Below are 119,340 nucleotides of genomic sequence, written 5' to 3'. Positions count from 1 at the left end.
AATAAACTGAAAAAAAAAAAATGGAAATGCCCTTCTATTCTGGGCAAAGGCACAGGAAACGAGCCAGGCAAGAAATGTGACCTTATGTGGGCACTTGCAAGACCTGTGCCAATGGCCCGGGGGGTCTTGCAGTTCTGGAATAAACTTGGCTGTTTCATGCCTCTGTGCTTTTGACAGTCTGTTCCCCTTGCCAGGAATACTCACTCCACCTTCAGTGACTAGACCAGCTCTTAGTTATCGTGGAAGATCACTCGGGCACTGCTGAGTCTGGGGTCTGTCTGTGTTCCCTTTGGACCTTTCCTCACTTGCCCTTTTAGATTAAGATGACTAGTTTCACGTCTGTTCTCCACACTAGAATGGAAGTAACTCGAAAGGAGGGACACGCCTTCCTCATCTATACGCTTCTCGCTGCTCACAGTGTCACACAGGAGACACTGAGCTTTACTAAGCTGATGATGTGCTGGAAAAGGACAGGGTGGGCTCTTCGACTGCTGTCCTGACACATTTATCAAAAACAACATGATTAAACAGCTCGCTTTTGTTCGGCACCTCCTGGTACAAGTTGCACACTGGGCAATTTGCACGTGTCATTTCATTTAATCCTCACCAGAGGAGGCGGGTGGCAATTATCCCCATTTTCTAGATGAGGAAACTGGGGCTTAGAAAGGCAGAGTAACATGCCTGGCATCCTCAGATCCAAAGCCTACACTTGTAACCACCGTGCTCTGCCGGCCTCCGGGATGCCCTCTCTTGTGCTAGCTCCGGCATGTGGTGCTAACAACTCTGCAGAGTCTTGAGTTGCCAGAAGTTCCAAACCTGGTTTGGTTCCAAACCAAACCCGAGGCTCCTATGTCAGTAGGAGAGGTTTCTCCATGGTTCTGAGGCCCTGTGAGGGGGCAGGTCCACCTTCAGGTCTAGAGAGTTCAGCTCTCCAGTAGAGAAGCCAGAGGCCAATCGGGGGAAATATCTTGATAGTGAGAGAAAGTGATCTCTCTTTCTCTCTTTAATTTTTAAATTTTATTTAATCTCTTTGATGCCAAAGAGGAACTTGTAAGGTTTAAAACTATTTTCATTAACACTAGTTGATGCTTCCAGGCACATCACATTCTGGGGGTGGGTTCTTTAAATGTTTTTTTCTTTTTAATGTTTATTTTTCAGAGAGAGAGAGACAGAGCATGAACAGGGGAGGAACAGAGAAAGGGGGAGACACAGAATCCGAAGCAGCTCCAGGCTTTGAGCTGTCAACACAGAGCCCAATGTGGGGCTGGAACCCACAGACTATGAGATCATGACCTGAGCCAAAGTTGGACACTCAACTGACTGGGCCACCTAGTCTCCCCATGTGGGTGAGTTCTTTCAATGACGAAGTGGACTTTTCTCTCTGGGTGCTGTAATTTGACTTGCTGAAGCTCACGTGAATTCATGACAGGCTTTGGATAAGCTAATTAAAATCCTAGGTCCGTCAGTAAGTTAATTAACCTCACTAAGCTTGTGTCCTTATCTATAAAAATGTGAGTAAAAAAAAATGTGAGTGAAAATTCTGACCTAGTGGTGTTTTTATGACAATTAGAAATGATACTGAGGGTTGATGGTGGGGGTGGGGGAGAGGGGAAAATGGGTGATGGGCATTGAGGAGGGCCCTTGTTGGGATGAGCCCTGGGTGTTGTATGTAAGCGATGAATCATGGGAATCTACCCCTGAAGCCAAGAGCACACTGTGTACACTGTATGTTAGCTAACTTTACAATAAATTATATTAAAAAATAAATCTAAAACTTTTGGTAAAAAAGAAAAAAAGAAATGATACTTGTAAACAGCTTAATTCAGTCCTGGTGTTATGGCAGGCACTCAGCCACTGTTAGCCATTTTTATATTCTTTTCACAGATGGGTGAAAGGAGCAAAGATTTGAAAGAGGAAATTATTTTCACTAAATCGTAGTCCCCACAATCCTGGGAAGTATGCAGTAGCTCTGTAAATATTGTTGACTTATGGACTGCATTAACTGATGAGCCCCTGGAGCAGGAAACTGGCTTGGCCAGGCATGGAAGAATGGATTTTATGTAACTTGCAATACCGATGCTGTGATTCCTTGTCACTTTATGCAGAAATCATCAGACTTCAATGCCTCATTGACCTTAAACTGGGCTACCCCTTAGAACTCTTCCCACCTTTCAGCCTCTAAACTGATAACTTCTAGGAGGGCTCTGTACATCAACATCGTCACCAAAGGGACTGCCATATGCTGACCACCTTCTCTGTGTAGGGGCTTCTAACACTACTTCCCATAGTCCTCATGGAAACCCAATGAGGTGGTTATGCTAACCCCCATTTACAGAACAGAAGACTGAGGGCAGAGAGTAAAATGACTCGCTGGAGGCCTTGTAACTGGAAAGTAGTGAGGCTGGGGTTTGAACACATGCCTAACTCCAAGGCCTCTATGTTTTCCACTCCTCCAAGACAAGGAAGGATGGAAAGGAGGTGCTGTCATTTGACTTCCAGAAAATTCAGTATGCCAATCAAAAGGGATGAGACCTCTTTCACTTGGTGCTTCCCGAGGGAGGATCAATGACTTTCAGAAAGACTCAGCAAGAGAGATCTGGGTTTACAGGAGATTGGTCTTCAGGGACCAATAAAGAGAGTTAGCTAGTAATATATTTTTACTGTTCATTGGTTAAATAAAGTTATTTCTGTAGTGATAAGTTTGTATTTTACATTATTTTTTTAAAGTTTTAATTTTAATTCCAGTTGGTTAACAGAGTGTAATATTAGTTTCAGATGCATAATATAGTGATTCAACACTTCCCTATATCACCTGGTGCTCATCACAAGTGCCCTCCTTATTCCCATCACCTATTTATTTATTTTTTTTTTTTAAATTTTTTTTTCTTTTTTTTCAACGTTTATTTATTTTTGGGACAGAGAGAGACAGAGCATGAAAGGGGGAGGGGCAGAGAGAGAGGGAGACACAGAATCGGAAACAGGCTCCAGGCTCTGAGCCATCAGCCCAGAGCCCGACGCGGGGCTCGAACTCACAGACCGCGAGATCGTGACCTGGCTGAAGTCGGACGCTTAACCGACTGCGCCACCCAGGCGCCCCCCCATCACCTATTTAAAAAAACTTATATCTTGGGGCGCCTGGGTGGCTCAGTCGGTTGAGTGTCCAACTTCGACTCAGGTCATGATCTCACAGCTCGTGAGTTCAAGTCCTGTGTCAGGCTCTGTGCTGAAGGCTCAGAGCCTAGAGTCTGCTTCAGATTCTGTGTCTCCCTCTCTCTCTGCTCCTCCCTTGCTCACACGCTGTCTCTCTCTCAAAAATAAATAAAGATTAAAAAACCTATATCTTTATGAGAGAAGATGTTACTTGAACGATGCATTCGTACACCGTGTAATGTCCGATATAAGTTTTTATTTTAACCTGGTAAGAAAATAGAAAATGACAATTCCTAGTCCAGAGACAGCAGATCCAGAATGACTGTACATTTTTCTTTTTTTTTTGGAGAACAAATTAATGGTTATCTTGAAAATTGGATCTGTGAATCCACATGTATGAAGGGCATGTAGCTATCAGCTCCCAGGTGGAGAGGGATGTCTTCTCGCTTTGACCTAGAGGTAGTGACTGCTGTCTTATGATTCATTCTTCCGCTCACAATTATATTATGGGCAACTGTTATGCGTCCTCACCGCAGTTGAACATCAGAGAACAGATTGGCTAGAGGGAATAACTCTGCTTGGTGACCATCCCCCCTAATTTGTAGGTAAGACAATAAGGATCCAGAGGACTCAGCCATCCGGCAACTTTTATAAAGAAGGTTCTGGAAGGCCAGGAATTAGAAGAGCTCAGACTACTGGCAGCAGGCAGCCCGTTGAGACGCCACTGCTCTAAAAGATCCTGCAGTGAATAAGAGAAATATTGCCGAAGATGCTAACTCTGTCTCCTTCTAGCAACTTCAGTCAACAGCTGAGAGAACAAACCCAACCAGCTAAAGAAAGCGATGCTTTGGCAGGCTCAGGAAATGTGGATTAGGGGAGCCCAACCCAAACCTGTGCTTTTGTGATCTGCCCATTGCGTCTCTCTATTCCTCTTCCCCATTATAGGCTAGGGTGACTGACATAAGCCACACTTAGGAGACTGCCACCCGCTGCCTCAGCACTGGAGCCAAGGGAGGGGAAGACAATCAGAGACACTGATGTCTGGTTTTGTTTGCTTTGGGCTCTCACTTGGAGCTTCAGGTGAGCCTGGCTCAACTCTCTTCCCAGCGAGGTATTTGTTCTTCTGCTTTTAAGGGAATTCCAAAGAATGAGACTAAAGAGCTCACCAAGAGGGGCTGGCATTCATCAGTTGATGGGTGGAGTAAATGTCTCAATGAAGAGCCCAACACAGACCCCCTTCATGGATTGTCTATGGATGGATAATATTGACTGCAATATCCAAACATTTGTTGGTGGACCATATTTAAATCTCAAAACAATCCTGCAGGTGGGGTAGAATCCTCGTTTTACAAATAAGAAAAGAGAGGCTCAAAGAAGTCAAGTACCTTGTCCAAGGTCACTCCATAGTGCGAGGTAAACAAGGGGTTTGAACCAGGTCTGAAGTTCATGATGACAGGCTCTCTGTTAGACCACAGCTACCTTACTCTTGTGAGGCATTTAATGATTTTCAAGGGACTTTCACTTATGTTATATCCTGCGAGGCTCCCTACAAACCACTGAGGTAGGAAGGGATTTGACTGATGAGAACACAGACTTAGTGTGTTAAATCACAGCCCAAGGTCACCAGCCCAAATCCCTCCCAGCAGAGGTCATGCTCTCTACTATTCCAGCTTGGGTTTCTTACTCTCCATCCTCACTTGGCTTCCTTTTGCTACCATCCTTTGGTGAGCTGCTCAGGGGTGCAAAGTTGTTTTGAGAACAACCAAGTCCAAACTTAAGTTATCTCCTTTCTCCATATCTCTAAATAGAGTACTAGCAATAGCTCGGTATACAGTGTCTTACTAGGTGTCAAACACCATGCTACACATTTTATATTTATTTAACTTAATGCTCACAAAAGCCCCATGAAGTACCCGCCATTATCATACCCATTTTATCGTTGAGAAAACCAAGGCACATAGAAGTTAAGCAATGGCCAAGGTCAAAGAGCTAGTAGTGAGTGGTGGAGCTGGGATTCTAACCAGGCAGACTGGCTCTTGCCAAACTGCAGAACAGAAAATTAAGAATTAGCTGCAGAGTACTTAAAATTGATGGATTTGAGGATCTTCAGGCTAATCCTCTGCCCCAGATTGCCTTGTCTGGAAACCCCTCCAGAAAGACACAGTGCTGCTGATTTGATTGCAATTCTGGAGATAATACCAACCACCTACTTCTTGGGGAGTCCAGAATCACTCCCTCCTGCTCCGTCATACCTTGTAGAGTCTTCAATGTGGATAACAACTTGAAAACGTGTTCTTGCCATGGGTGGTGTGGTTGGGTGTGGAGATGGGTTGGCATGGGGATGGGGGATAGTTGAGCCATTGGAAGTTAGAACAGTAGTGTACCAGTGTACCCAGTCTGCTACCTAGGATCCCCCACCCTACCTCCCCCTAACTCCCTGGCCCAGATGGAATACCCATAGTCTAGACCAGGGCTTCCCAAACTCCCCTGATCATAAGGATTACCTGTAGGGCTTATTAAAAATATAGACACTCAAGCCTCTGCTCTGAAGATTTTCATTCCATAAAACTGAGGTGAGATCTGGGTCTAGATGGTTCTATTCTTAGACACAGGTCATTGGCCAGTTAACAACACACGTCAGTGGTGTGCTTTCCCTATGCAAGAAGCTGGCGATTCAGAATGAGTCGGACTCAATCCCTTCCGTTGATGAGCTCAGGGCCTACAGGGGTACTGACAAGTAAACATATAAGTTTACTTTAAGACATGGTGGGAAAAGTACAGGGTATGGTGGGAAAACAGGGAGGGGTATCTAACCCAGACCAGGTGGTGGAGGAGTAGGAGATCCTAAGGCCACCAGGACTGACGCAGCACACACTCTCATCCTGAGATGAATGGGATCTTTCAAACTACTCCACCCACCAGCTGGAGGGTCCCTACATTCTATCCTCTCTTGCTTCTGGATCCGGAAATCACCTGCTGTGGGTCAAGGGTGGTGGTGGAGGGGCTTGGTCTGAGGCTCCTCCCTGCGCCTGTCTTTGTCCTCTTCCCAAGCCTTATACTTGTTTGCTTCAAATATGACCCTCACTTTTCCCATGGGTCATTTTATCTTTGTTTTGTTTGCCATGAGCAGCACTGCTCATCTCAAATGACAGGCTGGCTTAAATGGATGCGTTTGACTGAAGTGGTGCCAGAGTGGACTCTGTGGGATCAGTGCACCTCTTCTCCCCACTTCCCCCACTCCAAGCCCTCCTCTGGATATTTCTCTGAAGAGGTGGGCACAGATGACATGTCACTGGGGCTTCGACACTCTGGCATTACAGGGAGGGACTCAGCCCATATGGAAGAGGTTGTCTGGTCCTTAACCCTGTGTCACGGAGCTCAGTGGCTCCTAATTCCCTGGTGTCAAAATCCAATTCATCCTGCTGGGTCAGGTGCTGTCTGAGTTTCCTAGGCCCCCTGAGGAGATCACAGGAAGGGAGGGAGCAGAGCTCCTGTCTTTTGTCAGCTGTGGCAAGTTTGGGTGATTAAGCTAAAAAAGCAAAGTCATTTTGGTCCAGAGGATTAGTTTTGAGGTGTGTTGCAAATCTAGAAGCAACTTATTGCCTGGGAGGCAAACCAAACCCAAGATGACTCTCAGCTAATTGCTTGCCTTTCCTTGTGCCAAGCCTAACTCCTCAGTATATAAAGGCCAGCCTCTTCTCTGTCCCCATCCTCTGCCTTCATCCCTCTAGGCTCTTGCTAAGCGATTGCTAGCTGACCTCCAAGCTCTCTTACCATGAACAGACAAGTCTGCAAGAAGTCCTTCAGTGGCGGCAGCCAGGGCTTCTCGGGTCGCTCTGCCGTGGTCTCAGGAAGCAGCAGGATGAGCTGTGTGGCCCGCTCGGGGGGAGCCAGCGGAGGGGCCTGCAGGTTCCGGGGTGGGGCGGGTGGCTTTGGCAGTCGCAGCCTCTACAGCCTGGGTGGCAACAAGAGCATCTCCATCAGCGTGGCCGGTGGCTCCCGGGCTGGTGGCTTTGGGGGAGGGCGTAGCAGCTGTGGCAGTGGCTTTGGGGGTGGCTATGGAGGTGGCTTTGGTGGTGGCTTTAGTGGTGGCAGAGGAATGGGAGGTGGCTTTGGAGGGGCTGGTGGCTTTGGAGGGCCCAGTGGCTTTGGAGGGGCTGGTGGCTTTGGAGGGCCCAGTGGCTTTGGAGGGCCAGGTGGCTTTGGTGGGCCCGGTGGCTTTGGTCCTGGTGGCTTCCCTGGGGGAATCCAGGAAGTGACTGTGAACCAGAGCCTCCTGCAGCCTCTCAATGTGGAGATCGACCCCCAGATTGGGCAAGTAAAGACCCAGGAGCGCGAGCAGATCAAGACCCTCAACAACAAGTTCGCTTCCTTCATCGACAAGGTGAGAGCAAAGCTCAAAGGTGGCGTGGATGGTTTTGGCTGCCAGGGGATTGGTATACAAAGATGCCAGTAGGATCTGCCAGGCTCATAGGTGAGGTATTGGCTTCTTCTTTTTTTTTTTTTTCTAATTTTTTTAATGTTTTATTTATTTTTGAGAGAGAGAGAGAGAGAGAGAGAGAGAATGAGCAGGGGAGGGGCAGAGGGAGGGAGACACAGAATCTGAAGCAGGCTCCAGGCTCTGAGCTGTCAGCACAGAGCCCGATGTGGGGCTCAAACTCATGAACTGTGAGATCATGACCTGAGCTGAAGTCGGACTCTTAACCAACCGAGCCACCTGAGCACCCCTGAGGTATTGGCTTCTTGTCCTGGTTCTGCCTTGGGGCCTTTAGGACAGCGAACATGACTTTTTTGCTCTTCGGACCCTGTTTTCCTAGCTGTGAACCAGGGGAAGGAAAGGGAATCCAGTTCCCAATTTCCTTCTAGAGATAGGACTAGGGAAAATGAAATGAGGGTCCAAACATGCTCATTCTCCCTTTTAAGACTGGGGCATTAGCCATGAGCTTATTATAGCTAACATTCAATTTCTCTTGCAAAGCAACTTCTGGATAATCGAACTGGAATTGAGCTGGAACTCAAACTTGCATTACTAGGAACTGTGGGACTATCTCTCAGTGGTGGGTCTCAGCAACTGGCTCACCTTTTAAAAAACATTTTTTCTTAAATGTTTATTTTTGAGAGCGAGAGAGAGAGTCAGAACATGAGCAGGAGCATGGCAGAGAAAGAGAGAGACACAGAATCCAAAGCAGGCCCCAGGCTCTGAGCTGTCAGCATAGAGCCCGACATGGGGCTTGAACTCATGAGCTGCAAGATCGTGACCTGAGCTGAAGTCAGATGCCCAACCAGCTGAGCCACCCAGGCTCACCTTCTTGATTCGAGCTGTCTATGCTGGGGCAGGGAAAGGTGTGCTGGGTCTGGGGGAATGAACCGGGAGTGTGAAGTTAAACCCAAGTCAGCTGTAAGCTGAGTAACTGGAAGGGGAAACAATTAGGGACAATATGGCCCAATTTAGGAAAAGTTAGACCTTGTTGACTATTTTCATTGCCTGTAGGGAGGTAAAACGTTCACTTGAAAAACAATTATAAATAACTTTATTTATGCTGGCCTCCTGTAGAGGTGTTCCAAAGGATCCTAGTAGAATAAGGTAGTGCTGAGTGTGACCCTTAGCTTTGTCATGTAGTAGCCACATCACTTTGGGCAAGTTAAACTGTTTGAGACTCTGTTTCCTTGTCTACAGAGGGGATATAGTAACACCTCCTTTATAGGTGGTTGTGAGGATTAACTGAGATAGAATAAGTGAAGATACTAGGTATAAACATATTCTAGCTCTCCCTCGTCTAAATTCTCACTCTTCCAAGTTAAAAACAAAACACAGCACAACAGAGGTTATCGCTGGTTGGAGAACTGGGTTCATTTTCTACTCTTTGGGCTGCCTGGCCCCACTTGCCCAACTCAGGAGGCTGACTCCTTGTCTTTCTCACCTGATGCAGGTGCGGTTCCTGGAGCAGCAGAACAAGGTCCTGGAGACCAAGTGGAACCTGCTCCAGCAGCAGACCACAGGCACTGGCTCAGGCCCCAACAACCTGGAGCCTCTCTTTGAATCCTACATCAGTTTCCTACGCAGGCAGTTGGATTTGGTTCTGGGGGAGAGGGGGAACCTGGAAGGAGAGCTGAAGAACATGCAGGACCTCGTGGAGGACTTCAAAAAGAAGTGAGGGCCCCAACTGGGGAGTTCCGCCTTCCAGGGGATTAGCAGGGAGGTGTAGCCCCGGTTTGAGATTTTAACTGTCCCTGACTGCACCTTCAGTCAATACTCTTGGATGGACTTATTGAGTGAGGCATGACCAAGCGGAAGGGGTCAGAGGGTGGGAACTGAGACTTCTAGGTGGCTGATTCTGACACGTTTCTCAGGCTCTGGGCAGGCCCCTCCTACACTAACTCAGGTGGATGAGAGAATCTTCCCAGAATTAAAAACGTTTTGGGATGAAGAGCCCTCCACACTTACTGTACATGGGAATCACCTTGGAAGCTTGTCAGAAACACATATTCCTGTGCTCCAGACCTAGATATTGTGAATCAGTAGGTGTGGGGCAGGTCCCAGGAGTCTAGTGCCCCATGGTTCCCAGGGGGGAGACCACCTGGCAGATGGTCTAGGGCCACACTTTGTAAAACACTCTTTCAATGTGTCCAGTCTAGTACTCTGTTTCTGTAGCTTCAATCGACCTTGTCCTGCATGTCTGGGGTTGTAGTTGATACCCTCTGAGGTCTGTGAGGTGAGGAGGGAGCTCCAGATATCCATGGGGTCAGGACCCACAGGGGTGGGTACACCCGTTTTGGGGAAGCCCCATCTTGGGTCAACTGCACAAATCTGGCAGGCACCGCTCTGTGCCGGGCTCAGTGCTGAGCTCTGGGAATCCAGTGGCAACTCAGATTGACATTGCCCAGAAACCTTTTCTCCTGGAATCATTCCATTTTCAGTCTTCATGAGATCCAGACCCTTCGGGGGAGATTTTAGTCATTAACGAGCAGGAATCTCATAACCCTGGTGCATTCAGGAGACATGAGTTCATTCTTAACCCAAATTCCTGTAAGAAGCAACTCTTAATGGAAAGAGAAACAGAGAGGGCAGAAGCAGAAGCACCCAGTCTGAGCAAATACCTCTCTGGGTCTCACGTACACACATTGCGCTTTGTGACCTTTGTCACAGCCAGACAAGAAGTCACGCCCCTGGTGCCTCCTCCCCGCCTCCCCTCCTCCCCTCCTCCCTCTCCCATCTCCCCACACTTCAGCCTGTTACCTGGGCTTGGAGGAAGGAGGACGAGGCAGCGGCCTGAGCTTTGAAAGGTCTTCAAGCAGGATGGGTTATGTAATTCTAGGGGCTCGGTGCACAACGAAAATGCAGGGCCCTTGTTAAAAAATCGGGTTGGTGCCAGCAGAACATTAAACTGTTAGGACTTTCTGAACCCAGGGACCTGTGTAACTGCACAGGTCACACGCCCATGAAGCTGGTCCTGTCCCCTGGTGAGAAGATTCTGGACGAGTGCTTGGGATCCTCAATTTTTTTTTTTTTTTTATTTCTGGAATGTCACTGTCCAAATATGCGCTTCTTTCTGTCCCAGATATGAAGATGAGATCAACAAGCGCAATGCGGCTGAGAATGAGTTTGTGGGGCTCAAGAAGGTGAGCAAACGGGGAGGAACAGATCAAGGCTCTATTTCTGGGCACCACCCCCATGGAGTCAGGGCAGAGCCAGCAGCTCTGGGGCACAGTGACCCTATGCTGGGTGTGGGGTTTATATTTTTCCTGACAGTTTTGGAAACGAAGGAAGCAGCTCTAAATAGGTTATTGGTGAGGAAAGATGCCTTACAATGTCACTGTGACTAATGAACTGATCAGTAATGCGAACAAATAATGAAGGATTTATCTGTAGCATTAATCAAGGTTTGCAGCCTACAGGGTACCCTGGATGGTATTAATAAGAACAATCAGCCAATACTTGCAGCTGACTTGATTGTAAAGATGAAGTAGTGAGAAGAATAGAATATCCTCCTTTCTATTCAGAAGGCTGGTTACCTGGTACCAAACCTCCAAATTCACATGTTAGATAAATGTGATTTATCTACCCATACTCCATATGGTTTATATTTTGTTAAAGCATCAGGGTTTGGTTGGTCAAAGCAACTAAAGGGAAGAAAACCACTTTGATTTTCTATTAAGAGGGAAGGTGAGAAGTGGAAATTAGGGGGAGGACAGGGGAGGGACAAGAGGAGGGACAAAGGCTTAGGAAAGAGCTGTGGGTGGTAAGGGGGCTGCGGGTCATTCTTTCGGGTGTCTGACTGCCCGTCTCCACACCCCGCAGGATGTGGATGCTGCGTACATGAACAAGGTGGAGCTACAGGCCAAGGTGGACAGCCTGACAGATGAACTGAACTTCCTGAGGACCCTCTATGAGATGGTGATTCCTTGATTTCTTGGTTTGCTGGGCTCCAGAGCCTTCGTGTCTGCACCTTCTCTGACATGCTTCCCAAGCAAGACTTTAGGGGATAGTTAAGGGGCAAAACACTCACAAAACCAGCAACAGAGCTCGGAACTCAGCTACCCCCCACCTGGGAAATGCTAACTTAGCTTACCCAGCCTGCATAGACCTGGGCCACAAGGCCAGGGTCCCTCTCTGACTTCTTTGTTTTCCTTCTGTCCTCAGCCCTTTTTGTTCTACACCTTCCCTCTGGGTCCTATGCCAGTATCACAGCTAGCTCCTTCAGAGCACTCCTCCCTACTCCAGTCCCCTGGAAACCCACACAGTTGAACTCACTGACTGATACTCTCAGGCTGACAACCTTATTCTATTTGCACATTTACTTTTTTTCTTTAACTTTGTTGCCTGGCATCTTTTAGGCTGTAGCCAGGCCTGAAATGCAAGCTTATTTTTCTGACTGTTCCATTGCTGGCCCCATTTTTGGGATATCTCTGCTGGTAGAAGATTCTTGGACTTATTCATTCCCAGCATTTCCTGGGGCCAAGAGATGCTGAGAATGACCATCCGTGTTCCCTATAGGAGCTGTCTCAGATGCAGAGTCATGTCAGTGACACATCCGTGGTCCTGTCCATGGACAACAACCGCTGCCTGGACCTGGACAGCATCATCGCCGAGGTCAAGGCCCAGTATGAGGAAATTGCCCAGAGAAGCAAGGCAGAGGCTGAGGCTCTGTACCAGACCAAGGTGGGAGCCCTCTCCTTGCCTGCATACTCTAGGTTTAGGTCCCGCTGACCTTCATCAAGAATATTCTAACACTTTGTGAAGCTATGTTGATTGGTTTCCCCTCTGTCAGCTTGGGGAGCTGCAGACCACGGCCGGCAGGCATGGAGATGACCTCAAGAACACTAAGAGTGAGATCATGGAGCTCAACAGGATGATTCAGAGGCTGCAGGCCGAGATCGAGAATGTTAAGAAGCAGGTGGGTCTGGTCCTATTGGAGAGATCCTGGAGGTCTTCTGGGCCATAGGGAGAAAGAGTAGCAACAATTGTGCCTCTGCCACACGCTTTCTGTGTCCTTCCATGGTGTCACATGTGGGACAGCAGACTCTGGGAGACTCCATTCTTCCTGAGATTCCCTCAGAAATCTTCCAAGTTCCCTAAGGAGAGATGGTTGCTCCTGCTGGTTTTCCCAGCAAATCTTGCAATTGTAGGGAGGGCCTTAAACCCTCCGTTCTCAGTAGGATCTACCTTCCATGAACTATTGGTCATGAGCTTCACATTACCTCAATGGCTAATTTGTGTCACTGGAATAAACTGATTAGGCAGGGGAGTATTTAACAGTTTTGCAGAAAACCAGTTACCAGTTACCACTACTGCCTTTATCAGCGAATCAGAGTTCCTTTTCTTTAAAAAAATTTTTTTTTTTACATTTATTTTTTTTTGAGAGACAGAACACAAGTGGGGGGAGGGACACAGAGAGAGAAGGAGACACAGAATCTGAAGCAGGCTCCAGGTTCCGAACTGTCAGCACAGACCCTGACGCGGGGCTTGAACTCACAAACTGTGAGATCATGACCTGAGCTGAAGTCGGACACTTAACCGACTGAGCCACCCAGGTGTCCCAGTGTTCCTTTTCTTTTTTTTTTTTAATTTTTTTTTTCAACGTTTATTTATTTTTGGGACAGAGAGAGACAGAGCATGAACGGGGGAGGGGCAGAGAGAGGGAGACACAGAATCAGAAACAGGCTCCAGGCTCTGAGCCATCAGCCCAGAGCCCGACGCGGGGCTCGAACTCACGGACCGCGAGATCGTGACCTGGCTGAAGTCGGACGCTTAACCGACTGCGCCACCCAGGCGCCCCCAGTGTTCCTTTTCTTGATGACACAGGAGTTAGTTTCAGTGGGCCATAGATAAATAGACCAATTGCAAAATGGACTTCTGTTTTCTGGGCATGTGCCATTGTGGTAAGGGATGGAGGGATGCTGAATGGAGAAAAGAACTTTCAGGAAAAATCAGCTGTTTCTTGATCACTAGGCTAATTAGTCTCCTACCTCCTCCTGGCCCAGAACGCCAACCTGCAGGTGGCCATCGCTGAAGCTGAGCAGCGTGGGGAGCTGGCCCTCAAGGATGCCAATGCAAAGCTCCAAGAGCTGCAGGCTGCCTTACAGAAGGCCAAAGATGACCTGGCCCGGCTGCTGCGGGACTACCAGGAGTTGATGAACGTGAAGCTGGCCCTAGACATGGAGATCGCCACCTACCGCAAGCTGCTGGAGGGCGAGGAATGCAGGTGAGGGGCTGTGGGGCCAGCATTCTCCAGATAGGATTTTAGAGTGACCTTTGATAATGAAGAAAGAGAGCAAGATGATTGGAGAGGACAACTCAGACAAGGGGTAAGGAACCTCCTGAACAACAGAATTTAGGATTCAAGTGCCCCCCATTTTTTTTTTTTTTTTTTTTTTTGTCAATCAAGATCGTCCAATTCTCCTATTTACCATGGATATATGTATTACACAGCTCTGTTGATCATTCTTATGAGCAATGAGTACGGAAAAGTGCTTTGGGGTTATGACAAAAGTTATAGTGATGTCCACTGGAACTTTTTTAAAAAATGTTTATTTATTTTTGAGGTGGGGAGGGGCAGAGAGAGAGGGGGACAGAGGATCCGAAGCAGGCTTTATACTGACAGCAGAGACCCCAATGCGATGCCCAAACTCACTAACTGTGGGATCATGACCTAAGCCAAAGTTGCACGCTTAATCACCTGAGCCATCCAGGTACCCCTGGAACTTCCTGAGATGACAGAAATGTTTTATGTGCTCTCCAGTACAGTAGCCATTAGTCACTTGAGTACTAATGGTTAGTGCAACTGAGGAACTACTGAGTTTTATACTTAATTTAATTTTAATAAATGTGACTAGCTTCATGTCACTAGCAGTTACCATATTGGACAGCACAGTAGAGAGAGTCTTGTAAATTTCCACCCCTGAGGCTGAGTCCACAGGGCAGGTGGCCGATGCACACATACTCTGGAAAAATAGCACAGCATCAAGCAGCAGTTAAGGGCTTAGGGAGTGGATATCAAATGCCAAAGGATTGTCAAGAATTGAGAGATCTTTCTGCTGACTAGTTGCTCCATGCATCCTGTGTTGAACCTCTGTCCTCAGGTAGCTCCCAATCTGATGGAGGAAGCAGAACTCAGGGGTGAGAAGGAAGCTTATGGATTTTTTTTTTTTTTTTTTTTTTTTTTATAAATCAATGAAAGGTGTGAGAGTGAAGATGGTGCTATGTGTACTGGGGATTGTGGGATAAGGACAGAGTGGTCGACCACAGGGGGGCCCACACTGGCAAGGGGTGCAGACATACTCCATGTCTGCTCAGATGTGTGGACGTGCCTGCTCCATGAACATGAATGAGGCACAGAAAGATGGGCTGTGTGGGCAGGACATTTTCAAGCTCCTCATGTGTTGAGTGTCAGCCCCTCTCACATTTTACCTTACCTTGAACCACCACCCCTACCCCCACCCCGGGAAGGCTCACTGGAGAAGGCTTCCTGGGAGAGGAAAATCAGAAGAACACCAGGGCTGGGTGAGGGAGGTAGAAAGACGGTCTCAGCAGGGGAAGAGTGATGAGGCGGGACTAACCAATTGGGGGCTGGGTAGTTGAGCACTTTGCCTGGAACAGATGCTCTGGAAACTAAGGGAAAGAGGGCAGACAGATGGAGAAATGGAGGATGGCTGGTGAAGCTTCTGAGCACCTCAACCCCATCCCCTGGCCCCACAAGCTCCTTTTCCTGGGGAGATGTGGTCATAGAGACACTTGGAATAGGCTTCTTCCCCCAGGAGCTTGACCTCTAGTAGGGCAAATAGGGGAACGTGGCTCCCAAGGTAATGAACCCTCAGCTCTGTGGCTAGTGACTCATTGCAGAAATAGTCCACATCTCTTTCTCTTCCTTTGTAGGATGTCTGGAGAGTGTCAGAGTGCTGTGTGCATTTGTAAGTAGCCCTTCAAAAATTCTCTCCCTGGGTTGCAAAACGGGTGGCCACAGAGACACCCTCACTGACTGATCTACAGCAGGAGAGGCTGGCCCATGCAAGGAGACCAGGCCACCAAACAGTGCTAGGGCCATGGCCACACACTCGCCTTCTCACATAAGCTGGGAAACTCTAAGGCCAAAGCTAAAATGCCCATGGTCTTGGGGAATTCCTTAGGTTGGAGAACCAGAAATTTCCATGGATGCTGCTGGCTCTTGTTCTTGGGGAAGGACGCCAGAGAGCCAGGCTCACTCTTGTCATTTATTTACAAGTTGAGGCCTCAGAGAAGTTAAGCACCTTCCTCCAATTCACAAGCCAAGCAGGGTAGAGTTGTGATACAGACCCAGGCTTTTGCCTGAATTGAGTGCCTGTTCTCTGCAGCGGTGATCAGCAATGTCACCAGCACCAGCAGCGGCTCTGCTGGAAGCCACGGAGGGGTCAGTGCCAGCAGCAGCGGTGGCTACAGAGGCGGCAGCAGCAGCAGAGGCAGCAGCAGTGGCTATGGAGGGCTCAGTGGTGGCAGCAGCGGCGGCTACCAGAGTGGCAGCAGCGGGGGCAGGGTCAGCAGCGGAGGCAGCAGCTCTGTGAGCCGGAGTGGAATTGGCTCCGCCTCTGGTGGCATCCAGACCTCGGGAGGCAGCAGCTATAAGTCTGGCAGTGGAGGCAGCACCAGCATCCGCTTCTCCCAGACCACCAGCTCGAGCCAGCACTGCTCCAAGTGATCCTCTGGGGTCACGTATCCACGCCCACCTGCATCCCTCTCAGCCTGCCACAGCACCTCCTACTTTGCTTGGCATCAACAAATGCCAACCTCAGCCTCGCTTTTCCTCAAGTTCCCCGGAGAAGGGGCTGAACTTCTTCCTGGCTCCTCCATCCCCAAGACCTCTCCTAGGCTAGGAAGGTCCAGCTGCTAGTCCCAGAGGATGATGCCCCCAGATGAGCCTGTGATAGCTCCTGATGACGGTAGCAATACCTGAGCCCATACCACTGTGGGCTTTTCCAGCCTGGCCTGTTCCTACCCTGGCCCATCTCCCTTTCTCACTGGGAGTCGATCGATGGTCTGAAGTAGGCATGTTTCAGCCCTGCTGAGGAGGCGGGGGTGCTAGAGGGTGAATGGTCAAGTTCTCTAGACTGTTGGTTCTCAGGGTGCCTTCTTCACATTGGCATCATGTCCTGACCTTGCCTCTGTCCCCTTAATTCCCCCAGCTGTGGATCCTCTGGTGATGATTATGTTGCACTTTCTTTTCTCAATAAATTGCACTGTATTTCACATTCTCGTGTTTGGCTTTCATTCAGGGAGTCATAGAATAAACTGAGGTCCAAGAGAGGAGAGAAATTAGGTGTGGTTGGTGGTCTTCCAGAAGTTATGGTAGGTATAAGGGATGCTCAATAGTCTTAGCTTCTCCTTTATCCATTTGGCTGGGTTCTGGTGATAGGTCTGCCCAAGAGTATTTATGTTGCTTAAGCGAAGACCCCTCCACTCCCATGGAGGTCTTCCCATTCATCCTCCTGCCTCTGAGCAGACCTCTGGGATCCAGTCTTGGAAAAAGAGGGTTTTGCAGTTCATCAAGGGAAGAGATTCTCCTGGGACTGTGGCTCTTTTGCTCCAAATCCCATGCTGGCCAGACACAGCAAATTCTCTTGCTGCAAACACAGCTCCTAGAGTCTGAAGAGGTCAATGCATGACAGCCTCTTTTCCCAGACCAGGTTCTGAGCCAATTAAAAAATAAGACAAAGGAATGAGAAAATGGAGAGCCAATATTGCCTTTATTATCAGCAAAGCAGATACTGGAGAATACTGTTTATACCTCTGGTGGGATGGGGTTCCTTTATAGGACCTCAGGATTAGACCAGATTTCCTACCTGGGCAGACACAATATAGGGTCATTGTAGCCTTCCTATGGGTTCAGACCCCTCATGGGACATAGGAGAGCAGAACATAAGCTTGCTTTGGGTAGTCCGATCTTGAGAGATGGAGGGACAAAACTATGCATGCCCTTCCTTCCTTCCAAACTCACATCAGGCAAGAGAGAGAGAGTAGTAGAGCCACTAGTGGAATTCTCTCCACATGGATGAAAAATTAGGATTGAGGAAGATGCACACTTGCTCTATACTGGCATTTCCCAGCTGTTCTCAGGAAGCTGAAACCTAAACCCAGGGAGGAGAGGGGCAATGAGACAGCCACTGAAGGAAACCAGGAAACTGAGAACTTCAGTGGAGTCTCTGTTCCTTCCCCGACTCCCAAATCCAATCCCATCTGCATGCCTTTGAGCATGGTAAAATGTGTAAGTCACTGTAGATCATACATTATCTCCCCACACCTCCCAAAGTCAGATCAGAGCTGGACTAATGAGAGGTCATCTGTACATTTATCTGATGGTCCAAGAAAAGTACTAGGACCTGGCCTCCATGTTCTTGTGTCTGATCTGATCTTCTACTCTCTACCCCATCTGATCTCCAAAATATAGCAGACCTGGTCTCAAGCCTTGGAGGAATCTAATTTTAAAGTTCCTACACTTGAGAGTGTAATAAATCCTTGCCTATCCTTTCAAGGCCTGCTGGCAGGAGGTAGCTCCTTCCCCATATACCGTTGGCATAGCTCTAGGTACTGTGGAAGTAGAACAGTCTATTCTGTATTGCTGCTCTTACTGGCCTTTTAGAGACATTACAAGAAGCATCACCAATCGCTAGGAAGACACCCCAGATGCTCTGCTCCTTGTGCTGCCTAACTTTCCAGGTAGAGGCTGACTGCATTGGACTAACCCAGCTCCCATAAGACTGAAGCAGCAGGGTTTGGGGATGGCCACTCAGTCTCTTATCCATCCATTCCACGTATGGAGAGCTTGTTCCTGAGTGCTGTCTTGGGCCTTGCAAAGTATGTGGGGCACACAGTGAAAGTTTGGGGGTCAACTGAAAGAATGAAGAGAGTAATGAGAGTAGGACTTCCCTCCACCCCAGAATAGGTCACACTCCAAGGCAGGATGAAGCTGAAAGTTGACAGTGAGAGCCTGGCACCTTCTTATGAGCTCTTGCAAGGGGGCTATGGAGGGAGTTGGCAAAAGACTACAGGATACTTGGAATCAGGGGAGTGGGGGGTCAATCAAGCTATGTTGGAGCAGAAGCCTGGAGCAGTCCTGGGAAGGAGAGTCTGGGCAACATGGAGGTGGGGCAAGGTTACAGGGCAGATGTCCAGACCAAAGCCCAGGAGAATTCTAGGGCTAGCATCACGTTTCATGTTCTTGACACAGGCTGGGACTAAACCATGTGCCAGTGAAGCAGGGAAGCTTCCAAGGTGAGGGAACCATGTCTGAGGCCAGGCTAAGGGTTGGAGAGGATGGAATATCTCTAATATGGAAAGCTGGCAATTCTGAGCTTTCTGAGCCATGAAGAATCCCTCAAATCCATCTCCATGTGAAGACAGAGCTGGGGCAGCTCTTTGCTTCTGAAGGTAGTCAGGGTATATAGAGTAGGTAGTATTCACCTTTATGTAATGGTCAGAGAGGTGACAGGAGCCTTTCCAAATTGAAGCTTGAAATCCTACCAGTTACGTCTTTAGGATTAAACAATCTGTCTCCTGGAGGCAACTGTTTCTTCATTCTCCATCTTTTATCTTTTATTCTTTATCCCCCACTCTTTCCCTCTTCTTCTAAAGGTCTTCCTTTAGATTACAAAAACAACACATACCTGTAGCAAAAAATGCATAAAATTTAGCAAAGTTAAAAAAAAGGAAAAGAGAGATCATCTATAATTCCACAATCCCGTGACATTTTCCTATGTGTATGCACGCACATGCACGCACACACATACATATGGATAGGTACATGTAAATATATCATCTTTTACACAATAGGGCCTTAAAATACATATTGCTTTGTAACCTGATTTTTCACTTAATCTATTGTGGAATTTATCCATTAAGTGAGTCGATGCTAGAGTGAGATCCTATCATTCTCCAGACACTGTGCCAGGCTCAGGAATAGAGTGGAGAACACATACAGTCTCTGCTCTCATCGAGTTTACAGTCTAGCTGGGAAGAAACTTACCAAATAATATCTTACCATAACAACCAATGTAGATGGAGATTTTCTTTTTCAGTGCAGTTTCTTATTTTTACTTAAAAAAAAAAAAACCAAAGGTACACATTGGGAATTAAATTACTATTTTTTCCTTCTTTCTAAAGGTGTGACATACATGTTTTCTGGTCATTAATATTCTACCAAACATTTTACTAACCTAAGCCAGACAGAGGCCATTAAAGCTCTTTGCTATCCCTTCCTATTCAGACTGAGTTAGACCAATGAATACCACTTTGGCAGGGAGAAGAAGAGAGCTGGAAGGGCAGAGCTTGGAGAATCACATTTTCACCAAACTCATTCTAACCCCAACCCAAAACCTAACAAAGTAATTTATACAGAAAGGATTTTAAGCACATCTGCATAAATACTTAATATGCAATAAGAAAAGGATAACTTCAGTCGTTTCCAGACTATAGTATATATTCACTGATATTCAGTAAAATAGTAACTCCAATGAAGAAAATATTTTTGCCTTCATAGTGCTAACAACTAAAAAGTACAAATATTTAGGGGAGCCTAGGTGGCTCAGTTGGTTGAACGTCCAACTCTTGGTTTTGGCTCAGGTCATGATCTCATGGTTCATGAATTTGAACCCCACATCAGGCTCTGTGCTGGCAGTGTGGAGCCTGCTTGGGATTCTCTCTCTCTCCCTCTCTCCCTGCCCCTCCCGAGTCTCTCTTCTTCTCTCTCAAAATCAATAAATAAACTTAAAAAAAAAGTACAACCATTTAATACTTAGATCTTTAACTGGATAATTAAAGAAATTCTAAGATTAAATCTGCCAGATTAGTGTGAGTATTCATCTATAAAAATGTTTTTTTCAAAAATGATTCTTATTTTTTAAAAAAGGCTTCTTTTGCCACAGTAGGACTCCATCAAGACTAGAAGATGATAGTGATAAGAGAACTGTAAACCCAAGACTAAGAGTTGATTTTCACATGTAGCTTTTGGGTAAAAGACATCATGTTTTAGTTTATTCCCATAGCCAAGACTAGTTCTAATTTTCCCATGATGGTGGGCTGAAAATAGGAGTTTCAGAAATCTGAAGACAGGGCCAGCTGTTTTAACACCATAGATAAGCATTCCTAAATAGTAAAAAACTCCACACAGGTGGGTCACTGGGTTTGAAGGACTGAAACTCTCAATCAAGTGAAAGAGCTGTGAGCAGGAGGAGATTTATGCAAAACCTGCCTGTGGTATTGCAGACAGGGAGAGTTTACGATGGTGTTGTTCCTCTTGGTTGTCACAGGAACACGTATTCCGGGGGAAGGGGCCTTCTAGATGAAATGCTTGACATAGTGTTTGTCCCAGAGCAGTCTGACTCTCCGAAACACCTGAGAGAGGTGTCTACTTTGGCAGGAGTACTAGGGGTTATTGAATAGAAGAAAGTATTTCAGGAAAAAGAGAAGTCCTGGGAGCATCAGGTAATTATCTTTTCAACCCATCAATACCTAACATTAATAAACAGTTGCAGAACAGAGTCAGTCTTTCCAGGGTGTGGTGTCCAGTCATCAGGAGCAGAACCCTCCCCTGGCCTATTGGGCCCATGTTGTCCAGAAGGCCGCCATTACCCACAGGTGGGAGCTAGTGCTAGGGGTTGTTCTGGGAAGCTGCCACCGAAGAGGATTTGCACAACGAAGTCACTGTTAAGCCACTGCTTAAGACCAGTCCTCAGCCTTCTTTTTCTGTTCTGTAGTCTAGAAATATCTATTTAAATGTCAGAAAGTCTGTAAATGTGAGCAGCATGTCGAATAGGTCATCAGCCATGTCATCTTTATGGTGCTTTAATGTTGCTGTGAAAGCAGCCATGTTGAATCCCAGAATCCCTGTCAGCTGCAGTTCTTCAATATACTTTTCTACCAAAGAGAGGTATTCATTAAAGATGGGTGTGTAGGTGAGTTTATTCTCTTCCATGTCTCCAAACTCCTGGTAGTATCTGTCCATGAAATTTCTTTGCAGTACTTGGAACTCTGCATCCATGACAATGTCCTCGATAGATCCAACCACAGCAGCAAATTCAGCTTCAGAGGCGGAAGAGATGGACAGTGCAAAGCTCTCTTCTTCCAAGACTTCTGCAGCCTCCATTCCACCCTGGCTAGTGGCTGGTCGGCCTCCCTGGAGTCTGGGGTCGGTGAGTCTGTGCCTGCGCTCGGGCCCAGAGGCCTCCATGCCCTGCCCAGCTGCCCTGCACCGGGGCCCCATGACTGACTTCCAGGAGCCACGCCTTGCCTCCTGTCACAGTGGCCAAGGTTATCATTCCTAATGAGTGCACAATTTCCATTACGTGGATATAGCATATTTTGTTGCCTATGTTACGTCCACCTTTTCCACAATAATAAACATCGCTGCAATGAACACATGTGTCTCTGAACACTTGTCCTATTCATTCTTTAAGATAACTTCCTAAATGTGGAGTTGCTAAGCCACTTTAAAATTATGATTTATATTGTCAAACTACTGTTCAGAAAGAGTATGCCAACTGGTACTTTTACAGGTAATGCGTAAGACTTTCTGTTTCTCCAGCTGCATGAACACTGCAGTATTCTTTTTAGTGTTCGACAATTTTCTTGGTTTGATTTTCATTTCTTCGATTGCTAGTGAGATTGAACATTATGAATACATTTATTAGCTATTTAATTTTCATTTTTTGTGAATTGTCTATTTGTGCTGTCCATTTTCTCTTTGGATAGTCATTTTGGTTTTCTTATTAATCTACTTGTCAGAGGCAAGGATTCCAACAGCACTCAAGCCACTCAGGAGGCCAAAATCTGGGCAACAGTCATAATTGGGCCAGAATGAGTGTCCTGTGGGGGAAGTGGGGTGAGGAAGACAGAACTGGCCCAGGCAGAGGGAGGCCAGAGGGGGCTAACAGGATTGTGGGAACGTGAGGCCAAGTTCCAAATGGGGAGGAGTCACTTCCAAAATCAAGTCTGCTGTGGCAGATGGGATTATGGAGTGGGGTGGGGAGGCTAAGAGAGAAACAAGCAGGGTCAGTCATGTAGGGATGAGGGGTCTGTTGTGAATGGCCCTCTACTCCCAATCCTGCTTTAATAACTCCTTTACAGAATTGATTGCAATCTCCATCTCAGTCTGTCTGGTGGGGAATCTGACCTGAGGCAAAGGCTGAGGGAGCAGCTAGATGGCTGCTTGACTGGGGTTTGAAGGATGCCTCTCTTCAGGTAAGAGCTAGTTCTCCTGGGGAGAGTGGAGAATACCCTGAGATCTTTGAAGACCCTGGAGGTGAAGAACCAGGGGCACTGGGCAGCCCGCCTTATACCAGAGAAGTCATTACAAAGTTCTTCAGGGAAGCGGAGGGGAGTGGGCTTCCCTGGCTTGCTGCCATCTGATTAGTTGTAAACCTTGCCTGGAATATTCAGAAAAGCTGGGCTGTGGCTGGGGCAAGGATTGATGTGTCTCCCCAGCCCACCTTCTGCCTTGTCTGACCATTCTGGATTTTTTTTTATCCCCCTGGTTGAATTTCCGAGGACTCCACTCTGGCCAAGGTCAGAAGTCAAGACCCTTATTAGCTGATCCCTGGCTGATAGAGATAAACTCCTAAGCGTTTTCCCTGCCTCCAAGCTGCTGGGGATCGACCACCTCCCCAGTCTACCCTTTATTGGCATCTGGGGAGAGCAATTGACAAAAGTGTGCATTAGAGCTCCTTCTCATGCTACTGCTTAGACTAATCTTTTACTAATTAATTAGTAAAACTAATTAGTTACTAAGTAACTAATGCTGTTACTTGCAGTCGATGCCTACACAGTCCTCATTTGAATGCCCATAAATTTATTTCATGCACCTTTTGCCCTGAGAAACTGGTAATTAAGATGCAGGGTCTTAGCTGTCCGACAATAATCTTTTGTGATGGAAGTACAAAGAAAGTCTGGGACCTGAGGCATTTCTAACAGTTACTTTAAGCTTTGCATTATTATTGTTGTTCAGTTAGAATTAAATACAAATTTTAGTATAGAGTTGAATGGGTCTACCCAATCTCTGCATCTGCACATGACTGATGTATCTGAGTCTTTTGACTGTAACTCCTGCCTCACCCATCACACACCTACATATACACACAGACATACACCTACCCACACCCACATGCCTGCCTTTTTGAAACAGAGAAACACTTGTTAAAAAACAAAATTCAATTGAGTAAATGTGAAGATCTAATTGGCTTTTTCGAAAAATGTTTATCGACAGAGAGAGAGAGAGAGACAGCATGCGCGTGTGAGCTGGGGAGTGGGGGAGAGGGAGAGACAGAATCTCGAGTAAGCTCCATGTTCAGCATGGAGCTAATGTGAGGCTCAGTCTCACAGCTGTGAGATCACAACCTGAGCTGATATCAAGAGTTGGAAGCTCAACCAACTGAGCCACCCAGGTGCCCCTCTAATTGGCTCTATTAAATGGTTCAAGAATTGGGCTGCATCCTGACTAACAAGTATAGAGAGGCTCCACTGAACTGAACAAAAGGATTTTAAAGGCAGAGAGGGGGCATAAAAAAAGGAGAAAGGAATTTATTAGCAAGGAATCATTGTTCAGACAAGGTAATCCTTTTAAGAGGAGTGGAAGATGTTTATCAGTAAATTTCCTAGTATTGATGAGAAAATTCTGCATTGGCTAGTTAAAGGTTACGTTTCTGGAGGGGGGGCGGTCAAAAAGTGCAGTTAGTTTAGATAGTAACTCTTGGTTTGCTGACTTGTCCTAAGTGATTCTGTTTTGGGACTGTGGCTTTCTTTCTTTAAAAAAAAATTTTTTTTTTGTTTTTATTTTTGACAGAGAGAGGGAGAGAGAGAGAGAGAGAGAGAGAGAGGGAGAGCGCGAGCGAGCATGAGTGGGGGAGGGGCAAAGAGGGAGAGACAGAATCTGAAGCAGGCTCCAGGCTCTGAGCTGTTAGCACAGAGCCTGACTCGGGGCTCGAACTCACAGACTGCGAGATCATGACCTGGGCCAAAGTCGGACCCTCAACTGACTGAGCCACCCAGGTGCCCCAAGGGACTGTGGCTTTCTTTTTAACACACTAAACAGCAACAGGGAACCCCCCACCCCCCGCCCCCGCCGCCAAACACACACATGCACACACACACACACACACACACACACACACCCCTGATAAGGACCCTGGTAATAGGCAGTTATGTTGTTTGGTTGATATGCAAGAGATGATCTTCTGTCATTATACATAGGATGACACTATTAGCTAAGAGTTAATGTGTACTGAGTGCTGTTATACACCTGGGCCTGTTCTAAAATAATTCTTACAACCACATTATGAAGTAGATCATATTGTTATCTTTAGCTTATTGAGGGAAGCCAAGGCACAGCATGCTAATTAAGCAACTTATGAAAAATCATGTAATTAGGAGCTGGAGAGTCAGAATTTGAACTCAGGCAGTTTTACTACAACATGACTTGACTGACCCAAATACCAGTGGGATACAAGAGAAGCAAATGTTTTCTAGTAGTGGATTCTTTTTGTCCCAAGGCTTATTATGTCCAACTCTGGTGTTCCAAGGTCTTCTTGGCCTGGCTGGTCTTTCTGTGAATTAGAAACAGGTGTCTACTCTGTGCAGATACAGCTCTACAGGCTTGGCAGAGGACAACACTTTGTGTAAAGTAAAAGATGCCTGTGCTCCAGATGGACACAGCCCATGCCACCACACACAGGTTGGTTACCAGAGCGTAAGTTAAATTTTGGCTCTTTATCACACTCTTGTGAAGGACACAACCCACATAAATGTACATGGCCACCCAGGTGGTTTTGTGTTTGAACTCTGAGATCTGGGAGGAGGGGAAATATCTCTAATTCCTTGTTGATTCATTGGTCTCTAGTTTCTGTAGTTGGCCTGCTTCTACACCTTTTCATCCAGGGTTGGCACTGTCTTTCTAGAACGAGACAGTAATAACACCACCACTTCTTTTAACTTGCTCACCCAAGTGAGCAAGTTACCCTTGTGGCCCAGGGTTCCACAGAATCGTAGGGCTTTAGATTGACTTCAGCCTGCAAAGAATGGGTATGTGCTTTCTTCGGCAAGGAATGCTCTGTCCAAATTCCTGATAAATTGGATCTATCCATGGTTTATCCACCACATCTGAAAGAAAATTGCCAAGTTACATGAGAATGAAGACTGGAACCTATTTATGTGTATTATAGCCCTTTAAGGAATGACGAGATTCAAAAAAAATATGTGCAAGTTAGTGAAGTGATACTGAAAACAATGGTTTTCATGAAAACATGCTACTACCATGTTTCAACTGTAGCAGAGAGATCTATGAGGAGATGAGGGCCTAAGGGTTTATACTGCATTTGGCTTTTAGGAAGCCAGCAAAGAATGTACTCTCAGGACTGTGGTGCCCACAATATGGTGATTATACGCAGAAGAAGACTTCATAGGTTTAGGAGTTGACCAGTGATAGGGAAATGGATAATGTGAATTTTGATTACCCGTTTGAGACCTTTAGTTGAGAAGGGGAAGAGACAGACAGAATAATAGCAAGAAGGTGTCATGGGGTCAAGATAGGGACTTTAAAGATGGGAAAGACTTGGGCATAGAATAGAGATTGAGGACATGGTGGGAAAGAGGGTAACTGAGTAAAAAACTAGAGGAGGTGGGTAGGGAGGCTGTCTTGTAACCCTGTACAAGAGGAAGAAAAATAAGGTGGGTGTGGAGGCAGCTAAGAGTGAAGGCATGGAAGAGATGCCAAAAGGAGATCACTTATGATAACTTGAATTTTCCCAGGGAAGTAGGAAGCCAGGTCATCTTCTTTGAACAGAAAGTGGGGACTAAGAAGCGGCTGGAAGAGAGTGGTGGAAGTTTGGGACAAAGGTCAAGGGCATGAATGAGAAGATGACAGGACAAGAGAGGGATTGAACCCCCAGCTGAAGTGGAGATCAGGACTCTGTTGTGCCCCAGATTACATGCTTGTGTGATTCTCCCGGCAGTGCTCAACTCTTGGGATAGGAGGGGAAAGGAATGTTGTAGCCTCCTCCTAGACATGGGACTTCGTTAGGTGACTGGTGGAAGATAGCAGAATAAGGAAATGGAGGATGCTGGTGAGAAGGTTGTTCAGATGGTCAGTAGACTGTTCCATGAGGGATGAGACAGTATTAATTTTGTTCACCACTCCCTACCACCTGGTAAGCGCATGGCACATAATAGATACTAAAAAGGTATTTGTTGAATGAATGAGTAATGCTTAGGTTGGGAAGAACAGGAAAAGAGGCCGTGAGAGGGCTAATAGGCTAGGAGAAAATGAAGGGATGAAGACAATGGTAGTATTTATAACACTGAAGAGCAGGTGTGGTGGGAGGTAGGTGGGAGTAAACTGAAGGATGAAAGATTATGGCCAGAGAGTAGGATTTGGGATTTAAGCTTCCAAGAGGGAACATTTCTTTGTGATGACCCAGGGCATGGCCCTGAGTGGGTGGCTGAGGTGGAGGAGGAAGAAGATGAGTGTAATTGAGAAGATCAAGGAATTCCTGGGTCAGGATGCAGGGTGGGTCACACTCTCAGAGGCAAAAGTCTCCAAGGGTGATGGCGAGGGAAAGTGGGGAAGCATCATAGCATCCCAGAACCCAGGGGGTGGAAGAAACTTCGGAAGTGGTTTGGTCCAACTTCCCACCAAACGATAGCAAGAAAATTGACTTGGATGGAGTGGTAAGGCCTTAATATTAAAGGGAGGCACTGGGGAAGGAGGAAAGAAGAAGAGGCAGAAGAGGAAGGGCATTAGAGGTCAAGGGAGAAGCTCATTCTTCTAGAACAGGAGGCCTAGTCATTTTCTGGGTGGAAGAGTGACAGGTTGAAAGTGGTATTTGTATAAGATCATGTTGGCAGCGATGTAGGGGTGGATGGGAGCAAGGAGAGACTAGAGGTTCTGGGTGGGTCTTTGGGGGAGAAGTGAACCATGTCCAATTCCATGACCCACCATAGTTTTCCAGGTTGCCATGACCGGCATAATTTCTTCCCATGCAATGGGTCATGCTGGTACACGCCCCCGCATCTGTGTATATAACATACTACCCTCTGTTGCCTTAAGTAGCTTCTGATGATCCTGCTTCAAATAAAACTGTAATGTTTGCTGCACAGGCTGGTTCCTGCAAGTCTTTTCATCCCAACATGGGATGCTGTGCATCTTCTTTATCAAATTGGCTCATGATGTCTCCTCTGGGAAACCTTCCATGGCTAACTTCCCTCCACAGATCCCATTTCCATCCCCTCCTATAACTGCAATAGACACATGGCTATTACTGGCTCCATCTGTGCTTGTCTCGTGTTCTGGGTGAGAGTGTCAGACTGTTTGCTTCCTACATATATAGAACACATCTCCTTTTTCCTCTGAATTCCTTGCTCTATGACCAAAAGATGCTCAATAAATGTTTAAATAGACCTGTTTTTGCCTAAACTTTAGCTCTTGTGCTGTCTTGTGTGCCTTGCAATGAGTACGTTTCCCACAAATCTTTGAGAGCTGACTTGCCATCTGGTGAGCTATTCCCATGGTGCTGTCTATAGAGGCAAGGCATGGTGTTAGGTCCATGCAGATGCTAAGGTGTGAGGAAATGTGTATTCCAAGCCCAGTGTAAGCTCTTACTGGAAGCAGAAAGAACTCTGTAAACTCTAGTGCCCCTGACCTTGCCTGACTTTTTCCCTTCCTTCTTTCCACCTCGTGTGACTAGAAGGTACTCAGGTCTCTCACACAGGGTCAGATGGCAATGGATCCATGTCTGACACCCAATCATGACTTCCTTTCCTTCCAGGGGAGATACCACAGCAGCCCCGAGTGCTCCAGCTCTCCTAACCTCTCTGTTGGGAAGGTCTTCTGGCATCCCTCCCACTGTAGTGGGTCCTTTTCTTTGGCCCAGGTTCACCAGAAACCACCAGATTCTGATCTCTCCTTGTAGCTAGGGTGGCTTTTGCTATTACCCCAAGTGTGGAGTTCTTAATGAAATCACTTTTTTTTTTTTTTTATTTTGAGGACAATGCAGCCTCTCTCCCAGGCTCCGAAGGTGGTCAGGTTGCCACAACAAGCATCCAAGGTGAGATTAAGGGGGCTTATGAAGATAAGAGAATGTGAGAGTTCAAGGGAGGTTCAAGGCCTTCTGATGAGTCGGGTCCCTTCTCCCACCCATGGGCTATCTGGTTGCATTTCCTGTGCGCTTAAAATGGGTTTGATACACAGCTGACATATTTAGCAGAGAGAGAAGCCATCCACACAAATGGCAGCTAATTTACCAGTTTTTGTCTTAAAACCGTATCCTGAACTCACATGTGCCAGGCTCAGTCCTGAGCTTGGGGTAAGAGACAATCTGGGTGGGAGGAATGTCCTAAGGGAAAAGGCTTTCTTGTCCAGTGTGACAATGGAAGTGGGACACACACAGGGACCCATGTAGAGGGGCAGTACCAGAAGCAGGAAAAGCTGGGCAGCCATTCATTCTACAAAACTTGGGCCCAGGTGCAGTGCTGGGTGATGGGGGCACTGTTGCACCAGACAGATAAGACCCCCCCGCCCTTGCCCATGGTGTCTATTGTTGAGGGGGCAGGGCTGCAGCCTTCATGCAGGAAAGAGGAAGAAAGGGAATGCAGGTAGCAGAACCCACAGGAGCCTGAAAGGGGGAGGCTTTCTGGAAAGGGAACCGAGGAGGCACGTTTGAAAAGGGAAGAAACCTGGCATGGGAGTGAAAAAGGGGATGTGGAGGCTCCCAGGGCAGTGAGTTGAACAGGAGCAATAAAACCATGCAGGGAGCCACAGGGAGACAGAGGAGACAGTAGAGATCTCTTGGTCACCCCAATAGTGAACGCTGTTAATGCTCAGATGAATGTCTTTGGTATTGAGTCCACTTACTCAGGCCTCTGGGTCAGTCTGGAACATTCTCACCCTTGTGACTGGGGTAGCAGAGGTGCTGCTTGTAGAGCCAGGGATGCACCAGCAGAGGCTCTCTGGTGAATTCCATGGGGACACACTGTGAGATTTGTAGGTGCTACAGTTAGAAGGGAGCCCACTTTCCACTCTGTCTTCCCAAACTCTTCCCAGACTCCTGTGTAGAGTTCGTTCTGGGAGGCAGACAGCACAGTGACACCAGTGGATGCCCAGAGTTTTGGGGGAATGAAAAAGCCACAGAGTCACCCAGTTGAACCTGCTGCCTCCTGAGAAGCTGGTGCCTGGGGCCCTGGGACTGAGCCATGCCTGGCAGGAGCCAAGCTCATTCATCAAGGGAGGGCCCTTGTTCAGTAGTGCGCAAAGTCTGTAAAAGGCTAATTACAGGAAAGACTTGAAATAGAGACTCTGGGATTACAGCGAACGAAATTGGTGTGGGGATTAGTTGTAGCCAGAGAATGAAACCTTGGAAATCATCCAATTAATGAACCAGTTCACTGGGACCTATAAAAGGGGCCACCTATCTCCCTGTGTCAGAAGGTGCCCTTTCCTCAGAGACATCTGAACCAGGACATCTTCCTGTGCCCAGAGAAAGTAATGAGCCAGCAGTCCAGCAGGCTGTCCCAGGCCACCAAGGGCTCAAGGGGTCGCTCTGCTGTCGTGGCATCCAGCCAGGGCTGTATCAGCCCCACCAGGTCCCACTCAGCCTCGCGCTCTGGGGGAGGCAGTTCCTCCACAGCCTGTGCCATGATAGGGGGTGCCTTTGGCAGCCAGAGCATGTAACAGCCTTGGGAGGAGAAGGAAGGTCTCTCTCAGTGTGGCCAGATGTGCTGTCCAGGCTGGGGGCTCTGATGGGTTTACTCAGGTGTCTTTAGAGGAAGCCTGTGTGGGGCTGGAGGAAGGGGCAATGGAGACAGATGTGGTTTTGGAGGTATTCCTGGTGGATCAGGGGGCCTTGGGGATTCAGGGGGCTTTCCATTCAGCATCCAGGAGGTGACCATCAACCAGAGCCTCCTTCAGCCCCTGAACATGGGAATCGACCCTCTAGATCAGGAGGGTGAAGACCAAGAGAAGGAGCAAATCAAGATGTTCAATGACAAGTTTGCTTCATTCGCCGACAAGGTGAGGGCTCATGGTGGGGAAGAGGTCTGAGAACACGAAGTCTGGGTTGGGGCAGTGGGTCTGCTCATGAGCTGGAGGCTGGGCAGGCCATGTGGTCTCCTCCCTTGTTGACCACAGGTGTGGTTCCTGGAGCAGCAGAACAGGGTACTGGGGACTAAGTGGTGCCTCCTGCAGGAGCAGTCGGCCACCTCCAAGGCCAGCACCAATACCTGAAGCCCTTCTTTGAGTCCTACGCCAGCTGCCTGCGAGCCCACCTTGACAGTCTGCTGAGTGAACGGCATCAGCTGGATGGAGCACAATGCAGAGCATGATGCAGACTCTTGTGGAGGAATATGAGAGGAAGTGAGTGAAGTCTAGGTGATTGTGGTGCAGGTCAGGAGGTGTGGAGGCTTTCCAGCCAGGAAATTGTTGGTGCATGTCCTCAAGGACCTGAGTCTGTAGGCCAAAGGATGGGGTATCAGGTTGGGGGTCTGATGACAGGAGGATCTGCTCTTTTTTGATATTTGTGTTGGTGGCAAGGAGAATGAGGTGTATGTCACAGCATGGGCATCTAGGGAGCTCCTTTAGACACAGGAAGATGTCAGGCACTCTAGCATTAACAACAGTGGATCTCATCCTTTGTTGTTTACCAGAATCACTTTGGGAGCTTTATAACTTCTGAATGTCCAGGTTGCACTCATGACTCGTTGGTTTTCTGGGCATTGGAGCCAGGCATTGGTAGCTTTTATAGAGCCCCAGGTGATTTCAACGTACTGCCAAGAGTGAGGACCAGTTAGAGAATGTGTTTGTCCTGGGTGATGAGGGAAATTCAAGGGGAGGTAGGACACAGGTGGAGAATGGAACAGCTGGGAGCTTCAGGGGCAGATGGAAGGTGGCCTTGGGAGTGACCATGGGTCTTTGTTCATGAGGATGAGACCGACTTCCTGCAGTGGAGAATTCAGAGACCTCTATGAATGTGGTGTCCAATGACACCAGGGGTTATGTACCAGTTCCACCACATGTTTTATCTCCTTTTTGTGTGTGTGTTAAATATAATTTATTGTCAAATTGGTTTCCATACAGCACCCAGTGCTCATCCTAAAAGGTGCCCTCCTCAATGCCCATTACCCACTTTCCCCTCTTCCCCACCCCCCTTATTTCCAATACCCTGTAGTGTCAGAAACGGGGTGCCAATGTGCTCTTAAAGGCCCTACCATCATAATAAAGCATGCCACTCAACTGGCTTTAGCCTGGTTTTATCCAGAGAATAGCCACCTGCAGCCCTGCCCCAGGTTATACACTAGCTCCTGGAAAAAACACCTTTCCCTGGGCACATGTGCACATACCCTTGGCTCAGCCACCCTTAAGCATGACCTCCTTCCTTTCTCATAGGTACGTGGATGAGTTTAACAAGTGCTCAGAGGCTGAGAATGAGTTCATGGTTCTGAAGAAGATGAGCAGGCCAGTGGGGAAGAACAAGACAGCACAGGGAGGAGATGGCATGAGGGAAGGGGGAATGGTGGTGCCTTCCCAGGGATGTGAGACTGGAGAATACTTTGTCCCAAGCAGGATTCCAAGTGTTAATGACCAGAACCCGGGACAGTGCCAGCCTTGAGTCTGAACCTACGCCCTGAGGGTTTTCTTTCTGTAGCTAAGATATCTCTCAAGTGTGTTTGGTTTATCAGTTGCAAAATGGCTTTAAGCCAGTCCTTACATATTACAGTTTATTTCCAACTATTAAAAATTACAAAAATCGATAATAAAGATCTTTTCTAACACTGAGCTTAATTGTCAAAACTCTCTACTGCAAGTGTAATGTCTGGTTTAAGTGATTTTTGCTCCCACAACTACATAAGCATGGTATCTTTTTAAAAAATGCTTATTTATTTTTGAGAGAGAGAGAGAGAGAGAGAGAGAGAGAGAGCGAGCAAGCGAGCACAAGTGGGGGAGGGGCAGAGAGAGAGGGAGACACAGAATCCAAAGAAGGCTCCAGGCTCTGAGCTGTCAACACAAAGCCTGAAGCAGGGCTGGAACCCACGAACCGTGAGATCATGACCTGAGTCGAAGTCAGGTGCTTAACCGACTGAGCCACCCAGGTGCCCCAGTATCAATATTCTTAAATGCAATGGTAATGAATGAGAGCAATACTAAAGCTAAGAAGGCTGGTTCTCTGTTTTTTTACTTTCGGGATGTGGATACTTCCTGCACGACCAAAGTGGACTTGGAAATAAAAATGGAGAGTCTGACCAGTGACGTCAACTTCTTGAAAGCCCTCTTTGAAGCGGTAAGCACCTCTATACTATCCTGTAGAGTGGAAGCCACAACATGTGGTGTCAGATCTTGCTTGATTCTGGGCATTCAGCTTCCTTTGTGAAATCTGTTTGGCAGCAAACATTTGCAAAGTCTTTCCCATCTTTATCCCTATTTCTTTTTCATTTTTTCAATTTTATACCTCCTTGGTAATATTGCTTATGTTCTCCTTCCCCTGGCTCCAAGCTTTCAGAATCTGCAGCCCATGTCTTTAGAATCTTAACTCAGGAGAGTTAAGGGAAATCCCTCACTGCCTGCTGGGAAGTTTCTTGCTGCCTGGTTTCTGGGTCTCTGTCTTGTCCCCTTCCTTTCCCCCCAGTAAGATTTAGTTTTCTAGATCTCACAACGTTCCGGAGCCAGTGCATGGAAGGTTTAGGGCATCCCAGAGAGAAGGCAACACTGTGCAATGGTGTGCTCCTGTGGGCATGTAGGAGTACAACCAGGTGCTGTCAGAATCCAGTGATATGTCTGTTATCCTGTCCATGGACAACAACTGGCATCTGGACCTGGACAGCATCATCAGCGAGGTCAAGGCCCAGTATGAGGAGATTACCCAGGGGAGCAAGGCAGAGGCTAAAAGGCTGTACCGGGTCAAGGTAAATAAGGGTGACTGCATCAGTCTAGACTCACCCAGGGCTCCTGCTCCTTCACCTCCAGCCCCTCCTGGCCCCATCCCAGATAATGCACATTTTGTTCAATGGGAAACCCACTGAAATAACTTTCTCAAATATCCATAATTTGCAGTACATCTCATTCTACTACCTGATATCTTTAGGGGCAACTGTGATTTTTAGTTAAGCAATACTTTTCATTCTAAATGCCTGCTGGACCTCCATGTAATGTTAGGACTTTCTGGATTAACTGCACTTCTATTCTCATTTTATTTTATTTTTTCATTTTAGGTGGGGGCAGAGGGGCAGAGGGAGAGAGAGAGAGGGAGAGAGAGAGAGAATCTTAAGCAGACTCCATTCTTAGCATGGAGCCCAATGGAGAGCTCAATCCCACGACCCAGGAATCATGACCTGAATTGAAATTAAGTCAGACACTCAACTGACAGAGCCACCTAGGCTCCCCCTATTCTCCTTTTAACACACATGTATTTGAGGGTTAGAGATAATCTCTCCCTATCTGCTGCACACCTTCTAGCTTGGGAGGCTGCAGACTATAGCCAGCTGGTATGGCGTTGACTTGAGGAGCACCAAGAATGAGATTGCAGAGCTCAAAAGGATGGTCCAGAGGCTGTGGGCAAAGATTGAGGGCATCAAGAAGCAGGCAGGTGTGGCTCCCCAAAGCCTAGGATTGTAACTCTGATGCTGGTGGGGTATCTGAACCTAGCAGGCTGGAAAGCCTTTCAGGTCCTCATTGGAACCTACAGGGGGCTTCCCAGGATACACCATACAGAGCTATGGCTTCATGTATGTTACCTTTACTCCCAGTCATCATCTTCAAGATAGAATGGTCTTCCCTCATTTCATTGGGTGTGGCCCCAGACTCCATGAAATATGTGGCATTGAGTTTCTGGGGTCTCATACTGTGGGGTATGAGATTTAAGAGATTGGGAAGCAGGTGACCAATATCTCTAAGGATTCAAATAACCACTGGAATTTCCTAGCATAGTGTAGCTACATGGATATGAATGATATGGGCAGAAGAAGTTAGCATGGTTAACAACACAGCACACAGCTTAGAAGTTTTCATTAAGACAGTTGGAGGGAGACCTGTGGTCACCTGCTATGTGCCCAGGTGGGTTTAAAGATTCAGCCCTTCTCTTTTTTCTCCTCCCATTTCAGAATACCAGCCTTATCTCTTGTGTGACTACCAGGAGCTGATGAATGTCAAATTGGCATTGGATGTGGAGATTGCCACCTACCAGAAGATGCTGGGTGGTGAGGAGTGCAGGTGTGTGTGGACTCTGGCCAAGGCAAGGAGGGCAACTTGAGAATCAAGTTTCAAAGGATTGTATGGTCCTTGGCTAGACACAGTGGTAGGGAACAAAGGAGGGTCTTAACAAATGCTCGCTTAACTGAATTATACTGCCTAGCACTCCCCCTTTGGGCTCAGGGACAACACCAACTTTATATATTTGTTACAGCTGAATACTTAGTGCTTTTCAACAGGCATATGGTTCTCCCCAAAGGTCAGTGTCAGTCAATCCTGGGATGGTGGACAATACAAGATGGGTACTAGGTGGTCCTGGTAGCCTGGTCCTCCAGTTCTACAAACTGGTTTCCACTCCTCTCTGCATCAGTCTCTCTTCTTTGACTCTATATCTCTGGCACAGATAAAAGCTGTGTCACTTTTGGTATAGGCCAAGTACTGTACTAGACATTCTTCATGGCTTAATTTACTCTCTTCAACAAACTGATGAAGAAGTATATTATCCCAGGTTTGTCAGTGAGGGAATCAAGGCTAAGGTGATGACAGAGCCAAGTATCCAGAGACACATTATATCTCTGTTCTCTGCATCCCCATCCTAGAATCCCAGGGAAGCCCTTCTCGTGTCTAATTTCAATCCCTGATGCTGCAACTCAGATTATTGTACTTTGGCATCCCAAGGGATAATTCTGAACAGAGATGCTGAGAGGAACCACCATGAGGTTCCCATCATATTTATTTTGTTTTCCTAAACAAGATGTCTGGGGAGTGTCAGAGCCCAGTGTGCATCTGTGAGTATCTTACACACTCCATTTCTATGTTTGAGATGATTTCTTGTGGCTTTGCTTCAGCTTGCCTACCTGCAAATTGTCTTTTCCACGGTTTGATTCCAAGAGTAAAAGAAAGGGAGGGGCAAAGGGAGAGTCGTATTTGGGTAGGACTTATCTAATGTCCTATCCAGTGTGTGTCCTGGATTCCCCCTCAGACAAAGAACTCCCTACCATGGGAGGGTGGTCACCTTTTTTTGAATTTTCTCTGACACTCATTCCAAAGATAGGAATGCATACAGTGGGCATTTAGACAGACAGATGACACTGAGCAGCCCCCTCCTTTTTTTTTTTTTTTTTTTTTTTTTTGCAGTTGTGGTCAGCCAAACATCCAGCAGCAAGAACATTAGTGCTGGGAGCACTAGCAGCAGCAGCAGCAGCAATGGCATTTGGGCAACAGAGGTGGCCAGGGCATCCAAAGGGACAGTGAGTCCACCAATGTGGGAAAGGCATCCAGTCCAGAAGCACGAGCATCTCCATGGATCAGAGTCCCAGACTGAGCAGTTCATCCTCTTCCTCGGCTAGGATCGTGCAGACTGCCACCAGCAGTGACCAGAGCTCCTGCATCAAATACTGAGACTGGACCTTGATGTGCAACTGTAGGATTTCCCCTGCCTTTAGCCACACCTCTCTATAATCGCTCGTCTCTCCTAAAATACTCTCATCCGCTTGGAGGCTCAAAGCCAAGAGGGGACCCAGGTAGACACTGTCAGGTTAGGAGTTTGTCCCTGAGCGTATCACCTGCCCATTGTTCTCTTATATAGAAACTCTTCCTTGCCTCCTCTCAGATCTCTGTTTCCTTTTCTTCATTAAATTATAATATGTGATGGTGTATTTGACTCTATGAGTTTTTCAGAATAATAGGGACCCGTGATGTTTGCCGAATCAGAGAGCAACATACTCAAAATGTGGCCTGCAGGACGTTACATTAGCAGCTACGTATGGAGTGAGAGAAGAAGAGAGGAGGAGAGTGCTGAGGGTGTCTTTGGAGTTAAGCCAACTGGGTCAGACTTTGCTCAGTTGCCATGCTGTGCTTCACTCTTTTTGGATCTATCCCAGGGCAGGACACGCCTTGGGGCTGGCACACTTCTCATACTGGCATCAGTAATCCTTGCCAAGAATTCCAAATGGCTCAGTGACAGCCAACTGACTAACTGCAGTGCCCAGCCTGGGTCACCTCCAGGGGCAGCCTTTCTTTATCTCCTCCCTTGGGGGCTTTAGGCTACAGTGGTAGGAGAATGTGGTCAAACGTTGCCCTTGTGTCCTCATTCCTTATGATTCAATGACAGTTGCCCCTCTTCCCAGTAAGACTCTGTAGCTCTCTGTCTCCCTTTTCCTCCCACATCTTGAGATCTCAAGGCTCTGGAAAATCGATAAATGAAAAAAGGTTTTATTAAGTAATCTTCACCTCCTCAGACATTGTTCGGAGAATTTCACACATAAATAATTTAATCTTCACAATGATCTTATGAGGTAAGTATGATTATCCTCACTTTATAGATGAGAAAAAGGAGCACAGAGACATAAAGATCACACTATGCCAAAAGATGCAGTTAGCAGGTGGTACAGCCAGGGTTTGAACATGAGTAGTTGGACCCTAGAGTCCATGCTTGTAACTTGTATGGTGTACCAATGTCACATATGTGGTTTTGTTTGTTTCATGATAGATTTGTGGGGTGGAATGTCTTTGGTCTTTGAAGGCAGAAGCTGACTGTTCACAGCCCTGCTCTGCCCTTGGTTCTGAGATCTGGTCCAGATACCTGGGGTACTCAATCCCTCCAAACCTGACTTCTCAGTCCCACCTTTAGTTCTGACTATTTACATGTGCTCACAGATTTTCCACTTAAGATCAAGTAATGTTAATATTAATATTTGTTTCAGGTTCAACTTTAAAATAGACCCAGGCTTTGTCTGTTTTGTTTTGTTTCTTTTAAAACCGGGAACAACAGGGCGCCTGGGTGGCGCAGTCGGTTAAGCGTCCGACTTCAGCCAGGTCACGATCTCGCGGTCCGTGAGTTTGAGCCCCGCGTCGGGCTCTGGGCTGATGGCTCAGAGCCTGGAGCCTGTTTCCGATTCTGTGTCTCCCTCTCTCTCTGCCCCTCCCCCGTTCATACTCTGTCTCTCTCTGTCCCAAAAATAAATAAACGTTGAAAAAAAAAATTAAAAAAAAAATAAAACCGGGAACAACAAACAAGTGTCAGAGTCCTTATAGATAATAAAAGTTACCTAATTTAGCATGTTTGCTTTTTTGTCTCAGCTGCTGGGCAGTATTTGTCATTGGATGATTAGCATACTTGCTTCCTTTTTAAAAACATGGATTATTACTATTATTACTGTTACTATTTTTTGGATTATTATGTTTAATTTAACTCCCTTATTGGGATGAGAGGGAAATGAAAATAAAGAAAATTGAGAGGATAGTCTTCTTCTCTTGATCAGAGCTAGGCTCATGATGAGCAAATTGGAAACTGGACACTCACAGAGGAAGAGAGTAATTTAAAATATTAGCTGTTAGTATTCGCTAATGTGATAATAAAAACAATATCTACCTCTCAGGGATGTTTCAAAAAATACATGAAATAATATACATGAAAGTATTTTATAAAGTGAAAATATTCATACAGATATTATACTACTTGTATACAAATTTTGATTAGCAACTAGATTATAAGCTCTTTACTTTTTTAAAGTTTTAAAAAATGTTTTATTTATTTTTGAGACAGAGAGAGACAGAGCATGAGCAGGGGAGGGGCAGAGAGAGAGGGAGACATAGATTCTGAAGCAGACTTCAGGCTCTGAGCTGTCAGCACAGAGCCCAACGTGGGGCTTGAACCCACAAACTGTGAGATCATGACCTGAGCCGAAGTTGGACGCTTAACCACCTGAGCTGCCCAGGCGCCCCTAGATTATAAGCTCTTTAAAGAGAGGGACTATGCCGTATATTGTTTGTATCTTAGGTGATATCAGACAGAAAATTTGTACTTGTTGACTGATGTATTGATTAAATTGTACAATGCATGACAGAGGTCAGCTCCTAGAACAAGATAGGTACTCAATATATGGGAGATATTACCACTATTATTTTGAGGGTTACCACTGTTAATTAATTTCTGAGGAGTCAGACTTTCAAGGCTAGAAATGACTTCAGAGGCCCTGAAAAGGAATCCCTATTTGGATACTGAAGTCTTCTCTAAAACACCATTCTATAGTCAGCAGCTTCCTGTGGAAAGTAACTCCTCTCTTTCATAAAGGACACTAAACTGAGTTTTACCTTGTAAATTCTACTCATTGGTCCAAGTTTTTTCCCCTCTGTGGCTATAGGGAAAATCCTAAGTCCTCTTGTGCACAACAGTCTACAAATGTTCGAGGATGTTTTTCCCCTTTATTGGATTCCTTCCCCTTGTGGAATCATTCCATTTCCAACTCTGCTTTGGGTGCCCTTACCATTCTGGGTGCTCTGTCATAGACATTACATCCTCTGGATGTCTGGAACCCAACCCAAACTCCCAAGAGTGGCCTGACTAGCCCAAGGAAAAGAGTGGGCATGGAGCTTCTCACTATGTATCCTCCAACTTTGCAGTTGGAAGTTTGGCAGCTCCTGCCACTGACTCATCCTGAGCTGGAATAGAGGAGAAAGGTGTTATATTTAATCTTAAGGGAAGTAGCTTTTTAAAAACTTTTTTATTATAGAAAATTTCAAATAAATATAAAGATAGACAGAAGAGTAAATGAATGCTTCTTTCTGTACCCATCAACGATCAACTCAACAATCAACTCATTATTCTGTTTCATTTCTATTCTCCCCACTCCTTTTACCCCTCCAGATTATGTTGAAACAAATCCCAGACATCATACTATTTTATTCATACATAGTCCTTAAGTTTCTCTAAAAGATAAGGACTTTTAAAATAATATAACCATATTAAAATTATCACTTTTAGCAGGATAAACATTAATTCTTTGATAAAAAATTCAGTCCAGTTTATCAACTATATTCAAATAAAAAAAAAATCCAGTCTGAGTTCACATTTCCCATAATGTCTTGTGAATGTTTGCATTAAAAGCACTTGTTTAATCAGGATCTAAAAAATGTTCATGCATTGCAATTGGGTCATATCCCTCTTTTTTATTCCTTGTAATTTATTTCTTGAAGAAACCTGGTCATTTGTCTTGTAGATTTAGTGTCCTGCTAATTTAGTGTTCCCCCACCTCCACCCCTCTGCTGTGATATTGTTCAACATGTTCCTTTTTCCTTTGTCTGTATTTTTAATTATCATATGTTAAAATGGACTTTTTTGGGGTGAACTATTCTATAAATTTTAACAGTTATGCAGTATAGATTCGTGAAGGCACCGCCACAGTTAGGGTCCAGAATAGTTTCGTCACCCCCCAAAACCCCTGAATGTTATTTTTGTATAGTGACACACTCCCTCCACATTTAACCATGGGCAACCACTGACTTGTTCTGTCACTATAGTTTAGTCTCTCAGAGAATCTCATATAAACAAGTCACACAGTAGGTTACCTTTTGAGACTGACTTATTTCCCTCAGCATAATGCCTTTGAGATGCCTCCAATTTGTTGTGTGTATCAATAGTTTGCTTCTTTTTATTGCCAAGAGTATTCCATAGAATTGAAGTACTATGGGTTGTTTATATCCTTACTTCTTTTTTTTCTTTTAAGTTTTTTTTAAAAATGATTTTTGAGAGCAAAAGAGAGAGCATGTGAGCTGGGGAGGGGCAGAGAGAGAGGGAGGAAGAGTGGCTCCTACAACATGTCAGGAGATCACACATGGAGGCCACGGTCAAGGAAGCATTTCCCAGGGGATGCCCATGACATTTCTATCACAGGGATGTCAGATAAGGAACTGGGGTCATTCCTGGATCGTACTGTACTCTCATTACAGTACATCATTGGCAAAGGAAGAGGGTTGGGGTCAGCTATTGGCCAGGGTGGGCTAGGGGCGGACGGTGGTCTTGGTGACTGGGAGCAACAGGTAGGAAGATGTATTGTAGACTGACCAGGGAAGGTCTGGCTCAGGGCTCCACAGGAGTGTGGGGGAGAGGGAGGTACTGAACTCCCTGCAGAATTGAAATGGGGGTTGGACATTTGGTTGGTTATTAAAGGGAAGCAAGATCTGGGAGGTTGGAGGACTTTGAGGGTGTCTGCATTGCATTTGAAGCACAAATCTTGCCATGTTATTCCCCCATTAAGTCCTACAGTGCTCCCTGTTGCCTGAGGAAGCAATCTGACATCTTCATATGACCTATCAGGCCTTCTAGAAGGGGCTCAGCCTGTTTCTCCAATGCGGTCCCAGAATACCACACCCTTTTCTGTATTACCTTTACCACTGAGCAAAAATGCTTCCATTTTCTTAAACACTCTGAACTATTCCAAGTCTTGGGTCCTTTGCACATGCTTCCCTTTTGGCGGGCATACTCTCTGAGACCCCATCTTCCTTCAGCTCTGACATCTGCTCTTGAGGAGAGATTTCCATGTCTGCCCCTCACCTACCAGCAGAGTTACTCACCCCCTCATCGTGTCACCAGCAGGCCCTGAACACACCTGTCTTTCTCAGTACCTTTGTATTGACGTGTCTGCCTTCCTTGCTGGCCCGTGAACTGGCAGACTGAGCAGGCAGAGCAGGCAACAGCCATTGTTTGCGGCACCTGGCAGTTCTGGGCCCAGAGCAGATACGGGATGAGTGCATAGTGAATGAGGGCGGAGGATCGAGCATCCTGTCAAGGGGCACTGTCCAGGTCAGAGAATGGGAGTCAGCTGGCCATGGATGTGCTACCGGTGCTATACTTCCTCCAGGTCTTTCTCCATCTGCCTCATGAGCAACCCAGTTGGCATCTTTCTGGGACCCTGCTTCCCTACACCTGTAGTATCCTCTGGCTTACTGGGCAAGTGGCCCCTGTTGAAAATGAGATAAAGCTAGTCTGTCATAATGTGTCTTTAGTAAAGCCCTGTTGGCCCTTCAGGTCTCATGGAGGGCATGTGTGTGTGTGTGTGCGTGTGAGTGTGTGTGTGTGTGTGTGTGTGTGGTGTGTATGTGTGTGTGTGTGTGTGAATTGCTCCAAATTTATCCTGAGATCAGGTCCTGAGGCCCATGGCCCTGCTGTGGCTTTAGGGTCTCTGTGTCTCTCCATGTGCTGCGTGCACCTCCATTCCCTTTGTCAGCCGGGGAGCTCTCAGTGGAGGAGCCTTCTGTGTCTTCTTCCCCCACCACCCCCCGCTATCCAATCCTGGTGATTGGAGAGGATCTGAGACGGACTCCCTTATTGGATCATGATACAACATAACCTTGTCCTTAGGAAACGCAATGCCATTACTGAGTAGTAGTCTGTACTGCAAAGTCAATGCCAAATCCTGGTGGCTGGTGCAGACTTAGAAGGCAGCAGAAAATTGGTTACGCTACATTCCCTACAACAAATTGTGCCACTTCTCAAGCATTCTTACCGCATTTCCACCAGAGCTGTAGCAGATCTTTATGAGGCTTTACCACAAAGGACTTCTAGCTGAGGCCCAAGCAGCGGAGTGGAGTGGGGGACAGAGATTCAGCCCACTGTCTATGACGAAATTCTGCAATCCTAGGACTACATCATTTTTGGAGGGGGCACCTTTATCTAACCTGCTTTCATAGCCTGTGTCATGATACAGGGTGCCTTTGGCAGCCAGAGCCTATACAGCCTTGGGGGAAGCAAGAAAATCTTGCTTAGTGTGCCACCCAGGCTGGGGGCTCAGTGTGGGGATGCTGGGGATGTTTGGGTGCCTTTGGAGGGAGCCTGTGTGAGGCTGGAGGAAGGGGCAATGGAGATATGGTGGTTTTGGAGGCATTCCTGGTGGATCTGGGGGCCATGAGGGTTCAGGGGGCTTTCCCCTCAGCATCCAGGAGGTGACCATCAACCAGAGCCTCCTTCAGCCCCTGAACATGGGAGTCGACCCTCTAGATCAGGAGGGTGAAGACCAAGAGAAGCAGCAAATCAAGATGTTCAATGACAAGGTTGCTTCCTTCATCGACAAGGTGAGGGCCTGTGGTGGGGAGGGGGCCTGGGAACATAAGGCCTGGGTTGGGGCAATGGGTCTGCTCGTGAGCTGGAGGCCAGGCAGGCCATGACCTCTCCTCCCTGGTTGACCGCAGCTATGGCTCCTGGAGACCAAGTGGTGCCTCCTGCAGGAGCAGCTGGCCACCTCCAGGGCCAGTGCCCATGACCTGCAGCCCTTCTTTGAGTCCTACACCAGCTGTCTGCAGGCCCACCTGGACAGGTTTCAAAGTGAGGAATAGGGAAGAAGCTTAATGCGTCTCACTGGTAGACCTGCAGTGTAGACTGTGTTTATGAGCACAGACTCTAGATCCACACTGCCTGGGTTTAACCTTGACTATGTGGCTTTCTAGCTGCTCAGTCATAGGTCATTTACCTAACTATTCTGTGCCTCAGTTTCCTAATTTGTAAAATAGGGATGATAATTGACTCAGAGGTTTGTCCTGAGAGTGAATTCATTGAACATATACTGAACATTTCAAAAGTGTCTGGCAAATAGTGATACAATGTTATTATTATCTTTTTAAAGTTTATTTATTTTGAGAGAGAGAGCGGGAGTGGGGGAGGGGCAGATAGAGAGAGGGAGAGAGAGAGAGAGAGAGAGAGCAAGAGCGAGAGAGAATCCCAAGCTGGCTCCACGAAGTCAGAGCAGAGCCCGATGCGGGGATGGAATTCATGAAACCGTGCGATGACAACCTAAGCCGAAATCAAGAGTCTGACATTTAAAACGACTGAGCCAGGTGCCCCACATTGTTATTATTAATTCATATTAATTAAGGGTCTAGAAACCAGATTATTAATAATTATTATTTTATTATTATTACAATTATAGTAACTAAAATGTAAATAATAAAGCAAATAGAGTGCCTAATCTGTGCCTGGCCCTGTGCTAGGCATTGGGGCTCCTGTGACCAAGGAGTTGATTCATGGTCCTTATTCCCAGAGCCCTCTGTCTGGGGACCAGAGCAGCAGAGCTGGGCCTCAGCGTGACTGGGCACAGGGATTAGATTAAGAGAGGGGCTGCAGAGACAGAAGCCCGGGGTCGCTCTCTGTGAGTTCCTAGCCCCGTGGTAGACTGCAGGGATATTAACTGCAGTGCTGACTGAGGAACAGAGAGATACTCCCGAGCCATGGGGGGTCCCCAAGCCTCAGGGTGGGGGAGCGGAGGAATATGGGAGAAAAGAGGATTGGACCTGAGTAGCAGGGCTGCAGAATGGGAAAGGAGGCCGTGTGCCATCTAGGTCTGTTTGGGCTTGGAGAAGTACTGCCCTTACCCCATTCTATGGTCCATTACCAACATCCTGAACATTTATGCCAGAGCCGGGATGAGCTGGGAGGACACAGGACTCAGTGGGTCCCTATGACCAGGCTGGCTTTCTGTTTGGCTCACCCATGGAATCCCAGGGCTGGAACCTGGAAGCTGGAACATGGGGTGAGCTGGGCCAGCCGGGGAACCTTCCTAGCATGCCTCTGACACAGCTGTGCCCAGCCCAGGCTTCTCTCCTCTTGCAGGTATGGTGACCAGATGGACAAGTGCACAGCAGCAGAGTGGCTTTGTGCTTCTCAGGAAGGCACATGAAGGTGGGGCTGGGCAAGGAAGAGGAAAGCAGGGAGCTGAGGCCGAAGCCAGGTGGGATGGCGCTCCTCAGGGCGCAAGCCCAGTTCCCGTTGCGCCCGTTGGACCTCCCAGGACTTTCTCGGAGCTGGAATGACACACTCTACTTCCCTTGTCATTCGATCTGTGTCAGAGAGTCGAGGTGAGGGGGTGAGGGCGATGGAAGAGAGCGACCCTGCTCCGCCGTGGAAAGGGCCATGCATGAACGCTTTGCATCCACCATCACTACTACCTGAACTCTTTGAAAGGCATAAATCCTGCCCTCTTTTGTATCCCCCCCACCCCCCCGGAGATTGAGCTATTCCCAGATTATAAGGACTTGACGGTAGACAAACCACATCAGCCCTTTGGAGCATAATGCCACCTTTTCGCTACAGTGAGGGATTGGCATCACGCACAAGAACTGCCTTTAATTCTGGGTCCCATTTTCAAGTCACTCTTATCCTAAGTGGTTTAGTGACCAGAGTAGACGTGGTTTCTATTTCCCTTCATAAAAACTGTAATTATTGACAAGTGTGTATTTTGTTTTATTTGTTTATTTTTTTACAATTTGAATATGGTTTATTTATTTATTTATTTATTTATTTATTTTTAATATGAAATGTATTGTCAAATTTGTTTCCATACACACCCAGTGCTCATCCCAACAAGTGCCTTCCTTAGTGCCCATCCCCCACTTTCCCCTCCCTCCCACTCCCCATTAACCCTCAGTTTATTCTCAGTTTTTAAGAGTCTCTTATGGTTTGGCTCCCTCCCTCTCTAACTTTTTTTTCCCCTTCCCCTCCCCCATGGTCTTCTGTTAAGTTTCTCAAGATCCACGTGAGAGTGAAGACATATGGTATCTGTCTTTCTCTGTATGACTTCTTTCACTTAGCATAACACTCTCCAGTTCCATCCACGTTGCTACAAAAGGACATATTTCATTCTCATTACCGCATAATATTCCATTGTGTATATAAACCACAATTTCTTTATCTATTCATCAGTTGATGGACATTTAGGCTCTTTCCATAATTTGGCTCTTTTAAAAAAATTTTTAAAATGGTTTTATTTTTGAGGGAGCACCCAAGCAGGGGAGGGACAGGGGGAAAGGGACAGAGGATCCAGAATGGGCTCTGTGCTGAGAGCAGAGTGTTTGATGTGGGGCTTGAACTCACAAACTGCGAGATCATGACCTGAGCTGAAGTCAGACGCTCAATTGACTGAGCCACCCAGATGCCGAGAGAAAGAGAGAGAGAGAGAGAAAGAGAGAGAGAGACAGAGAGAGAGAGAGAGAGAGAGAGAGAATCTTAAGCAGCCTCCATGCTCAGCACAGAACCCAACACTGGGCTTGATCTCAAGACCCTGGGATCATGACCAGGGCTGAAATCAAGTCAGATGCTCAACTGACTGAGCCACCTAAGACGCCCTTCTTGTCCCCTTTTTAAAATCAATTTCACTGAGGTATAATTTGCATACAATAACAATGCAGTCATTTTCAGAGTACATTTCAGTGAGTTTTGACTCACAGAGAGGTGTATCCCCGTGTAAATACAACCACAATCAAAATATAGGACATCTTCCAAAATTTTCTCCCACGCCACTTTGCTGTCAATCATCCTCCAGCCCTCAGGCCCAGGCTGGGGCTTGCTTTCTGTCACTACAGGTTACTTTGCCTTTTCTAGAATTTCATGTAAATGAAATCATACAGAATATATTCTTTCTGTGTCTAGCTTCTTTCCCTCATCATGACGTTTTGGAGACCCATCAGATACATGTTTGCCCTAGGCTGTGGTTCACCTTTTCTTGCCCTTTCTCAGTGATGTGTTTCGAAGCTCCCTGCTGGCTCTCCAGCGCTCTGGTGGTGCTTCTCAGTCATCAGCATTTGCACCTGCCTCTAAAGACTGGCTGCTTGGCCCAGCCTCTTGGTCTAGATAAAAGTCTATACCTGGTCTGAAGACAGGACGGGTGACTCTCTCTTATGGCTCCCCCAGCCCTTCACAAAGATGTGGAAGTTTTCCTCCTATAATAAGGTTGCTTATGTTTTAGGGATTAGTACATCAGAGTTAAAGCAAACTGGAACTTAAAAAAAATACAGGTGCCTGGGCCACATTACCTAAGATTCTGATTCAGGAGATCAAGAGTGAGGCCTGAGGATCTGGATTCTTAAAAGCTGCCCAGTGATCCTGATGTGCAGTCAGCCCCAAGGCCACTGCCCACAGAGTGAAGCCTTGATTCTGGAGCATAGCACAAAGACACCATCATAATCAGTTTCAACCTTCCATATCACCTGTCCCCCCCTTCCATGTCCTCTATTCTGCAAGAATGTGGGGTCTCTCCCTAACCCTCCCCACTCACCTGTATCTGAAACGTTTTCCTCTCTATTGGGGATGCTTTTCTCTTTTTGTCCATCCACCGGGCCCATTCCTACTCATCCCTCAATACCCCACTCAAAATTGCCTCCTCTATGATGCCTTCCGTAGCCTTTCTTCCTCTTATGCCTACAGTACCGCTGTCCAAAACACTGATCCCAATGTGATATAAGGAGTTGTTTACATGACTGGCTCCTCCTTCAATACAACCGTGAGTTTCTCCAGACCTTGGACCTTGTCTTGTGCAGGATCGTGTTCCTATTGGGTAGCCTGGTGCCTGGTGTAAGTAGGTGCTTGATGAACGACCGCTGAGAGAATGAATGGACGTTTGGAAAGATAATGGTATGGATGGTGGTCCTTGTGCCCCTTACTGGGAACGGAGTCCTGGGGAAAACAAGGGTTGGCTACCCCTGCCTGGGCTCTCTGAGCATTGTGCCTGACCCTCACTCCCAGCTCTGGTTTCCATGCCTCTTGGGAGAAAGCAGAGTCAGAGGGTAGGTTGGGACAGCATTTACCTTCTGACTGTTATCAGTCTTCAAACCTCGTTCGTGCTTAATGCTTTGGTCGTTTTCATTTGGGGTTGCAGGTCGTTTGAGAGCATTTTGTCTGTGAGTCACGGGAGGGTGTGTGTCTCTGTGTGGCATGCTTGCCCATTTGTCTGTCAGTCCTGATAAGTGAAAGGATTTTAAAAAGTTGAAGACACTCCACAAATGTCAGATGCTATTAAGTGTTGGCACGTATGCTTACGAGGCTGTGGCTTGGCACTTTTTGGAAACAAGAATGGCTCAAGTTGTACAAGGCTGGCTGGCTGGGTGCTGAGGGTATAGAGACCGCCCCAAGTATGGTCCTGCCCTCCATGGGCTTTCCCGCTGGTTGAGGGGAGGAAAGACATTCTCGTCTGACTTACTTATGGGCAATGGTGTCCCAGGAGCTGTAAGACAGGACACCATTGGGGCTGGGGTGCTTGCTGGTTTCTAAATTATGGGTCAGTTTGGGTGTAAAGAAAAGGGGAGGGGGGCTTGAAGCCAGAGGATTTTTCATGGTCCCTGGTACAGAGGAGGAGCCAGTCAGAAGAGGTCAAGGTAGTACCCAGCACAGAAAGGTGTTCAGGAAGGGGTGGCTGGGGAGCAGATGAGGGGGAGGGCAGAGGAGCCTCACACTAGGGTCTCATTTAGAGGCGGGGCTACTAACTGTGAACCGCTTAGTGTCAGGGTGGTTCATGGCCCTGGCCTGCAGCCCATTGGCTTGCAAAACTGGGACTCTGATACTCACTGGAAAAAGGTAAGATGATATAGCACCCATCAACTACCCCCACTGCTGGGGAACTACTGCCAAGTGCCCTTGCTGGGGGCTTAGACAAGAGTAGGGTCCTGCTTGTACCTTGGCTCCTGGTTCTGCACTCTGTTTTCATCTGCCATTTCCCAAACTTGATCAAATCCGAGTCAGTTGCTCAGAGTCAGGGCCTGTTCCATGAGCTGAGCTCTGGGTAGGAACAGACAGAGAGCACTGTGTGGGGTCCCCACAGGAGGCCTTTGCCGGAAGCCCAAGTCTTGCCTGGCTGCTCCACAAACACGGGCTCCAGATTGGGACAGAATGGGATCGGAGGCTATTGGCACTTACTGTCTGTGGGCCCTCAGACAGGCAATTTAACTTCTGAGCCCCAGTTTTCCTCATCTGTGAAATGGAACTACTACGTGCCCTTCCCTACAGGGTTGCTGGGAGGGAGGGTAGAAGGGAAGAGGTCTGTGAATGTCAATCACTGAGCCCGCCCCCTGGCCAGCACGCCACGGCTTGCCTACCTGCCGCCATTATAGTCCCTCACAGACACAGACACAGAAACAGACACAGCGTGTCTGCTCTTTGGTTTATACAACACTGTATAGCACTTACCTCACGTCCCAACTCCCAGCCGCTTCATAGGCGGAGCAGGAGTTTATCAGCTCTATTCTGATTGGCTAAATGGTAGCCCAGAGGGATCCGGAGCCTGGAAGCAGGGCTTCCTGTTTCTGTCCAGGGTGCTTTCCATGGCACTGCTCTGATGGCCTCCTGGGGTGGCAGCGTCTGGGCACTTTGAGGAGGCCACCCATCCGTCAAGGACCCTGTCCTTTAGGACAGCAGCTGCTGGCCTAAGACCTTTCCTGGGTTCTAGATGCAGCGAGGCCGGTCCCTCCCCAGTATGACTTGGCTCAGAGCTCACCTGGTGTTGAACAGTTCCCTATGGAGCAGGGTTCTCTCCAGTTGCCGACAGCAGGATGACAGTTTGTCCTGGACACCAGAACACAGTCCCTCATCTCCCCCACACCCGATCCAAGGCCTCCTGACTCAGTGCCCCCATCCTGACGCAGCCCCACGCGCTTCTTTCTCCTCAACTCCTTCCTAGCTCCACTCAACCACCACTGTCCCCAACCCACATTATTTGCCATCTGCTGTGCTGTGTGTTGCCAAGCTGGTCCTTAACCCTGAGCGCCTGAATCTGAGTGCCCTGTTTCCCAGAGAAGCCAGGGCTCCCTGCAGCCAGGAGCGATTTCTCCTCTGCCTTCCTAACTCCCCCCAGTGACAGCCCGGCTTCCTCAGAGCAGAGGGGGCCTTGGTCATGGTACCCTTGTGAGAGGCCTAGCCATGGCCATGGAGAGGAGGGGCTACAGGGCCCCGAGTCTCTCAAGGAGCCCCTATGCCCTCCCCTCTGGGAAGGCCCAGCTGTGCTGGTAATAACACGCTCTGCTCCTCTTTCTAAGAGGCAGCCGAGGAGAACAGCTGGGTTTATAGTCTGCAGGTATGGGGGATTAGCAGTGGGCTTTGCCAGGAAGAAGGGATTTGGGATGGGCCCTCATTAGAGCCTCAAACTTCCACCCCAATTTCTTTGGAATTTGTTCTTTATGTTTAAAATGCAACCTGATTTCTCAGCATATTCAAACCGGGCCAGGTTGCTGGCAACCATCAAGGGGTGGAAGCCACTGAATTGTTCCAAAGTGTTTCCCTTGACAGCAAGGATTGGAGAAAATGGTAGGCAGGGGGTGGGAAGACAGTGTGGCACATTTCCTCATTTGCTCCCAGGTCTCTTTCGAGGAAGGCAGGGGCCACGCTGGAAATGCACCGTTCGGATTTGGGAGTCGAGACCAGCCTCACCTGTCTGCAAAAACTGGGTGACTTTATATAAATATTGTTATAATGTCTCCTCCCCACAACTCCCAGCCCCAAACCCACCCTCCTTCCACTTTCCCCAGACTGACTCTGTCCTCAGCATCACAGATGTCAGCAGGTTGAGGCAGTGGATGGAATGTGGGGCTAGGACAACCGGTGCCCTTTCTCTCATTTCCATACCTCCTTTGAACCCCTGACTTCAGGAGGTCCAATGTGAGCCCCGCTCCCCTCCCCCCGCCCACTCAAGTCTGAAGCCCTGTATGTGCAGAAAAGGAAGCTGAGTACAAGGAGACTCAGGAGGTGGCTGTGTCCAGACAGCACCTGGGCTGTGAACTCTCAGTCTGTGCCCCGATTCAGACTCAATTGCTGTGTCTTGCTTTTTCAGATTAGCGAGAAGCTTTGGGCAAGAATCAGGGCCTTGAGGGCATGGGGCAGGTACGTAGGGGGTGAGGGGGCAAGGAGGGCAGTCCCCGTCTGCGACATAAAGGGCTTCACGGGGAAGAGAGCCCGGGGCAGGGCACTGTGATCAGAGAGCAGGTGTGTGCGTGTGTGTGGTTTTGCGAGTCTATCTGCATGTATATGTTAGTGGGAATGCACGCTCTATGCAGGCTCTTTCCTCCCAGAGGAGCTACGGTTTCGCTGCCAGCAGCAGAGGCACCAAGACTGGTCTCTGCTGCTGAAGGGAAGTAGGAGACAAGTGTTACAAAAACGACCTACATTCACACCGCACCCAAGTGACAGAGAACTTTTCTCATACATGATCCTCTCAACAACCTGAGGAAGAGGCATCCTTCGTCTTTCTTTCTTTCTTTCTTTCTTTCTTTCTTTCTTTCTTTCAACTTTAATGGAAATAACAAAAGGGAAATTGGTAGGTTCAATGGGGCTTCTGTAAAATTTATGGGTTTTAGGCAGTGCGTCCTGGAAAAGGAATTCAAGATGACAGACAAGGATGTCACTGGCTGGTGGGAAATACAGATGACAGTGTCCCAACAACTTGGAACACTGAGTCTGAAGGTATCTGAAACTTTGTTTCTAATGTGGAAGCAAGAACAATGTAAAGAATTTGAGGACAAAAATCTACTCCTCCAGGATGATGTGTTGGACGTAACTAGCCCTGTAGCGTATACATCATGATGATAAATAAAAAGATACTTCAGGGGCGCCTGGGTGGCTCAGTCCGTTAGGTGTCCGACTTCAGCTCAGGTCATGATCTTGTGGGTCTGGGAGTCAAGCCCCATGTGGGGCTCTGTGCTGACAGCTCAGAGCCTGGAACCTGCTTCGGATTCTGCGTCTCCTTCTCTCTCTGCCCCTCCCCTGCTCTCTCTCTCTTTCTCTCTCTCTCTCAAAAATAAACATTAAAATTTTTTTTTAAAAAGATACTTCAGAAAACTCGTGGTGGAAAAGAGCCTTCACTGGCATACGATCTAGCTCAAGTTAAGTAGCCACTGCCCAGCTGCAGAACGGTGGTGATTTTTATAGTTCTCATTCTTCTTAAATTTTCCTGGGGAGGAAACCCAACCTTCCCAGATGGGGAAGGTGGTGTCTCTCACGTGAGCCAGGGGGAGGAGGCCTTGGGAATCCTAATGTGAGCCTGGAAGAGGAAAGTCTGGTGGTCTCTTGGGTCTGGAAGAGGTGGTCTACACCCGCTTCCTGGCCGGATTGGCCCTCCTCCAGCTTTCCCTTCCCAATGGGCCCCTCTCCGTGCCTGCTCCCCTCCCTCTCATGAGCCTTGAGGGTCTTGAGCCTCTCATGGTCTTGACGGTCTTGACTGTCCAGCATAAGCCCTGGCAACAAGCTTGGTGCTCTGCAAATGTTTGTTGAATGGCCAATTGATATTTATTCTACATGTGTGTACAGTTGGCCTAGAACTTTTAACCAGTGGTTCAATTTAAATGCAGCTGAGCCCTACATTTAACCAGGTTTGTCAGACGAGGCTGACTCTAGGTGTGTCTGGACCCTGTTCCTGGGACACTGGCTGCCTGAAAGCCAGTTCCTTATGGCTTTTGCCATTTCCCACATTAGTGCAGTGTACCTGGCGGTCCTGCAAACCTCTTCCTGGGGACTCTATCTACTCTTGGATGTTGGGATCTCCTGCTATTTGTTGACTACTAAATGACTGAGGAACGAATGACTGAGGAATGAATGAATGATATAGCAGGAAGATCATCAAGCCTAAGTATCAGGAAACGTCACTTGTGTTTTGTTACTGACTTGCTGTGTGTCCTTGGTCATCTCTGGGCTTCGGCTTCCTTACCTGTGCAGTAGGGCTCTGCCTCCCCTGCATTACCCCAATGCTGCTGTCCACATGGGTTTAGGACTAAACTGTTGCAGAGTTACAGAATGCAGCCCTGCAGGAGAGAGGAGGAGACCCCTGGGACTTTGGGGAAGCCATGGGCCGCCATGATTGGAGCTGGCCCTAGACAGCTCCCTGGGGCTCTTCCCATTGGGCTGCAGGTGTGGTTCCTGGAGCAGCAGAACAAGGTCCTCGAGACCAAGTGGACCCTCCTTCAGGAGCAGGGCTCCAGTTCTAATAGCAACGACAACAACCTTGAGCCTTTTTTTGAGAACTACATCAGTAGCCTCAAGGCCTTCCTGGATGGGCTGCACACAGAGAAGGACAAGCTGGAGGGTGAGCTGAGGAGCAGGGAGGAGACGGTGGAAGACTTCAAGAAGAGGTGTGCACTGCCCCGTCCCTGGGTGAGGCGGGTGAGCTGGCAGGTGGCAGGGGTGGGTGGCAGGAGGCCTGGGCTCTGGCTTCGCTCTGTTCCAGCTAGCTGTAAGCTTGTAGAATTTACCCCATCCTCTCTCTCAGTAGCCCAGTCTTTAAAGGAGTGGCTTATGGCTTGCTTGAGGCAGAAGTCCTTCTGAGAATTTAGTGAAAGGGTATACACACAGAATTCTGGGGAGTTCCAAGACACCCCGAAGCTAACAGACTCGGCTAACGTCCTCTGTCCTCCCTGGGCTAGACCGTCTTCAGGTTCTCCTCCGAATCGGAATTTTATTTCCCCTGTCAATAAGCTTCTCAGCAAATAGCAACTTGCTGTGCCTTGGCCAAGCCTCATTCTGCCACTTAGGAGCTCTGTGATCAGTCTCCTCACTGTAAAATGGAAAGAGTGGGAGCATTTACCCTATTGGTTGTAACGAGGATTCAATGAGTTAATACAAGCAGAATTCACTGGCACATTCTTAGCGACCCATTCTTGGGTTTCGCTGATTTGTTAAGTGTCTACTGGGAGCCCACGGGGCTACTATACTCACTATACACTAGTTGGTACCACCCACCTCCCTCCCAAAAGCAGCTCAGCCATCTCCCTTTGGTCTTAGAAATGGTTTTCAAAAATCCAAAATTTTCCAGGAAGCCTTAGGAGATGAATCAAAATAGGACCCCAAAATAGGAACGGGCTTCTACTCCAGTGTCCAGTAATGAAGTGGTTATTCATTATTATTAAGTGGTACCTGCCACATAGCAGAGAGTCTGTTGAACGAATTCTTCCTTGACTTCGGAAGGGCTGTGCATTGCAATGACACCTGTCTTGAGTGAAACTGGCAGAAGTCCTGAGTCCATGTTACTTATGAGAAGGGCTCTGGGGCCATGGGGACGTCCCAGAGAAGGCAGATCAGACAGGGGCTCTTTTCTCACAGGTATGAAGAGGAGACCAACAAGCGCGTGGCTGCAGAGAATGGCTTCGTGGTCTTGAAGAAGGTGAAGGGTCCCTCCCTACCCCCACCTCCCACTAAGCAGAGTGGCTGGAAGATTGAGGGGAAGCATGAGTTTAGTCCTACTAAGCTGAGGGTCTCCTTTAGGCTATGTGGGTGAGGGCCGGGGCCAGGGAGGGAGCCTGCTGAGCAGGGTGGGCAGGCAGGGGCAGGTTATAAAGGGCCTGCCAGACTTTGGCGATACCTCTCTCCCTGATGGGCATGTGGGGCTTATGAATCTCATTAGGTCTTGAGTTTTGATGAGAAAATGGACAAAGGGAGGCAACAGGGTTTTGTGTTTTCAGGAGTACATCCCCATAATCCATCTAAAGAGAAACTTTGAGGGTTGCACAGTCACAAACCCTCCTCTGCCCTGGGCCCATTGTGGTGGCCCCAGCCCTGCTCTCCTTCCCCACCACCCCCCCCCCAGCCCCTTAGCTCCTTTGCTCCTCTCTGTCGGGTATGCACCAGCCCAGCCTGTCAGACAGTGGTTTAGTCCTGTGAGGACACGCCTGCCTCATTTCCCCTGAGAGGGAGCTCCTGGGTGGGGGGGGGGGAAGGGGAGAGGCTCCGGTGGCCCCTTCCTCATGGCCCAGGACTGAGCCAGCCCACAGGCTGGAGGGAACAGTGTTTGAACTGTCCCCCAGGATGTCGATGTTACCTACATGACCAAAGTGGAACTGGAGGCCAAAGTGGAGACTGTGACAGATGAGATCAACTTCCTGAAGGCCCTCTATGATGCTGTGAGTGTGCTTTTCACGTGCAAGCCTCTGCCCCACCTGCCTTCCCCCTCCTGGAGAGGAAGGCACTCAGAGCTCACCATTAGGGGCTTGAGTCCTCTCTGTGCTTCTGACAAAAGTGATACCTTCCCACCTGGCCCTCAGTCAGTCCCGACCCTCCCAGAGCTGGTGGCTCCCCATCTTCTGCAGGGCCCTGGTGTGGATCTGCTCAGGAATGGCCATGTCTGCCTGGCTCCGCAGGAGCTCTGCAGACACCAGTGACACGTCTGTGGTCCTGTCCATGGACAACAGCTGCTGCCTGGACCTGGACAACATCACTGCTGAGGTCCGTGCACAGTATGAGGCGATTGCCCAGAGGAGTAAGGCAGAGGCCGAGGTGCTCTACCAGACCAAGGTGGGTGACACCAGCATGTAACTCTGGAGGATCTTGCTCTCGCATCAAGCTACATGAGCAGGCCATCCAGGAGGGCAGACCTTGCCTCTGAGTCATTCTTTTCTCTATCGCCAGCCTAGCAGTCCCCTCACTGCCTCACTGGTCTGATCTCACCCACATACATCTCCCTTCCTAACCGGAAAGCTTTGACTTTGCTCTAACTTGGTGCTTCTCAACAGGAGGGGAAGGCATGATTTTCTCCCAGGAGATGTTTGACAGTGTCTGTAGAGACTTTTGGTTGTCACACCTGGGGTGGCGGTGGGGGTGCTACTGGAGTCTAGTGGGTAGAGGTCAGGGATCCTGCTACACATCCTATAATGCATGACCCTGCCTCCCAACAAGAAATTATGCTGCCCAAAATGTCAGTATGCCCAGGTCAGAAAATCCTTAATCCCTCTGGCTGCATTCCCTTTATTGCTGGAGACATTTCCATCACTCCTCCACCAATCAGGACCTTGTCGTTGTGTGCTCTGCTTCAATCACACTGAGGGGTTGAAGCCAGCATCTGGAAAGAAGTGGGGAGACACAGAGGGGGTGGAGCAAAGGGGCTACAGGCACAAGGAGTTCTGTCCCCCTCCTTCTGTTCCCAAATCTGAATGGGGCATCAGCTGGCCCATGTACGGCTGACTCTTCTGTCTTTTCTGCCCAAGGAGGGATAGTCTGCTGGTTAAGAAGATGGTTCTAGCATCTGCAATGTTGGCATTCAAATTCCGGCACCGCCACTTGATAGCTGGATGAGTTTAGTCATGGGACTTAAGCAGTCTGTGCTCAGTTTTCCCATTCATAACATGGAGGTAACCATGCCTTTCTCATCTGGTCGTTGTGAAGTATTACATCAACCACAGGGCCTGGTGCAAACTGTCTGCTCCACAAACAGCAGCTGTTGTGCTAGAAGACAGGTCCCTTGATGCAGGGGCGAGAGCACTCAGTTCCGCCAACTGGGTGACTCTGCACTAATCACATGTCTGTGTTTTGGTTTTCTTGTGTGCGATGTGAAGGGTTGGGTTAGGGGATCTGTAAGGCACCTGCTGGCTTTCTGAAAGGGTAACTCTTTCCTGGACACAGTTGGGGGAGCTGCAGACCACAGCCGGCGGGCATGGAGATGACCTGAAGAACACCAAGAGCGAGATCTCTGAACTCAACAGAATGATCCAGAAGCTGCGGGCCGAGATCGAGAGTGCCAAGAAGCAGGTGGGAAGAGGAGGAAGAGCGTGTGTCTGAGGCTATGGGCTTATGCTCGCCCCATAAATCTCAGGGCTCAGCACTAACCACAGTGAAACCATGTCCTGGACTCATGCATGCCAAGATTGACCAGGTGCAGCTCTGGGCTGGGTGCTGAGCAAAGCTTGTCACGTGGATCCAGGTCCTGTACCCCTGGAGTCTGGTTGCTGATGTGGGTCAGAAATACTGAATACAGGCAAGGTTAAGGAGGTCGGGGAAAGAAGCCGATTGGGTGAAGAATGAATTGGGAGAGTAGCTCAGGAAAGTTTCTCTGATAATCCAGGAAGACTTCTTGGAGGTGGGAGGTCTTTGGAAGATGCTCAGTCTCTTACCATGAAAGGCGAGAAAGGCAGAGTCTGACTCCTTGTGAGCCGGGCTAGGTCCTTGAGGCCAGGTGTCACTAACTCCACTCCTTGATGTGCTAGGACCTAGACGAAGGCCCAGGTTTTAACCTCTGTGGGTGGTAGTTTCCTCATTTGCCCAGTGTGAGGTGACCCACATGCAGACACCAAGCATGCAGTGCAGGCCCTCAGTGTATGTCACTTGAATCTAAATCGAACTCCTGCCCCCATCCCCCGAGAATGCCAACCTGCAGACAGCCATCGCTGATGCAAAGCAGGGCGGGGAGCTGGCCCTCAGGGACACCAATGCCAAGCTCTAAGACCTCAAGGCTGCCCTGCAGCAGGCCAAGGAGGACCTGGCCAGGCTGCTCTGGGAGTACCAGGAGCTGATGAATGTCAAGCTGGCCCTGGACATTGAGATTGCCACCTACCGGACCCTCCTGGAGGGCGAGGAGTGCAGGTTAGTGGGAATCCCTCTGGTTCCCAAAGAGGCAGTGACGCCCGGTGGCTTTCCTGCCCGAGCCAGCTGCCAGGTATCGGGTACCATCAGTGTGTGCATGTGCGCACTGCTGGAGGTGGTGATGCGCCCTTGGCGGGCCCAGCCTGCTCCTCTTCAGGGCTGCAAGATGCTGCCGGACCTCCAGAGAGCTGTGTTTTCTGTACAATAGTGACACCACCAGAACCTTACCTTGGGCAGACCTCCCACCCTTCTTGTCTCATGTCTTAGCTGTAAAACACATGTCTGCAAAGAGCAGTCATAGGCATAAATATTATTTCTAGGCCATTTCTTTATCATTGGCTTAATTGTAGGTCTGAAGAGTCAGTTCCTGTAGCCTGACCCTTGGGTACAGGACCTTGGCCCATATGGATTCAAATAAAATTTACTGAATAAAGAGAGGATGGGTAGGCCAGGGGATGTTCCTCTACTGTTACTCTGGGATGCTAGTAGGAAGGGCAATAATTAAAGTCCAACCTTACCCATCCAGAGTCCATCCTATTTCTTATTGCCAACGTCAATTGCTGTGGACCTAAGCAGGTGCATCTAGCAGAGGGAGTTGCCACACAGGTCGCTAACTCTGACCTCTGCTTTTCCCACAGGATGTCTGGCGAGTGCCAGAGTTCTGTTAGCATTGGTGAGTTACCCAGTGCTTTCTCTGGGAAGGGGCTGGACCGCTGAGATTAAGGTTTCTCAAATAGTGGGCCAGCGTTGGTGTGAGATCATCTCACCTGCAGGCTGGGAAGAGCTCTTGGGTGGTGGCCAGGGTAACCCAGGGGCTCTGAGTCCCTCCTTCCCCTGCCAGCCACCTGCCCTCACCACCCTGTGTGGAGTTTCAGTGGGTGGGACACCGGGGAAGGCTGGAGGGCAGAGGGGGTGGCCCCGGGGCTGTAGGATGCCCCATAGGCTCCCTGACCTCAAATGCTCTTTGCAGAGATGGTACACAACACCAGCAGCGGAGGCGACAGCGGCTGTGCCCAGGGAGGGGCCGCCCTGGAAGGCAGAGCTGGGGCCCACAAGGGCCTGGGCTCCAGAGGGGGCTCGGTGGTACGCGGGGGCTTCTCTAGTTCGGGGGGCTCATGTGCCATCAGTGGGGGTGGCAGCAACAGCTCCCGCCAGGTCTTGCAAAGTTCCTCCCAGAGCTGGCGGTCCCACCACAAATTCTGAAGGGGGCGCCCCAGGTGTCTCAAGACCCCAGCCCCCTTCGCCTGCCTGCACACCCCAGTTCTGCGTGCTGTTCCACAACCCGTGGGACCCTTTACCACTGCATCTCTGACCTGCGACCTGGAGTCCCACCTTCCCAGACGACTGGCATCTTAGTCCAAAATTTGCTGCCAAGGATGATTGGGTTGAAAAACCATCTACTGCCCCAAAGCCAGGCTGAGGGGCATGGCCCAGGAGCCGGGTTTTTCATCATCTCTGCCTCTCAGTTTCCCCCCCTTCCAGCCCCACATCCCACTGGCTTGCGGGAAAGCCCCAGGCAGCCGACGCACACACCTATCTGTGCCTTGATTTCCCATGAGTGGTACTTGTCCGTTTTTGGCTCCAAGAAAAGACCTCTCTGTCCTGTAGCTTCAATAAACTGCATTGTGGTTTGCACCTGGTGGTGGAATTTTCATTCTGGCTTCCATGGTCCCTGGTTCTTTTTTTTTTTTTTTTTTTTAATGTTTATTTTTGAGAGAGAGACACACACAGAGTGCAAGCAGAAGAGGGGCAGGGAGAGAGGGAGACACTGAATCCTTAGCAGGCTCCAGGCTCTGAGCTGTCAGCACAGAGGTGGACTCGGGCTAGAACCCATGAACCATGAGATCATGACCTGAGTCGAAGTGGGGGGTCTAACCAACCGAGCCACCCACGCGCCCCCCCACGGTCCCTGATTCTAGTCTGCACACCCACCCATGGGTCATGGCAGACCCTTTCACACGGAGACTTCCTCCTGAGCCTGGAGGGAGACAGGAAGCTCTAGTTTCCAGGCAGCAGAGACCTTTTCAGCCATCAGACACTATGGATGACACGGATCCACGTCCTTAACTGGTAAGATTTTCAACTCATAGAAATTTCATTACATTTGAAAAAAAGGTATAGGTTAGATTTGCTTGCTTTTCAGTAATTCCAAGTACGTCCGAAATTGTCCACAAATTACAGCTAGTTGTAATTGAATGAGTTGTCGGTAGACAAATATTTTCAAAAGGCAATTATAAAAATTCAAATGTTTCATAGCAAAAGCGAATGTGTTTGATGTGATGTGGGGTGAAGCCTTCGGATCTGAAGAGTTATGAGAACCGACAAGAACTTAGAATGGCCTCATGACAGGTCACTGCCCTTCCCCACCTCAGACATCGCACTCGATCAAGGCAGGTCCAGGGGTACTTGGGTGGAACACAGGTTCAGTGCAGGGCCAGGGAGGACCCTCACAAACCGGGGACATAGAGGTGGGAGAAGCAAAAACAAAAGATGAACAAAGGTATGAGTCCCTGCATGAATACCTTCTTTGTAAATCATGGTCCTCATTAGCATAAAGGACTGTCAAAGGATGTCAGATAAACAGAAAGAGAAGACACACCTTAGAGTGATCACAGAAACTCTTAGCTAAGTAAACACCCACCTGCCAGAGAGCCAAGTGCTCACCGGGCTAGAAAAACACAACACACAACTGCAGCTTTGACAGAGAACGTTCCCGCTCTAGGGTGAAAAGTTTACCCGGAATAGCCAGAAGTCTGGAGAGAGGGAAGTCTGGGGACTGTCCCGTTGCAGCCGGTCCCCACAGGGGCTGCAGCCTCACCTCTCAAAAGCAAACCCACTGTTGGCCATACCTGGTGCCCCTCCATCCACCCCCCTCCGCTCCATCCCATCACTGGTGGTGAATGCCTGGCGGTGGAGAGAAGTGCCTTTAGCTTAATGGCTTGTTTCAAACTTACCAGGAAGTTGCCGTATTCCTTAAAGTAGGATGATTAAAGAAAAAACTTTCTGAGTCTTTCATATGGTTTACAAAATATCACAGGGCCATGTTTTCTGGCTCACGATGACATTCTGATTTGTTAAGGGAAGCGGGACGGAAAAAACAGTTTGGTTAATAGAAATCTGCACACATTGTGCAGCAATACGATCTTTGTTAAAACCGATGCTGTCTTGTGATTCGCCTGGCACTCTGCTAGCAGCTTTTTTTTTTTTTTAATGTGTATTTATTTTTGAGAGAGAGAAAGACAGCGAGCAGGGGAGGGGCAGAAAGAGAGGGAGACACAGAATCCGCAGCAGCTCCAGGCTCTGAGCTGTCAGCACAGAGCCCGATGCGGGGCTCGAACTCACAGACTGCGAGATCATGACCTGAGCTGAAGTCTGACGCTTAACCGACTGAGCCACCCAGGCGCCCCTCTGCTAGTGGCTTTTTATGAACGAGCTCATTTCATCTTCACAGAGGTGGGCAGTGTTATGGCCTCTACTTTACAGATGAGGCAACTGAGGCGCAGAGAGATTAAGTGGTGGAGCCAGGATTCAAACTCCAGCAGCTGTTCCGAACCTGCCTCATAAAGCAGAACGTGATCCAGCACAGGCTTTGGCAGCAGGCTTCCCTGGTGTGGTGGGGGCCACTTGCAAGCTGCCAAACCATGGACAAGCTGCTTGGGGCCCCCCCACCTCTCCCCCACCCCGCCTGCTCCGTGCTAAATCTCATCAATAAAACGAGGTTGCTCAGGTTGAATGATATCGTCTGTTTAAGCCCTGGCACATTGTGAGAGCCCAGTAAATGATCATTACTGTCATGGATGACCTTTCAGGAACCCACCTATTCTTTAAAAGAAGGAATGGTAAGACATTGTTAATTCTTTACGTTTGTGTCTCTCCCACTATGGGCAAGGGGAGACATGATCTGGGAGGTTCCCACAGGTCTCCCATTCCCTGCCCCCACCCCCCGTGGATTTGTGATTCTGGTCCCCAGCGCACCACTTACTAGCCCTGTAACCTTGAGTCGATCCCATTTTCCTCTTTTGCCCGGCGTAGGGAAGTACCCTCTGCCAGACAACCCCAGTCCCCTGCCAGGGCCTCGAGGTCTCTCTTGGAATTCAATCCCCGTCTAACCCATAGCCTTATTTTCCTTCGGGCCCACACCTGTCCCGCTGCTCCCTTTGCCTTAGAGACCAGAGAGAGGTGCCAGCTTTATAAATGGCTGTATAAATAGTCATGGCTTCCAGCACGTTGGATGGAAGGGTTTGATACGTCTGGAACAATATTATCTCTGGACCTTGGCCATGAGAATGTGCAGGGCTGCTCTGAGACCTTGTGAGGGCTTGTGGCCCCAGAGCACCTGTTGGGTTTTACGAGAAAGAGAGACACTGCCTGATCCTTAGTTCCCAGGTAGGCCCTGGGATTCTAGTCAAAAGGATATCAGAGGTGGGGGTCCTGGCTGGTTTGGGGCCTGAAGGCTTCACTCTTGCTGCAAACACCCACCACAACCCAGAAATTAGGAGAGAGATTTCCCAGGGGTGTGCCTCTGTGTGGGGCACCACTTTCTCACCTCTGCAGGCAGGGCCTGTTAGAGATTGGAGGTGGGGCTCCCCCATATCCATTTCCCCCAGGCTGCAGGAACAGAGAGGCTGTGGGAACTCTTCATAGGCTCTGGTTCTTTCTGGGTTGGGAGGGAGGGTACCCAAGCTCTTGCATCACCAATTTTCCCAGTGACCTCGACCAAGGCCTTCCTTTCTTTGTGGCTATTTCTTTCTTGTAAAATATGAAGGCTCTGGGCTGGTGGAGAATAGTGGTCTGAGGGAATGGGAAGCCCAGGCCAGGAGCTTCGATTCAGTCCCAGGACCCTGCTCTCCCTGATCTCTGTCACATCATTGCCTTCCCCTGCTGCCCAGGGGTCCAGAAACTCCTGTCTGAAGGAGATTAAAGGCCTCCATACCTACACCAGGGCCATAGCTGTCCCCTCCTTCCTGAGCAGAGGTGACTGAAATTCTCCCTCCCTCCCTTTCTCTGTCCCCACACCCCTGCCACACTTCTGCGCTGCCCGGCGATATCCACCTCCAGACCTGGGAGGTGCAGGCTGAGATGGGGAGCAGATTTGTGGGGGCTACCCCTGCCTGTCACTGTGGCAACTCCTCTCGAACCCTGCCTCCCACTGCTGCCCGAGACTGTGATCAGGTGGCTGATAAGTGCCCTGGGCCTCACCCTCTTGGCAGCCCTGGGTTTCAGCACCTGGGAGACAAGCAGGGCAAGCTGGAGCCCTCAACGGACTTGCTCCTTCCCTTTAAGGAGAGTGCTGCTGGCAGGTGGGCAGAGCGGGGAGGGGAGGAAGAGGGCACGTCTATCTCCAGAGACCCCACATCTTCTGCGGTACATGTGGGCTCTGGAGTGGGAGTGCTTGGGTTCAGATCTCCACACCACTGTTGTCATCTGTGTATTCTTGAGCAAGTTACTGAGCTCTCTACGTCTCCTTTTCCCCACCTGTAAAATGAGAGTAATTATAAGAATGGCTTCCTTATATGGGCACCTGGAGGCTCAGTTGGTTAGGTATCTGGCTCTTGACCTCAGCTCACGTCATGATCTCATGGGTCATGGGATCGAGCCCTGCGTCGGGCTCTGTGCTGACAGCAAGGAGCCTTCTTGGGACTCTTTCTCTCCCTCGCTCCCTGCCCCTCCCCCACTCGCTCTCTTTCCACCTCTCAAAATAAATTTAAAAAGATAGTTTAAAAGAATGGCTTCCTTATAACGTCGCTTCTAGATTGAGACTCTCCATGTTTTAGACCTAGCACCACGCACAGCCCACAGAAAGCACTTGGTAAGAGGTTACCACGATTGTGTATTCTTTTGTCCTTGCGCTGAATAGAATCTCAAGATTCAAGGTTTCATTGGTTCTGCTGCTTCCTCCATGCCAGTGGGTTCAGAACTTTTCTGCCCATTAAAGCCTTCTGGGACGTTTAAAAAGTTCCAGAGCCCAGATCACAACACACCAGATCAGTGAAATCGCAGTCTGGGGGTGGGGGAGTGCGGGGAGGCCCAGGCACCAGTGGTTGTTGAAGCTTTCCAGAGGATCCCAACCTACAGCAAACTTAGAAACCACTGCTTTTGTTGACCAACCAACTGGTCGAGGGGTTTCCTATAGGGACAACAACTTGTTACAGAAACCTCACCTGGCATCTAATACTGACCCGAGGACAAGTATCTCTCTGAGGTCAAGTAAAACTCTCTCATGCTTCACCTTATGCCGAGTTTCTCTTATCTTGAGAGGGAGCAGAGAATAGCTGTCACCCTATACCAAAGGTTCAGCTCTTTCCCCAAGGCCTTCACAGGGGGTGACAGCAGCCCACCAGGGGCCATCCAGCTGACCGGAGACAGACTGGGGTGTTGGCATTGGATGCTGGTAGCTGGTCACAGCCAGAGACAAAGAAGCTTTCTAAATTCTGTCTGGGACTTCGTCTTTTATTTTACCATAACTTAATCATTTTCCCTATCCAGCCTGAGGGTAAATATAAACCTGGGTGAGCTTCCTGTTTATTTAGCTAGTACACACGTGGAAGAGTTAACTATATGGCATTCTTCATGACGGGGCTCGAAAATGAGTGTCGCCAGAGAGCACTGTAGCAGGTGAGAGAGAGGTGAGCTCACATGCTCTGGGGTCTTCAGGGGAGGCTGTGTGAGGGACCCCCCCCCACCGCCCCCCCGCCTTGTATGACTCTTTGGAATTTCCAGTATACTTTTCCATGTTTGATCTCAGCTACTCATTATAATCACCTTGTGAATCTGGTATTATTATCTTTGTTTTATGGGCCAGGAAAGAGAGGCTCAAGTGCTTGTCCAAGCCCTGGGGCCAGGAAGGGCGGAGCCAGGATTCAAAGCTGAACCCAAGGATCTTTTCCCACACCACGGCTGCTTCCTGTCTGGGATCTACCTCTGTTTTCATATGCTCTCTGTTTTCTCTGCCTCTTCTCTCTGCCTCTACCTGACGCAGAATCCTTGCCTTCAGGTACCTCTCCTACACTGACCCATCCCAACCCCTAGCTCCACTTCCTGTCCTTCCCCTGGCTCTGCTGGTTTTCTCCCCACATCTCCCGTGCCTGGGGCTGAGCCTTGGATTCCCTTCCCTACCAACAGCTCCTCGAGGTGGAGGGGTTAGGGCCAGGACTAAGGCTGTGCAGACCTAGTTCTGAGATGCCAGAACTAGGGTGGCAACTGTCCTGACTTACCTGGGACTATCCTGGTTTATGTACTGAAAGCCCAGGCAAAGCGGGGCAGTTGGTCATCTTACCAGGATCTGAGAGTAACTATATCTATGCTTCTTGAGTGCATGCTTTTTTCTTTAAAAAAAATATTTTTTAATCTATTTATTTTGAGAGAGAGACAGAGTGTGAACAGGGGAAGAGCAGAGAGAGAGGGAGACACAGAATCAGAAGCAGGCTCCAGGCCCTGAGCTGTCAGCACAGAGCCCTACACAGGGCTCGAACTCACGAACTACTAGATCATGCATGACCTGAGCCAAAGTCAGACACTCAACCGACTGAGCCACCCAGGCACCCTGATGCTTTTTTCAATGCCTTAGAACATTGGAGAAGTTTCCTTGAGAAATAGCTACTGATTCCTTTAAGCATCCGAGGCTCTGGAGTAAGGGACTTGCCTAAGATCACAGGCTAGTAGAAGTAGGGCTGGGAGCTGAAACCAGTTTTTGTGACTGTAAATTTCAGGTTCACTCTCTCATCTATCCCACAGTATCTCCTGGAGACGGTCCACTAAACAGTTATTAAGCAGAGAAGGTGTGGAGGCCTGAAGCTGCTCACATAGCCCCTCCCAGCCTAGGATGCCTTCTCACCGCTGCTCCCAGACACCTCTCTTGTTCTTTCCCACCATCCGCCTTTCCCACCTCTGTAGCTGTTGGCAGCTGTCATCTCAGCTCCTGCTTAAAAATTAAAAAAAAAATTATTTATTTTTGAGAAAGAGAGACAGAGTGCAAGTGGGGGAGAGGCAGAGAGAGAGGGAGACACAGAATCCGAAGTAGGCTCCAGGCTCCGAGCTGTCAGCACAGAGCCCGACGTGGGGCTTGAACTCATGAACCTCGAGATCTTGACCTGAGCTGAAGTCGGACGCTTAACAGACTGAGCCACCCAGGCGCCCCTCAGCCCCATCTTTTGCAAAAATGTTTACTTTTTGCTTAAATACGGAAGAAAAGGACATTTGAAATAGGAGGGAAAAAAATCCTCCCACAATCCTTAATAAATTGATTCCCTTTCTTTTCTGCTTTTTTTTTTTTTTTTTACGTTTATTTATTTTTGGGACAGAGAGAGACAGAGCATGAACGGGGGAGGGGCAGAGAGAGAGGGAGACACAGAATCGGAAACAGGCTCCAGGCTCTGAGCCATCAGCCCAGAGCCCGACGCGGGGCTCGAACTCACGGACCGCGAGATCGTGACCTGGCTGAAGTCGGACGCTTAACCGACTGCGCCACCCAGGCGCCCCTTTTTCTGCTTTTTAAGTCTGCCTTCTGTGCATTTTTAATTTCTGTGAGTTCATAGCATGTGTATTAGCTTTCTTCACTTAACATCATATCATAAGCTTTCCCAACAATCTGCAACACTGTGTCCATGATGATAAGTTACCAGTTAGCTGTTTTTCTGGGTTATTTCCCCCACATTTATTATTATTATTATTATTATTACTAAAGCCACCATCTATGTCCAGAGGGCAAGTACACATTTTTGGCGGCTGATGCTAATGCTTGTTGTATGAGCTGTACTCTGTGTCGGCTGGTAGTGCTTTACAGAATATGGGGCCATACACCAGTGCTGGGCCACGGGCACTTTGTTACTGCTTTGAGAAGAGATAAATACAGAATTTGAGAATAACCACTTAGGAACGTACATTTTCCCCCCTTTTAACAGTAGAACAATTTTATGTCTATTGATTCCAAAAATAAAAATTGGGGCTTGTGGCGTGCCTGGGTGGTTCAGTCAGTTGAGCATCCGACTCTTGATTTCAGCTCAGGTCATCATGGTCTTGTCATTGTGGGACCAAGCCCCTTGATGGGTGGGGTGAGGAGCCTGCTTGGGATTCTCTCTCTCCCTTTCCTTCTGCCCCTTCCCCCGGCTTGCACACACACACACACACACACACTCTCTCTCTCTCTCTCTTTCTCTCTCTCAAAAAAGAAAAATTGGGCTTGTATTTTGTATATCTTTTTTTTTAATTTTTTTTTAACATTTATTTATTTTTGAGACAGAGAGAGAGCATGAACAGGGGAGGGTCAGAGAAAGAGGGAGACACACAGAATCTGAAACAGGCTCCAGGCTCTGAGCTGTCAGCACAGAGCCTGATGCGGGGCTCGAACCCACGGACTGCGAGATCATGACCTGAGCCGAAGTCGGATGCTCAACTGACTGGGCCACCCAGGCGCCCCTAAGAAATGGTATTTTGTATATCTTTAAAAAAAATCTCCTTTTAAAAAAATGTTTGTGTATTTTGAGTGGGGGAGGGGCAGGGAAAGAGAGAGGGAGAGTCAGAATCCCAAGCAGGTTCCTCACTGTCAGCACAGAGCCTGACATGGGGCTCGATCTCACGAACCGTGAAATGACCTGAGCTGAAATCAAGAGTCAGATGCTTAACCGACTGAGCCATCCAGGCGCTCCAAAAAAAATTTCTCTTGAGGGGAAATTTATTTTTATTTTATTTTACCAAAGCATTGGTCTGCAATACGTTGGAAATAAAAAAAAAGAGAGATTTCAGGATGGTTTGCCTTTTGGTCTAGAAGAGCAGGTTAGGTTCTGGTAGGTGCTGACAGCATCTGCAACCACATATACCTTGAGCACTACAGGACCTCATCTGCTTTGTGGCGGAGGAGACTGAGACCCATAGAGCAGCACACGACACACCCAGCAAGATGTGAACAGCCTTGGGCAGAGTGCCCCGGCTTTCACTTACACTCAATGACCACAGTACCATGTTTTCATGTGATTAAAATTTGGGGTGTGCACGGTGGTGATAACAGTGGGGAGCAGAAGCAGGGTGAAGGGAGGTCAGAACAACTCTTTCATCCCAACCAGGGTAATGCTATGGGAGCAGATGTCTCCACCCTTGTCCCCGCTGTGGTTGCAAGGCAGCTAGACAACCCCTTGCTTTGTCCCAGATCTCCTGGTCACACCCTAAGACAAACAGCTCAATGGTGGGAGTTTCTTAGGAAGATATCAGCTACTGATTTGGGGGGAAAGTGTATAGGAGTTTCCAGCAACTCGATCCTGAGAGATTATTTTGCACTCTGATCTCAAAATGGCAAGAGATGAATGATAAATGATCAATTCAGGCAAGTTTATCTACAGTGCAATTTCTGCAACTCATAGGTGTGAGGTTTTAAACAGATGTTGTTGGCAGGCAAACTAAACATAAATATTCCCCTCCCAGGACTCGCAAGGTGCCCAGCCCAGCCAATGCACATATATATAGGGACTGAGCCAGATGGCTTGTCAAAGGAGGTCATAGCTCCTTCCCTCCCGGGTCTCTGCCTCCTTCCAGCTGGGCCTTCTCTTCTGGTTGCTTCTCTTGATGCTCTAGTGACCATGAGCCGCCAATTTAGCTCTCGGTCAGCATTTAGCTCCAGGAGCAGGCGGTTTTACAACATTAGCTCTTCCGCGGGCTCTGGTGGTGGGAGTCGGGCTGTGGGGTCTGTGTGTCAGGCCCGAGGCAGGTGTGGTGGTGGAGGGTATGGGGGCCACGCCAGGGGGTTTGGTTCTAGGAGCCTCTACAATCTGGGAGGCAGCAAAAGCATCTCCATTAGCCTAGTGGGGAGAAGTGCCAGTGGTTTCTGCCAGGGTGGGGGAGTGGGAGGGGGACTTGGAGGGGGCAGAAGCTTTGGGGGCGGTGGCTTCGGAGGTGGTGGCTTTGGAGGTGGTGGCTATGGAGGAGGTGCTTTTGGGGGTAGCAGTTTTGGGCTTGGGGGCTTTGGTCCTTCCTGTCCCCCAGGGGGCATCCAAGAGGTGACTATTAACCAGAGCCTCCTGCAGCCACTTCACTTGGAGGTGGACCCTGAAATTCAGAAAGTCAAGACCCGGGAGCGGGAGCAGATCATGGCCCTCAACAACAAGTTTGCCTCCTTCATCGACAAGGTGAGTACCTCAGGGGCAGGCGGGTCTCCGGTCCCTGATCAAGTAACTGAGAGGGCCTTGTGCCCTGTCGCCTCTTACCACCTTGTGCTGTCTCAGTTCGGTGGTGACAATCACTTCCAGAAGTGTATGTGCTGAGACCTTAAGAAAGGAAAGCATTTACCTCACTAGGCCTCAGTTTGACTTATTGAAGCAATTTATTTTTATTTTTTCCTTTTGATGGGAAAGCAGGTAAGAAGTGTGAAAATACCCACAGACAAAATACGTGGTATAGTAACTTCAGTGTTGTTCATCGTTATTCACTTTCCATCCACCTGCTCATCCGTCCATGCATCCATCCATCCATCCACCCACTCACCGATTCATCCATTCATCCCACAAACATTTACTAAGCCTCTACTATATGTCAGATACAGTGCCAGGTGCTACAGGGTGACTAGAACATGGGTCCTGTCCTCAAGGAGCCATTCACAGCCTAGGTGAATGCCCTGGGGAGGGGGTATCACTGGGGATTAAAGTGATAGCATACTAAGTAGGATTCGGTCAGAGTTCCTTGTTTTAGCTCATCTAAGGCCAAGAATGAGCCAGATGGAGCCATTGAAGTTCCTCTCCCTAGTTCCCTAATTAAACCTCAGAGTGGAGCTAGTCCAGACCCAAAGCAGCAAGCAGAAGCTGGTAGAAGGTCTATGGTGAAGATCTTCCTCCAGCATTTCCTTGTGTCCACAGGTGGAGGCACAGCAGCCACTGGAGGCTCCCTCAGAACGTTCTTTGCTCCTGGGGATGTAGTGGGAAGAACCCTAGGGCACAAAGGCCCCTGGATGCTCAGTGACGTTCCCTTAGTCCCAGAGGAATTCAGTGTTGAGGCCAGAGCCTGACCTGTGGTCTGAATGTAGAGTAATCATGGCCAAAGTCTACCATTGTGCTGTACGCCCAGCCTCTGATATCTGGGCAAATGCTGGGGACAGGATGGAGTGTGTGAGCTGAGGGAAGAAGGGTAAGAGAGGTGAGGCCCAAAGATGGCCACACAGGAGTTCAACAGAGCAAAGTGCTTCTGGCTACTTCTGATCACCGTGGACGGGAAATTTGACTGCATAGCACCACACCTCAGGCATGGGCAGGGACTGGGAGGGCTTGGCTGGAGCAAGGAAGCAACAGGTGAAGGAGACACCACTGGAGATCAAGACTAGGACAAAGGAGGAGCAGGGAGAGAGAGGGCTGGAGGTCAATGAAATGGCCATGGGCTATTGGCAACTGATACCCTAGGACTCATTTGATTGTGGTTCCTGCCACTAAGATGACATTTGTTTCATTTTATGGCATGGGGCTGTGGGCAGAGGCCAAGTTGCAGGAGACCGTGGCAACCTATCCTTCCTTACGGGCATGGCTTGTCATGACCATGAGGAAAGAGCCCTCATCCAGGAGGGCTCTGGCTTGGCTGAAAGGGAGAAGGATCCTACTGCAGTGGATTCTGACTCCAGTTTCTGATCTGGTCTTTTTTGCTCTCACCCTTAATCCTATTTGGCCCATTCTCAGAACCACAGGAGAGCCATCTTTTAAAAACATCACATCATGGGTCACCTGGGTGGCTCAGCGGGTTAAGCATCTGACTTCAGCTCAGGTCATGGTCTCACAGTTCGTGGGTTATGAGCCCCGCATCGGGCTCTCTGTTGACAGCATGGAGCCCACTTCAGATCCTCTGTCTCCCTCTCTCTCTGCCCCTCCCCTGCTCGCACTCTTTCTCTCTCTTTCTCAAAAACAATAAACATTAAAAAAACCCCATCACATCACTTCTCTGTTTGAATCCTCCACTGGATGTTTGTCTCATTTGGAATAAAAGCCAAGCTCCTACAAGGCCCTATGTGGCCTGGCCCTCCAACCCACAGCTGCTGCTAACCCCTGGCTTGCATTTGTGAGAATGAACAGGAGTCAAGCTGCAAGTGTTAGTGAACAGAATGAGGGCTGGAGCTTTGCTCCCCAGGGTACACGCTCATTGTCTGCAGTGACCCTACGCTCTCTCCCTGCCTCCTTTCCTGTTTCTCTCTTGCCTTCCAGCACACGATTTCATTTTTGCATCCTCCAGCACCGCAAGCCTGCCTCAGGGCCTTTGCTCTCACCATTCCTTCTGCTTTGAACTCTTGCTTCCCGGGAGTGGTCTGGCCTCCTCCCTCATCTCTGTCAGGTCTTTTCTCAGATGCCACTATCTTAGCGAGGTTTCCCTGATCCCCCCCACCCCCCCTTTTAATGTTTATTTATTTATTTTGAGAGAGAGGGAGGGAGAGAACACCAGTGTGAGTGGGGGAGGGGCAGAGAGAGAGAGAGAGAGAGGGAGAGAGAGAATCTCAAGCAGAACTACATTCAGGGTGGGGCTTGATCTCATGACTATGAGATCATGACCTGAGCTGAAATCAAGAGTCGGACACCCGACCAACCTAGCCGCCTGGGGCCCCTGATCTCCCTTTTTGAAGTAGCCCCTTCATACTAGCATCTTTATCCAACATCCCTGTGTTACTTTTCTCCATTGCGCCTCAGGCCATTTGACACACTATATAGTTCACATGACTCTGAGTATAGACTGTCCACCCTGGCATAGAGGATTCAAGCTCAGATGAACAAAGCCAGGATGGTATTCCCATGGGAAGAGATGGACCTCACTCCTTTCCTTCCCGAGGTCCCCTTTCCTTGTCATTGATTCCACAACAGACTTTGTCTCCATTTCCACTCTGGGAGGGCCCAAGCCTGACACCTGAATGGCTGACTTGTATTTCAACCTGTATTTTTTTGAGTAATTATCATGTGCCAGGGACTCTTCTGGGTGTTGGAGATTCAATTATAAACAAAACAAAGTCCCTGCCTTCCAGGAGTTTCCATTCTATTCAGAGAGACAGCTGTCCACACTCAGAGGTAATTCCAAATTCCTTAGCATTTCATTAGTCCATGACACTTATGAGCTGTCTTCCCTGTGTTGGGTACTGTGTATTCATGGGTCTGATTGCCTTGTGTCCATAGGATATTAAGGCGGACATGGGCCTGCCTTCCTGAGGCTCCCCCCAGCAGGGGAGGGATGTGCTCAAACAGCACCAGGTGATGACAAATCACGATGGATGTTAAGGGGAAGGAAGGGTGGGCTATGAAGGCAAGACCCCAGGGAGATGCTACCTTCATTGAGTTCAGAAGGGTACATGGGAGTTAGCCAGGCAAAGAGTTGGGGAGAGCTGGGCTGCCGGAGGCAGTGAGAGGTCCCTGTGGCTGGAGTGTCACGAGCAGGAGGGACAGGGCCATGACAGGCCAAGGGGGTATGCTTTTTCCAGCAAGTTCAGCTTAGCATGATGCTAAGTTTCATCTGTGCTGATGGGACACAACCCAGGAGGGTTTGTGTGGCAGGCGGGGGGGGGGGGGGACTGGGAAAAAATCACAACAGCTCTCAGTGATTTTTCAAATGATTAAATCCCATTAAAACTGCCTGGCACTCCCTGCAGCCCGTGCAGGTTGGGTGGCACGGTTTCTTTTGCTGGTGTGCTCCCGAGGTACCGTGTGCGTGGGGGGAGAGGATGCTACAGCTCTGTTTGATGGGGAGATTCCTCAAGGGCCCATGAGACTGTTTCCTTTCAGTCCCCACAATACTGAGCACAGGGCTGAGACCCCGTGTCCGACTGATTTCTCCGCCTCCCGGCAGAGCCGCTGTGGAGCAAACTAGGCCAGGCAGCTGGCATTTCCCACGGGGGTGTTTCCAGCTGAGACAACTTGTGTGAGCTCCTTGCCTTTCTCTAGAGGGGCCGTCTTGATTCTCCGAGCCCTGGATACGCTGTGCGGTTGCCCATCTTCCTACCCGTGGGGGTGCTTCTGCCTGGTGTGAACTTGGACGTCTCTTGCTCTTAGGTGCGATTCCTGGAGCAGCAGAATCAGGTGCTACAAACCAAATGGGAGCTGCTGCAACAGGTGAACACCTCTACTCGGACCAATAACCTGGAGCCCGTCTTGGAGAGCTACATCGGCGAGCTACAGAGGCAGGTGGATTTTCTCAATGCCGAGCAGATGCGCCAGAACTCAGAAATCAGGAGTATGCAGGACATCGTGGAGGACTACAAGAGCAAGTGAGACCCCAGGCAGGCCGAGGGGGTCAGGGAGAAGCATGGCAGGGAACTGGTTCAGGGGCAAGACGTTCTTAACATTGGTGTTCATGTGCGAGGGGTGGACCGGGGTCCTCAGGTACAGAGGGCACCATCTTGCTTATGGCAGCTCTGGTAGGATGGTCCTGCCAGGCAGCTCTCAATTGTGTTGGGTGAGGAGGGGCAGACTCTCCTCGTGGTGCTAGACCCCGAGGAGCCAAGTTCCAGTGGGTTTGCCCTTTCTGAGCTGCTTACAAGCCTGTCTTTCTAAGCCTTTAGTTTTCGCCTTCGTAAAGTAGGGATGGTAAGCCCTCTTCCTGTTGGGTTGCCGTGACAGGTGCGTCTGGGCTCTCCGACTCTGGTGTGTGGCAGGCTGGTTGAGGAGGCTGGAATGCGGCGGGGTGTTTGCGTTTCTAGTGTGCTCCCACGTGATGCTGGTGCTGGTGGACTGGGGACCACACTTTGAGAACCACTTGTGTAGATGACATTATGCTTAACAAATTCCTAGACTGCGTCTGCACATATAAGCACTAGCTATTATTCATCGTAACGGTGGGGACGTGTCTGATTCCAGATCAGCGGCTTCTGTGTCATGCAGACAGCACAGTGTCCTCGCCCTCCCCATGCTCGGGGTGCGGGGTGCTACTCTTGACATCATCCTGGCATGCCGATCAGAGAGTCAAGAGTGTGTGTGACTCAAAAAGGGAAAGATAAAACTCAGCCTCAAGGTGTGTGTGTGGGGAGGGGGCAAAAATGTAGGTGACAGTTTTTCTCTTTAAAATAATTTAGTAAACATATTTATGTTCTCAACTGCAAAAAAAAATGAGTGTGACAAATTTACAAAAGAGAAACTGAACTTCTGGGAGTGTTCTGTGTGGCTCTGCACTTTCCACGTTGGGTTGTTGTTCCTTTCATTGACCTGGAAGGCCAGGAGCTGGCTCTGGCTGCTTGTCAGTGAGAGTGGCAGGCCCCAGAGGGGCGAGCCTAAGTCCAGGACAGTAAAAGTTTGGGAAATTCCAAGCCTCCTGCGGTGAGGAGAAATCTCAAGGAGTCAAGGTCAGCCTCTGCAGACTGTCTATGGTTCTTACCTCCCCCCGCAGATATGAGGAAGAAATCAACCGGAGGACCAGTACTGAGAATGATTTTGTCGTCTTGAAGAAGGTGAGGGATGGGAGTGGTCCAAGGGGGGGGGGTTGTGGGCCCCGGGGGCTGAGCAGAGTGAAGAAATCTTGTGGGATGCTGTGTGACCAAGGGGTGGACAGGGTGACCACTGCAGACAGCTCGTTGAGGGTGTGGCCTGAATGCCAAGCCTTTGCACTAAAGGCTTAAGTCTGCAAAGTGATGTTGGTAGGAATCTTGAGGCCTCTTTGAGTGTTTATCTGTCCACAGTCCTGAAAGTGAGGTTCAATCAACTGACCCCTTTTGAGTGCCAGTTACGTGCAGCCTTGGGACCTGAGGAGGGCCTGGGGTGCTGTGTGTGGCTGACTAGGATGAGGGCCTTGGTGGCACATTTCCTTCTGGCCAGGAAGCCAGGGTTTTTGCAGATCCCTCACTGGAGCGAGGTGTGGAAATTTGCAGGCAAGGAAATGAACCCAGAGATGCTTTGCCCCTTGTCTGGGTCACCCAGTGAGCTGGTGGCAGGCAACACCTGGGCAATAAAGTCAGACTATCTTTGCTTGCTGTTCAGGACGTGGATGCTTCTTACATGGGCAAGGTGGACCTACAGTCCAAGGCGGATGCTCTGTTTGGGGAGGTCAATTTCCTGAAATATTTCTTTGAGATGGTGAGTTCAGTCCTCACGAGAAAGCCTTTTCTTTCCTCACATCTCACAGGGGGTGTGGGCTGTTAGAGGGGGAGGCCTGAAATCCAACATGACCCACTTAGGGATTCCTCTCCCCAGTCACCTCAACTCTGTGCGATGGGAGTTAGCCTCCCAAGCCCCAGTGCTTAGATTCCTGGGTGGGGGTGCTGGAGGTGGGAGGCAGGGAGAGTCCCGAGAGAGGAAATGGAGCAGCCCTTGATTCTACCCGGAAATGAGGTTAATACCTGGGACATACAGGGGCAAAGTCGGCCAGAAAGCATCAGTGCTGGGAAGCCAACAGGGCTACTGGGAATTCTGTAGGAGAGGACAGTGTGGATCCTAAAAGGAAAAAAGACGACACCTGCAGGGGTGAGGGATAATATGCTCCTGCCACCTCTGGCCCAGTGGTGGCTCATGGCTAAGTTGTGGGCACCTGCCCTGTCTTGGGTCTCTCCATTCTGCAGATGAGAAAGCTGAGGGGCCAAGAGACTCAATCTCTAGCTCAGTGACTCAGCTGGTTGCTGGTAGAGCCCAGGCTCCCAAGTGAGTGAGTGGGTTACACAAGTGGAGTCCTTTCTACTGCCTCTGAGAGCTCATGTAGTTTTTAGGGAGCAAGTCTGCCCATCAGAGGGCCCAATCCAAGATGGCAGCCAAGCCGAGTTAGGTGGGAGAGAGGGCACAGGAGAGGGAGGATGGGCAGGCGGTGCATATAGGGGCTCTGAGTTTAGGCTCCTTTCTTTTCCCCAGGGCTAGGTCTGGGGACCATTACCTTTAGTTAAGTCACCTCTCAGTGCACAACAACCATTCACAGAGCTTTCTCCAAGACTCCCATCTGGCCCAGGCTTCTGGCTTCCCCAGAGAGGCTTGAGGGGACAGTAGAGGGAAACTGAGGCCCTGGGAGGAGAGTGGAAAGAGTCAGCCTGTGGTCCATGCCTCGCAGGAGCTGTCCCAGATGCAGACACACATCAGTGACACCAATGTCATCTTGTCTATGGACAACAACCGCTCCCTGGATCTGGACAGCATCATTGACGCAGTGCGGGCCCAGTATGAGCTGATCGCACAGAAGAGCAAGGACGAGGCCGAGGCGCTGTACCAGACCAAGGTGAGCATGCTGCTTCCCTCCCCCCAGACTTGGAACTCAAACCAAACATATCCCCCTGAACTTGTATCGTCTTTCTCTTACTTCGGAGGTAATAGATGCATATGTATATGTATCTATATACATTTTATACACATATATACAATTTCATTTACTCCTTACAACAACCCTGTGAGGTAAGGATTTGATTATCCCTAGTTTGAAGATAATAGAGTCTGAGATCTCCTACTTTCCCTTGGGTCTGATGGGTGGTAAGTGGCGAAGGCAGAGTGTAAATGTAGGTGTCCTGTCTACAAACCCATGCCCTAAAGCACTGTAATGTTTTTATTCTTATTTTTTCATAATGATATCTTCAAAAAGATTTTCTTTAACATTTATTTATTTTTGAGAGAGAGAGAGAGAGAGAGAGAGAGAGAGCGCGCACACACACACACACACACACACGCACGCACAAGTGGGGGAGGGGCAGAGAGAGAGGGAGACACAGAATCCAAAGCAGGCTCCAGGCTCAGGGCTGTCAACACAGAGCCTGACGAGGGGCTTGAACTCACAGACCACAAGATTGTGACTTGAGCTGAAGTTGGACGCTTAACCGACTGAGCCACCCGGGTGCCTCTCTCTTTTTTTTTTTTTTTGAGAGTAAAGGAGAGAGAATCTTAAGCAGGCTCCCAGGCTCAGCACAGAGCCTGATGCAGGACTCAATCTCACGATCATGAGCCAAAATCAAGAGTTGGATGCTTAACCAACTGAGCCACTCAGGTGCCCCCATAATGACATCTTCTAAGCTATAGTTTTGCACTTTTCTCTTTCACTTATTATTTATGAATTCCGTTCTGTGTCATTAAATATTCTACATCATTTTTAATAGCAGCGTGGTATTCCGTGGTAAGAATATGCCCTCATCAAATAAACATCTTTGTGGCCACGTCTTTGGGCACATCTTTGATCACTTCTTTAATACGGACCTTTTTGGAGGATGAAGATTGTAGTTAAGGGTCAAAGGCCACTCGCTACATTTTAAACTCCTGGCACTTGAGATCTGCCTTCTTGACTCCAATCCTGGTGGGCCTGTGACCCACTGTCTTGCAGACAAGTAGTTCTGAGTGGCACACATGTCAGCACCAGACTGGGGAGGGAGATGGTCAACAGTGACAGCATCGGAATTCAGAGAGTCCCCTGTGCCTACCCTCCCCCTTGCTTCCTCCAGAGCCCTGCCTCTGGGTTCCTACTGATGGGGCCACGGAGACACAGAAATGAGATAGGGAGGAGAATGGGAATAAACAAGGAACATGCTGAGGGCCTCTGAGGTAATGGGGTCCTGGCTGCTAGGGAAATCATCCTGGAAAAGGGTAGGAGGAATATGATGTGTTGGCAAAAGGGAAGGGGTCCCAGTGTGGGGAAGGGCCAATGGTAAGGCTTAGGCGAGGGGAAAGGGGGTGAAAAAGTGTATCCAGGAGCAGATTTATCTGTGCGGGATGTGAGTCTGGCCCAGAGACTGGTGAGAAGGAGGGCGGCTTGAACAAGATTGTGTGTGTGTGTGTGTGTGTGTGTGTGAGACGTCACAGCTCAGGTGAGGGAGCTATAGCACAGGAGTGGGTGTATGGGGGTATCACCCCTCTGGTGGCAGGCGGGGGTGGGGGCGTACTCTGGGAACTGTCCTGGGGAGAGTAGTTTGGGGCAGGGTCTGGGAAGGCAGACTCACGCCGTCTTGGAGGGCGTCCTGGCTGACTATGACACTGCCCCTGACCCTCAGTACCAGGAGCTCCAGATCTCCGCGGGCAGGCACGGAGACGAGCTGAAGAGCAGCAAGATGGAGATTGCTGAGCTGAACCGAACCATCCAGCGGCTGCAAGCAGAGATCAGCAACATCAAGAAGCAGGTGAGAAGGAGGCTCAGGGCAGGCTGAGCAGACGTGCCTGCTGCCTCCCACAAGGCCCTGGCAGAAGGGGCTCCTGAAACTTCAACCCCCGCCCTGGTGACCGTCGTCTCCTGAGCAGATCGACCAGATGCACGTGGCCATTTCGGATGCCGAGGAGAGAGGAGAGCAGGCCCTTCAGGACGCGCAGCAGAAGCTCCAAGGCATGGAGGCCGCCCTGCAGCAGGCCAAGGAGGAGCTGGCCCGGCTGCTACGGGACTACCAGGCGCTGCTGGGGGCCAAGCTGTCCCTGGATGTGGAGATCGCCACCTACCGGAAGCTGCTGGAGGGCGAGGAGAGCAGGTGGGCCATGCTTCTGGGGACAAGTGCGGGCTGCACCCCTGGAGCAGTGGGAGGAAGACCCCAGCTTCTCTGGGAAGACCGGAACCCTGGGCCGAGCAGAAACATTCAAGTCAGAAGCAGAGGATGTGTGAGTCGGCAGGGTCATTGCCATCATTCCCCTGCCTCCAAGCAGAATGCCCCTCTACCCCAATCTAAGCCATTGCAGCCAATGTGAAATGCCTCCAAGAAACTGCTTAACCCCCCCCCTTCCCCCCCCCAGCCCCATACTCCCGACCGCCTGGGCCTGCGCGCCCACCTTTCCCCAAAGCCTGGGGACAGCTGTCACTTCGCGTGGGTGTCTCTGCTCCTGATGTCTGCGGGCTGTGACCCGCCTTCCGTCGGGCTGATGTTTGTGCTTTGGTTTTGCAGGATGTCAGGGGAGCTGCAGAGCCACGTCAGCATCTGTGAGTAGCAGAGCCCAGGCCCCTGAGGGCCGGGTGGAGCCGGGTGGGGGGAGGGCCCCGGAGGGCTGAGCTGCAGGCACTGGTGAGGTTTCAGCCTTGTGGTTTCGGGTTCTGCGCGGCGGGAGTGAGCAGACAAGCTGCAGGGCCTGGGGAACTTCGCTGAAATAAGCGGTTATGGTTCTAGCCCTTATTCATTTCAGTTTTTATGATACAATCATCCGTAGCCGCTTGGAACCCTTTAAGGTATAGCGATGATGAAAACGGGTCCGGACGTCACTCTGTCCTGGGAGGGATACTTGAAAAAACGGGAAGCCTTTCATCCGATGTATCGTTTTGCAAGTCAGATGCTGCCAGCAATTACGGATGTCCCAGGGCGGTGCGGGCGGTGCAGGCTGGTGCCCGCAGGTAGCCCCCTCCCCCACCCCCAGCCCCAGTCCTTCTGACCCCTGTTCCTTTGGGCTGCCCTCTCCCCACAGCGGTGCACAGCAGCCAGACTACCGTCAGCGGCGGCGGAGGCGGCGGTGGCCGAGGCTCTGGAGCTTACGGCGGTGGCTACAGTGGCGGCAGCTCCCTCAGAGGCAGCGGCTACAGCGGGGGCTCCCGAGGGGGCGGTGGAGGTGGTTATTCGGGCGGCAGCAGCGGGAGCTATGGAGGAAGCAGCAGGGGCAGCAGCAAGTACGGAGGCAGAGGCGGCGGGGGCTCCTCCCGCGTGCAGATCATCCAAACCTCCACCAACACCTCCCACAGGCGAATCCTGGAGTAGAGGGAAGGCTCACACGCCCCGCAGCGGCAGGGCTCTCGCCTATCCCCTCCCCCCACGCCCTTCCTGAACCCCTCTCACCTTTTTCTTAGGGGTCGCAGCAGTTTTGCCAATACGTTCGTTCCACTCTAGCTGGGGAAGCAGGTGGATAGTGGGTCACCCCCAATAGCAGATCTATCTTCGGAGAGTGCTGGCTGGCAGGCGGCAGAGTCACAGCCAGGCACACTCAACTCAGACTCCACTCAGCTGGCCCTGCTCCTGCCCCTGGGGACACCCAAGGGCCCCAGTTTAGAGATGGAGGAAAAAGAGCCTCGAAGTGTATCTACGAAGCGGATAATAGAGAGTTAATGTCAAGGACCCCAGGTATTCACTCCCAGGCTCCCTTTCCTGCACCTGGGCTGCTCTGAGAGCAATAATCCACCCCTTAGGGGACCCACAGAATGAGGCCTCCGGGCGAGTAGCTTGGCAAGGGGAACCTCTGTGTCTGGGGCCCGTTACTGCCTGTTGGTCTGTTAGCCTCATACTTTCATTTTCTCCATCCCTGGAGAGTGTGGGTTTGCGGTCCTCATCAGATGCCTGCAAGTGATGTCTGATCTTGATTCTGAATCTCTGTCTTAAGAAGCATTATCTTCTGGGTGAACAGCCCAAGGTGGGAGTATTTCAGAGGGCATTCGTCCTTGTCCCTGGGAAGGACTAATGATCCTTAAATGGAGGAGTCGATGGACAACAACCCAGTTCTGTCCTGTCTTGCCCTTCTGAAAGCTCCATTCTTTGGGAGCCTGGCCCTCCCTCAACTCTGCTCCATAATGGCCCTCCTGAGAATTGTCTAGGAGGCTGTGTCCAGGCCCTGGAGAGTTTGAGGGTCAGACATGGGTCTTGGGAGGGTTCAGTCCTGAACCAGTTTGGAAGCTGCCTGTTATTTATAAGGAAGCTTAGTGCCCTCTCCCAGGTCCCAAAGTCCCTTCTGCCTCCTGTTCTCTGTGACTGAGCACTTTGTGAGAATCCGATGCTTGAAATGTGCCGCAGGGGACAGGAAGGGGAAACTATCGGCCACCTAGTGGGCCTTGAGAGGGGGAAGGTGGCTTTACTTCTGGAGTCACCTGCACTTGTTTGTTGAGTGTCCTAATACAACCTCCAAGTCCATGATTCTCTTGGGGCATCTGATGGGCTCAGCGTGGGTCCCTTGGGGAGTGCTCTGACTTTATCATTTCCTGGTTGAAGCTTGTACCTTGAAGGGCTTGACATTTTTGGTGTTTCTACAATAAAATTTTCTGTGATCTCAAACTGCTGTTTGGTCAGGGATGAGTTATTTCCTTTTAAATTTCTGTAGGCCTCTGAAATTATTCGTATTTGGGAAGTAAGGTTTATTATTTTTATTCTTTTTTATTGCATGAGTCATACATGGCCTAAAAAAACCTTGCAGACATAATCTTATTAGTCCTGAAAGCAGCCAATCATTCCAAAGTCAGTCACACATCTGTTCAGCAAGACTTTATGTAGCTCCTACTGTGTGTGGGCAGTGGTCTAGGCACGGGGAATGCAATGTGGAATGAACACATTTCTGAATCTTAAGGCACTCACAACCCAAATGATAGATTATAAGGGGAGGGGAACGTCCAGAGGGAGGAGAAATTCAAAGGAAGTGTCCCTGTGGACCTTGTAGCCTGGGGGTGGAAACAAGGCCTATCCTGTGGACACAGGCAGACGCTCCATTGTAGGCACAGTGGTACCTGCAGCAGGTGCCAATGCTGGGGAAGGGAAGCGTGGCCCCAAAGCTTGGCCCTCCTAGAGGGCTGGCAAGAGGAACAGGACTGGGGAACAGAGTGGAAGTAGATGTGGACTGGAACTCAGACAGGCAAGTAGCCTGCTGGAGATGCAAAGATAAGAGAGAGTGGAGTGAATGTGTGAGTGAGGGGGACAGGACAAATGAGCTGGGGAGACAAGAGACTGAGTCCATTAACCCTGTAGGGGTCCTGGCAGGGTGTCTTTAGGTGATGCCCCTGGGGGCACACAGATGCAGAAATTCAAGAATACAACAAGGTTAGCCATCATCTTATCCTACGTGATATTTCTGAGCCTGTGTAAAGGAGTCACCTAAAAGATGTGACCTACTTTCTCACTCCCTGAGGGAATACAAATGGTAATTGGATATGGGATTCATTCACATATGACTGCAGCCCATATTGATAAGACAGCCTGTTCCCATGCACACGCCTACCTTCTCTCTGAGAAGTTTCTGTCTCACCTCGGCCACTGGGATCGGACTGGGCTGGGGCTGGGAAAGGAAAGGTGGGTAGACGGGCTGCCCAAAGGCAAAGAGAGAGGGTGCACACAGAAACCGTGTCATTCTTAAAGTAAAAAACCGGAGTATGGGACAAGGATGGGAAGACAGAAAATGGCAGTGGGTATAAACATGATTTAGAGTGTTCAGCTGACAGTGACAGCACGTGAGCCAACAGCGGTTGGTGGCCACTGGGGACAGGCATGGGGACCAGGAAGATAGTAGGGTACTGAGTCTGCTTTGGCTCTTCTGTAGCAGACCACTCTGAGGACATTACTAAGTAGGAGTCCGTGCAGAGGACAGTGGCCAGGATGGAGGTGGGGGGCAATCAGAAATCTGACCATGAGACATCCTGGAAGTGTTTGGATTGGAGGGGGGATGTGACAGCTAAATGCATAGGTCTGAAGTGCTTCCTTGGCAAAGAAAGGTTGCCCAGCTGATACCCAGATGGGCAGATGGGAGCCACAGCAGATTCAGGTCAGTATAAGTAGCAGCTTTTGATTGATCCTGAGACGGGAGTCACACGAGGCATTGGCACATTTCGAGCAGAGGTTGGCGAACCCCCTGGCAGGAGGTAAAGGGAGGGAGTGTAGGGTGTGTGGGAATATGTGTAGGGCAGTGATTCATCTCTTTGCTGTCTTAAGAGTTCACAGGATGGAGCCTGAGAAAACAGGAATTTTACTCTCTATTTTATATTTGGAAAAATTAGGGTCAGATGCCAAGGAAGGGTCAAAGTCACGGAGAGGCCGAGGGTCTGAGGGCCAAGGATTGCAAAATGAACCTGAGTTTTCTGACGCCATCAGACCTATTCCAGGGTGTGGATTTGATTATCCCTGGGATCGTGCATATGCATAAGATGTTCTTAGGGAATCCAAGTTGGCTCTGGAGAAAAAAACCACAAGGGCAAGGCCGATCAGAAGTCATCTTACCCATCCTTCCCCTTATGGGCAGGAATCGCGATTGTCCCAGAAAACACCGCCCTGCTTTTTCTCTTCAGAAGCCTTGACCTTCTCAATCATGGAGAACTGGGGAACAGAAGGAGGGAAGCCTGTGCCTAAATCCTAGAATATTGGAACAGAGATTTTGCAGGGCAGGGGCATGAGAAAGGTAGGGCAAGGAGAGCGGAGTTAGCCGAGGAGGATCTCAGACTCCAAGGAGAGGCCTGGATATCATATTCCAGCCTCTGGAAGAGGCTTCCTGGTATAAATGATACTCCTGTTCGAGACAATGAAATCCCATCAGGAGCAAATAAATGCCTGTCACTTTAATTCACCCCAGTGACAACAAAGAGTAATTCTGTGGCCCTCTACCGTGTACAAAATGCTGTCACATGCGGTATACATGCATACATGTGATTCTCACTGGCCCCGGGGGAGGGTGTGGGGAGAACACCTGTGGTCCTTCCAGAGACCAGGAAGCATTCCATCCCTGCTTGTGGTCAGTGCTATTACCACAGGGCTGATATTCACAGGGAGAGTCAAGCAGGCCCATCCATCAAGCAACAGAGGGGCGGGCGGGAGGGAGCACGGAGGAGGGCTGGAGGTAACTCCCTGGGAGAAGTTGCCAGCTGCTCCTTCCTCTGAGAGGCTGGGGCAGGGCAGGGCACTCTGGGAATCTAAATTTAATTCCGCCAGCTTCTCATCTACATCAATTTTCATCTAGGAACACGGTGACAGCAGGAGCAACCTTTGGCTCAGTAAAATCCTAACCGTGTCTGACCTTGGACAATGTGTATGTTTCTGGGCTAGGAAAGTCCTCGATGTAAGGAAGTCTGTCGAGAAGGTTTCTTCACCATCAATTACTGGACCTTTGGCCCAGGGTGCTTCTTCAACTTCTGAGCCATGTACTCCGATAGTCCCTCTTTAAGCTCGTAACTCCCATTCTTGGGTTGGACTTGCTGCCCTGGTTTTATCAGCTTTCTGATCAGTCCAGGAAACTGTGTGTCTTTGGGTTGATCAACACTCTGTTGAAGGCTGAGCTGGGAACTCGGCATGTGGGGAGGTGCTTGAGCATGGGAGGATTGGTTCTGAACATCCCAGTGCTGGGCCTGAAGGGCTTGTGGGGACACCTGTCCCAGTGTGCTAAGCCTTGGGAACTGTCCCCACCCTGCAGAGCAGGTATTCTGCAATGACAGTAATCCCCAGTCTAGTCTAGCCCCTTCAGCTGCAGGTGCACTCAGCACTCCCTCCTGTATGTGATGGGGCCCCAGCTTCCCTGTTCTAGATTTATGGACTGCACCCACCTCCCCCGCAAGGCTTTCGCCCACAAGATGACCTCATCGCAGGAACTTAGGCTGCCTTTCCAGGTCTTTTCAGTTTCCAATCAAACAGGGGCCTGTTCCAAAGCTTCTCCTGATTGTTATATCATCTTCTAGGTCCTTCCATAGGCAAGGGTGAGACAGAATCCCTCCTGTCCCCTCTAGATAGCATCAACTCCATTTCAGTTTCCCTTTAAGGCAGATGCAGTCCCTGTTTTAGACAAGGAAACTCAGGCTCAGAGAGGGTAAGTGACCTTCCCAGAGTCACACGGCTAGACATCTGCAGTCACGAGTGGGCCTCTGGATGACTCCATGGCTCAGACAACCTCCACCTCCCCTGTCCTCCACACTCATCTTTGGCTTCCTCCTTCCTGGCCTCTACTCTGCTCCAGCACTGCCAGCAAGCTGCTGGGGGCCTCCTTCCCTGCTATTTTCTGACAGGCTGTCCCAGTGGGGCACCTCTCCCTCCTGCATAAAAAGCCTTGGCCCCTCCCCTGCTGGCTGCGGGCTTTCCACATCTCACCTGCCTCCCCATTGTGGGTGATTCTCTTTTATGCCCCCCAGGCTTCAGCTTTCCCCACTCTCCTTGAATTACCTTCTCTTATGTCCCTGGTGGAGTCCCACAGGCTTGGGTGGCTTGTCTCTGCACGTCTCTCTCCAGCTGTTTTGCTCAGTCCCATCCCGCAAAAAGTTCTCAAAACCTCACCACGCCTGCCCGTGCCCACGGCCTGCCTGTGACAGCTTCACCTCAGTGATCAGTTCCAGTGTGTGTGTGTGTGTGGGGGGGTCGTTGGGACAGGAGGTGCTCTGGCGCTCTGCTATCCAGCATTGATGGGGGTACCCCTCAGGTGCAGGTGTGAGAGGCTGTGGAAAGTGAGGGTACTAGGAGAGCACCCAAAGACACAGAAGACTTAGTTTTGCTTTCAAAGGGCTTACAGAGCAATTGAGGGACTGGAAAACACACACACACACACACACACACACACACACACTCACACACATGTGAATATGCACTTGAATCTGGCAGCAACTGAGGTTGCTCGAGGCCTGAGGGACCAAATCCAGATTCAGGTCCAAATGCGCAGGGATTGAGATCTTGAGTGCCCCAGAGCTTGATGAGGAGTAGAAGTTTGAAGTGAGTCACCAAGGCAACTAGAAGGCCTGTCAGGGAGAGAAGAGTATGAGTGGGCTGGGAAGATGGAAAGGAATACAGGAAAAGGGAAGGGGGTTGAATAGTAGGGCAAAGCATGAGAGCAGAAAGGTCAAGGTGTCAGGCTGGATGAGTGGGTGGCAAAAAAGCTGTAGGCGACAGGGGCAGTCCCTTGACAAGAGGAGGCCTTTGGGGTGAAGGCAGGCACATTCTTGCAGTTTGAGAGGCTCGGCTTGCCAGTTACCAGCTGGGAGCACATCTTTTAACAGAAATCGACCTCACCACCGTGTGGACTTCGGGAGATGTTTGGATGAGAGATGGCTCCTGGCACGTAGTCGGTGCCTGGGGATGTTAGTGCCTCTCTCTTTCATGATGCCTTTACAAATGCAGGACATGCGAGGAAGCCAGGAAGAAGGGTGTGTGGCTCATGCCTGTGTCCCCCACCCCGCATCCTCACCACAGTCCTGGGGCCCTCACAGGGAAGTATGAGTTCGGATGGCTGGCCCCACTGGGATCCCTCAAAAGTGAGCAGGGGGCACAGAATAGGAGTTTGATTCAGAAACTGGAAGATTCTTGGACACATTTTTTTTTTTTTTTTTTTTTACTTCTCTGCGTCTGTCTTCTCACTGGTTCGGTCGGCAGGTTAGACGGTGTCTAACTGCTATCCAGCATTGATGGGATGTGTGTGATCTTTGGATAGGTGTGGTCTTTGAGTCCCTGCAGATGGGAATATTCTGTGATTCTCTGCACTCTCATGTACTGGAACCAGTTCCACTTGCCTGTCCTTGATCCTCCTCTCCAGTTTACAAGAATACTTGAACTGAAACCATATGTGTGTTTCAGATGTGTGTTTTCCTAGCTGGAAGGTCTAAGCAAGCCACCTAATCTCCCTGGGCCTCAGTTTTCCATTTTGTAAAACGGGTTGAAACAGTTTGATTCCTTAGTTCTCAGGGGTCCTGCGTGGGGAGTGTTCGTGCAGGCTCTCGGTCAGGCCAAGTGCGTACATGTCAGCCGAAGGCGATTTTTATGCTTCCTTGTTTCTTCTTTTCCGGGTGACCTTCCCTCCTCATGGTAGCAGCTATAGTAAGTTTTGCAGCTCTGTAAATGGTCCACCAACTGTCCGACTGTCCACCTCTTTGCTTTTTCTGTCAGTTTCTCAGTTTGGGGATAGAAGCCTGCGTCCCTGAGAGAGCTGTTGTTGGCTGGCAGAGGTGAGATAATAAACACACATGTACACACACATGTGTGCGTACCCATACGCACACCCCTCCAAACTGCTAGAAGGAATCAATTGTGCAGAGCGACAGGTCTCACAAGGGAGTATGCTGAACTAAAAGCATTTTGATTGCCTGTCAGAAGATGATTAGGCAACAGTCATTACCATGCCAAGACCGTCCCAGGTCCCATTATTCCTTGCTAGGAACAAGATCTGAATTACTCATCTCCCAAGAGATGGCTGGCTTAGCAGCCCAAAGATGTTAGTGTTAGGACAGGGTCCTGGACAACTGTGTTACGAAGGCGAGGGGGTGAGAGGGGGATCAGTGGAGGGGTGAGGGGTACTTCTGGAGGAGGGCGTGTACAAAAACCCTGGGAGAAGAGGAGGGGCGGGGCTCAGCGGTGAAGCCTGGACCAAGGAGGGTTGACCAGGGTTATGATGCTTCAGGAGCACAGAGTGACAGGGTGGGATGATCGTCACTGGCCGCCCTTCTCTCGTGTGCCTTGTATCCCCCAGTGGAGCCCCCACACATAGGCGAGCTGCTCAGAGCCAGCTGTTAGCATTGGTTTCCCACGGACTCTTCAGTTCTGCGTTCATGTACAGGTGTGGGGAGCAGGCCCGGCTTCTAAGAAGTCTCAGCAGGAAAGCCTATGTGGGGTTCAGGTCTTTCTGGATCTCAACGCCACTTCTGTCCATTAATATCTACCAAGCGGTACTCTCCAGAAGGGCCCCTGGGGCTTCCCGGCCAGTCGCCATGCAATTTAGACACTATTGCACCCGATGGAAGCAAATCTGCCCCCTGAACTCCGTGCCTGCCATCTCCCCTTCTCAGAGTGAGTTGAAGAAACCTTTTCCAGGCACCTGCACATGTCTGGGACCAAGGATTTAAAGGGATACAATTCAAAGCTTCCTGCCTTTGGACCTCTCTGCGGCACCTGGCTGCTTACGTCGTCTGGCTTTACACATCGTGGGCAGCACACCCCGCATTCAGTGCTGTGCTCTCATGCAGGTCGCTGGTTAGGACCTCACACGTTATAACTCAGCATCCTCTGTTCAAATCCCAGCCATGCCACTCACCATCCCTGTAAACTCGAGCTTTGTTGCCTCAGTTTTCTTGTTTTAAAAAGGGGTAGCCTAATAGCCTCTATCTCAGATTTGTGAAAACGAGTATGTAGAACAGCGTCTGGTACGTGTCAGGTTTCGATACATCTTAGCTATTATTATTATTGTTGCTATTACCGCTAGTATTGTCCAGAAACCATTTTATCTTCTCGGGTCAGGCTTTTCAGACTTGCATCCTGTCTTCCCTGCCAAGTCTATATTCATCTGTCCATACCATCTGCTGTGAGGCTCGAAGCCCCTGTGAAGCCTCATGTTCACCCTTTTGCTTTGCAAAATGTACAAAGTAGGTTGGACCTCTTACCCCCCTGCTCTGTAGCCCTTTCCCGCTGGCATTTGCATATCCTAGAAAGCTGAGTTAGCCCCATTTCTATTGTATTCACTGACCCTATGTAAGTCCCAATTCAGCTCAAGAGCTGAATAAAAAAATACTTCAAGGTGATATCACATTACCCACACTTATGTGGACCACAGACCTCTTTGTCCAGAGAGAGCGTAGTCATGCCCTCTGTTTCCACCAGTTTTCTTTTGCTGGTGTCTCTGTCTCCTGTCTTGGCCTGTCTTTGAGGAAAAGGAACAACTGGTAAACTTAGAAGAACCTGTCTTTCCCTCTGGTCCTTCCAGAACACCTACCCATCCATCCTGTTCTCTGCCAGTGTCTCTTCCTTTAATATTAACACACACGTTTGTAAAGCTTCCATTTAATGAAAACACGTTCTTTTACTTTTTCACTTATTAAAGCTTTTGTTCTGTGCCCGGAGATATGACTCGCTGAGCCCTGGGCTCTAGAGAGCAAGCTCAGAAGCAGGCCAGAGAATTCTTCCTCCGATTCAAGAGTGGGGCATTGCACTTGCCGGGCCTGAGGGGACAGTGTGCTTAGCAGCTTACATGGGCAAGGCAAGAATGGGAACATACATATCTTTGTGACAGGAGGTGATGAAATCCTCCCAAGAAACACCAGGAGGCAGATGCAGGGTCCTATTTTCCCAAAGTCACAAGCACTTGAAGAGAGATTTGGTCTGATAAAATGATTGCCACACAGGCGATCTTGCACTCGCAGCAATTTTGAGAGCCATCCTGGGAGCTAGGTGTGTATTGTTTATAGCATTGTTGAGGCTCGTAAAAATCTTGTATGGCTGCAGGCAAGCCAAACCCTTGCATGGCTCTGCGTCCCGCTGACTTGAGGACCAAGCCCAAATGTGCTCTCTGTATAAAAGGGACAGTCTCTGTGCTTGGGGTAGAGGAGTGTGGGCTCCTTTCCTCTCCTGACTTGGCTCCAACTCTCTCCTAGTCAACATGAGTCGACAGTTTAGCTCTAGGTCTGGGTTCCGGAGTGGAGGGGGCTTCAGCTCTGGCTCTGCCGGAGTGGTCAGCTTCCGGCGCAGGACGACTAGCAGCTCCGTCCGCCATGGTGGGGGAGGAGGCGGGAGATTTTCAGGGGGAAGATGTGGCGGTGGCGGTGGGGGTGCTGGTGGCGGTGGTTTTGGAAGTCGAAGCCTTGTTAACCTTGGTGGCAGTAAAAGCATCTCCATAAGCGTGGCTGGAGGAGGACGTAGTGGTTTTGGTGGTGGTGGCTTTGGGGGTGGTTTTGGCAGTGGAGGTGGTTTCGGTGGGGGTGGTTTTGGTGGCAGTGGTTTCGGTGGAGGTGGTTTTGGTGGCGGTGGTTTCGGTGGAGGTGGTTTCGGTGGAGGTGGTTTTGGTGGCAGTGGTTTTGGTGGAGGTGGTTTTGGTGGAGGGAGTTTTGGGCCTGTCTGCCCCCCCGGTGGCATCCAGGAAGTCACCATCAACCAGAGTCTTCTGCAGCCCCTCAATGTGGAGATTGACCCTGAGATTCAAAAAGTAAAGTCTCGAGAAAGGGAGCAAATCAAGACACTCAACAACCAATTTGCCTCCTTCATTGACAAGGTGAGTTTATCTGCTCAGTGCACTGGGAGAGTTGCTCTTGGTCCATTTGAGATTGGCCTTCTGCCTCAAGTGGCTGTTTGGGTATTTTGTGGACTTGTCTCCTAGGAGATATGTTATAAGTATTTTTGTGGATGGTTCAAATGACTACACTCTCTCTTGGACCAAGAGGTCGGTGGTCTACATAGATGTGAGTCAATGTGACATCACCTTGAAATGGTTTTTTATTCAGTCCTTGAGCTAAATTGAGACTTACATATGGTGGACAAAGACAATAGAAATGGGGCTAACTCAGCTTTCCAGGGTGCAAATGAGAATACCAGAAAGGTCTTCCTAACCTTAAAAAGGGAGTTGAGGGTGAACAGAGTGCACTGTGATGTTGTAGCAGAGAGGATGTAATAAGCCAGTCTCAAACATCTTTTGCTGTCAGAAGGGGAGCTTTGCCTTCTGAAAAATTTACAATGGTACCAGATCAGGGTAGAGGTTTTTTTTTTATACTTATATTCCAAGTATCCGCTCTGGCAAAACATGTAAACCATGTCTAATTACTGCTTAATCATCAATAATGTCAACTCAAAGTTTCCACAAGAGATTTCAAATTCAAGTTTGGGTTTCTCCACCATCCTTTGGAACATGTGTGTGCTCAGGGACTGCATACCAATGTTTATGGTAATCTACCTTAAAAAAATTGGAAGGTGGATCTTTTAAGTATAATGTATCTATTTCAAAGTGTAGTTGCAATAATTTTGCACGGGCTTTGCTGTTTGGTATTTGTTTGGTCACTCCCTCATGGCCAGGAAAACAGAAAGAACAAGTTTTCTTTTCTTTTTTCTTTTTTTTTCCAAATGAGGCACAGGTCTTACTGTGTGGTAGTCCATGGCACCCAGGGGCCAGGGGACTCCCTTTCTGCACCAGTGGGTCATGGGGTGTGTTCTTAGGTGAGGTTCCTGGAGCAACAGAACCAGGTGCTGCAAACAAAATGGGAGCTGCTGCAGCAGGTTGATACCTCCACGCGGACCCACAGCTTAGAGCCCTACTTTGAGTCCTACATCAGCAGTCTTAGAAATAGAGTGGACCAGCTGAAGAATGACCAGTCTCGGATGGATTCGGAATTGAAGAATATGCAAGACTTGGTGGAAGACTACCGAAACAAGTAAGGAACACTGGCCGGGAAATTCGTGACTTTCGTTCTAAGATATTTCCAGAAAGTGGCAAGCTACATACATGAACAGTACGTGCCAATATCTTTTCTTAGGTTAGAGGCCAATTAATTTGGCATTTCCAGAATTCATTTTCTCAGAAGCTGGAAATAGTTTAGCAGTTTTATTGCTCAGAAGAAAGGGATGGCCACACTGTCCTAGGCTACTAGTAAGAGGCCATGATGGGCGATGCCAATTTCAGTCCAGGAAGCTGAACTTAGGGTGTCACCTGCGCCAGACATCTGAATCCCTCTGATTTCCTTGCAGGTATGAGGATGAGATCAACAAGCGGACAAATGCAGAAAATGAATTTGTGACCATTAAGAAGGTGAGCAAAGCTGTAGGACCTCACATCTGAAATAAATAGTAGAAGAAGGTCTCCAATTACTAAGCAGAGGGAAGGCATGATGTGGACAGCCAGGTGATGGGCCTGATGAATAGCCTCTCGGCCACATTATCATGGACCTGGGCTTACCCAGGCACACTTTGCTTCTCCAGCTCTCTCACACTTCATGTAGGAGGGTGGGGGGGGGCAAGTTCTCAGCCACTCAGGCAAGCTCTCTTGTGATTGTGATTCTGAGGGGTGGTGCGGTCTAGGCATTGTGATCCGCCTGGGTAGAAAGGTGTGGGGGAGATTCCAAACACTGGTCCTACTTGGAGAAGCCCCTGACAGCCAGTGAGAGGGACTTGCCCTGGAAAGAACATGATTTCATGATGTCCATTGTTCCTCTAGGATGTGGATGCTGCTTATATGGCCAAGGTGGATCTTCAGGCCAAAGTTGACAACTTGCAGCAGGAGACTGATTTCTACAGAGCACTCTATGAAGCAGTAAGTCCTGCTTTCAACATTTACCCAGATGGAGAGCTTGGAGCCTGAGCCCATCACTAACCAGGAGAACAAAGACACACCTTCCATCTCCTGACTCCTCCCTCTGTCTAAACTGTTTTTTGTGTTAACACTGTAAGAGCCATTGAACTATTATGTCTTGCAGGAGTTGGCCCAGATGCAGACTCATATCAGCGAAACCAATGTCATCCTGTCCATGGACAACAACAGGAACCTGGACCTGGACAGCATCATCTCTGAGGTCAAGGCTCAGTATGAGGAGATTGCCCAGAAGAGCAAGGCCGAGGCCGAGGCGCTCTACCAGACCAAGGTGAATAAACTGAATGTCTAGCCAGTTGTCCTGAAATGTCTTGTCTTCCTGTCCTGTGTTTTCTCTTATGTGTGTGTGCGTGAACCACGGTATGCTCTGCCACATCTAATTGACTTGATCCACCATCTTCAGTATGAAGAGCTCCAGATCACTGCTGGCAAACATGGGGACAGCCTGAAAAGTACAAAGATGGAGATTTCTGAACTGAATCGGATGGTCCAGAGACTGCGATCTGAGATCGATAGTGTCAAGAAGCAGGTACATGCTCCTTCCTTCTACTTACTGTTCAGCTATATGGAATTGGCATGGGGTGAGGGTCTCTGGTAATCGGAGGACACGTTCCTCGTTTTGAATCTTGCAATCCACTCCAAGGTTATATTACTGTCCCTCGTTCCTCTGGTGATTATTCTGGTTTCCACAATGCAGCTACCATGCTGGGTTCTCTTTAGGGAAACTTGTGACAACGACCTAGTAGAGAAATGGATGTGATGGTCATGAGTGACCTAGCCCCTGATGCACAGACGTGGTGAGTGAGAGGAAAGGCAGTCAGGAGGTTTCAGTGTAGAGAATGTCAGGTCTGTGAGGGGTGGAGAAGCCTCAGCTCAGGGCCAAGAGAGGCTCCTGCATCCCCTTTAAGGGCTTTCAAGGAAGTCAACACAGTGACGTGCTGTCCGGAAGCAGTGATGGGTTATCCAGAGCTTGCTGTCATTCTCTTGGACCCAGAGTACCAGCCTCATGGAGATGGACAGTTGGATGTGAGATAAGAAGGCCAGGGTGGGATTAGGTGACAGCAGAGTGTGTAATGTGTGAGCTTCTCTTTCTCAGATCTCTGCGCTGCAGCAATCCATCAGCGATGCCGAGCAGCGTGGTGAGAACGCCCTCAAAGATGCCCAGAACAAGCTGGCCGAGCTGGAGGATGCCCTGCAACAGGCCAAGGAGGACATGGCCCGGCTGCTGCGTGACTACCAGGAGCTGCTGAATGTCAAGCTGGCCCTGGATATGGAGATCGCCACCTACAGAACCCTTCTGGAAGGAGAGGAAAGCAGGTGAGGACAGAACCCTGGGTGGCTTGGCCACTTCTTTTGGTGCTTCCTCCCTGGTAGGCTGATTGCTGTTGGACACGCAGCCATGTGACTGCGGCTGGTCCTGGGTATGGGGAAGGGGGAACGCTACAGGGTGCAGGAGGAAAGGCTTGGCTTTGCTTTGGGACCCAGGGTGCCCAACTTCTTTCGGAAGGTTGTGGTATCTCTATGAAGGGCTTCGAGATGGCACAGTTTATTCTCCATCTGGGCTGGCTCAGGTGTCATCTGGCCTAGAAGTCAATGGCACTGTTAACGTTAACCTGCGTTCACGGCAAGACTCTTGTCTACTTTATACGGACATGTCTCCGGGTTTGTGTTTATGCTGGGAAAATGGCAGAGGTTTGGGAGGCCAAGGGGACTGGATCAGGTTTCAGATCAGGTGGGTAGGAGGAGCCCCAAATGGGGAGAATCTTGAAGATGGCTGAGAGGGTTTGTGCGGCCAGAGGGTCCTGAGGGATGTTCTTTTCTTTCTCCTACAGGATGTCTGGAGAGTGTTCCCCGAATGTGAGCGTGTGTAAGTACAAGCTGCTTTCTTAGGGGCGCGCGCAGGTTTTGCCCGGTTGGAAAAGGAGTTGGGGTGGTGATAACCGCGTGTCCCTTTGCAGCGGTGAACACCAGCCACACCACCATCAGTGGAGGTGGTGGCCGAGGAGGCGGGGGTTTCGGCTCCGGCGGCGGAGGCGGCGGCTATGGCTCTGGAGGCGGCTATGGCTCCGGAGGTGGCAGTTACGGCTCTGGAGGTGGCGGCTACAGCTCTGGAGGTGGCGGCGGCTTCGGTTCCGGTAGCAGCAGTGGGGGCCACCGAGGCGGCTCTGGAGGGGGCGGCCGGGGTTCCGGCGGGAGCTCTGGAGGCAGTTTCAGTTCGTCTGGAGGCCGGGGATCCAGCTCTGGGGGTACTAAGACCTCTGGTGGCAGTTCCAGCGTGAAGTTTGTTTCCTCCAGCTATTCCAGAGTGATCAGATAAAGAGGCGTCCTCTGTCCTGTTAGCGCTCCCTCTCCATCACTACCAAACACGCTTGGCAAGACCAAGGTCAGTTGTCCCCGGCCTTACTGGAGAAAAGAGCTATCATGAGTTACACTGATTCACCCTAGTTCCCAGGCTCTTTCCTTTCTTCTCTGCTTCCCAAAGAAGTTTTTAGACCAGTGGCAATCTCAGTCCCCCTGGCTATGACCCTGCTGTGTGCTTTGCCTGAGAAACAGTTCAGCAATCACCACTGCGCACGTTACATTTCAAAGCACCTCCTTAAGTCGGCCAGAGGAGGGCTGGTTAGAACCACGGCTTCTTTGCTGTGCGTGGAGCACATGCTCTGGACACTTCCTTAGTATCCTATTTCTTGGAGCAAGCTCTGTGCTGCTTTGGTTTTGTATATAAGGTGTGAGCAAGTTGATTGTCTTTTGTGGAGAGGCCTTAAACTCCCCGCTTCCCTGTATTGCTGCAATAAACCGCATTTGAAATTCTCTCTGAGTCTCAGTCTCCTTTGTTCATGGCACTGTCTGTCCTGGCTGGGTGCTTTGTGGGAGGGAAAGAAGACCTTAGAGCCACATGGTCTATGGGGGAGTTGGGACACATGCAAATGATGGGCAAGATGCAGAGGCCTGTCAAGCACCATTTAACTTTAAGCATTTGACATTTAAACACAATGCGCTCTTTCCCAGAGTGTACATATGTCGTGGAGAAATGGAAGCTTTTGTTCATTTGAGAAGTCTTTCGTGGAAAGGGCAGGGAGCAAGCAGTTTGGGAAAGAGGAGTCTGGCATGGAGAAGAGAGGAAAGTATTGCGTGGAAAAGTAATTGTTCATGTGGAACAGTGATGAGGGTGATGTGGGTAACGCAGGGTCAGCAGCTACTACAGCCAGAATGCAGACTTTGGCTAGGTAGCTCAAGAACCAAGAGTGGTGATGGAGAGCCAGATATCCATTTTTCCTCTGTCAGGCCACTGAATCTAAGAGCTCTTTAATCTAAGTTCATTCGTGCACATATAGCTTGTACTCGTAAAGTTGTACAATGGGATAGAATAGTGATCAGAAGCATGGGCATTTGGACTCAGATATGCTTGGAGCTAGATCTTACCACCACCATTTACTAGCTCTGTGATAATGTGCAAGTTATAGGTCTCTCTGTACCTCAGTTTTATTATCTCTAAAAAGGGGATAACAACGCCTTCCTTGTGGGAATCATGTAAGGATTGAATGAGATAATGAATGAACATGGTTTAGCACATGGTAAGAACTTGGTGGATGCCATTTTTGATAATAATGCTGCTGCTGTTGATGACCTGGCTATTATAGCATTGCTTGTTGGTCTCTAGATAGCTCAGTAGATGCTTACTCTACAGACCAATGAACATCAGATTCCCAGGGGTTCTATGACCATGAAAAAGTCAGGCAACTTTCCTGAAGTTCAATTTTCTTAGCTTTCAATTAGGAAAAGTCTTCCTAGCTCCAGTCTCAAGCAGAACCGAGGGGAATAGAGGATAAAAGTCAACACGAGTACTACGTAAATACAACTTGATGAGCTCTATCTCTCCTCCCTAATCACTCCTTCACTAGAGGTGCTTCCTGTCTGGGCTGATGTGAAAGAGAAGCCTTATGGTGGACAAAAACAACAAGCTTCAATTCAGAGAGACTGGGTTTAAGCCACTGTGGTGTTTAAGGGGCAGGCTAAGGAAAATAACCACAGCCTACTGCAGGTGTGGATCCTTGGACAAATCACCTGGTCATTTGGAGCTTCAGTTGTCTTATAGGTGAAATGGGGATGAGAATATTTGCTTGGGGACATCAAGAGGATAAAATAAATAGTGTGAAATGCTTTGTGAACTGTGGATATGTTATCCAGAGGTAGTTAAATGAAATTAGAAGGGAGTGACTCAGAAGTAGAAGAAGATAGCAGGCAGTCAAAGCCACCAAGGAGGGAAGTAGCTTGGCACGGTCACGGTGGCCCAGTGACAGCTCTGTAGTGACGTAGAATTGATTTTGTTAATGTATCCAATTTGAATCTGCTCCTAAGGACTAATATTTGTGAACCAAACACGTAAGTCATGGATGCATGAGCCATAATGTCCATGTATTTGCTTGTTACATTTTCAGAGACTGAAATACCAGAGCCTCCCCATCCTGTTACCAAGATACCTGGGAAATTGAGTTAATCATAATAAGTGGCTTGGTGCTTGTTGATTTAGAGAAATAGGAGTTGAGTGGCTTTGAGATGGTTTACTTTCCTCCAAAGGAAAGAAGACTTCTGGGGCCACCAGATGCAGCACCTGGGAGACCACTGAGTGAATGAACCAGTGAGAGTGTTCTAGTACTCTGGCACACATTTTCTAATTCCTTTATTACATTACAACTTTCTTTAGTTACATTTTACACTGGTAACACCCTTGTTCATCTTGTTTGGACTTGAGTTTTCTTGGCAAGGTCAGACATGAAACAGAGACCCTACAATTTACGGTGCAACTTATCAAAACTTGTAAGGTCACCGGACTAAATGAAACTCATGTGTAGGTCAGTATGTAACGGGGAAATAAACTGTATAGTATGAAGTGTCAACGTTCATTAGTACTAGAGAGACAGCAGAGGGAAAATATGGATTCCATTCGGTTCAACAAACAGTTCCTGCACACGTAGTATGTGTCAGGGACAAGGCCAAACACTGGGGAGGCTATGATGAATGAGACACGGTTCTTGCTGTCATAGAGCTTAGAGACTTGGGTGATGGGATGTATGCAGATGTGCCATTACAATGCACACAGCCCATGTGCATTGTAATTTAAAAGGTATAGAAATGGTACATATGGGAGTGGTGCATGGCAGGGTTTTAGAGGACAAACAGGAGTTTGTCAGGCAGACAAGACAGACAAAGACATTTAAGGCAGAGAAGGACACTCCAGAGAGAAGAGATAATATGGGTTAAGTGGGAAGAATGAAATCACATGAAGTATTTGATCATCTGAAGGAACTTGAAGTTGGTGATGAGAAAGGAGGGTGACAAGTTCATCAGATTCACTCAGAAAGGACCATCCTTGTAGGCATTCAAAGGAGTCTGGACTCTAGTTTGTAAGTCAGAAGTTCTCAGGTGGAGTTTTGGACCTATTGACTTATTGCAGCCTACTATGTACAGGGACAATGGGAGACAAAGGGGTTGTTTTACTGCTGGCGGAATAAGAATTGAGCATGAGCCACAGTTTGTCTTGTACTTGAACATCCCGTAAGAAATCTGCTCTGCTTGTGAGAGGCCTGCTCATGGAAATGCCATTCCCCCCCCCCCCCCCCCAGGTATTTCGGGGCTGAAACTGCTATGATAGGTGAGAAGGAGCCAGTGAAGGGATTTAATAGGAGACTGGCATGGTCAGATGGGTATTTTAAAGGAATAACTCAGGCCAGATTGGAGGGGACCATACTGGAATAGGAAGACTTGATAGGGAATGATGGCAAAGGTGCAGACAAAAAAGTCTTACACCTTAAGTTCAGGTCCTTAGAGGTGGGTGGGTGGCCAGAAATAAGGGTGAAGATCTGAATTCCACAGGTAGTTGGGATTCAAATCATCAGGACTTGGTGATGGATTGGTATGCGGGTTGGGGATGGGTGACGCAAAGGGAAGAGTTGAGGATGGCTCCACGGTTCCGGCTTGGGTAATAACAGATAATGTAGCAAGAGGGCTAGTGTGGAGAAATGATGACTTAGGTCTTTTGAGGAGCCTCTACTCTCTCCATGTAATTACTGGGGCTGGAAGTATAAACTGAACTTTATCAAAATTTGAAAGAGTAAACTATGAGAGAACTCAGGAAGAAAGGGTAGAGGGAGAATTGCTGAGAACACACAGTAGGAAAGAAAGTAAAAAATATACAGGAGGGGCGCCTGGGTGGCTCAGTCAGTTAAGTGTCTGACTTCGGCTCAGGTCATGATCTCACAGTTGGTGAGTTCAAACCCCGCATCGGGCTTTGTGCTGACAGCTCAGAGCCTGGAGCCTGCTTCGGATTCTGTGTCTCCCTCTGTCTTTGCTCCTCCCCCGCTCATGCTCTGTCTCTCTCTTTCTACTTTAAAAATAAATTAAAAAAAACATTAATATATATATATATATATACACACACATACACACATATATATACATACATATGTATATGTATATATATATGTATGTATATATATATACAGGAGAAGCTTGCTCAAAAGGAGAAAATGTAAAGTCCACGAGAGCAGACATAATTCTTCAGGAGCTGTCTAATCAAGACAGCAAGGTCTCCCAGATCTAGTGATGACCTCTCAAAATCTTAGACTCCCACATTTCATCCTTGGTTAGGCCCAGTGCTAATTTGATGCTTGGTGCTTATGCAATTAATAATACTCAGAAAGATGGAAATCTATAAAAACAACCGTATGATAAAAATTCTCCCATCCCCCACCACTGAGTTCCTTTTCTCTGTGGCAACCATAGTTGCTTAGGCATCTTTCCAAAGGTATGTATGCACACGCAAGCAAAAATATGCATATATATTCATTCTTCTTTCTCAGAGGTCCTGCCACCCCGGCCTCCCTCCAAACACCCAGGAGACTTGATTGTCTCCATTGGGATTTGAACTGCATGTTCTTCAGCATATAAGCCTTTTGGAGGCTGGCTGTGACTTCTGCCTATATACCACAGCACATGAGCCAATTTCAGCATTTTGCCCTTATGTTAAGTTGCCTGCACGCAACTACTCTCCCTGGGTCTAGATTCATATGTCTCACCCCTAGTGTCTCAGCTGGAGGGACAGAATTCTTTCCTTCACTCTTGGGGCTCCCTTTGGGCAATTTTCCTTCCTAGTATGGTCACAGTGTTGTAGAAGTCATTTCAGTGGCCAGTCTTCCTTCCATAACCGGCCAGTTTCTTTCCATAACTGTGTGGCTTGAACATAGCCGAGTCCCTAATAGAGTTCTGAGATTCATCTAACTCTGAAGAAGAATGGCCTTCCCACCTTCTCCCATCCCCACACACTAAGTGCCTCTTCTCCTACAATTCCAGTCCTCAGACAACCATCTAGTGCCCCTGGGGAAACAGCAGAACCCAGAAATTCTGCCTGCAGCCTCTCAGGTCCTCATTGAGCTTAGCTCAAGTCTGCCATCTCGACTCCCTTCCCTGGGGGAGGGTTTTCACTAGCTTCAGGGGCTGTGCACACGCCTTTGGGATAGAAAATTCAAAAGATGATCTTGAGCTAGAGCCTATGGCTTTGTATGGAATTTTGGGAACCATAACCTCCCAGACAGTCTTCATTGGAATGGGGACCTTCTGTTCGTCCCTTGGAGGGACTATGAGGAAGTCTCATATAACTACTCTGTTCTATCAAAAATGTGTGTGGAAACTTTGACAGGTGCTTTATGGACACTGATAAAAGTTTATTTTGAAAAAGAATATTCTTTCTTTAGGTCCGTTGTTGTAAAGATATCAGTCTCATTGCCCTTTGTTTTATTTTATTTTATTTTTTTTTAAAGTTTTTATTTATTTTTGGGACAGAGAGAGACAGAGCATGAACGGGGGAGGGGCAGAGAGAGAGGGAGACACAGAACCGGAAACAGGCTCCAGGCTCCGAGCCATCAGCCCAGAGCCTGACGCGGGGCTCGAACTCACGGACCGCAAGATCGTGACCTGGCTGAAGTCGGACGCTTAACCGACTGCGCCACCCAGGCGCCCCGCCCTTTGTTTTATAACAAAAATTAAAATAATACCCTTTTGCCATAGGAAAAAGGAAAGCATAGATGGTAAACCTTGCAATCACATATAATTAAAACAAATCAACACAGTGACTTGGCTGCAATACAAAGGAAACACAAAAAGGAAAAAAAAACTGGTAGCAATATCATCTGTATTTCACGTTGTAACTTCTCAGGCAGGACTGTATTAGAAAACACAAAGATGCATCAGATGTTTGCACTGACAGGTGGAATTGCCAAGTGTTGAACCAGCTACAAATGCAGGTCAATGCAGGTCTGCTGTACTGGTAATCTAAAGACCATGAGCAGCTTTGCCATTGACCAACACAGTTTTCCTAAAAGGTGAAAATTCCTGTAAGCTTTCTAATGAAAAGAAAATATAGTCTTCTCTTTACACAGCTGTTGCATTCCTCAACTACTCAGTTGTTGAGAACAGAAAACTGAGGAAAACCACTTGGCATGTGTGTGTGATATGGAGTTGGGTTCTGGGCTGAGCCACATAAATGGTGGGGCATTCGAAAGTTGTTCAAGAGGTCTAGCATAATCTGGATTGTGCTCAGGAAATGTCAGTGACAGCCCCCCAAACCACAGTGACAAGCAAAAAATGACTCCACAGATTTCCAAAGGATTTCTAGGGCAGTACTTTTGCTTTAGGATACTTTTTGGCTGGAATATTTTTAGAGCATCCAGGGGAGAATAGGAGGCATGGATATTCAACTGAACTGTGTGTGTGTGTGTGTGTGTGTGTGTGTGTGTGTGTAAGCGTGCATGCATGGGTGCGCATGTTTCAGGAGAGGAGTTGTGGAAAGTCTCTATCTCCATCTCAGAGATGGACCCCCTGAATTGTGTAACTGTTTCCATTAGTTTCTGTTTCATTTGCAATTAAAGAAACGTACTCCCTTAAAAAAAAGGAGAGAAAGGGGAGAACCAAGAACAGACCCACTAGACCATTCTTCCTAAGGACCAGACAAAGAAAGAGAAATCAGTAGAGTGTACTGGAGCCCGATGGGAGTGTGATGTCATGGAAACCAAGTCCCTCTTGGAGCACATTTCAAAAAACAGCCAGGAATAGAAGCTAAGAGCGAGCAGAAGATTCCTGGAGGAGCTGCAAGTTGAGAAGAGCCTAGAAATATGGTCAGGATTTGGTCAGGTGAAAGGGGTGAAGCGGGCACTACCAGCCCCTTCTCTTGTGAAGAGGATGCAGCTAATAGGCTGGTGATGGTGGGAGGCCAGAGAAGTGTCTATAAAGTTGCCTCCTGGAGCCACAATGTGCTGACGTCTTGTGTCAGATGAAAGACAGGGTAAAGTTGCCCACGAGACATTTGGGTGGCTCCACCAATTTTTGGTGTTTGTTGGAAGGATGGATACCCAAGCTGCCCTGGGATGCTCTGTGTCACTGTGTTGCCCCTCCCATATCTGCTGGAGGGAATGTGGCACTCCCTGCCATCCATTATCAGAAAAATAGAACAGTCTTAGTCAACTTATGACCTTCCCAGGTGCACCTTGGTTTATTCCCACCCCTCCCTCATGCCCACGCCCAGTTTCCAATCTGTCAATAGGTTCTGTTCTAAGCAGTACAGAGTGTCCTCTGCTGGTACAAAGGCTCCTTTACACATGACGGTGGGACCTGTATTGGTCACCTCAAGGCAATTGTTCCCGGGGACAGTGAGGGTGAAGCTCATGTAATTTGAGTATTATCAGAAAGTTCTTGAGAATGATAAAAAGACTTTTTTTTTTTTTTTGTTCTGTTCTGTTAGTTGTAAAGACATAAGGAAGCAGCTAAATCCTTCTTGGTACAGAGAGTCTCTGGAAGTGGGAAAAGGTCTCCCTCCCTGCGTGTTGAGCTCAATCCTGAACATTTGAAAAGTCTGAATGACCCCCTGAAAACCTAGTGTGAACTCGAGGGCAAGAACTGGGGCAAAAGTAGGACTTAAGAGGGGATCAAAGATGACCAAGGGTGGGCATGATGGTCACTTCCACTGAAGATGGACCGCATCATTGTTGTAAGGAAGAGGGTGAGGCCTGTTCTTGCTTGGCAGTGACAGGGGTCTCTCTGAAGATCTTTCACCCCCATCCAGTTGTCTGATGAAATGTAAAGTTAATCTCCACCAGACGCATATGAGTAGACTGGCCTTTCCTGAGGCTGTGGTACTGCAGGAGAGAGTCAACTGTGAATGGACGCACTTCCATCCTTGAGACCTCCTACCTCCTTCTCCCATAATCTTCCCAAATCTCCCATATTCTTCTTCCTCTCTTTTCCTTCTCCAAGTCTCAGAATCAACTTCCAGATATTTTGACTCATTATTTTAAAAAGTATAAAAGTGTCATCTTGGTTTGAACTGATCAGATAGGTGATGTGGAGAACATTTTTGTTTGTTCAGTTGAGAAAATGCTGAAATTCGATCCTTGCGCTTCGGTGGTTCATGATGGGTGTACATGAGGCAAGGACTGAGGTGAAACCATCTTTCCCCTCCTCTAGCTACATATAAGTCCTTAATTAATTTCAGTTATTTGGAAGATGAGAAGGGGTGTGGGGAGGGGCAGGCCTCTGGCTTAGGTTTCTGGATCCAGCAACCTACACATTTCTACTCTCCTCATTCCTACTCTGTATGCAACAGGGTAGTTGACTAGTCCCTTTTATGACCAGCCTTAAGTTTCACCTGTTGTGAGCACAGTTGATTCCCTTTTGTCCTATGACTGGTGGAGGTGGAAGAACATTCTGGGCAAGTGGAAAACAGAATGTGCTACCTCTGTGTCCCTGAAGAAAGCTTGAGATGTTCCTGCAGTTGAAACCATTCTTAATCAACCTTCTCTACAGGTTGACATTTGAATGTCTTCACTCACACTGTGCTCACTGCTAGGGTGAGCTTGGGATGGAGGAAACTTCCCTAGGCTCCAGGAGATGCTCCCCAGTTTTGGCTGCCTTCTCCTCAATAATCTTCTCTCTTGGTTTGACAATACATAAACAAGGTTTCCATGGTGAAGACATCAGCCTTTGAAGTAAGGCAGTATGGTAGGAGTCTCATGCCACCTCACTGGTACTTGTGACCTGCCACATGTCACCATGGAGAGGTGTGTACCTGGCAGGACCAGGGCAAGAAATGCAGTCCATCCCATGGCAGGACAATCACCAATCTGTGGTGATTGAAGGTCTGATGGAGAGAGCATTGGATGATACTGCCCATGGACCCAACCTATTAGCCTCTGCCCTGGCCATCCACAGAGGTGTGATAGGAAGGAGCAATCAGTCTGGTGCCTTAACAGCCTGGGGGAAGTTTTGCAATGAAAGGTGTAACAGCCTGGAAAGGACACAACTCCTGTTTTACTTCCTGTGTTCCATAATTGTGGGTAATTGAGCGTTGATTGTGGTATTTATTAAGCCCTTGCAGTTGGTTTACCTTTTCTGGCTTGAAATTCCATGCTGTCAGGAGGCAGAGCTGCTGGGCTGGGCTCCTTCTTCCTCTGTCACCCGACCTTGACGAGCCACGGAACTCTGTGTCTTCTTACAAATAGCAGTTGGGGTGGTCTCTAACATGTTTCTGAGTTGCCAATCCAGATATTAGAATGCAGCAGAGAGAATTTCAGAGAGGCAGAGCACCCCCTCTCAAATATGTGTGGGGAGCAGGCACTAGGCAGAAGAAGGTGGAGTGAGCAGGAGTAGGGCTCACAGAGGGAGGTCTGCCACATTACTCACCTGGTGATCTCAGGCAATTCTCCTACTACCTTATAGGCTCAGTGTGCTCATGTGTGAAATGGGCATAATGATACCTGCCCGACCTCCTTCAGAAGGAGGCTGTGAAAATGAAATGCCCTCTGTGAGGGTGATCTGAAGTGTTACACAAAAGGCACATCATTACCACTGTCCTTCTTCCTGGAGAACGTGCTTGAATGCGGGGTGGGGCCAGTGTGTAGCCACATAGCTGGGGGTTCCTGGGAAAGGCTCCTCCCTTGGGGAACAAGGCGCAGTCCTGTCCCTCATTCCTCCCCATGGCTTCATTCTTGTGGGTCTTGGAGCATTCGAGAGTCTTCCTTTTAAAAAGTGTGTTATGCTAAGCGAAATAAACCAGTCAGAGAAAGACAGATACCATATGATTTCACACATGTGTAATTTAAGAAACAGAACAGATGAACATAGGAAAAGGGAAAGAAAAAGAAAATAAGATAAAAACAGACAGGGAGGCAAACCAGAGTAGAATCAATGATAGACAATAAACTGAGGGTCGATGGAGGGATGTGCATGGGGAATGGGCTAGGTGGGTGATGGGTATTAAGGAGGGCACTTGTTGGGATGAGCATGGGGTGTCATATGTAAATGATGACTCAGCGAATTCTACTCTTGAACCGAATACTACACTATACGTTAACTAACTAGGATTTAAGTAAAATCTTGGAAAGAAAAAGAATGAAAGAAATACTCATTCAGGGGGGAAGTTTCATATCCTAGCACCGTTACCTCTAGCTCTGAGAGGCTGGTTAATAACTGAGCAGGGCTGAGCTGACTGCTGCGGGGACCCTACTGGGGAAGGGACAGGAGCTCCAGGGAGCAGGGGGACAGGGAGGTGGGCTTGAGAGCCTCAGGCAGGGGTGCAGTGTCGGTGTCGGGTGACAACATGCAGCCTAGGAGGTGATGTTGTTTCTATGTTATTACCACCATGTTGGACATTTCTAGACATTGTCTGCAACTTCTGCAGACAATGGAAAAATAGAAACATTTGCTTTCTTCTGGAAATCGTGCCAAGTGCTACGCATATTGTTGCATTTATTTTATTTCAATTATTTCATTTATTTTTGTATCAACTCTCTGAAGTAAATACTGTCATTATGCTTCCTTTACAGATGAGGGACGAGAGGCCATGAAAAGGTAGGTAACCCATTTAAAGTCACGAAACTAGCGGATGGTGGGGCTGGGATTCAACCCAGGCTTGTGACACCAATCCGTGTCCTTAACCAGCATGCCACGTGGCCTTTGTGTATTCCAAGGCACAGTGTGAGGGCCATTTACTGTCATAGCTTTTCTCCCACTAAACACAGAATCCCTCAGAATCTTTTCTGTTGGGAGACTGTGGTCACTTTTTCCACTGAGACACTGGAAAAGAGGGCAAGGAGAAGACCAAGGGGGACAGGAAGAGTCCCCAAAGGCCCAGTCCTGGAAGCCTGTGTTTCTGCCACCCTGTGAGAGCAGGGCAGCTCAGCCGTGGACCGGGTCTCAGAAGCTCCCTCTCGTACTGTTTCCCCACCAGGAGCCTCACAAAGGTTGATGAGGAGCTGTGACCTCCCAGTCCTTTGAAGGGGGCCTGGTCTGCCTGAGGAATGGGGAAGGCTGCTTGAGACCCGAGTTCTACTGCTAAAGTCCAGTGAGTTCACCTCCTCTGGCCACTCCCAGCCTCCTCCGTAGCATAGCTGAAATCCCTCCCCTTCACTGCCTTGGATTGTTCATTGCCCGGCTCCCAAGAGAAGCTGGTGGAGACTGCGCCCCCCTGGCAGGTGGTTGTCTGAGTTTAGGGCAAAGGGAAAGCTTGCTTTTCCACGACCATCAAAGCAGCCCAGATTGCTGGACTACGATATCCTCCACGTTGCTGCCCGGAAAGCAGTTGCCCCTAGGAGAGCCAGGACACCAGGCCCACACCAAGGTCCGTGGGGGGACTGGGGTTGTAGGAACTTTCTGCAAGGGCAAGGGTTAGGAAGGAGCAGGGTAATCCTGGGGGTCAAGCTAAACCCAATCTCGCAGCTGCTGCTGTCGGGAAGAAGGGAAGTGGAAAATACCGGAGAGGGGGTGGTTGGTGAGTAAGAGATAAACCCCAAGGGTGTGGGAGCTATTAAATACTGTGTAGACAGACAGCCTGGCACTTCTTTCAACAGCACTGAGATTAGCAGCGGGACGGGCTCCTCACTCCCTGCTCTCTTGAGGCTCCACTCTACTCCTCTCAGGGGGGGATTTACCCACCGAGTCACATCCACCCCAGTGGCTGCCCCTACCGGCCCTCCAGCACCCCAGGACACTCTGTAGCTCCCTGCCTCCCTACAAGTGCTAAGATCCAGTCCCTCAGGGTGGTTGACGGCCCCTGTACAGGGCAGGCGGCAACTTCCGCAGATGCAAGCTTGATTTACTCCTCATTCCCTGCCGTCCCTGGAGCAGTGCACAGGGAACGCTGCTGTGTGACATCTCTGTGCCCAAAGAGAGCAGCTGGAGGGCATCAGAAACTTGTTCTCAGCGACACCCCTGGTCCTTCCCTGCTGTCTCCTGCAATAACATACCACAGGGGCTGTGAGCTGAATTCACACTCCGGGAAGGGAGGAGAAGGATGCTGAGACTTGTCCTGTCCTTTCTAGCTTGTGACATACCCATTTTCTGGGACACGGGAGGAGGGATGAGACCAGGCCTCTTTCTCACACTGTCTGATAATCTATCATGCTCCCTCTCCCCGCAACACCCCTCAGCCCACATCCACACTCCCTCCTCCTCGTACCTGTCCACCATCTCCACCATCTTGAATGTGAACAGAAACCCTGACCATCCTGACCTGGCAAAGGCCTCTTCCCCGGACCCCCGTGTGCAGCTGGGAAGCAGTGGCCCAACAGAGACGAGCCAGTCGGCACATTTGAGGCAACATCGTGTGCCAAAGCCAGTTCTGGGAGTCAAGGCCCGGGGCAGGCAACAGGAGACACAAAGGCGGGAGATCAATTCAGGACAGCGGTGTGTCAACATATTTGGGTCACGGGCCCCCGGGGGAGACTCTGGGAGAGCTTTACTCCATCTCTTCAGTGAAACTGCACAGCCCCATATGAAGATTTTGTAAGAACACGGTTTTGCAAGAACTGCCCAGAGCCCAGCTATGGTCTCTTTATGGACAGCTCCACAGACTCATGTTTCAGAACCCGGCTCGGGAGTTGTGGGCTGAGACGGGCAACATGGCTTGACCACTTGAGGAAGGGGTGCTACTTATTGCACAGATGTGAGGGTGCACAGGTGCTGAGGGGGAGCAGGCACCCCTGGGGTCAATCAGAAAAAGCTTTCTAGCAGCTTTCTAGCAGACTCTTGGCCCCCTGGTGTCTGGAAAGACTCTGGGAATCCTTGTGATGAGCGGACAACATGTGTCCTGGGCGCCAGTTCTGTGTCACTATAGCAAACCCTTCCATGCCTCATCTCATACCATACCCCTGGGGAACAGGATGAGGAACGGGAAACACACACACAGGAAAGGACAGACAAGGGAAATATTTAAGGTCCTGCGCAGGAGGCCAAACAAGGTAGACACCTTACTCCTGTGCCCTCCATGGGTCCGTGCCTCCAGCCGCTGTGTCCCCTGCGGAAGCCCTGCTTGGTGACTGCTGCCCTCCTTTCTGCCATCTCTGGGTAGGGTGGCTTGTGCCTGGCTAGCATCCGCATGGCACAGGACAACAGAAAGTGTCACGGGTTTGCTTAGACAACCCTACCACAGCATCCCCATCATAAAATCCTATCATTCCCATCTCTCCTTACCAGAGAAGCGGTATTTCTGCTTAATAGTGAACGGCATGGAGCTAAGCCTACCGAGAGAAGCATGGACATCATCCTGGTCTTCTGGGGACTTCCACTCTATGGACAGGGAGCCAACTCCGTGGATATAGTAAAGGGTCTCCAGAGGACAGGCCTTGAGCAGAGGGCATGGCTGCCTGGGATCCTCCCTGAAAGATGCCCGGGAAACTTTCAGCATATGACCCTCTGGTGTCTACGGGCTGAAATGCTGACTTGGAGACCTGGTGGGGAGGGCGGGGCCCATACAGACTCTCCATCTTCACCTCCTCCTGCAAGGAATTTCACTGAGAAGCCCCATGACATTTCTATCTCTGGATCTTGCTCTGTGTGGGAGAGATACAGCACAAAAACGTGCAAACCCAAGCCAATCCGGGTTTAGACAAATGCCAGAAACAGCAAAGTTACTTCCACCCTAGGGAGGGGAGAGAGTCTGGAGACTTCACATCCCAGGGGCTCCAAATCCTGGCCAGATAGGCGTTACTTAAAATGTTTCTGACTGGCTAATGTGGAGCCCCAGAAGCAAGAGGCAAAGTTCTCTGTTGCTCCCAGTGGTGCTAGTGAACTGTGAGGCCCAAGAGAGGAGATGAATGGAGAAGCAGCAGACCTGGGTTTTAGCTCCTGTGGTCAGCGTCTGGAGAAATGCTATTTCAAAAAGACAATTATTGGGGCGCCTGGGTGGCTCAAGGTGTTGAGCGTCCGACTCTTGATTTTGGCGCAGGTCATGATCCCAGGGTTTGTGAGTTTGAGTCCCGCCATGGGCTCCCCACTGACAGTGTGGAGCCTGCTTGGGATTCTCTCTCTCTCCCTCTCTCTCTCTGCCCCTCCCCTGCTCGTTCTCTCTTTTTCTCAAAAATAAATAAACTTAAAAAATAACAAAGTTCTAGGAGACAACTATTATCAACTCTATTTCTAAGCATCTTTGAAAAACAGAGATACAAGCTTTGGAGGAACTTATGGCTGGGTACCCAAGATGTAATGAAATCGTGCCTCTCAGATCCTAGCTGCCCAAGCCTGCAGGGGCATCTCAGTTCCTGCCCACTGGCCAAGCTCTCCCTCAGCTGAAGCCACACCTGTCTGACCTTCTCCTTCCTCTACGGTTTCCCTCTGTCTGCCTTGCTGCTGCCATTTCCCCCCCTTCCCTCCTGACATTTCTTTATTTTCAGGGAGAAAATAAACAAAATCGGGGTCTGGGTCTGCACGTTTTGCTCTCCAGGTTCTCCCAGGGTTTGCTTCCTCTCCCAGGGCATTACTTCTTCATGTCCGCTCAAAGCAAGAGCTGACTTCTGAACTGAAGTGATTCTTCTGGGACTGGTTTTCAATGCCTCCATTTTGCAGATGAGAAAACCAAGGCTCAGAAAGGCGGAGGGCTGCCCCTAGGTTCTAGAGTCAGTCGGTCACAGGGCTGCAAAGAGGATGTAGATCCCCTGACTCCACTTTCAATGTTCTTCCCATTCTTGTTGGTTTCCAAGCACCTCAGTCCACAGGAAAGGTAAGCCTGGCAAGAGGGGTGACAAGCCAAGGTCACACAGTTACTTTCTGGCAGGGGGACTCGACCTTTACAACTAACCATGCCTTTCTCAGTTTATCACAAAGCTTCCTTTATAAAAGTACTGCTAAATAGAAACAAATACACTGGCTTTGAATATCTGACACGCTATGGAGAGTGCCTCTAGCTCATAAAATTATAATTCATGTCATGAATGTAATGCATCCAGAATGATGGCACTAGTCCTATTAAACATTCACTGTTTAATTTAGCAGTGATTTCATTTGCTTTTTTTAAAAAGTTTAAAAGTTTTTTTTTTTTTTTTTTTTTTAAGTAGGCTTCACGCCTAGTGCAGAGTCTAATGAGGGCCCCGAACTCACGACCCTGAGACTGAGTCAGAAGCTCAACTGACTGAACCACCCAGGCACCCGTAGGTTTAAAAGGTTTTTAAAGAAGAGTTTGAGGGACACCTGGGTGGCTCAGTCGGTTAAGCGTCTGACTTTGGCTCAGGTCGTGATCTCCTGGTTCATGGGTTTGAGCCCCGTAGCTCAGAGCTTGGAGACTGCTTTGCATTCTGTGTCTCCCTCTCCCTCTGTCCCTACCCAACTTGCACATGTGAGCGTGCGCTCTCTCTCTCTCAGAAATAAATAAAACATTAAAAAAAATAAAGAAAAGTTTGAAAGGCCCATGATTTTTGACGTGGAAAAAAAAAGCAGGCCTGAAAATTTTGAACAATTATCCTTTTTTCTTAATAAAAATTCCTGTGGCTAGCATGTTATCCAGAATCAATCCCTTTGGCTATTCCTCCCAACTGAGGCATCCCTGAGCCACAGGTCTGAAGGCATCTTAAAGAGCTTTGTTGCTACAACAAGGAGTGGGAATCTCTTGAAATGAGAGGAGATTTGTTTGGTCTTCTACGATTCCATTTGTTTTCATGCTTTTCTCTCTCTCCTTAAAAAAAATTTTTTTAAACGTTTATTCATTTTTTTGAGAGACAGAGAGCGTGAATGGGGGAGGGGCAGAGAGAGAGGGAGACACAGAATCCAAAGCAGGCTCCAAGCTCTGAACTGATAGCACAGAGCCCGATGTGGGGCGCGAACCCACGGACTGCGAGATCATGACCTGAGCTGAAGTCAGATGCTTAACCAACTGAGCCACCAAGGCACTCCTGTCTCTCTCCTTTTTTGGGGGGGACATGTTTCGTCACCTGCCTCCTCTTACCATTATCCCCAGGCAGCCCAACACAGGAAGCCTTGAAAGAAATAAAAGAGGTCACATGGGGGGCAGATTTAAATGATGGGGAAGGGTGGGGGGCTGCTGAGGGTGGAAGGAAAGGTGTGGGCTGAAAACTTGGCACAGAGGCACTACTGAAGAAATGGCAAGTGCCCGGGTAGAGGCACTGAGGGTGAGTGATAGCTGTGAATGACAGCAGTGTAATACAGAATTAGCTGGAAGACACCCCAAGAGTGAGGGGTAGGGGAAGAAAGAGGCAGCATTAAATCTGGGGAAGCCTGGAGGCATCTTTGATCTGTGAGGAAGGCTTGAGTGGTATAATTATGACACCCCCATTTTTCTGAAATCACTACCAAGATGGAATGAATATCTGTGATGGCTGTCTTGTCTTTCCATGTTGGGGTGGCTTTATGGTCAATGGGCAAGAGTTAGAATATTGGTGCCAGCGTGAGAGGAAAACTTGGTCTGGGAAACAGACTGGAATGAGGAAGGGATGAGGCTGGGAAGGGCAGGAACTTTCCACAAAGACCCGTTTTCAGCTCTCTCTGTGTGAGTGAAGGCGTGTTGCAGGTGAGAACATGGAAGCAGAAATGTCGGAGTGATATCGTTAACTAGACCACGTGGAGGCACTCAGGTTCCTGCCCCAGTGGGTTGTAGGAGCCATGACAGACCGAGTTCATTCAGCTGTGGACCGACCCCATGGAGAACAGAGCAGGGATGTGTAGCTTCCCACTGCCGCAGATCTACTGGAATTAGAAAATTCCCGGGGTGCCTGGGTGGCTCAGTCGGCTGAGCGTCCGACTTTGGCTCAGGTTATGATCTCAAGGTTCGTGACTTTGAGTCCTGCATCCGGCTCTGTGCTGACAGCTCAGAGCCTGGAGCCTGCTTCTGTGTCTCCCTCTCTCTCTGCCCCTCCTCTGCTTGCGCGCTCTCTCTAAAAAATAAATAAACATTAAAAAAAATTTAAAAAAAGAAAAGAAAATTCCCACTTAGGAAATTAGAACTGCACGTGACATCTGTGGCTGCAGCAGTGAGAAAGGAAGTGACTTGTTGAGTGTCTGCTGCGTGTCAGGCACGGTGTTGGAGGCTTCATTGCTGGATTGCTGGATTGCTTCGTTGGTTTAACCAACATGTGTCGAGGCCCTGCTGTGTCCTGGGCAGTGTTCCTGCCCTTGTCCCTCTTCTGTTTCTGGGGTCTGTGCTGTTTCTGAGCGGTGGGCACACCCCGATCTCCTGATATGCCGGTTACATAGTATGTTCCAGAGACTCCGCATTCTAAATGGAGTCCACACAGCAGAGTGTTGTAAGTGTCTGGATGGTCACCAGCCCTGCTTCTCAATTACAACCAGTTTGGCCAGGACACCTTACAATCAATAGCTGTAGGGTTCTCAGTAAAAAAAAAAAAAAAAAAAAAAAAGGAGTCAAAAAACAAAAAACAGGACACATCAGGTAAGAAAGGTGGGCTTCTGGGCTGCAATGGACGACCCTGGGACTAGAGACTGAGTGAGGAGTGTTAAGATAATCATTGACAATGAAGTGCCCCAGGGGAGATACTGAGCAGGTGGCTCCTGTTGGGAGCCTGGAAGTCCCCTGTCCCACCTTCCCTTGGCCCCGGGAGCCACCAGAGAGCTCTCTGGAGCAGCGTCTAGGCACTCTGATGGAGTGTGCCTGGCTTAGCAGCCAGTAAGGGGACCAGGATGAGGCATCCGCTCCTCTTAGAGGTCTCGGCTGCAGGCTGGCTTATAGACGGCTTGTTTCCGGCCTGTGGGGTTCCTGAACTTTTCGATGTTATTGGTCTCTGTACGGCTGTTAGCCCCTAGAGCACCCTGAACTCAGCGGCAGGGGCTGGAAGAGGAGGGTTTGATGTTTGTTTGTTTTGTTTTTGTTTTTGAAATCCAAACACTTGGTTTCAGCAGCTTGGTTCAGGGATGCTTTGAGTCCTTGGAAGGGGAGACTAACCTGTGTGGCCTCTGGAGGGAAGCCCCTCCCTGATGGAGTCAGAAACCTGAGACAAGGTCCAGGTGGGATCTTTAGGGAACAGGTGCATGGGAGGCAGTGAAGGCTCAAACACTGCTAGCATCACATTCCCATGTCAGGGAAGACTGGCAGTTCCATATCCCAAACCCTAAAATGATTTTTGGGTCCTAGGCTTGTTCTCTGAGTGATGGGTTGGGGGTATGGGGTAAAGATGTATGTGAGTCTGGCTCTGCCCTGCAGGAGTCCAGGGACATGGCTCATTACAACACAAGAGGACGACAATAGGCTGTGAGGGAGGTACACAGGCTGCCAAGGGAGTATGGGGCTGGGGGATTCATGTCTACCAGGAGAATCTGACGTCAGCATCCATATGTATGTCTCGCTGGCTCAACAGTTCACATAACACTGGGGTTTGCTTTTCTCCTCCACTGGCCAACCTAGATGCTTTTGAAACCTGATGAGGAAAAGCATTTAGGGGTCTGGGCTTGCCAGCAGCTTGTTGAAAGAAGGATTTTGTCCTATAGGATCCCTGTTCTGTTATCAGAGACTCATGACACCAACAGGTTAATATCCTTATGGGACAGTGGGGATCCAGAGCAAAAGTTCCCATTTTATTTTTTTAATGCTTATTTAAAGAGAGAGAGAGCGAGAACTCATGTGTGTACAAGCAGGGGAAGGGGGGGGGAAGAGAGAGAGAGAGAGAGAGAGAGAATCCCAAGCAGGTATGACTCACTGACAGTGTGGAGCCCATCACGGAGCTCAAACTCATGAACCACGAGATCATGACCTGAGCCAAAATCAGGAGTCAGATGCTTAACTGATGAGCCACCTAAGTGCCCCAATGTTCCCATTTTATAGGTGAAGAAATTGAGGACCACAGTGGAGGTCAGCAGCAAAATCACAGCCAGAACTAGTCTGAAGTCCCATTTCATTCCCTTAAAAAATGCAGAACATGCTGTCTAGATGAGCATGTTGAGGTAAAGTTTAAAAATATGGAAATAAAATGTTATATAATATTTAAGCACATGGAGATTATGTAAAAGCTAAAGATATGGAAATAAAATGTTATATAACATCTAAGTTGCATTAATTCTACCCTCCCCATCTCGAGAGAAGAGGATGACTCTCCTTCTTCAACTTGCCTTTCAGAAACTGGCAAAATGAGTCTAGAAAGGGAAGGGGCCCAGTGGAGAGAATGGGAAGGGAGATTCGGTGTGAAAGCAGAACCAAAGAGAGGTGAATCATGCAGATTGTGTGCCTGGCACCAGCCTGGGGCATAGCAGATGCTCCATAAATGTTCATCCCTTTCCTTCACAGACGGACCAAGCTGCTCCTGAAGCTGGCGTGGCCTGGGCACGGTCATGGTGGAGTAATGGCCAACTAGGGCGTTGCTCAGATACCCATAGATAATGACACATTTGACTTTGGATTGGGGCTCTCTCCAAAGCTTTTAGCTTTATGTTTTATTTGCATGATTATGATTATATAAGCCAGATTGGGGGAAAAAAATCAAGGAGACACATGGGTTTGCTTCCTTCAGCATTCTCGTACTGCATGTCAAGTATCATGAAGAGCTGGTTCCCTGTTCCTCACCCTCATTTCCCACTGTGGCCATGTAGTGAAGACACAGGATTAGAGATTTGGGTGGAGGGGATGTGAGAAGGGAAATAACATTTCTGGAGTTTCTGCTATTAACTAGGAACTGTGTTTAGCACATGTGTATGTGACCTGTTTTTACAATGGACAAATAGTTCTCTTTATAAATGAGGAAACTGAGGCTTGAGGATTATGAATCATCCGGCGTCACTTAACTAAAATACAATGAAACTGAGACTTAAACTCAAAATTTATGTTCGGACCTGGGAAATCCTAGTTCTCTGACTCATGGGGCTTATGCGGAATGCATCGTCTTAGCACAAGATAAGAGGAGATACCTTTGCTTCATACAAAACAATAGTGATACCTAACCTTTGTGTCCTGTCATGATCTTCAAAACACTTGGGGTGAATTTTCCATTTTCTAGCTAAGAGTACAGAGCCTCAACATTTAATTCAAAGTCACAGAGCCAGGAAATCACAAACTGGGACTCAAACCCAGATGGACGTTCGATTCCAGTACTCACAGTGTCCGGCCACACACGCCAAGGAAGGACTATGATTGAATTTAGGAGTGGATGCTCTGTGCATTTGGTGGCTCGATGGGTTTTCTGATATTCATCCGTCCCTGGTGCTCATTGTGGAGTTGGACTTCCTGACTGGTTAGCAGAATCACTTGACGATATGTGATCACTGACTGGTTAAATCAAAATACACTTGGACCTTGGAGTTATGTAAGGCTTTTGATTGCAACCTTTTGTTGGGCGCCCAGAGTCAGACCCAGGAAAAGAGACACTTTCTGTAAGCCCCTCAACTTCTGGGTTTTCATGTCGAAAGATGACAGAGTTGATGGCCATGAGGACTTCTGGTTACAGGAAAGAAAATTGTCCTCTCCTCAATGACTGGCTATTGTGCATTCCTGGTATGGCATGGGAAAGAGTCAAAACAACAACTCTTTTGACACACCCTTGGCTGACTTCTTTCTATGAGAGTATGTATAGTTCTTCGCGTTACATTTGTACTCTACAAAAGCACTGGTTGAAACTCTTCCTGGAGCAGAGGGAAAAGCGAGGGCTCGAAGGCTGCTATTGAGGGGCCCCTTCAGTCTCTAAATCTGTCACCTCTTTCATCAGCCTCACTGGGTGGCAAGCCTGCACAGGCCCAGTGGCAGTTGCCCTCCCTTGGGTTGGTCCAGAGCAGGGAACAGCATTCTGCAGAAGGTCTCTTTTCAGATTGAGAAACCCACATCCTGATCTCCTCTTTTGATGATTTCACAAAAATCGAATTGCATGACAGATGCCCAGATAAACAGGAGAAGTTTGCAGTCGAAGCAGGTTTTGGGATGGAGCTGATTAGTAGATTTTTAATGGCTATTAGCTTGATAATAGTAACCAGGCGTAGCTTCCAGGCAGACCAAACCCGTGCATCAGTCTGCCCACGCCCATGCACATCAATACCTCATTGGCAGGTATAAAAGGGGGCCCTGACAGTCTCCCAGTAGCAGAGCGGAGTCTCCAGCCTTAACTCGTCTGGGAACCTTCACTTTCCCTCACTGGGCTAAGGCATCATGAGTTGTCAGATCTCGTGCAAATCTCGAAGAGGAGGAGGAGGTGGAGGAAGATTCCGGGGCTTCAGCAGTGGCTCAGCCGTGGTCTCCGGTGGGAGCCGGAGATCAGCCACTAGCTTCTCCTGCTTGAGCCGCCATGGCGGTGGCGGAGGGGGCTTCGGTGGAGGCGGCTTTGGCAGTCGGAGCCTTGTTGGTCTTGGAGGCACCAAGAGCATCTCCATTAGTGTGGCTGGAGGAGGTGGAAGCTTCGGCTCCGGTGGTGGATTTGGTGGCAGAGGAGGTGGCTTTGGAGGCGGCAGCGGCTTTGGAGGCGGCGGTGGCTTTGGTGGCGGCAGTGGCTTTGGTGGAGGCAGCGGCTTTGGAGGCGGCGGTTTCGGTGGAGGCGGCTTCGGCGGCGGCCGCTTTGGAGGTGGCGGTGGCTTTGGAGGTTTTGGGGGTCCTGGTGGCATGGGGCCTGGAGGATTCCCTGGTGGAGGCATCCACGAAGTCTCTGTCAACCAGAGCCTCCTGCAGCCTCTCAACGTGAAAGTTGACCCAGAGATCCAGAATGTGAAGTCTCGGGAGCGGGAGCAGATCAAAACTCTCAACAACAAATTTGCCTCTTTCATTGACAAGGTGAGTCATGAGAAGCTGGCTCTCTCTTGATGCTCAGGATGCCCTACTTCCACTTCTACCTGACGAGCCAACGGCACAGATTCATTTCTTCCAGGAGCCATTGGTGTAGTCAAACTAGCCTGGTGTATTTCCCAAATGGGCAACGTGCGGGCTTCATGGGCCACATCTTCTGAGACAGTCTGCAGTTAGGAATTATTTACATCCTTGGCTTTATGGCTTCAGCCCAAATAAGTAATATTTATGGAAAATTCTGAAAATCGTGGAAACACTGATAGAGGCCAGTAAAATGGACTGAGAAGTTCAGGCCACGTGCCAGCCGATTTTGGAAGGGATTGGTAAGACGTCTTCTGAGATAGTCTTTCCTTCCCGAAAAGCTATTAGTCCATTATGTTCTGGGAAGCTGCACCCGAAACATCTGTTTGGGGATGAGAGAGATTCCTGCCTTTAAGAGAAGCATTCTCAGTTTTGTGACCCAGAAAGTCTTTATTGGTGTCACTTTTGAGCATTACAGGGTTTTGCCCTATTTCAAGGCAGATGAACTTGCCTAAGAAATTTATGAGGCTTGTAAAAATCAGACCAAGGAGCCCTGCCCTCTGGTGCTCTCACACTCAGCACCTTTAGGATCAATGCCAGGGGATGCCTATTTTTGGTTTGCCCAGGACCTTATGGGACTTTTGCCGGAAATTCAACTAGGATGGGAGAGAGAAATGGCCTGGAGTCTTGGGAGCAGCCACAAACAAAACAGTGGGCGGTGAAGTAGGAAAAAGAGTTCTCTGCGTGGAAAGTGCCAGCTATAACATTAGGAGTCTGTAGAACCTTCCAAGTGTGGAGGCAGGGAGCTCAAGCCGGATCCAGCATCCGGCTAGTGAGCACAAAGCTGTGGAAACTTCTCTAAGTCCCAAAGCAGTATCAGAACGGACTCTGGCAAGTGTGGCCCGCTGGGGGGAAGGGTGATCCAGAGCTCATGTGCTCTCCTTCTGGTCACCCTGTAGGTGCGGTTCCTGGAGCAGCAGAACCAGGTACTGCAGACCAAATGGGAGCTGCTACAGCAAATGGACGTCAGCACCCGCACCACCAACCTGGAGCCCATCTTTCAAACGTACATTGCCAAACTGAAGAAATATGTGGATACGCTCTCTGCAGAGAGAACATCACAAGATTCAGAGCTGAACAACATGCAGGATCTTGTTGAGGATTTTAAGAAGAAGTAGGTGGCAAACACCGAATGGAGATCAATATTGATCATAGCTGTCCAGTCATCCCCCAGGAGGCCACGCCTCTCCCCACTGCATTTGTGGGGTCGATTCGTGTGTCGATCATTTGTGAGGAAGACATGTAGGGCTTTAGAGATCGTGACTTTCCCCCCATGTTTGCAAGTTAATTTGTAGAAGAGCACCCTTATTTGGGACATCATAGTTACAATTTAGATCGTTAAAAGAGTGTTTAATATTCTCAGAGAATGGAGAATTCAGGGTGGGTCCAGTCGGAAAAGAGAAAGAGAAAAGTAAACAAGCTGGAACTAATCTAACAGCCGTGTCCCCGGGTCCCCACAGGTACGAGGATGAAATCAACAAGCGCACAGCTGCTGAGAATGATTTTGTGACACTTAAAAAGGTGAGCCAGAGCATGTCATGGCTGGGTGGGAATGAGGGGGCTTCGGAAGCCCGCTGGGTCCAAGCAGACAGGCTGGAGAACAAATGGGCTCCCGTGGAGACAAGACTCATCTGAGGTGCCTGGGATGTGGGAGAGCAGTTAGCAGGGACTGGGTAGAAGAGAGGGTCAGAGAGACGGAGTGGGGCCCGCACACTGAGCAGGGCATGAGTTTCACCAGAGGCCCCTCACATTTTCTGCAGGACGTGGACAATGTCTACATGACCAAGGTGGAGCTGCAGGCCAAGACAGATGTGCTGAATCAGGAGCTTGAGTTCATGAAATTCCTTTTTGATGCGGTAAGGAGGCTGCTCCTGGAGACACCCTGGCTTCCCACCCTTCCCACCAAGGAAGCCCTTCCCAATTTGTGAAAAGGTGGGATGAGTGGGGTCTGTGGACTGGCTGACTTCAACCTGCCATCATTGCAAGCCACTAAGGAGGTTTCGGTGACGTAGGTCTTGGAAGAGAGGAGCTTTCTCCTCTGATGTCACAAGAAGTAAGGCTCAGGAAACAGAGGACAACTTCCCTCACTCCATTCCTCAAGTGTCCAGCTCCCCTTAGGAAGAGATCTATCCTGTCCCCATCCCTACGTCTAACGTACTTCAGAGATCAAAATGCAGCAGACCTTCCCTCCCTGCCCAGGTGCACACATACCTTCTGAAACAGGAAGTAAAATTTAAGACATTTATCATCCACAGGCTTCCTTCTGGGGGCATCAAACTTATCAAAATTGCGTAAGTGATCAGAGCTATAAACGAGGAGGCTCACAAATGCCGACTCCCATAATTCTCTGGTCACCCTCGGCAGAAGCCTGGGATTGGTGTCTATGTTTGCTTTAATCTCACCCAGTGTATCCCACCCAGCTCAGTCTGAGAACCCATATGTCCTCAACACCGGGGAGGGGAATGTCTCCTCACCGCCTTTGGCTGTGGGCAGGGAAGCCATGGCCAGACCTCCCCGTGTGTTGCAGGAGCTGTCCCAGATGCAGCAGAGTATCACCGACACCAGCGTTGTCCTGTCCATGGACAACAACCGCAGCCTGGACCTGGACAGCATCATCTCCGAGGTCCGTGCCCAGTATGAGGAGATCGCCCAGAAGAGCAAGGCGGAGGCCGAGGCCCTGTACCACAGCAAGGCAAGTGCAAGGAGAGCACAGAGAGCCTCAGCTCTGTCCAACAAGCTGGGCTTCACCCCGGCCGGAACGTGTCCCGTGAGATTACTGGTGCTTTTGTCTAATGGAAGTTGGGCATCATTCCCAAGCAAGTGTCCATAGTGCCTCAACTGCCCTCAACTGACAACGGCACCAAGTCCTTGAGGGGACGTGAGACGGTCCCCCACCTCCCACAAATGCAGCTTGGTTGACCCAGCCTGCATCAGACTTACCTTGGCTTGGGCCACGCTTCCTCCACGCTGCCACTGCCCTCTTCCCATACAGTACGAGGAGCTCCAGATTACTGCAGGGAAACACGGAGACAGCCTGAAGGAGGTCAAGATGGAGATCAGTGAGCTGAACCGCATGATCCAGAGGCTGCAAGGGGAGATCGCCCATGTGAAGAAGCAGGTGGGCGTGACCCCCAAGGCTGTGCGGCTCTGGGGGTCAAGTGAGGTTCGGGTGGGTGGGAGGTTGTGTATGGGTGAGTGTGTGTGACTGCGTGTGTGTGAGAGAGAGGAGAAACTGAGGAATTCGGATCTAGCATATGTCGATCCCAACCACCTTGAGTGTAACAAAATTTAAGGCTGATCACAATTTTTACGGTGGTATAAGAGACATTCCAAAGTGAGGATTAGTGCAGGGAAAGAATTGTGCTACCTTTTGGATTGCTTCCATGAGCGGAAGGGAGTGATAATAAATAAGGCAAGAAGTCATCTGGCCGGTGGCAGGGGGGTGGGGGTGGCAGACAGAGCCTGCCCTCCATGCTTGGCACTGTCCTGAAACACCAGTGGCGGTGCGGTGGTGGGGCAGCAGCCGCGGCAGGGAGCTGGCCGGGGGATGGATGGTGGCTTGGGAGAGATAATGTGGGGCAGAGAATGGACTCCAGAGGCAGCAGGGGCTCTGTGAAGTTGTCCACATGGGATGTTTTCATTTGCGACTATAGACTGGGACAGTGCCTCTGGCCCTGTGCTGTGAAGTAAGGGTCATTATGGGCAACGCATCAGGGTCCAGTCAGAGGCAGCTGGAAGGCGGTGCCCCAGAGATGGCAGCAAGTCTCAGCATCCTTGTTTGCGACTTGCGTCAACTCCAGGGGGACCCAACACTTCCGGGGCCAGTGAGTCTGGCTTCTCACACCCTAAACACATCTGCTCCCCTCCCCCTCTGCCAGGCAGACTCAGCTCTCCAGACTAACAGAAACCTTTTCTCCTTCTCTCCCAGTGTAAGAGTGTGCAAGAAGCCATTGCGGATGCGGAGCAGAAAGGAGAGCATGCCCTCAAAGATGCTCAGGGCAAGCTCTCTGACCTTGAGGACGCCCTGCAGCAGGCCAAGGAGGACCTGGCCCGGCTGCTGAAGGATTACCAGGAGCTGATGAACGTGAAGCTGGCCCTGGACGTGGAGATCGCCACCTACCGCAAGCTGCTGGAGGGCGAGGAGTGCAGGTGGGGACACTTGGGAAGCAGGAGGGTCACGTGGTCCACCCTCCCCTCTCTCCTAGAACCGGGGCTGGAGGCAAAGGCAGGGAAAGCAGGGGTGGGGCAGGACCTCTGACAGGTGAGAGCTGATGTCACCACATTCCCCAAGCAGCCATTCAGGACCCAAAGCATTAACGTACAGTTGTAGATTTATCAATATGGCATGACTAACAAGTCAGATTAAATTACACCCAGTAAGTGAAATTAAATCAAAGTAGATTAAGCAGTACATTAATCTTGGTCTTTTCTGAAAGAGAAACTAAAATGCTGTGAAATGACGTTGGTCCTAGAGAGTACGAGACGTTGGTTTATGGGTCTGCCGGGTGGATGGCCTTGTCTGCCTCCACCTTGCGACCCAGAACAGGGGGATCACGTGTTGGACCATGCTGACTGGCTGACAGCTCCCCTGCAGCAGGTGCCAGACCCGGTTCTTTGCAGATTTCTGGAGTGACAGACTGAACCCTTTGCTAACCCGCCAAAGGGAACGTTTCTTCCTCTGTTTGACGACGCTGTCTGAGCCCTCTGTGTCACCAGCATCCCCAGTGGTTTTATTTGGCTGAAGCAGCTGGAAGGGGACAAGCTACCCCAGGCCAGCCAGCAGCAAGCCAGTATGATGGGGAAGGAGCCGCTTTGCTCAGGGTGTTGCTCTGGACTCATCTTCGAGGCCATGCCCTGCAGGAAGAAGTGGGACAGATTTCAGACAAAGCAGAGGAAGGCGGAGCAGGAGGGGAGAATAGGGAGGCTGTACAGGGTTACAGTTCTTTCCCAGTTGAATGTTCACAGTGCAGC

General features: G+C 49.1%; 6 protein-coding genes, 1 long non-coding RNA gene and 1 pseudogene across 7 annotated transcripts in view; 6 read left to right on the top strand and 2 right to left on the bottom strand.

The window, feature by feature from the left end:
- The first annotated feature begins 6,925 nt into the window (after positions 1–6,925).
- LOC124501457 (keratin, type II cytoskeletal 2 oral-like) lies at positions 6,926–16,319 on the top strand. The gene is made up of 10 exons (XM_047065653.1): positions 6,926–7,292; positions 7,347–7,534; positions 9,081–9,301; positions 10,710–10,770; positions 11,450–11,545; positions 12,146–12,310; positions 12,420–12,545; positions 13,633–13,853; positions 15,524–15,558; positions 15,979–16,319. Exons 1-10 carry the CDS (start codon positions 6,926–6,928, stop codon positions 16,317–16,319), a joined length of 1,821 nt encoding a protein of 606 aa, XP_046921609.1.
- A 4,944-nt stretch (positions 16,320–21,263) lies between these two features.
- LOC124501912 (ADP-ribosylation factor-like protein 2-binding protein) lies at positions 21,264–21,875 on the bottom strand (annotated as a pseudogene).
- A 4,836-nt stretch (positions 21,876–26,711) lies between these two features.
- Positions 26,712–36,233, top strand: LOC124501910 (keratin, type II cytoskeletal 2 oral-like). Its single transcript, XM_047066359.1, is given in 11 exon segments — positions 26,712–26,724; positions 30,511–30,665; positions 30,783–30,872; positions 30,875–30,964; positions 30,967–31,007; positions 32,037–32,096; positions 32,832–32,928; positions 33,386–33,550; positions 34,101–34,230; positions 34,745–34,853; positions 36,182–36,233. Coding segments are annotated over 11 exon segments (1,002 nt in total).
- Positions 36,234–41,981: 5,748 nt separating this feature from the next.
- LOC124501909 (keratin, type II cytoskeletal 3-like) lies at positions 41,982–57,903 on the top strand. The gene is given in 11 exon segments (XM_047066358.1): positions 41,982–42,031; positions 42,545–42,683; positions 52,264–52,484; positions 53,452–53,512; positions 54,153–54,248; positions 54,486–54,496; positions 54,498–54,639; positions 55,744–55,869; positions 56,480–56,700; positions 57,339–57,373; positions 57,671–57,903. Coding segments are annotated over 11 exon segments (1,335 nt in total).
- Positions 57,904–67,268: 9,365 nt separating this feature from the next.
- LOC124502395 (keratin, type II cytoskeletal 1b-like) lies at positions 67,269–78,329 on the top strand. Its single transcript, XM_047067027.1, has 9 exons — positions 67,269–67,814; positions 71,688–71,902; positions 73,018–73,078; positions 73,605–73,700; positions 74,659–74,823; positions 76,574–76,699; positions 76,818–77,038; positions 77,447–77,481; positions 77,958–78,329. Exons 1-9 carry the CDS (start codon positions 67,269–67,271, stop codon positions 78,242–78,244), a joined length of 1,752 nt encoding a protein of 583 aa, XP_046922983.1. The 3' UTR covers positions 78,245–78,329.
- Positions 75,543–77,841, bottom strand: LOC124502396 (uncharacterized). The gene is made up of 3 exons (XR_006959901.1): positions 77,334–77,841; positions 77,010–77,124; positions 75,543–76,666 (listed from the first exon to the last, which is right to left on the bottom strand). It is a non-coding gene; the product is annotated as an uncharacterized LOC124502396 (long non-coding RNA).
- Positions 78,330–87,560: 9,231 nt separating the features above from the next.
- KRT1 (keratin 1) lies at positions 87,561–92,568 on the top strand. Its single transcript, XM_047065668.1, has 9 exons — positions 87,561–88,169; positions 89,105–89,319; positions 89,633–89,693; positions 90,099–90,194; positions 90,358–90,522; positions 90,655–90,780; positions 91,348–91,568; positions 92,084–92,118; positions 92,210–92,568. The coding sequence occupies exons 1-9, from the start codon at positions 87,561–87,563 to the stop codon at positions 92,566–92,568; spliced, it is 1,887 nt and encodes a 628-aa protein (XP_046921624.1).
- Positions 92,569–113,661: 21,093 nt separating this feature from the next.
- Positions 113,662–119,340, top strand: part of KRT2 (keratin 2) — a 6,549-nt gene continuing 870 nt past the window's right edge. The window contains exons 1-7 of the mRNA XM_047065681.1: positions 113,662–114,276; positions 115,269–115,483; positions 115,830–115,890; positions 116,130–116,225; positions 116,897–117,061; positions 117,362–117,487; positions 118,298–118,518. Of these exons, the coding sequence (XP_046921637.1) occupies positions 113,662–114,276; positions 115,269–115,483; positions 115,830–115,890; positions 116,130–116,225; positions 116,897–117,061; positions 117,362–117,487; positions 118,298–118,518 (1,499 nt within the window). The remainder of the gene's footprint in view (positions 114,277–115,268; positions 115,484–115,829; positions 115,891–116,129; positions 116,226–116,896; positions 117,062–117,361; positions 117,488–118,297; positions 118,519–119,340) is intronic.

Source organism: Lynx rufus, unplaced genomic scaffold (assembly GCF_022079265.1).
Source record: "Lynx rufus isolate CCGP_SWC_20201006 ecotype Redwood Valley unplaced genomic scaffold, mLynRuf1.p SCAF_7, whole genome shotgun sequence".
NCBI lineage: Eukaryota > Metazoa > Chordata > Mammalia > Carnivora > Felidae > Lynx > Lynx rufus.
This window is presented reverse-complemented; position numbering and strand designations above follow the sequence as displayed.

What these genes read in the sequence shown, in the direction of transcription:
- LOC124501457 (XM_047065653.1), top strand. Translation starts at nt 6,926, where the DNA reads ATGAACAGACAAGTCTGCAAGAAGTCCTTCAGTGGCGGCAGCCAGGGC. An exon ending in AGGCTCTGTACCAGACCAAG is followed by an intron (nt 12,311 to 12,419) that starts GTGGGAGCCCTC and finishes CCCCTCTGTCAG; the next exon opens with CTTGGGGAGCTGCAGACCAC. An exon ending in TCAGAGTGCTGTGTGCATTT is followed by an intron (nt 15,559 to 15,978) that starts GTAAGTAGCCCT and finishes TGTTCTCTGCAG; the next exon opens with CGGTGATCAGCAATGTCACC.
- LOC124502395 (XM_047067027.1), top strand. Translation starts at nt 67,269, where the DNA reads ATGAGCCGCCAATTTAGCTCTCGGTCAGCATTTAGCTCCAGGAGCAGG. An exon ending in GTGGAGGACTACAAGAGCAA is followed by an intron (nt 71,903 to 73,017) that starts GTGAGACCCCAG and finishes CTCCCCCCGCAG; the next exon opens with ATATGAGGAAGAAATCAACC. An exon ending in AGGCGCTGTACCAGACCAAG is followed by an intron (nt 74,824 to 76,573) that starts GTGAGCATGCTG and finishes CCTGACCCTCAG; the next exon opens with TACCAGGAGCTCCAGATCTC.
- KRT1 (XM_047065668.1), top strand. Translation starts at nt 87,561, where the DNA reads ATGAGTCGACAGTTTAGCTCTAGGTCTGGGTTCCGGAGTGGAGGGGGC. An exon ending in ACAGAGCACTCTATGAAGCA is followed by an intron (nt 90,195 to 90,357) that starts GTAAGTCCTGCT and finishes TATGTCTTGCAG; the next exon opens with GAGTTGGCCCAGATGCAGAC. An exon ending in TTCCCCGAATGTGAGCGTGT is followed by an intron (nt 92,119 to 92,209) that starts GTAAGTACAAGC and finishes GTCCCTTTGCAG; the next exon opens with CGGTGAACACCAGCCACACC.